The 144,179-nt window shown below is 41.2% G+C and overlaps 2 protein-coding genes and 2 long non-coding RNA genes across 5 annotated transcripts; 3 read left to right on the top strand and 1 right to left on the bottom strand.

Moving 5' to 3' along the window:
• The first annotated feature begins 5,742 nt into the window (after positions 1-5,742).
• On the top strand, positions 5,743-7,155 carry LOC311071111 (uncharacterized protein). Of its 2 annotated transcripts, none has more exons than XM_084095344.1 (4): positions 5,743-5,856; positions 5,943-6,239; positions 6,339-6,428; positions 6,523-7,155. In XM_084095344.1, the coding sequence occupies exons 1-4, from the start codon at positions 5,793-5,795 to the stop codon at positions 7,059-7,061; spliced, it is 990 nt and encodes a 329-aa protein (XP_083951470.1). In that variant the 5' UTR covers positions 5,743-5,792; the 3' UTR covers positions 7,062-7,155. The 2 variants fall into 2 exon arrangements, with proteins under 2 accessions (XP_083951470.1, XP_083951469.1); XM_084095343.1 differs by having other exon boundaries at positions 6,520-7,155.
• Positions 7,156-37,744: 30,589 nt separating this feature from the next.
• Positions 37,745-132,405, bottom strand: LOC311071450. Its single transcript, XR_014603847.1, has 2 exons — positions 132,069-132,405; positions 37,745-39,204 (listed from the first exon to the last, which is right to left on the bottom strand). It is a non-coding gene; the product is annotated as an uncharacterized lncRNA (long non-coding RNA).
• LOC311071067 lies at positions 98,427-100,093 on the top strand. The gene is made up of 2 exons (XR_014603747.1): positions 98,427-98,541; positions 99,585-100,093. It is a non-coding gene; the product is annotated as an uncharacterized lncRNA (long non-coding RNA).
• LOC311070379 (uncharacterized protein) lies at positions 126,651-127,740 on the top strand (the record flags this gene model as incomplete). The annotated part of the gene is made up of 6 exons (XM_084094204.1): positions 126,651-126,825; positions 126,906-127,023; positions 127,101-127,192; positions 127,271-127,382; positions 127,571-127,625; positions 127,737-127,740. The coding sequence occupies exons 1-6, from the start codon at positions 126,763-126,765 to the stop codon at positions 127,738-127,740; spliced, it is 444 nt and encodes a 147-aa protein (XP_083950330.1). The 5' UTR covers positions 126,651-126,762.
• Positions 132,406-144,179: the final 11,774 nt, after the last annotated feature.

The raw sequence follows: 144,179 nt of genomic DNA, 5'->3' as shown, positions 1-144,179 counted from the left end.
AAAAAAAAAAAACAAAAAAAACAACATATATATAATATATATACATATATATAATCAGGGATGCACATAAGTGGTGCGCAGGTGCGCATGCGCTACCCAATTAAACAATGCGTACCAGATGAATTGCCGCAACCCTCATTTGCGTACCTAAGATTTGGGGATAGATAGGTGCGCAATCTGTGGTGTTGGATAGGCCTCAGAACTAGAGATGCGCAGATGGGCTATTTCATCCGCAACCGCATCGCAAAACTCATCATCCGTCCGCCATCCATCAGCACCAACGTTTTTGACCAATTTTCAAAACCGCACCCGCCCACCTTCCGCTGATTGGGCAATGCAAGGCGCTGCTGATGACAGCCGCGAGACTAGAAAAATCTCTTACCTCAGAATATCAGCAGTGAACTCCGTCTCCGATCGGCGCACATGGACAAAAATAAATAAATAATTTAAATAAATAAATAGCCTAAATTAAATGAACTTCGGCAAACCTGACCGTACAATATTTTCATAGCCTAAGAAAACGCATTTTGGCATATCATTTAGGATTTTTCGTTGGTGCGCATCAGCTAGCCTATGCCTACAAAAGACAGATGAAATTTAATATTAATAATTGATCCATGTCGGTATACACAGCCAGTGTTGGGGAGTAACGGAATACATGTACCGGCGTTACGTATTCAGAATACAAATTATGAGTAACTGTATTCCGTTACAGTTACAGTTTAAATAGTTGGTATTTAGAATACAGTTACATTGTTGAAATCAGTGGATTACATGACGATACTTCTCTGTTTCACGAGTTTATTCACTCTCTAAATAAATTAAGGCAACTCCATGCATTTCCCAGAAGCCCCAATATGAAAACGAAAAAATGCGCGGTTTGCGTGATCAGTCACAATGGAGTCGGAAGAGGAACAGCGGGAGCTAGAGGTAGAGATGGAGCCGGAACAACAGAGCCAGGGCAAGAATGCTTTTCTATCTTGGAAATTCAAACAGCATTTCACATTAAAGAAAGAGAAGGGAGAACGAAATATAACTGTGCAGTGCAACCTCTGCTTGCCAGCAACCAACCTCCTTTCAGCGTCGTCCAAAGACTCCACCTCAAACCTGAAGAAGCATCTTAAAGTAGGCCTACGTTTTTTTGTGTTTTTTTTTTTCAAATACGTGCAGTCAAAACTTGAAATAAATTATCAGAAAATGCATTAATACCAATATAGCCTATACGTCTGTTTATATATCCATACTGCCTTAATAAAGGAGTCCAGACATTAGAAAAATATCGGTCTACATGCGTTTTATATAAACATGCGTGACACAAAAACATCTTTAACTTTTAGGTGGCAAAAAAATATATATATAATATAGGCCTATATATATAGGCTATATTTTGTGTAATTCTGTGAATTACACTGCGCAAACCAAAAGTACTACTCACCGTATGAAGAAGGGTTGGCTCTCCATAGAACATAAAATATTTATTTTATTTTATTTTTCGTATTCGCATTTATGAGGAAAAAAAAAACAATGTTATGGACGTGACAGTTCTCCGTTACGGACGCGAGCGCTCTGAAAGCGGCACTATAAGACTGCTTTAAAACTTTCACAGAGACCTCAAACAGAAAGCACAAAACCTTTCTTTAAAGTGAATTTCGTTTTGTATTAATTGTATCTTAATTTTAATAAATGTTTCATCAACCAGTTTGCCTGGATTTAATAAGAAGTAAATAGCAGACAATAGATAATCTGGACATGGAGGTGCAGCGCGTGAACTGGAGCTGGTCTCATAAATTAACGCCCGTTTCACACATACTCAGTGTGTATGCGGTGCGTATTATTATTATTATTTTTTTCGTACCCATGTTAACAGGTTAGAGCTTTCACACTGCGGTCCGTTTATCCGTCCCAGGAGCGGTGTGTATACAGCAGTGCAGGGATCGTGTCCGCACCGAGTCTATTTCTGCTGTGCCGCAAACGCTGAATTAAAGTGACAGCGCATGTTTCGTGGTCAAAATGAACACAGATCGACCTGAAAATGTAGTAATTTCACCATAAATGCATTTAATTAAATAAAATGTAGTAATACCATCATAAATGTATTTAATTAAATACTGCTTTTTTTCACAGTCATCTTTTTACTTTAAGACCGGGGTAAAGCAATGAAAACTAGGCCTACAGTTTACTTTAACAAGGCGAAATAATGAACAACACTCGTCTGATTCGTGGAGGTTGAAAAACAAGTTATTTGTGGCATGCAAGATTTATTGTATTAAAATTTAAATGCAAAAGAAAAGGCATGAGAGTCGGCTGTTTTTGTCCATTTTAAGTTTTAATTTAAAATGTTTGCGATTTTAATAGCCTACTTGTTAAATATGTTACCACTTGCTTGAACAACTTAATCTATATAAATGCATTGATTAATATGTTGTTTAAATTGTTTAAACTTGAATACGTCTATTAAAGAGTGTGCTGCTCCTGTATCACATAGCCTACGCACCGCAACACGCAGCGCTTCTTTGTGACAGATTTTAGATGCGTTATTGGCATACAAAATGCGTTATTGGCATACAAAATGACACCACCGCATCACCGCACCCCCACCCCACAAGAACAGGCCTGTTTATTAAGCAGGATTTGATGGCCAACACTTATAAAATGCAATTCAATGTGGAAATAATCCAAGTATTCAGAATACAGTACTCAGATTGAGTAACGTAACGGAATACGTTACAAATTACATTTTTGGGCATGTATTCTGTATTCTGTAACGGAATACATTTTGAAAGTATCCTTCCCAACACTGTACACAGCCTAATATTTTACACTTAGGCTATAATTAAAAAATAGCCTAAACAATCAAGATACCCAATTAATTTTTTTATTTATTAAAACCAGGAAATTTAATGAAACATGGATTAAAATTAAGATACAATTAATACAAAACGAAATTCGCTTTAAAGAAAGGCTTTGTGCTTTCTGTTTGAGGTCTCTGTGAAAGTTTGAAAGTCTTTTAGTGCCGCGGCGCTTTCAGAGTGGTCGCGTCCGTAATGGAGAACTGTCACTCACGTAAGATTGTTTTTTCCTCATAAATGACAAAATACTTTTAAAAAAAAGACAAACCATCAATTAAAAAAAAAAAAAAAAAAATATATATATATATATATATATATATATATATATATATATATAAAAGGATGGATTTATAGCGTTTTGGGGGAAAAAATGGATGGATGACCTTCTATTGCCTTTGTTTTTAATTCTCCTTTTTTGAGTTTGTCACGTAAAGTTACCTCCTTCGCCGGCGTTGCCATCTCTGATAATAACAAGTCTGCATAGACTCGACTAGGCCATATTAGCCTACTGCCTGATAAAAATTTGACTATTTTAAAGTGTGCTCGATTTATTTTTTATTTTTTTTGGATGTAGGTAGGCTATAGTCAGATAACAATATTTAACAATATATTATGCATCCCTCTAATTTGTTCCTCCCGTGAGATGGGTTAAGGAAAAAATGCATTTGAAAATGTGAGGACCAAGCAACAACCCCAGGTTCTCCCCTGAGAACAAGACCAAAAATGTTATGTGCACCCCTGTATATAATCCAAATATTAATGAAAGTCAAAAGCACATTTTTAGTACATAGTCATACCTGCACACAAATCCTGTTCAAATAGGCATATAGCCATTCTACAGAATTGGTTCAAAGTTAGAGTTGGAAATATCTTGACATTTTTTTGTTTTTTTCCCACAAATTTTGTATGCATGCAAAGTTAAGGATTCATTAGTTTGAATATAGCCTACATTGGAACAAACACTATAATAACATCTTAGTTGATGACTTTATTTTTGTCAAAACATACTATATATTTAACATATGAGCAGAAATTGGCAAACAAAAACTTATTTGATGTGGCAATAGTCTATTTTACAGCAGTCTATTATTATTTTTGCGGTTTACAGACACTATTCCATATCGCAATTAGAACAGAGCACTTAAGAATAAAGTACTTACTATTCACAGTCATCAGCTGGATCCGTTGCTCTTCGAAGTGAAACTAAACCAGCACTTCTGAGGTTAATTACCCAGGATTATTATTATCATAGTATTATTCCTCACAACGTTGCAATACGACCTAAAGTACATGAGTCTGATTAAACTTGATGTGTTTTATAGAGTTGATGTGGTGGGCGCTGACATGTTTGCATGGATTGCCTCAGATCATTTGCGTTTGAATAGCACGCGCGAGAGAGAGTGTAGAGGGATACAAACTGTCACTTTGAGTGATTTATGACCCTCTAAGCCCCGCCCCCTTTTTGACCGTGGGAATTTCCCACGCAAGCTCCTCCCACTTATGGGCTGTACAGTATACCGTGGGAAAATCGGACTTGTGGCACGCCTCCTTATGGGTTGAACATCTGAAGCGTAGGAAAATCTCCCATGCTCAGTAGTTCTAAACAGGTGTATATTAAAACTTTTTAAGAAATGTACAATAAAGACATAGTCAGAGATGAGTTCAGTGTTTTTTATGTATTAAAGAAGGCATATGTACATTCATCACTTTTAAAACGTTAAAACATCAATGAAATAAGTTTAAATTGCATTTTTTTCTCTAAAAAGAGTTATTAAAAAATGAATTAGTGTTATTTCAAGATGTTATTTTAAGATGTTAAAACAACTTTTACATAAAACACAGTCATTGTTAAAAAGCCTTGCGTTTTTTTTTTTACATACCCAGTTGTTAAAAACTTAGAGTTTAAAGATTCAAAAGTGTTTTCCTTGTGTAATTTTTCTGGAGCAAAGTGAAAAAGTGTCCACACAGGTTGGAGGTCTGAGAGGAGTGACATTTTCTGAAGGTTACAGAGAGACAGACCCAAGCTCCGCCTCTACCCCCACCCACAACAGATGTCGCCCTGGGAAAACCCCACAGCTCCTATCCACTCCCAAATAGAAAAAGCGACCGGTCAGCTCGATGTCCGAGCTGGAAATGACCAAAGAATCAGGCTGCAACGGCTCGAAGAGACCACACCCCCTAGCACACCCCTCTCAAAACTGAGTGGTCAATTTCGATTTAAGGGTGTGTGTAAAAAATGACATCACTCACGGGAATCCCCCTCCTACAGCGTCACAGTCACATGAGATGTTTAAAAAGGAGCGCAAACTTACAGTGAAATGCTATTTGTTAATCACTTTGAACATTCATATGAAATGTCTAATTGTCACAAAGTTATCCTATGTTTTAAAGTTTAGGCCATATAGTTTTTAAGGTTATACAACACACACACACACACACACACACACACAAATGGTCGGATCCATCAGGTCTGCAGTTGCGCTGATATCAAGCTGTTTTATGCTTTGTCGAGCGAGAATTAGTTTTTATTACAGGCTGTATCCGGGAAAGATTATCCGGACATGTAAACAAAACGACCATATGTTGTTCTAGTTGTAGAAATCACGACGAAGACTTCACGCTTGTGAAAAAGGGGATGTTTTCTTTGAAAAAAATAAGCGGGAGAAATGTGTTTTTCAAATCCCTCGCACAATCTTTAAAAGGAAGCAAAGTAATTCATTCATTCACGCACCAAACCATCGAAGGAGACTGAACGTCGAATTGCGAATCCTAGCTTCATTATGTCTGCAGATTATCAGGGAACAGAAGAAGCAGCTATACCTGACCAATATTTTGATGCTGAATTAGCCGAGATTTTGAACGAAATATGTGAGTTTTTCATCATAAATTATACATTATACATTATACATTATATCCCACAATATTGAAAAGATATTTCAATAAATGCTTTTATTCGCAGATGATGCATCATTTCCAAATGGAGTATCGGCAGACGACTTTTTACAAGGTACGAAATATATTTTGTCATGTCTTTTTAATATTTTCTAATTACTAAATATTTTAAATAAAAAAAACAACTCATTATTTCAACAGAAATTACAGAGAACGTTCCGACTCATAGCACCACCCCTCCGACGCAGCCATCAACACACCCATTGGATGATATTTCAACCCCGACCAATCAGATTTACGAAGATATTACCCCAAACTCGACACCTCTACCTCAAGCCTCCAGAGAGGCAGAGAGCATCGAACAAGTTTCACCAGGGGTTGAAGAGAATTCTCCTATCCGTTTGATAAACAGTGGAGGTGCTAACATCTTTGATGGTTCACGAGGGGTGAAACGTCTTCGGGAAATTTATGGAGAAGAATTCATCTATCCGGACGACGGTAAGGGAAAAAACTATTTTTTTGTCTAATCATAATATTTTTTACAATATATTTGTTGTTTTTTTATTTTTTATTTAAAAAAAATAATGTTGTTTTTAGAAGAAAAGACTGATTCTGTTTCGTCAACAACTGGATGTAAAAAACGATTTGAGGATTATTCTCACGAGAGTCCGATTTATTCGGAAGACGGTAAGATTTCATGGGTCATTATATTTTATCTATATTAAATAAGTCGTATAATTGGGCTATATGTTTGATTGTTTTTTTGTTTTTTCTCTAGAAGAAATCTCAGACGAAAGAGAGGCACAGGTGTTTTTAGATTCTCAGAACGCTGTTCTGAACGCCATCAATTCTGAAAGGGAATCTTCAGATAGCAGTGATGATGAAGGAGACGATGAACGCTGCTTCACACCAGTATTCAACGTTGGAGAACTTCAAAGACTAAGTTATACCACATTACGCATAGCCAACAGAAACTTTCAACGTGTCTTGGAAATAGCTTCATCGCCACTATCATATCATCAAACAGAGAAGATCGTTTCCGAGTCACAAAGAGAAGTTATAGCGCTGCTCCACAGAATCTCAGATCAGCAAGCTCACCATACGAATGAATTAAGAAACGCTGTGGAGTTTTTTGGGAGATGTCACGATCAAACATCGGACGAAATCAGACAAATAAGCAATGATGTGTTTTCACTCCAACAAGAGCTGACAGAGGTGAGGAATGATGATTCATTACGTACAACTGTTTTATCTCTGATCTCTGAAAGATTGAACATTATTCAACGGAATTGGACCAATTCACAAAATCCAAGAAGATAGGTTTTTTTTTTTTTTTAACAAATATTACAAATATTACCATGTGTGAGATTTTATATTTCATTATATACATCTGTGTTTAGTTTAGTTTTAAATGATTTTCTCTGTCGTTTTTTTTATTATTTTTTTATTCATTTGGAACGGTTATTGGTATTGTTTTTTTTATTCATTTATTCATTTAATTCATTTGAGTGATACTTTTATAGGCTACGTGCGTGTGATTTTGTTTTACTGATAGCCTACTTTTATAATGTATACATATTAACAACATTATGATCTATATTTGATGTTACGCTTCTGTTTCACACAATTTTAAAATAAAAAAAACATCAAAATGCTTTCAAAAAGAGCACATCCCGAATCTGAAAATGAAAATGTATCTCGAACAAGAGTAAGACGTACGACCACTGAAAATAACGACAGACTCAACTCTTTAATACGGGATCAACTACAAGCGCTAAATACTACAGACCTCTCCGATAGAGAGAGATTAAATAATATCTTAGTTGAACAGCGATCCTGGTTAGATCCGTTCGTGGATGATGAAGATGAGACCATACAGACAGGTGGTGATGGATCAGCTCAAACGAATATGGGGCGTATGGAACTAAGTCAGGAGGAAATAGACAGATTAATGATCGAAGGAGGACGGGTGGCTGATTTTACAATAACACCAAGACCGCGTTTCAATGGAGTGCAGTTACACAGACCGCTAGATCTCCGTGGAATAGAGGCTTGTGATTTTGCAGAGTACAATTTGCGTTTGCAAAATATCTTGAATGATGTTGTGGATTTCTCTCAACAGTTTGCAGGGCGAACAGGGTATATGAACATATCATTAGCTGGAGATTCACTTGCAACTTCTGTAAATGCTGTTTTAACACCTGAGAGCAACCACGACGCATCAGTTTTCATAAGCCAGATAGAACAAGCCGCTCAAAGCAACCGTGACGTATCGACAGATTCGACCTTGACATTACAAATCTCAATTGTGAGAGATAAATCTGCAGGTGGTTGTAGGAAAATCACAGACCTTGCAATAAGTGAGAGTATTAGTCGGAATAAAATGCACTTATTTAGTCCTGTAAACATCGGCAATGAAATGTGCTTGAGCTACTGTCTTGCCTATTTTTTGAACCCTGAATTCACAGACCAACAGTTGCAAACACCGGCGACTCAAATCCACACACAATGCGGTTTTACAACGTATGATAAAATAGGATTTCATGATCTAAACATTTTCGAAAGAGAATTAGGAGTAAAAATTGTAGTTTTCCACAGAGACTGTTCAGGAAAGATGCAGGTTTACAAAAACACAGACGAAATTCACCCAAAGACCGTACATCTATTTAATCACGAAGGACATTTCCATCTAATAAAAAATTTGAAGGGTTTTCTTGGATATCCATACGTCTGTCCATACTGTTTTAAAGGATATAGAGATAGGAGAACACACAATTGCAAGTTTGTTTGTAAAATATGCATGACAAACGAGTGTCGAACACATCCAACCAAAAGTAGACAGTGTCCAGACTGTCTCAGATTCTGTAAAAACAGCTTCTGCTACAAAACACATAAACAAGAGGGCACATCTAATGAAAAATCTCAATGTGACACGATCAAATTCTGCTCAAAATGTCACACCATTTATAGGCCGTCAGGTGGAAAACCCCACAAGTGTAAATCTGACAGGTGCATGCACTGTGATGAGGCTTTGGTAAGTGAAGGTGTTCATGAGTGCTACATACAGCCTCTAAAACCCGAACTATGTGTCGAGAAATACATATATTATGACTTTGAGACTAGGTATCAGAATGATAAACATGTGGCTAACTATGTTTGCGCCATGACACAGGGAGGAGAGACGTTTGAAGCCGGTGGTGCAGATTGTGTGGCACGTCTAATTAAGCATTTTAGACGTCCAAAATATGCAGAATACACTTTCATAGCTCACAACGCATCGGGATTTGACTCCTACATCCTGTTAGAGTATCTTAGCAATGAAGGAATAACTCCTAAAGTTATTCTGCAGGGGTGTCGAATTCTATATATGTACGATAGGGTGTTTAAACAGCGTTTTATAGACTCGTGGCAATTCATCCCGTTTAAACTCACAAAGATACCCAAGGCCTTAAATCTGAGTGTCGGTGAAAAGGGTTTCTTTCCACATCGTTTCAATAAGCCTGAAAATGAGGAATATATCGGACCATATCCTGCAAAAGAGTTTTACGGATATGATTCGATGCATACAGAGGAGCGCGCACAGTTTAATGAGTGGTATGCAGGTGTAGCGGGTGACGTATTTGACTTCAAAAAAGAACTCGCTTTCTACTGTCGGAACGATGTTGTTATTCTACGAGAAGCGTGCAAACGCTACAGAACCGAATTCCTCACTATCACAAACATTGATCCTTTTAAATCAATAACACTGGCAGGAACATGCATGAAAACGTTCAAAACCAATATTCTTCCTCGCTACACGCTGGCTCTAACACACAGCCACGCATACATAAATCAGTATAAAACGTTCTCAAACGTATCCATACAGTGGTTAGAGTATATCAAAACTAGTCAAGGCATTAATATAGAGCATGCCTTAAATCACGGAGAACGTGCGGTAGGCCCATATCACCTCGATGGATTTCATGAATCTGATTGTGGGTTAAAAACTGCATATGAGTACTTAGGATGCTTTTTCCACGGTCACGACTGTCGTTTTAAATCAGATGAAATTAACCCTTTATCAAAAGTGTCTTTCGGTACTCTTAGGAGGCAAACTGATGCAAAACTAGAATCACTAGATAAAGTGTATGGCATGCGTGTCATTTGTATTTGGGATTGTGAGTGGGAGGGGTTAAAACAGACAGATCCTGACGTCATCCGGTTTATGGAGTCTTATGACGCGCCCGAGAGACTGAAACCTCGTGATGCAATTTACGGAGGTAGAACAAATGCGTACAAATTGTATCACAAAGCAGCTGAAGATGAGAGAATCGATTATTATGATTTCACATCGTTATACCCTTTTGTTCAGGCCACTAAAACGTATCCTATCGGTCACCCTAAAATTATCTTCAAGGACTTTGAAGAGATAGAGAGCTATTTTGGTCTCGTCAAAGCCATAGTTCTACCGCCCCGAGGATTGTATCACCCCGTGTTGCCTTACAGATGTGGGGGCAAATTAATGTTTCCTCTCTGTAGAACGTGTGCCGAAAATCAGATTCAGGATACACAATGCTGCCACACAGAGGCTGATAGATGTATTACAGGCACTTGGGTAAGCGCGGAGCTCCAGAAGGCTGTTCAACAAGGCTATCGCATAATAAAAATACAAGAGGTCTGGCATTTTCCACACACATCTGACAGCTTATTCACCGGTTATGTCAAAACATTCCTAAAATTCAAACAGGAAGCCTCAGGATTTCCTTCTCATGTTGTGACAGAGACAGACAAACAATCTTACGTGGATGAATATCTCGAGAAAGAGGGTGTTCAGCTAGAAGTCTCTAAAATAATAAAAAATCCGGCAAAAAGATCCATTGCTAAGCTCATCTTGAACACATTATGGGGTCGTTTCTCTCTGCGCACGCATCTGCCAACCACAGAGCTCCTAACAGATCCGGAAGACTTCACTCAACGTCTCTTTAGCCACGCCCACGTAATACGTCATTTCTCTTTCGTATCTGACACAGTGGCAATGATTCAGTGCTCTAGCTTAACGCAAGACCCAGCACCCACGCACGACGTGAATTTGTTCGTAGGTGCTTTCACGACTTGTTGGGGTCGACTTGAATTATATAATCTTTTGGAGAAGTTAGACAGGCGTGCGATTTATTCAGATACAGATTCAGTGGTTTTTGTATCAAAAAAAGATGATTGGATGCCAGAAACAGGATCTTATCTCGGTCAGCTCACAAACGAGCTAGATCCTGATGACAGCATTTTGCAGTTCGTCTCATCAGGACCAAAATCATATGCATTTAAAACAGTCAATGGCCGTTCGTGTCTCAAAGCGAAGGGTATTACACTCAATGCAAAGAATGCAGAAATAGTTACACTACAGAGTCTGACCGATCTTGTGCGAGACTATGTCGAAACAGGTGTCAAATTACACCTGTTAGCAAAAACAGACACCATCACAAGAAACAAGAGGGGATTCACACTGCACAATAGATCAGATGTGAAAAAATTCTCCGTAGTGTACGATAAGAGAGTCCTTCAGCAGGACTATACCACATTACCTTACGGATTCTAGTAATATATTTAAAAATGTGTGAAACAGATGTGTTTGACTACAGAATGCAGCATCCTTTCTCGGCTATAATAGCCGGACAAAGTGGTTCTGGGAAGACTTTTCTTGTGAAAAATCTAATGTATAATTCAGAGAAAATGTGCTCTGTCAAGTTTGACAATTTTGTGTATGTGTATACATCCTGGCAATCGATGTATGATGAAATGTCACATGCTTTTGATATTAAATTCATTGAAGGTATACCAAAGAAATTGGATGACGAGTCTTTATTCCCCCCTGCCAAACGATCCATCCTTATCATGGACGACGTTATGAGTCAAGCAGCGTCCAGCCCTGAGGTCGAAAACGTTTTTACACGACTAGTGCATCATATGAAGATTAGCTGTTTGCTATTAATACAGAATCTGTTTTTCCAGGGTAAATCTAGCAGAACAATCGGTCTAAATACTAATTATTTAATAATATTTAAAAATCCTCGCGATAAGCAGCAGATCGGTATTTTGGGTCGGCAAATGTTTCCTGGTAATGCTAGGTTTTTTATCGAAGCATATAACGATGCAACTGAACGACCTCACAGTTATTTGTTAATCGATTATAAACCACACACACCTGAAAATTCCGGCTCAGAGCGGATTTACTGTCAGACTATCCGGTGGTCTACCTCCAAAAGTGAAGATGAGCACACGGCTTTCCAGAAATCTCTACCTCTTAAAATTATTATACAAGAGTTCGCCCAAGCAGCGACGTGTTATTCTGCAATCGTCACCCGACGAGTTAATATTAGCTCTATGTGAAGTGGCTCTAAATATTATTCATGGCAAGATCCCTCTAACTGCGAAACAACACGGGACTTTAAAAAGAAGAAAAAAAGAATTAAAATACGTTGCAAATAAAAAGATTAATATCAGCAGGAAGAGACGTATGATTAATCAAAAAGGGGGTTTTCTGCTCCCTCTACTCAGCGTAGCACTTCCTTTCATTTCTAGTCTAATAACTAGAAACTAAATCTGAAGAGAAAAAAAAAATGCAACACGCCGAGAAATTGTATCTCGTGCCAAAACATCAGATGGATAGACTAAGAACTGCCCAGCCTCGTGAAAATATTCATACGACTGTGGAGAATGACTTGGACTCATCCATTAGAGATATACTGCAGAGGCATGATTTGAACACTTACGAAAAATCCAAGCTCTACACTAGTGTTTTACAACGATTCTTAAACGTGGTAAAACATGGTGATATGGAAAGTAGCACTCTAACTCTTACATCCCCGGAACATGAGACACCTGTCACCCCCCATACCCCGGCTGTTAGGAATGATGACGTCAGTGATGACCCTATTGTCTCAGAAGTTTTAAACAATATTCCTCAGAGACGCTTAAAAAATGTCAAATATATTATGGATAAAATGTCCAAAGCCAAACACGTGTCTTCATGGACAGATGATGGAGAATTTATTTATAAAGGGAGAATCATTTCAGGATCCCATATATTTGATCTGGTAAAAACTCTAACTTCACCACAAATGAAACATAACAGTCGACACCCTCCAGGATGGTATGAGTTTCTGGATGCATTTGCGGCATTAAAGATTCCTTATTCGACTGTAACCAATCATAATGTAAGACGGATGATTGAAACGATTAAAACAAAAACACACGCGGATGACTTTGGTGCTGTACCTACTAAGTCATTGAAAAAACGTCACACGCACACACATGCACACGATCCTGATGAAAACGTATTTAACTCCCCCAGAGTAGATGCCTACCAATGGATGAATTTTTAACAAAATATAACCGTGTGAGAGGTTTTGTATCTGTGTTTTATTTTTTTATTTTTTTTTAAAACTATGTATGTTATTATGTTGTTAACATCCATGTGTTATTGTTTTTGATGTCAAATAAAAGAAAGAAAATGAAATTATTCATCTGCTTACGACTCGCTTTTATTCATTACATATTCTTTATTTATTCGTTACACAGGAATTAATAAGACTGGAACATTTTACCAGACTGTACACATTGGATACATTTAAATCTTTTACTAACACAAACCATCGGTTTCAATTTTTTCACAAAAAGAGACACCATAGTATCATTTCTTAATAGATTATCGTTATGGTAAAATTTCATTATATCCTTATACTCAACACCCCGTGAAATATGATACAGAAAAAAGACACAATGTTGTCCACAGGTGACTGATGTAAAATCTTGGACTTGTCTGGTAGAATGATGAACTTGTGTAGAATTGTTTTTTAGAAAGGTGAGAATGGACGGTGGAAAAAAATCTGAATCCGGAGGATTCCCAAAACTGTCAAAAAAACATCCGTATCCGTTTCGATCCATATACATAGCTAACCAGTGGCGTCCCGGTTCGTCCGATCGATCCGTATTACAAATTAATAGAGCCGGGAGATCTGTCAGCGGTTCTTTGGGAAGATGATCGCTAGCGAGTACTCCTAAAAAATTTACATTACACGTAATGTTATCCATAATTTCCGTTAGCTCTACAGTATTCATTTCAAACTCTTCAGTAGTGTTCTGCCAACACCTGTCTTCTGTGTGATATCTCAAGCAGAGAATCATAGGTCGCATAAATTAAAATGTTTACTGTGTTTTGTAGAGGCTCTCTAAAACGGGCCTCCAACCTGATATTACCGGACCTAATCAGAGACACATGCTGCTCGCACTCTGAATCTGGCGTAAGGTTATAGGCATACAACGTGTAGCCGTTGAGAAAATCCTCCCTGTCTATAGCGAGAGACTGATTCTTCAGATGCCGCCCCGTGGCTGTAACCAGCTGATAATATTCTTTTACAGCGTTGCCTAGATTAAATTGTGGCTGTAGCGGACGGTATGGGACATGCCCACCGTCTGAGGTGAGATTTAAATATTCAAGATGAAAATGTTTGAACGAGAATGGATTTTTTTCGTATGATCCTGTGAAAGCATCGTTATCCGTCATTGCTATAATAATGGATTTCGGAAGAGTTCCAAGGAAGAGATTTTCGTGATTTGAGACGCGCGCCCCTGCCGGCACAGAAAAGGATTTCACACAGACTTTATCATACGGGTATTTTGCTGTTGCTGACAGCAATGCCTGAGCATGCCCTAATCGGAGCGATGGTGAGACAGACACTCTTTTGATAAAGAGAGAGGCGGAGATTATTTTTAGTTTATAATCGATCGCGTCCCCGCGCATAAGGCAGAATTCGTCTTTTGCTCTAGTTAGACGAATACGAATATCAACTCCGTTCAAAAGTAATTTTGGCTGAAAGAATATATCGCTGTGTATTGGAGCCAATAGCTCAACAACATTGCCACCGTCAGTAAACGCAGCTCTCTTTGTCAGTCCTGCATTTGCACCTGCCGGATCCGTAGCATCCATGTGCCCTGCTGTGTCTTTGTAAAACAATCCTGCTGAAAAGTTGTTCTCTAGGGTATCTTTTCCATAATTAATAAGCATCTCCAGAATGGATCTGTAAGGATAAGTGTTGGACGACTGTGATACCAACCGATCTCCTAGCGACACATCCACCTGCGAGAAAATACATGCTCCAGGATAGTTAAGAAGTCCCACTGGAGCTCCCTGCGGGGGATCAGTCCCATCTGGCAGCGTTATTTTAACACGAGTATATAATAATGTATTATTCAGATCAGTGTAATCTTCACCAGTCCCTGCAATGAAAAACTCAATCGGAGAAGCATCATTAATCGCTGACATAGGGGGGATTTCCACATAAGTGTTTTTCTCAATAGCTGTCTGAGTTAAAGGAAGGGTAAAAATATCCAGTTCGGATTTAATACATTCGTCTGACATTGCATGAATCAGTGACATGATTTAGAAGATAGTGTTGCTTCGTCTTTTCAAACTTGTAGATCTTTTTACACGCTTCGTCCGGCTTCTTCCTCTCTTTTTTGCAACTGGGCGTTTCTTCGTGACGCGTCTAGTCTTCTTTACGCCGTGACCACGCCCCCTCCTCATACGGGTCCCAGGGGGCTTCAACCCTCTGCGCATGACCATAAGACCTTGACCGCTCTGTCTCTCGGTGTTATCATTATTATTATTAAATGATTTTGACAAGGCACTGGTAACTACGTCACTTACTATATTTTTTGCCGCAGCTTTTATGTGTGGCTTTGCAATACTAAAACCCCTTCTTAGAAACGGTATTGCCATACGATATAATCCACGAAAGAGACCCCCGATCCCTGACGCAAAACCGGAACCGTACATGACTCCGCTTCCGGCATAGCCCGGCATTCCGTGACCCGTCTGGGCCTGATAATATGATATGTAGCGGTGGGGATCGTCCTGGTACGGTGTGAGATAAGCCATTTTTAAAACAAATGTTTTCTCACTGGTCTAAAGTGCAGCTTCGTCACAACTTTGCCGTAGGTGAATCGTACGTCTTTATTCTGATCGTCTTTAATCTCAATCCCGATATCTGATATGATGTTTTTATTAAGACGCACGTAATGAGACTTGTTGTGCCTGACACAGACTGCTTTGTTGGTGGTCGATTCGATATGTATCGTCTCTAATAATGGAACATACGCGTCACCGACTGCTTGATATTCTATTATATCTATGTATACAAATAGAGTGTAAAATCCGCCGCTTATATCAGCCTGGTGTGGTGCGTATGTGCGCACGTCTTCGTGTTCATCCGAACTGTTTACATTTTCTATAGGAACGCCTGGTTTTAATCCTAGAATAATGGCCAGCTTTCCGTAAAAAGTTAGCGATGCTCTCTGATTTGATTTCAGAGATATCTTATTTTTTATATTATCGTACCTGAGCTGCACCCGAGGTGGAAGAGTTGCGTTTATTTCCTTGAGTAATACTGAAATATCCTCAAAATACCCGTGTTTTATAGTATTATGATTCGTAGATATTTTTTGGGCTTTCCTGAATGTTTGAATATTAAGATCCCCTCGCACTTGACTATGTTCATCGTCATTCAAACATTGCTCGCATTCAATAATAAAAGTAGCGTCTTCCTCGTTGAAAGTATGCCATGTTTTTGGATAGTGGAACTCGACCAACGCCACTTCCCATAATCCTTTTAAATGTATTGCTCTTGCCAGTCTAGTTCTGTAATTAGCTATCTGATTTTCAGGGTAAACATGAGCTGATGCATTACACGGTAGGGTGACGTAAAACCCCTCCTCCTCTGACATGTTTTTGATTGAATGAGAACGCGAGCGACTCTCCCTAGGGTTTTAAAGGAGAGTGTAGATCTATCACCTGTTTTTCAGGAATCCAGCTATTGAATTTCATTGGCCAACCAAACCATTTCACCAAAACGTACATGGTTTTTCCACGTCGCTTTTTATCGAGAATTTTTTCGACCTTAAATGATTTATCATCACTCACAATAATTTTTTGGAGTTCTTTTTCGTAGAAAAAGCCCTGTATTATCTCTCCATCATAGTCCTGTAATTTATACACAGGTACCTCCCTGGGTATACAAGATGCTATTGTAAAATATTCTTCGGTATAATTCTGCTCGTAGCCTTTGGCAAATATATTCCGGACTTTAGATATTCTGACCACATCACCCACTGAGAATTTAAAGACGGGTGTCTCTTTACGCATTTTTCCGTATAAATTTCTGAATACCATGGATTCGTTTTCTTTATTTACATCCAACGGCCTCATTTTAATGGACTTGTGGTAACTGGAGTTATACCCCTCTGTCAAATCTTGCAGAATATCACAGTAGCGTCTGGAATTTATCGATGTAAGATAGCGCCACATTCGTCCTTTTAAAGTTTTATTAAACCTTTCGATTACACTCGCTTTTAATTCAGAAGCTGTTGAAAAATGTGTTATATTATATTTTTTCATCATCTGTTGAAAAGGCTTGTTGAAAAACTCTGTACCCTTATCTGTCTGTAACTTGACGGGAATTCGCCCCTCTTTCAAAACTGACAAAAATGCTTTAGTTACTTCACAAACGGATTTATTTCGCAACACCCGGGTCCACGCGTACTTGCTAAAGACGTCTATAATGGTAATTATAAACTTGATATTGTCGTTCTCTTTTGCGTATGCGGACATATCGACTAAATCGGCCTGAAATTGTTGGTCTTTCCCATACACCACTACGCGGTTCCGCTTATAATTTATTGGCGCAGTTCTATGAAGAGTGTATGTGTCCTGACTAGCGAGCCAATTGGACACTTCATTATCAGATAGTCTTACACCGTGTTGTTCTAATACAGCTTGTTTTAATCTATCTTTACCCCCAAAAGCTCCAGAGCTCGAGGGGTCATAGTATATCTTTTTCATTAGTTCTGCCATGTCAACGCTGTGAGATTTCAGTCATAATGATTCGAGTTGCAAATTTGTTCAGTATTTATTTATTTTATTTATTTTTTCACAATATAAAAGTCAGAAACATTTTTTTTTTTTTATTTCACAACATAAAAGTTACAAAACATTTTTATTTTACAATATAACGTTACAAAAAAAAAACATTGCAATCAACAAAAATGATTTTATTAGAAAGTTACAAACATGTGTAATGTGTAATGTGAATTATATCACACAAACAAGAAATAAAATTTCACAGACATTTCAAAATTCTTCTCCATAATGTATTCGACTAAAAAATCAATAATATTACATACATCAGGTTTTTCGTTACTTAGCAAACTACAGACATCAGTTACATACGTACAAATACATAATATATTTCCTATTCTAAAAAGAGAGTTCTGATCATCAGACATTAGATCGAGAATGTTTTTGATAACAGCAGATGGTATGTTGTCGCAGGTGACAGACATGTTTACCATATGATTCCATTCGTCCGATAATCCACGTACGTCTTTCATTAATTCCATTAGTCGTTTTTCATCCGGACTCACGTCGATATTTGTAGTCCTATTATTCAGGATAATCTTATGGAGCAGGCTAGATATTCCACATTTAACACGTGATTTAAAGAAATATTTTGTAATCCGTGAGGTAGAGCAGAAGTTCCCCATTTTTAAACCTGTGTGATCTCCGGATCTTCAGATACGGCAAGTTTCCATTTATCCACAGCCGTGTAAATTATCTCCTCGCATGATTCGTCGATTAATTTCTCACGGATTAAAGATAATTGTTCCACTATGTACATCTCATCTTTGAGGCCGTATAAAATTGCCTCAACAGCTCCCTCGATCCTCTGGAGATGAGGCCTGCCTCCGTACTGACTCAAGGCCTGAGCCAATATGTTTTTTAACTCCGGGGTGAGAAGCTCCACACTGATTTCTTCAAAACATCCGTAAAAATAATAGGCAGAAGGTTCAAACAAGCAACTGTGTCTTGTCTGAGATGGATGGTCCACCATGCAGCCATCGCAATTCTTTTTCATCCGCTTGTCGACCAAAATTTCCAGAATAACCGCCAAAATAGCTTTGATAATCCGATGACCTGTGTCCCCTAGGCACCCGTCCGTCTCATCGACAGTTGTGTCAGGGGTTTCAACGTCTGCGGCAGGTGTTGCAACTCCGTAGTTTGTGAGGAAAGCCAGATTGTGATAACCGAGTTCTGTACAGAAATTATTTATCCAATCGATGCTTTTCTGAGGTAATCCATTTGCCATAGTCATTAATCCGTTTGTTGTAAATCCATCAGTAGTTCCAATTAGTTGAGATGATGATGAAGAGTCAGTTCCTTGAGACATGGTGCGTGAATGAGGTAACCTTTCAAGAGCCCGTCTTTTAATGCTTGTAGAGAGTGGGCGGGGTTATATAAGATCCGCGTCTCTCGGGGACCGCCCACTCGGGGTGGAAAAGTTTCACTTTAATGTTGGCGTAGCGTTCATACGCATTAGTCCACTGGAAAAGCTGATTGATCTTGGAAAAAATATTTTCCATCACAGCTAGATCCTTCCATTGGAACATGAATTTCAGATCATATAATACTAAATGATCTTTTTCACAAATTGGCCATGAGTATTCTGCAATCTTGCCAAAATCACTACAAAGTATGAAAATATAGTCTTCTGAGTGCTTATGTATTTGGTCCGCTAAAATCCGGTATCTTGTACCCATGGTTAATCCAATCCACTCACCGATAAAAAGAGGTGTATCCATCCCTTCATTCAAATCTCTCCATACTTTTGTGTAGAATAAAATCCAATCTCTTTCTGTGAATATTAAGTCCGGATCATTCGTGGCATTCGTGGTGAATCTCTCGTCATTATCCACGTTAACCAGTCTGACTTCTCTGTTGATTTTGTCATAAACATACGTACACGCACGTCCTTCAGATAGGTGGAATGTATATTCCACACGATCCGCCGGCTCATGAAGAAATCGCGTTAAGCAGGGGCCATGCGTTTCCCGTTTTTTTCGTGGAGCTAGAGTCAAATCATCCATAGCTACATCGATGCTTTTTTCAGGTGTTTTCGGGGTTGCAACCGTTGCCATTGCAGATTTGTTTTGTAAAATCACAAGTATCTCTTGTCATGTTTGCGCTCCTTTTTAAACATCTCATGTGACTGTGACGCTGTAGGAGGGGGATTCCCGTGAGTGATGTCATTTTTTACACACACCCTTAAATCGAAATTGACCACTCAGTTTTGAGAGGGGTGTGCTAGGGGGTGTGGTCTCTTCGAGCCGTTGCAGCCTGATTCTTTGGTCATTTCGGCTCGGACATCGAGCTGACCGGTCGCTTTTTCTATTTGGGAGCTTGAAGGGGCTGTGGGAATTTCCACGGGTGACATCTGTTGTTGGGTGGGGCTAGAGGCGGAGTCTGCCTGTGTCTCTCTGTAACCTTCACACACTCTCAGTCCTGACAAATTTTCGGCGTGTGTGGACACTTTTTCACTTTGCTCCAGAAAAATTACACAAGGAAAACACTTTTGAATCTTTAAACTCTGAGTTTTTAACAACTGGGTATGTAAAAAAACGCAAGGCTTTTTAACAATGACTGTGTTTTATGTAAAAGTTGTTTTAACATCTTAAAATAACATCTTGAAATAACTCTTTTAGAGAAAAATGCAATTTAAACTTATTTCATTGATGTTTTAACGTTTTAAAAGTGATGAATGTACATATGTCTTCTTTAATAAATAAAAAACACTGAACTCATCTCTGACTATGTCTTTATTGTACATTTCTTAAAAAGTTTTAATATACACCTGTTTAGAACTACTGAGCATGGGAGATTTTCCTACGCTTCAGATGTTCAACCCATAAGGAGGCGTGCCACAAGTCCGATTTTCCCACGGTATACTGTACAGCCCGTAAGTGGGAGGAGCTTGCGTGGGAAATTCCCACGGTCAAAAAGGGGGCGGGGCTTAGAGGGTCATAAATCACTCAAAGTGGCAGTTTGTATCCCTCTACACTCTCTCTCTAGTATTAGCCCAATGCTAACTTTAGCTTCTCTGTCGGTGTAAGCCAGTTGCGTTACAGGTCTGCTTATCTGACTTTTAGGACATTAAATTTTTAACATATTGCACAGCCATAGTCGCAAGTGTCTGCATTATAATTGTGATAAAATGACGTTAATATATTGCTTATAAATGAGATAACTGTGGTGATGTGGCATATGTAGGGTTGCCAACTTTCTGAAATGGAAATAAGGAATGGGATGGGGGGGGGGCGGGGTAGGGGATGGGGGGCGGTCCGGTCCGGTGACACGCCCCCCAAGGAAGAACATTTTTAAAAATAACTCCTGAAATGATGACTTCTGGTGAATATTGTGGAAACTAATTGATATATTTAGATAAATATATTTAATAGATTTAATAGATTGTAGCATATTATAATACTACTTATTAGGCCTATATTTATAGAATAGCAAAGTAGGCCTAATCAATATACAAGACTGAACCACATAAGTTAGATGTGAAATATAAAGCCTATCATGATCATTTTGCCAACAATGAACCATGGATTTGTTTAGTTTATAATACGTTTTATTTTTAACTTAAACAAATACAACATATAACATTCAAAACTTATCGGCTTAGACTGCATTTGAAGAAAAATAAACAACAGTTTTCTGTAGCCTTGTGCAAACTTATTCAATAGAATTAGACTTCTAGAATGTTCTTTCCAGTGCAAAAAAATATATTTTTAATTTAATTAGACAACATTTTAAGGAGGTGTAGTGCAAATATATTTATATAATTATACTTCCATCATAGTTAACTTTCTTTCCAGTGCAAAACAATAATATAAAAAACATAAATAAAAAAACAGCTAATAAAGAAAATCTAAAATATTGCACTCAAATACTGCATTCAAGCAATACAACACCTGTATGTATGCACATAGTGAAAATCTCACAGAAATAAATAAACCTCCAGACTAAGCACATTGTGCAGCTATTTTTTCCATGTGTACTTTTTTGATTTCTTTACAATGTTAGTCTAAACCTGTACTATCTCTTTTAATATAATCACTTTCTTATGAGCTATATTTGAGTTTTAAAAATCCACATGATTACATAGCCTACCATATCAGCCTCTGGAGATGTCTGACGGACAAGAAACCTTGACATCGCTCGGCCGTGTATTCATTGTCCCTCACGCATTCCAGCCACGGGTTGGTAGTCATTTTCCCATTCAATTCTATATTTTTATGCTCTTTTCTTTTTCGCCGGCTGCTCAGAGGTAATCATTTTTACATTTCCCGCTCTTGTTACTTGTCGTCATCGTTGCTACGATACGTGACTCACAATGACTGAAACGACCTATTAAAAGGGCATTCTCTGATGATGTTCCAAGATGTTAAAAACGCTACGCTGATCATAGACAAACAGGGGAAGAAATTAGTATCTACCGCACCGTCTGGGTTTTTTTTTTCTTATCGCCTACAAATGTCTTCGTTCATAGTCTGACATATATTAGAAGCTATATGTGTCTGTCATGGATTTGCACTGAATTGATTCTCAAAAATACGGAACAAAGTGCGTTCCGTATCAGTTCAATACGGAACAAGACTTTTATGTGTCAAATACGGAACGATTCCGTATTATACGGAACGGTTGGCAACCCTAGGCATATGTGTTTTGTTAGCTACGAGAAGAAATGTTTGTTACTGTGTGAAATGGAAACAAAGTTGTGTTGTCATTCATTGTGTGTCTTTGAGATGCAGTCATTATTGTCAGATGTGTAATTGTGATATTCTTCCTAAAGGTAAATCACTGCCAGTAGATCACCACAGCAGACGACGCCTCATGCAAAGCCTGACCTGTCAGCCATCCCTGGACACTCCTTTTCTTATATATATTTATTTCTTATTTATTATATGTAAATACAGATTGTTTATGACAGTCAAAAGCAGCGAAAGTACAGATACTTGTGTAAAAAAGTATTTCTCTTAGGTCTCTCTTGTTCGTTTTTTTCTTAAATAAAACAAAAAGTGTTATACCACATTCATTGTCATTATTCATTTAGCATGTAAGGAGGTAAGAAAAGTAATAGCTTGTTTATGCTGAAATGGTAAAGGAAAGGCATTTATCGTTTCAAAATATTTATTCCAACATGACCAAAATACTCGGCTTTCCTGTGACCTGCAGCTAACTCCGACTGTGGATGCGCGTTCATGTTTGTGGGGGCGTAGCTTTGGACTGAGTACTGACGGGAGGGGGTGGAGCTTAGAAGAGGTGCCGCTTTCAAATCTTGCTAGCTCTCCCAACATTACCTACTATAGCTTTAATAAACAAACTACAGCTAGTTCAAAACGCAGCAGCTCGAGTTCTTACCAGAACCAGGAAGTATGACCATATTAGCCCGGTTCTGTCAAAACTGCACTGGCTCCCTATTAAACATCGCATCAATTTTAAAATATTGCTGATTACTTACAAAGCACTAAATGGTTTAGCTCCACAGTACTTGAGCAAGCTCTTAACGCATTATAGTCCTTCACGTCTATTGCGATCTCAAAATTCCGGCCAGTTAATAATACCTAGAATATCAAAATCGACTGCTGGCGGAAGATCCTTCTCCTATTTAGCACCAAAACTCTGGAACAGCCTTCCTACCATTGTCCGGGAAGCAGACACACTCTGTCAGTTCAAAGCCAGACTAAAGACACATCTCTTTTACCTAGCATTCACATAATACATTATAGACTTCTATAGTTCAATGTTAGGCTGCATAGATTAGGTCAGCTGGAACCGGGAACACTTCCCATAATTCCTGATGTACTCGTGACATCATGAGAAGAATGGCATCTACGCTAATTTTAGTGTCTTTGTTTATCCCGAGGTTTTCCTGCAGCCTGCCGGATCCGGGCCGTATCCAGATCTGACGAAGGACCTTCGCCTGGACCCGATCCAATGCAGTGCTGAAGTGCCAACTAGTCTCTCCCTATGGAGGATCCCTTTACCACTCTACAGATAAGGCATTGTCGGGAAAATTAGTTTCGCGTTTCTACCCCAAAGCGACAAAATAAAATAAAATTCTTTATCAAAATCTATAAGGAAAGACAAGTACTTTGTTTAGGCTTGGCTTGTAGGGAATTCCAAACCTGCGTATACTCAAACGCACATAACTATAGAACCCATTCTTAATGCGCATCTGAACGCCATCAGCGTTTCTCACAGGTTCGCGTTTAAAGTCTGTGTAGAGAGAATGGTGTCGTCTTAGCGGCCCCTAATTTAACAACAAATGATCGTTGCGACGGAAGCAAATCAATCAAAACTAACTATAGCTGGAAAATAACTTAATTAAAGAACCGCTATAAAGCCAAAACAATCTCTGTTACCTTAAACTATACGCTTATCTCTGTAAAGCTGCTTTGAGACAATCTACATTGATAAAAGCGCTATATAAATGAAGATGACTTGACTTGACTTGATTATCTCTATGATGGACACCCAACTTCAATTGGTTTTGTGGTTTAGGAATATCAGCACTATTATTTCATATCAAATAAATTACTATCGGTAAATGTATATTTTGTATGAATACTTTAGAAACTTTGAACTAAACATTGATATTGTGTAGTTTGTGATCCTCCATCAGCAGCTGCAGTTTCTCTCAGCTGTATCAGTGCAGTCACTGTGACGTCTGACTGACAGAGGTTTTTGTACGACTCTTTATCACTGTGTGAACACACAGCTACTAGGACAGTGTATACTCTTACAGTAATAATCTCCTGTATCTTCAGTCTGGACTCCACTGATGGTCAGAGTAAAATCTCGTCCAGTACTTGCTGTTCCACTGCCACTGAATCTAGATGGAGTTCCAGTATAAAGGTTGTTTATTTGATAAATCAGGAGTTTAGGAGCTTCTCCAGGTTTCTGCTGATACCAGTATAAGTAGCTGCTGTATATTCCTACATCTATATTACACTCTATTGTTGCTGTTTGACTCTGTTGGACAGTTTTAACTTCAGGTTGAGTCAGAGTCACTCCTCTGGATTCTGAAGAAGAGAAAAGAAAAATAATTAGTGTTTAAAACTATTATCATCATATACTTTTACAAAAACACCAAAACCAGAGTCAGTTTTTACATCTTACCTTGAATAAACAGTGCAATGGTCCAGATGAAGATGTTGATTGTGTTCATTGCTGTAGTTTAGTCTTGTGTGATGATGAAGAGTGTGTTCTGTTCTGCTCTCAGTCATGAAGTGTTAAACTCACAGCACTATAAACACTCTCAGAGCACTGAAGCATGTGCTGACAATGCAAAGAAGTGGGCAGGATTTACAACAGCTTGTGCTGATAACAAACTCATAAACTCTACATAGAAGATTTTACTTTCAGAATAATGTTATTGAACCATTTAGTGATTAATTGCACATATTTATTAATTGTGAAATATTTTTGTTTATGTTTGTCAGGCTGATAAGACACTAGGTTTTGTCTGGAGAATCATGAATGTAGATCATTTTAAACATATGTCATACGCAGCAGTTTCTCTGAGTTCAGTTCTGTGCTACACCTTTACAAGCATGTTAACAATGAGAAATCAAGAACTAAATAAACCAGTTTTACTATATTTAGAGTCATAATAAAAAAGTCCATTATGGTCTATTTTTCCCACATTTTCCACATGCATGAAGTTCATCAGGACTCATAATCAGGTCATTATATATTAAACAATGTGCATCTGAAATGTTCAGAATTATTGATTCATTTATTTGAAGCTGCAGGTTTTTCTGTGAATCATGATGATTGATCTGCATATGAAGAACAGAAGCATCATTATGAGAAACTCCACAACATCATCCATGATCAAAGAGGTCAAAGGTCACCTCAGAGGTCACAGCTCATCAAATATATTTCTTTAAACAGTGTTATATCAGAAAGCATTTAGTCAAATCTGAATGAGTGAGTGTTGAGAAGAGCTGAGGATCTTCTAATATCAGTGTGTTGAAGTGTTGTTTCTCTCTCTCTGCTGGAGTGTGTGTTCACTCGAGTGGAATAGAGGTTTTTGTACGAGCGTTTCATTAGATTGTATCACTGTGGTACACATTCGGTGGAGGAACTAAACTGGTGATCAAATGTAAGTCTATTTAATCACCTAATGAAAAAAAATAATAATTAGATTTCAGAAAGTGTTTTACAGTTGAAACAAGAACAACATTTATTAATAATAATGATTATTAGATATTGTGGCAAAACTTTACTTGAAGCCTTTATGTATAATGCATTATTAAAGGTATCAATAAAGTATGTTATAATGTCATATATGTTATCATTAATGTAGATTATTTTATATATTATTTAGATTGATTTAGATAGATTTTATTATATATTTTATCTTTTCATAAATATTTGTAACAAAGTTAAAATGCGTTAAAATTATAAATTAAATTTAATAAAAATTTATATTATTAAATTAAAGCCTTTAAGTATAATGCATTATAAAGGAATCAATAGCGTATGTTATACTGTAATATGTTTTCATAAATAATTATAATTTATAGTTTGTCATGAGTTTATATTACTTTTTTGGAAGGTGTAACAATGAATATATAATATTATAATGTGTTAAACTGTGGTTACAATTAGTGATGAAATCATACATGCATTATAATGTGTAAAACAATATATAATTAATGCATTAAAAATACTTTTTATAATGCAATATGTATAAAGACTTTCAACAAAAAAGGAATTCTAAACATATTTCCACACTGTGTCTCACTATGAGTTTAATCAGTTTATTACAGGTTTGTTTTCCGTCTTTTATTTCTACACTGAGTTCATATTTAGTTCATCTTTTATTGTAGAAATCATACATGGAAAAAAGAGATTTGACATCAGAATGTAAATGTTGCTTCTTTCTGTAGTTCAGTCAATGATACTGAATCTCTTTTGCTCATGTTGTGCTTATAATTCAGTGTTTTGTTCATTCTGTGTGATTCAATTGTGTTTTAACTCTGTTTGAAATTGAGTTACATTTTCAGTTCAGGCGAATATCTCAAAATTTAAGATATTTATGTTCAGAGTGAATAATTGCTGGAATTAAAGCAGTCAGATCGGCCTGATAGTATATAGATAATATGTGTTATAACTGCTGTTACACTTATTGATGAGATCATACATGCATTTTAATGTATATAGCAGTGCATAATTAATGCATTAAAAATACTTTAATAATGCAATATGTATGAAAGCTTTAAACAAAGTGTGTGTGTGTGTGTGTGTGTGTGTGTGTGTGTGTGTGTGTGTGTGTGTGTGAATGTGTTGTGTTTGTCTCCTGCAGCTGGTCCCACAGTGAAGCCCTCAGTGTCTCTGCTGCCGCCCTCTTCTCTGCAGATCTCTGGAGACTCAGCCGCACTGCTCTGCCTGCTCAGCTCTTACTCTCCACAGGGGGCGCTGGTGAGCTGGACACTGGACGGGTCAGAGGTCACCGAGGGGGTTCTGACCAGCGCAGAGAGCCAGCAGGACGGCCGCTACAGCCGCAGTAGCGTCCTGACCCTCAGCAAAGCACGCTGGGAAGAGGGAGAGCTGTACGTCTGCAGAGTAACACATGATGGAGCTCCTCATGAGGTCTCGTTCCACAAGAGCTCTGAGTGCTGATGTTTCTCTCCTGAAGATGAGCCGTATCTGAGTGTCCTGTGTCAGGCAGGATTCACATGAGTCTAGTGCTGCAGCTGGAGTGATTTACAACTCAATACTGAAAGAGTGTGTGTGTGTGTGTGTGTGTGTGTGATCTTTCAATCTGCTGTGTTTGCTGCAACATTCAATAAAGCTTCTCAACAAGTTCACTTTGTGTCTGACAACATCATTCAACTAACAGATGAAGATGCAGGTGCTTTTCAGAAGGTTGATGTAGCAGTAAATGTCAAATAAAGCTCTTGGGGTTTGAACATGGTCTCTGGAGACAGAGCTGCTCTATTCTGAGAGGATCACAATCACTCCACCCTGACAATGCAAATGGGCTTTTCAGTCTCACTCTTTGATTTGTTACATGATCTGGACTGGAACACTTTCACTTCTGCAAAGGTGATGGTATTTTAAATATAAAAATATAATAACAATAATTTAAAAAACATGATCATAAATCAAGAATCATCCGTTGTGACAGTAATTGTGTAAGAATGTAAAAGTTTCTGTGTCTCAAATGGAAAGCATCACGTCCAGACAGCAGAAGTGACTGAATGCAGTCTGTTCAGTTTGATTGACAGGATCATATATTACACCTAAAACATGATGATCATATTGAAACAGTGACTCATTCTCTTCATAAACACAAGAGTGATGTTGATTGTAATGATATAGTGTTATTAGTGTCATACAATCATAAATCATTATTCAAACCTGAACTAAACACTGCCAGAGTCAAGAGGAAGATGATGCTGAAAGTCATGTTTGTTGGTTGATGAAGAAGAGCTCTTGATCATGTCATGTTCAGTTCATAGAGCTATAAACACATGCAGAGTGAAGCATGTGCTGATCATATAAAACACCCTCTGACTGCAAAAGCTGCTGTAGACTGTGAGCTCACGACGAGACCGAAGAGAGATCAGGACGAGATACAGACTCACCTCAGACTCATCAGAGTCAAACAGCTTTACTGACAGGGTTAAAGAACGGCTTTAAATGGCCGAAGCACAGTAACATTAAATATACTGACACACACATTTACACACAAATACACACAGTTAAAAATAAATATCGAGTTCAGTCATGAAACTCTAGATCAATGGTTCCCCAACAATGTCTCTAATCTGACACAACCATTTCAGGTCTTGGAGTCTCTACTGATGAGCTGATGAGTTGATCAGGTGTTTGATAGGGAGACACACAATATGTGCAGAGCCGTTTCTCAATATGCGTTATTGTCTGTACTTGTGTTCTTGTGTGCTTGTGAAACGTCATCAGTCGCTGCCCAAGTAATTCACTGTTCCAATTCAAAGTTCACATCTAGCCAAGTCCAGTTCAAATCCCCGGATGTATTCTTGATCTGCCGCTTTTATCGAGGATGCATCGAGAGGTGACTTGTGCGGACTTGAGACAGCCAGTTATCCCAGAATGCATCTCGCACCAATAGCAGAGGAGAAAACCTGCATAATTTAAAGATACTGCTGTTATTGTGTCACGAACTGTAGTTTTAAGATTTTTTCTGGTGAGAATGTAGTTGTATAAAGCTCAAATCGGTGGTTTATTTATAAAAATGGCACCTGTCTGAACATTTGTTCTGAGGTTTTCAGAGTTGTGAGATCCAGGCGATCCCCGGGCGCTCAGCGCTCATGCACCCGTCGAGATCAGCCTTTCCTCGGCTAGTGCTTCTGACGTTTGCCACTGGCTCTGATGTCTCTAGTCTAGTGGTTAAACATGAGATATAACTTGTCTTGTGTATCTAACGGGCGATCTTTGGTCTCAGGAATCTATAGTTTGTTCCCTGGCAGATCGTTTTGGCTGAGGGCTAAGTTTCATAACTTTATATATTTAGGCTATTTAACTTTAACATTGTAGCCTTCTAGAGAGCTGACTTATGTTTGACTGAATCGTTTGCTTTATTTTATTGATCATGAAAACTAACAATTAACAAAAATAATATCAGGGTTGTGCAGGGGCGCAACTGTACATTTGCTGAGGGTTATGCAAGATCATGGTTGGCGCCCCCCCCAAGAATCAAGACATGATTATAATTTGTGTATGATATTATCTTAAGCACATTGTGTTTGTCTATACTTATGATTCTGATGAATATGACATTGACCAATTAATGCAGAAAACTAACTAAAGGATTCACATACTTTTTCTTGGCACTAAATACTCTATCCCCAAATGCTAACAAAAAAACGTCCTGCTTTTTTACACTAAAAATTATTTTTCAAAGCATTTTGCTTTATGAGGATGCTTGAGTGTGGTTTATAGCATATATAGAATTGGCCTCGTGAATATAGTCTTTGTAAAATATATTTACCTGAAAGCACACACACACTCACACACTGGTATTCCTATAATTATGAGGACATTACATAGACAATGGTTTTTATTCTGTACAAACTGTATATTCTCTCGCCTTACACTAACCCTACCCCTAAACCTTCCCTTCACAGAAAACTTTCTGTATTTTTACATTTTCAAAAAATAAAATAAACTATGAGCTCTTTTCCTCATGGGGGCCAAAAACATGTCCTTGCAACTGTTACCAGGAACACACACACACACACACAATACAAATAAAATTGAAAGATATCCATAGAGAAGTTATATGGCCTCTGGAGTCAATCCAACTATATCTTAAAATAGGCATGTGATGGTGCCAAAATATTTCCAACTGTAACTATAAGCATACTTTTTTTATAAGCATACTTTTTTTTTTTTTGTCTTAACACTTTTCAAACTGCTTCAAAGTGTAACAAATATACAATTCAGAACACAATTTAACTAATAAAAGTAGTAGTAAAAGTACATAAAGTATATTTTAAAAACAATTGATTACAATTGAATATGAAAGAAACAATAAATGTGTATCACTTTGCCATGCCTTGCTTTTGTACTTTTTTCAAGTATTTCATCAGATGTTATAAAAGCAATAATTGTTCATAGTTGAATGAAGGGTATGATTTACAGTTTTTTTCCGATTGCTAAACGACAGTGAGCACAACTGGAGTCACATGTGCAAAACTCTAACTACAGTCTGCACTACCAACAGTCACCTGAGCTAAACAGTTCACATCACCTGCAAAACTCACTCCAAGCAACACAACTCTTAACACACGGCTCAAAACAGGCTCAGTGCAGCCAAACACTCTGCACAACCCTCACTGAGATAACACACACTGTCACTCAGAACACACTGAGAGTAAAAACACTAGCATCAAACACCAATACAGAAAATACAAACTTTTCATCTTTACAGTTTGAACAATTTCAGTGACTTCATACAAAGTAATATTTTCTTCAAAGAAAAGAGTGACATTCTTTCACATGATTTATTTAAATTTTTAGAACATAAAAATTCTTTAAGGTAAATGAAAATTAGCAGTTTGCTTCAAGTCTGTATAATTTACAGAATTACAGTAATGAGAAAAAAAAGGTAGAAACTAAAAGTACATACTGTAATTCGAACAAATAATTGAGGGGCTAATCCTGCCTCTCTCTAGCATCAGGCCACAGGTTTTTATCAACATCACATCTAATGTTCTCTCTTGCCATGCACCTGAGGAAGAACCTTCTGGAGTGCCTTATCCATCCCTGGCAGTCCTCTGGACTCATTTCCTCACATCCGGCACGCATGGCTTCCAAAAGAGACATTTGGTCATGTGGGTGGTGACCAAACACTTTCCACCTCCAGGCAGAGAAAAACTCCTCTATTGGGTTGAGGAAGGGTGAATATGCAGGCAGGTACAAACCATAAATCTGCGATGTGCTGCAAACCAATCTGTGACAGATGCAGAGTGGTGAAAAGCAACGTTATCGCAAACTATGACAAAGACTTGGGGGTTTCTTACTGGCTCCCCCTGTTCTGCTGGCACTAGCTGAGCATAGATCTGTTCTAGGAAAGCTATAAGCCTTTCTGTGTTGTATGAGCCAATGAGTGGTGTGTTGAGACGCAAACCATCATTGGCCATTGCAGCACACATGGTGATATTTCCCCCCCTTTGGCCTGGAACCTCCACAGTGGCCCTTTGACCTATAACATTCCTTCCTCTGCGCCGTGTTTTGGCAAGGTTAAATCCAGCTTCATCGATAAATACAAATGAATGTGGTGTTTCCAGTGCTTCCACCTCCATTACTCTCTGAAAAACAGTAAGTGCACAGTTTTACTGTAGCAATGCTAGTGTTTTTTTTACTGTAAATATTTTTTATAGCTGTGTATGTAACCTCAGACGTCTTACCTGGACATATTGGTATCTTTGCTCTTTTACCCGTTCACTGTTTCTCTCGAACGGTACAGTGTATAACTGTTTCATTGTAACTTGGTGTTTCTGTAGGACTCGAGCAATAGTTGTTGTGCTGACAGAATTAACATTTTCAAATATATCATTATCAGCCAGCACTCTATCTTGAATCTCCCGCAGTTTTATTGCATTGTTGACAACAACCATGTCAACAATAGCATTTTCCTGCGCATCTGAAAATATTTTTCCTCTTCCTCCTGTTGGGGGCAGCCTTTGGGTCCTGTTGTAAAAATATATTTTACAGTCAAACTTACTGTAATATATATCTGTGTAAATATTCTATAGTTGCAATACAAAATAAATTCCTGTAATGTTTTCATTTACTGTAAGGATGTAACTCTCACCTGTTTGTATGATGGAACATTCGCATTACAGATGCCACTGTGGATCTTTGCAGATTGGGTTGCACCCTCAACCCTGCCTCTCTCAATGAGAGACCATGGTTCACGACATGGTCTATAAGTGTAGCCCTTATTTCATCTGAAATAACAGCTTCATCATTTTTTCTCCTGAACTCTGTGCAAGCATTCAATTCAGTTGCAATTCTGTTTGCTATGGACATGGATTTCTGAAATCCCTCCTGTCTGTACTGAACCAAGAAGTCTTTCAGAGAACTGACCAGCATAATGGCTGTGTCCAAAGACACATCTGCTGCTTGTAGTGCCTTGCTTACATGTGTGATCTCAGACAAAATGTCATACCAAATTGACAAACACACAAGAAATCAAGAAATTCCATGCGCACAATTTCTTTGGATAGTGATTTAGCCTCTGATGTAATTTTACCATCTTTAGACACTTTTTCAAGCTTTTCCAAGGCATCCTGAGCTCCCCCAAGCTGAAAGCGCAAGACAATTCCTTAACTCCAATCCTAAATTCTTCTCAATCACTTCAATCAGTTTCTCTGCTAGGCCCTGACCAGTTGTGTCCTTCACAGCAGTGAAACCAACAAATGATTCCTGCACACTTCATCTGTGTGGACATATCTTATTATAACAGAGGCCTGCTCCTGTTTTGAAGTGTCAGGAGTGCAGTCAAATTCAACAGCAAAATATTTGTTATGAGTGTACAGATTTTGCTGACAATGCATGCAGATATAGACTGCAAAAACTTATTTTGAGTACACCACGACAGGTAAGATATTACTTTTTTGGAAGATGTTTGTCTTATGCTCAATTAAGCCAAGGAAATTGCCATTTTTAGTGTTCCCCAATTGTTCTTTCTTCCCTCTCAGGGCCAAGTTTCTTTCAGCTAAAAAAGGAATGCAGTCAATCATCTTGTCAATACATTTTTCCAGCGGGACTTTTCTGCTGCAATCACCTTTTGCAATTCACTGTCAATTGTTCTTCCCAAGCAAGTTGCCAATTCTTTCCATGAAAGGTAAGCATCTATATCAGGGAACGACAACTGGCGGCCCGCCAGGATTATTTTGGAAGTCCTAAATGCTGCACAAAACTCTTCCATTACTTGAGAAAAGCCGTAGTCGCGCGGCGATTTCACCGCCGCATACTGTGTGAAACGCCCATAGGGAATCATGCGGCGCGGGATTACATTTTAAAGTATAACTGTGCGTTCACACTGGACGCGAATAGCGCGTCAAATTCGCGCCTGCAGCGTCTAGTTATACGCTTGACCACTTTGTGTCCATTCGCGCGTCAAAAGACGGTAGCGGTCAGAACTCTGGTGTACTTTGGACGGAGCGGGCGGTCTGACTGACAATTGTTAAACTATTAATAGCCCACTCTCAACATCTTTTGACAGCGTATCCGCACTTCATTCTGACCACCTGTACACCTAGCTCTGAGGAGCTGTTTGGTACTGAAACCATTGTCAGTCAACAACATTCTTTTTTTGCAAGCATGTTTGAAATAGTTTGGCAGAAAATAGCCTACTTCATTTGTCAGTAGGGCAATATGATTTTCGTTTATGTTGCTTAGAAATTTGAGTGATAGGCTTTGTCCTATTTAATTTATGTTATTTATATTTCATACATTTTTTCCTGTGGCATTTTTTTCTCTGCTGACAGTACAATGTTAAAATAATATTTACATTGACACGAACACAATTTTTGTATAGCATTTATAATTGTTATAGGCTACTTAATCTCCTTCTTTCCGTTAGAGACATTTGAATGTGAGATTATGGAAACGAGATCTAAATTTTGCGGACCCGTCAGGTCGGGAAATAAAGCGGGTGAACACAGAGTGTATTTTAAGCGGTTGCTGAATAGAACCTTGTGGGAGCGGGACGGAAAAAAACAGTCCCGCACAGACCTCCTTAAACCTTAGGTGTGTATGTGTGTGTCCCGAATAAATAATAATAATAAAAAAAGGAATAAAGTTCATAAGTCGGACTGTAAGCGAATGAGGCACTATATTCACACCTTTATTAAAATGGCTGTAATCTGTTACCACAATAGTAGCCTACTTCATCTGTTTAAAATGATTTCCTTGATATAGATGCCTAAGGTGTTAAATTCAAAATTCTAAATCTAAATTAAAATTTGTCAAATCCAGTAATTAATTTTTTCTATTTTTGATCTGAGCACAATCAGAAAATCAGAAAACCCGTCGTTATTTGTTTTTTCAATTTAGTTCAGGAAATAAATAATGGAAAAACAAGTCGTTTTTCATCTTTTTATTTTTGGTTTTAATTTGAAAAAACGATTGAACGAATGATCCATGGACGGTGACGGACCCATCATATTCCGCGATTATAGGCCTATATAAGAGTATTTCATTGGTATCCATAGGCCTACTCTGTGTAGCTGGCCCGCCATCTACTGGCTAAAAAAAATACTGGCCCGCGGCCAAAGATACTTGCCGACCCCTGGTCTATATGATGGTTACTTGTTTCATGATGCTGTGGGGTTTTTGATAGACATTGCCAGTTGTTGTATCCCAACACAAGCCGTTTGTCACATGCTTTGGCTCCACCAAATAATTTACATGCAAAGCAATACACTTTATTTGATTTCATGGAATACAACAACCAGTCTCGCTCAATTCTCTCCCCATTTGATAATAAGCAATAACAATAAGCTTTAGAAAAGTGCCTGTTACTCTTCTCTGATCTAGGATATGGCCCATCAGGACATTTCAAAGGCCCTTTCTCAGTCAATTTTTGCCTAAAAGTGTCAATAATGTGAGGGGGTGCAGGCCAGTCTGATGGGTGCTCTGAGGAAGGTCTTTCCTCTGTTACCTCCTCTGTTGCATCTCTGCATTCTGCTGTTATATCTATCTCCGCTCCTCTGATGTCATTTTGAGGGTGTGGCTCTCCATCTTTCCATGCGTTGGATTTTTACAAGACAAACCAATAACTAAGTCTACAACCCTAATCTGTAATGTTCTGTAATTCATAATATCCTGCGTGGCCAGTCCTACCTGTTCTCTTGACCTGCTCTAGAGACATTTACTTTCTCTCTGTGCTCTTCATCTTCACCACTGAGAAAACAAAACCAATGTTTCACAAAATGTATACCTCTGCAATACCTTAAAGGACAACTCCAGTGAAAAATGAACCTAGGGGTAATTAACACATGGTTACTGAGTCGATCGTTCCTTGGGATGCGTTTTCATGAAAATCGAATGTAAAGAGTTTTATCTCTAAAAACAGATTAGCTCATAACACTAGTATATGGGGCACAGAGTAAGTAAAAGTAAATCGCTAGTTAATACCACTAACAAGGCTCAAAATAGCCTCACACTAACACGGTAGCATAATGAGGGTCCCTACATGCAAACCGAAGCATTGAGAACTTTGTTAGTGTAGAGACAGTTTAATAAGAAGATAGTTTATAAAGACAGTACATTACGCGTTTACAGACAGGATCCATCTTGGGAAACAGTCTCAACCAATCGAGTCACGAACGCCGTGGTAAGTGAGCTTGTTGATAGGAATTACGTTTGTGAAATCTAACGTAGCACGGCGTTCGTGGCTCGATTAGTTGAGACTGTTTTCCGTGTCCGGATCGGGTCCCAATCTATTACTTCGTGTCCCGGGTCTGTTTAAAGGAACACGCCGACTTTTTGGGACTTTAGCTTATTCCCCGTATCCCCCAGAGTTAGTTAAGTCCATACACACCCTTCTCAATCTCCGTGCGTGCCGTAACTCTGTCTGACGCACCCACCGCTAGCCTAGCTTAGCACAAAGACTGGAGGTAAACGGCTCCAGCTAGCATACTGCTCCCAATAAGTGGCAAAATAACGCCAACATTTTCCTATTTACATGTTGTGATGTGTATAGTCACAGCGTGTCCAAATAACAAGACACAGCCATCTTCTAACCGTATACACACTGGGAACTATATTCTCAGAAGGCGAAGCACTGCTACTTGGGCGGAGTGATTTACTTGCAGCGTCTGAGAAGCCCCGTGGTGAAGAGCAGAGTCTTCGCTCAGAGTTGGAGTAAATCACTCCGCGGAAGTAGCAGTGCTTCGCCTTCTGAGAATATAGTTCCCAGTATGTATACATTTAATCCCAGTATATGTTCCCAGTATATGTCTTGTTTAATCTTAAAGTGTTGGTGGTCAGACTCAGCGCAGAGAGCACAGAGATGATAGCAAATAAATAATGCTAATGTCAGCGGCCATGGCACTAAACGAGCAATCGTTATTATAGTTCAAAAGGGCAAACAGTCAAAGTTAACTCGGGTCGAAATGCAAATCTGCAAAGTTGCATTTTTCATCTGTCACTGTGACATCAAGTGCACTTTTGAAGCTGAAATAATAAGTGGATTAAGCTTGGAATAACGAGAGGAATAACATGGATACAACTTTCTTGTCGGAGAATTGTAATGCATCACAGTCAGGCAGGTGCAAGGAAGGGAGACGACAACTACTAAAATTAGGTAAGACAAAAAAGTTTTATTTTTCGCAACTTGTGTGGAATATGTGACAATTGGGTCCAGTCGGGTCTGTGTCTTCCCGCCGGGTTCGGGTTTTTGGAATTTTTGGACCTGTGTAGACCTCTAATATGCAGTGTTATTTTTTATATTTGATTACTTCATTAAATTTCTGTACCTGAACACTACAGTTAGACACCTGATCAACCCGAAAAGCATTGCTTATTTTATTTGTATCTTTGCTCTATTGTATTCATTTGTGCTCTTATTTTCTTTGTTTTTATTTGACAACTGACCATATGCACGTAACGTTCGTAAGAACATCCGCATAATATAAGCCAGCCGGAAAACATCACTTGTTGATGTGTCGGCATCTTCAATGTTCTGAGGAAGCTTTAACAGCATCAATAGTGTAATACTTAGTTTATAATCAGAATATAGTCACTTATATAGTCAGACCTAGCATTAATTTAGTTATTCAAACGAATAAAAAGCCTCAATTGTCCTGTGTTTTACTGAACTTAGCACATAGCGAACTATACCGAGACCGTGACCCTAAAACCGTGATAAAAACCAGAACCGTGAGTAATCTGAGCCATTACACCCCTACTGTACACAACAATTACTGTAAGCACATCTAAAATACATTCCTCTTGTGAATTTCTGCTTTTTGTTTGCATTCGTGTTTGCTGGATTTACGGGGTGCAGGGGATGAAGAGGACTGAGATGAGGATGAGGATGATGAGACACAGGAGGACGAGGAGTCAACTTTGCAAAGTTTTTTATCCTCTTCTCTTTTCCTTTTTTCCCTTTCTGTGTGAAGGTCATCTTCCGTGACCCTAACCCTAACCCTAACTCTAACCCTAACCCTAAGCCCAGACTGTGATATAGCATCATCAAATTTGGATTTGCAGGAGCTCCCATCATGTCTTCCTTTGCTGACAAGGCTGATAAGGAATACAAACCAAATCATATTAAGATTACATTTCATTTCTTCCACATTTACCAGCTTTGATGTCATTGTTAAATTAAATATTCTGCTACCTTTGTTAACGAACACCACAAGATCTAACTTTAAAACAACAAGAACAGACAGGCCTCAGACTACAGTACACTGAGCCCTTTTATGCCAGGATATGTTTGAATGTAGACTCTGTACATTTTCCACAGTAAAAAGTTCATTAATATCACTTGTTTAACACTTGTACATTTTAACACTTTTTTGAGGTGAAAGTGCGATGACCATTTACTGTACAGTAGCAATTATGAGCAGACACATTTATTCAAAGCAGATTAAAAATGAGGAACATCAAACACTTTCTCATAAGAGCCAACAGTATTTGTAGTACACATTACTAAGTATAACTTATAACGGGTTGTAAGGTATTGGTCAGACTGCGACGTAGGAAATCTCTCTCACTTTCGATGTCCTTCCATTTATCCTCAAGGAACTTCATTTTAGCTTTTAAAAAAGCATTTTCTTCCTTCATTTTTTGTAGGGAATCCTGCTGAGTTGGTGCTGTTGCTGATGCTCCTGGTGGAATATAGAAAAAACACTGTTGCACTTTAACACTCTATCTAAATAGCTATATTATATCTATATTAGTAAACTAGAACATTTACTAGCCAATGGCGATGCTGTTGTCAAGGTGTGAGGTAATGCATGATGCATAATTAATTCTCAAGTCAAGATCATGGTAATACAGTAATGACTCAAGTATTAACAAATCGTTTAGAAGGAATTACTAAGAAATGTATTTTTGTTTAATAACAGAAAAAAAAGGTAAAAATTAAAGATTGTGAAAGCTTTGATTAAGGAGATCCCATTAATGCAGTAACAATAAATATTAGGGGTGTGACGAGATCTCGCGATATTAAAACATGACATTAAAACATGATATTTCTAGTTGAGGTGAAAAGCTGTCCCGTCACACCCCTAATATTTCATGATTAATATCATGTGTTTAAATATGATGGTTTCATTATAAATATGGTGATTATCTCTATGATGGACAACCAACTTCAATTATATTAAACATCTGAATCTAGTCATGCCAACAAATGGAAACCAATTTTTAATTACCTTTAACAAAATATGAACAAGCCTTTGACTCAAAATATCACATTTTCACCTGCATCGTGAAACACGGATGTTTAGGAAAGAGCAGCAGAATGGTTTTGTGGTTTAGGAATATCAGCACTAACTCTTATTTCATATGAAATAAATTACTATCGATAAATGTATATTTTTAAAGTCTTTAGAAACTTTGAACTAAACATTGATATTGTGTAGTTTGTGATCCTCCATCAGCAGCTGCAGTTTCTCTCAGCTGTATCAGTGCAGTCACTGTGACGTCTGACTGACAGAGGTTTTTGTACGACTCTTTGTCACTGTGTGAACACATTTTTACTGTTGATCCTGTGTCTACTCTGACAGTAATAATCTCCTGTATCTTCAGTCTGGACTCCACTGATGGTCAGAGTAAAATCACTGCCAGATCCACTGCCACTGAATCTAGATGAAGTTCCAGTATAACGGGTTGTTGCAAAATATATGAGGAGTTTAGGAGCTTCTCCAGGTTTCTGTGAGTACCAGGCTAATAAATGATAAGGACTAGAGAAATACACATTACTGCTGGTTTTACAGTTTATTCTGATTTCTTCTCCTGGTTGAACTGCTGGTATTGATGGACTCTGAGTTACAGTATACTGTCCTCTACACTCTGAAAGAAAACACAAACAAAAATGATTAATATACATTTCACATTTTAAGAGAATTAATAATTATTGTAAAAACGGTATTACACAAACCTTGGATAAACAGTGCAATGGTCCAGATGAAGATGTTGATTGTGTTCATTGCTGTAGTTTAGTCTTGTGTGATGATGAAGAGTGTGTTCTGTTCTGCTCTCAGTCATGAAGTGTTAAACTCACAGCACTATAAACACTCTCAGAGCACTGAAGCATGTGCTGACAATGCAAAGAAGTGGGCAGGATTTACAACAGCTTGTGCTGATAACAAACTCATAAACTCTACATAGAAGATTTTACTGTCAGAATAATGTTATTGAACCATTCAGTGATTAATTGCACATATTTATTAATTGTGAAATATTTTTGTTCATGTTTGTCAGGCTGATAAGACACTAGGTTTTGTCTGGAGAATCATGAATGTAGATCATTTTAAACATATGTCATACGCAGCAGTTTCTCTGAGTTCAGTTCTGTGCTACACCTTTAAAAGCATGTTAACAATGACAAATCAAGAACTAAATAAATCAGTTTTACTATATTTAGAGTAAAATAATAAAAAAAAGTTCATTATGGTCTTTGGAATCAATGTTGACATGTTGAATATGAAAACATGCTTGACTGTGTAGAACACACTTTCGGCTCAGATCAGACCCAAAATCCAGCTTTCCACCCAGATCATACTAATGCTCAGCACTTCAACCAAGATCACACACAACCTCCTCCCATCCATCCAGATTATACCCACACTGCACCTTATCACCCAGATCAAACACACACAACAGTAACACCTCACCAAAGTGAACGAAGGTTATGCTTCTACTGTGTCCTCTCATTCACACACTCAGACACACATCCCTTCCTCTCACCATGTCACCCAACCTTCAACCTCTTACCAGGGCCACACACACTCTCAGCCCATCATTTCTGCTCAGTCAAGGCCAAGCAGCCGCCAACAGTCTTCAGCCTCAGCCCCCAGCCCCACAATTGATAGTGTTTAGAAATAATAATCTAGCTGTTTAAGAACTGCCTGTAGTTTGTTTTCTCAGCTGTTCATATGGAAACTTTTGAAAATGGATAGGCAAAACCTGAATCCAATTTTGTATTTATCAGTACTCAGGGAATTGAATGTTCAGAATTGCCTTTTTTGTTTCATCATTGTAATGTGTAGCCAATGTTCATTTGAGCTATCTCGTGTTAACTAGAGGAGTTACGCTTTGTTTTGATCTATTCAGACTTAAATGCACTTGTTACTTTCATTTTTCAACATTTGACTTAGATCTGAATACAGTTGAAATAAATACATGTTGAACAAGAATAAATGTGGTCTTGATTTTATTGGCACACGATAACTTGGTAATTTGAGTGTGATTGTACACCACCACAACAGAGTATAAGTATCAAAAATAATAACAAATAACTGTAAGGCCTTCATACCGTATTCCATTAGGTATTCACATGTTCTTATCTCGCCGTATTGTCATGTTCAGCGCTGTGTAGCAAAATGCTGGGTCAGTGCCTCCTGAACTCTCAATGGTTGAGTGTCCACAGCAGCCACTGGGTCACCATCCTCACCTGTTGCTTCAGGAGGGCCAGCTGCAGGGAGGTACTCACCATGTGTTTCATTGTGCTTCTCACATATGTTATGTAGAGTGCAACATGTAACAATAACAGTGGGGGACCAAAGCTATGTCAACATCAAGACGTTTGGCTAGACATCTCCAACTACCTTTTAATCGACCAAATGCACATTCGACTGTCATTCTAGCACTGCTTAGCCTCTGGTTGAAGTAGCGCTGGTCTTCAGTAAGGTTTCTCGTATCAGGGTAACCCTTCATGAGCCATGGCCGAAGTGGGTAGGCCGGATCTCCCAGCAGCATGATGGGCACCTTGGATCTCATCTGTGATCTGAGTGAAAATATTAGAAATTGTGTAACTGCAGTCAATTTACAGATCAAAAGTACAGGTCTGCTTCATGAGTATTTATAATTCAGGTCAATGTTTTTAGTATATCGAAGCACATTAACAACAAAATTATATTATGATATCTATAGCATATGAAGATCATGATTCTAAATCCTAATAGCAGAAATGTGAAATGTCATATAAAAATCATAAAAATACTCTCACGTTGGGAAAGAGCACTCCTCTTTCTGCCTCGTCATAAATGTCAGAGTTCCTGAGAACTCTGGAGTCATGTACACTTCCAGGCCATCCAACATTGATGTTTGTGAAACTATTGAGATGAAAAGCCTGTATCATTTCGAGCCTTGTAGTAACTCTTAATGTCATAACTACACATAATGTAAAAACTGCACATAATGTATGAAGTATTTCATATTTCATTCAATCTGTTGCATTTTGCAGGCATTTTTAAACTGGATTTAGATTTTTAAAAATGTACTGTAAGGAAATACTAATATTTCTAATACTTTTAAAAGCTAATACAATTATGAAAATATGAAATGTTTTTTGTGAGTTTATAATGTAAATAATTTATCATTCGTTCGTTTGTTCTGAATTAACAAATTCGGACTCTCTGTGTTTTCTAAGCACATTTATTCTGAAACCCAAAGCCTTTTTTACACTCTGAACTGAGATATGTAAATCAAGACTCTCGACAATCTAAATTACCATCATGGCTCCGACATGGCTGGGTTTAGAATGTTTTCGGACACTTTATGGCACCTGGGAGTAGACCAGATGGCCCGAGAGACAATCAAATACATCTTCCTGAAGCTTTGCAAAGCTTCAGAAGAATTCCAAACCCCCTTTCTCTCTGCACCAAAGAGACCCAGGTGGCCAGGAGATCTCCACACACACAAACGTTTCTTTACACTCATCATGTAAGTCATTACTAAGATGTATTTGATAGGTTTGTGCGTTGCATAACTGGTTAGCCCTGTTATGCGATGGTTATGATTTTCTGATTTGTAACTTGGAAGTGTTTTTCCTAAGTAATGTTCTCAAATAGAAACATGGTCCGGTAACCTGACCCCCCTGCTATAGGATAACACTTTACAGCACCCCCGGGAGACTGAGTCATCCCACACACACACACATACATACACACACACACACACACACACACACACACACACACACACACACCTTTGTATTAGAACTTAGAAATACCCTTTTGATATATGTACAATTTCATTATGCATGTGTGATTAATTTTCGTGCTTTATAATAGAGGTGTGGTTTTCTGGTGTAACTTCGAATCTTAAGTGTATTTCTAAAGAATGAATCCCTAACAGGATCACATTCCTGTAACATTACCTCTGCTAGGTCATAAGTTTTATGACCCCCCAACAGGAATTTCAAGGGGAACACAACTCTCACTTGAATTCCGACAAAGAAAGAGGAATAAACCCTGCAATCAGATATTTTCTATAGGTATAGCCACTTAAGAAATGTATAAACATGGATTTGATTTCCCTGTGTCATAGTAGCCGATATCATGGCTTGATAGTGTGTGAATCGAACTTTAAATGTTTGTAAGATGCATACCGTATGTAACTTTGTGTTCCTATAATCTCCAAATGACGTGTTTCATATCTCTGTAATTCTCTCAATCTAACGGAGTTGAATTTCGACAACCAACTGCAGTAATTTGTATCATTTGACACATTTCATATGTCTTGAGCAAATCTTCTCAAATTCGATCTCACTCATGACTCAGTCCAGTGGGACCACTTTCTCTCGCTCACTCTTTCATCCTCTCTCTCTCTCTCTCTTTCTCTCTCTCTCTCTCTCTCTCTCTCTCTCTCATCTGTTATCCGTTTGGTCTTGTAATGTTTTATTAAAATTCCATATATCCTTGATTGTCTCTGTTTTAAATGCCCATATAACCAAGTCAATGAGATGTTTCGATCTTAAGCTACATGCTTTATCTTGTTACGATTTCAGTAACCTAAATTTTATAAGGACAGGAGAGTTGTTTCAATGGCCAGAAAACAGCTTTCTTTGAATTATAAGAAGTGATAACTTTATTGAGAAGTTGATAAGTTAATCTTACGGCTGGTTGCTGGACAAACAACTGTTTGATAATTACATTAATTTCCATTAAGGATTATCTCAAATAAATCGATCTGAGATAAGACGATTGATATATGAATGAGGAATTATAATTCGTTGTAATTGATTATTCATATGCAATCGATCTATTTTCAACTTTGATAAATTTAATGTAACTGTAAATATTTAATATATTAATCATATTCATGATTAATTATTAAAATTCCCTATAGAACATTTGAGCTATTTGTTAATGTACAACCCAGTGTTGCTACAATTATGAGCTCAATATTTTATACAATTTTGAGAAATTTACTACATTATGAACAGATTATTAAAATGATGTAATACTTATTATACTATCTAGAGTTATTACATTATGACTTGCTACTAGCCTTTTAAAGCACAGATTATATACCTGGATATGTTATGCTAAGGATGCAATGGAAGTTAGGATGCTTACAGTAGCGGTTTTTGGCACGGGCGAACCGGGCAATCGCCCGGGGCGGCATTTTTGGGGGGGCGGCGCCGCCGGCACGAGCAGAAAAAAATAAATAAAAAACAATCTGCGCCGCGAAGCGGTTTTCTATTATCTATCATTTCACTGTGTGGGGAATTGGCAAATTTTCGCCCCCTGCAGCTGCAGGCGCCCCTGCTTGCTGAGAAGATGTCGTGCACAGACGCTGTTTGTTTGAGAAGGGGAAAGGGGAGGGGGCGCGGAGGCGCGGGCGCGGATGACAGTTCACCTCTGGGTCTCTCCCAAATGGAACGGGGGGGGGGGGGGAACGGGGGATCCATATAGTTATCTAAGTCAGTCACACCTCGACTTTCTTCCAAATAACGCAAATTTCATTCAGAATATTATAAATACAGGCCTCAATATTTCCTGCACATTTTTGTTTTTCTGAATTGTCTGAATGGCTAATAAAAAGCTCGAAGGGGGTCTCGCCCAGGGTGTAATTCAATGTAGAACCGCCACTGGATGCTTAACAGAAATATATTTCAACATATATGACAATATATTGTGCAATTATGCCCTTATGTCCTTAAAGGGGCATTTCACCCATTTGAACATTGTTTTTTATTTAAAGTGGGTCATATATGTAGTCGAAATGTAAAATAATTTTTGAATTTGGTGCCTTCGTGACCGAGAAAAGACAAAAAATAACTTCAGGATGCATTTGTATGAAAGACAACAACTCCCACAATGCACCACATTGCACAGCTCCGCAAGCCACTCCCACTAATCCAGAAAGCGCATATCTGCCTATAAGAGAAATCACTCTTCCGTCTACAAGACTAGCTACCACCAGAGCTTAAAATTCATTTCACATTCACACAAAATGTCTAGTTAGTTGGCGAACTCATTAGTGCATTACTCCTCGTTTGTATTTCTTTCGAAAAGGTGAATTATTGCATGGTACCTGGATGTTCAGTCAGAACATATGCGGTGCGAAACTAGGATAGTTCTCAACACAAACGTCCGTGTCCTCGTCTGATTCAGAGACTTCGTCCAGGAGAAATTGTCATCGTTGAAATCCTTTGCCGCAGACGGACTCAATCTCTGTTCGTAGCGGTTCGTAGTTGCATAGTGAGATCACCGGCGCCACCAGTCCGCCCTAACTCGAGCCAGTCTGGGCTTCTCGTCCGCGGCAGGCAGGTCTTCTGCCTCGGCTGCTCTTCGCTATAATGCGGCTTGTAAAGGTAGCCACAAACACCTGATTCAAGCATCAGACTTCCGAAATCCACTTCCTTTATATCATATTGAGCACTCTCCTCCGCTGTTGTCATAACTTTACATCTGTCTCCACAGCGCCTGTTAGCTTAGCTTCAAACAAGATGGAGGATATTGCTTTCAGTTTCAGAGAGTAAAGTCCCACCCACTGATCTGTAATAGGCCTGTAGCGTGAGCGGGTCCCGCCCCCTGGAATAATGAGGAGCTAGTGTTTGTAGTCTCTACACTTTTCAATGAAATGTGACTTCCTGCTTATTATGACGCAAAATGATGATTTTTACGTCATAATAAGCAGGAAGTAAAACACTTAAATCCTTATTTCACCCATCTCAGGGAAAAATTAATGAAAAATCCACGTTTATTATAATATATGACTGGGTTTCTAACAATAGAAAGCTAAATGCAAATGGGTGAAGTGTCCCTTTAACATATTTATGTCCTTAACAAAATCTGTGGTCCACAACAGCTTGCAAATTCAGAGAATGCCATCCCTTCGATTAACCCTCTGGGGTCTAAGGGGTTTTTGGGGTCCTTGAGATGTTCTGACATGCCCTGACATTTGTGCTTTTTTCAGTTGCTTATAAACATATTAATGGCAAAGGTGTAATTACACTCTATTTAGCACAAACAGGGCTACCATAATATGTGAGCAACATGCATGTACATGTTTGTATTTTTGAGAGAATAATGTTTATGCATGGTTATTGAAAAAACTAAAAACTAAAGTTTCTGAAATAAGGCCACAAAACACATACTAAATATGTGTCAATAAGACTTTTGACTATGGATGGATGTCGATAACGATGGATGTCGTTGCCTAGAGTTTTTTCTTCAAAATGATGTGAAAATCATCCTGCCTAATCATTCACATAACACAATACATTGATTTAAATCTTGTAAAACACTTTTTGTTTGGAAAGGCAATATGCGCAAAGGGCGTCAACGATCCAACACCATCATGCATATTTAGTGGTTCACACCTGAGGAGACAATGGGCCCCACATACTTAATGAGCCATTCATTCAGGTGTGTCACTGAGCCACAAGAAAGAATGCAAGAGCATTGGTTCACAGTTGGAAGCATCTCAATTTTTATTTTATTTTTTCACAAATTGTGCTTGCAAATTGTATAATATCCAAGGAAAACATGTGTAGTAATTGTGCAGTTAATTCTCATACTGTATTTTCAGTTTTGGAATATGTATCCTCTCCCCAAATTTGTCAATAATAAAACACAATAAAAATTATTTAAAGAAAAGGCTTATATTTACCTTTTAAAATTTGTTTACATCTACCTTGTAAATATATTTTTTTTTTATTAAAAAGGTTACAATTACAACAACAATTCAAGTGTAATCTTTCTTTGTAAAAACTAAAGTATACATTTTATCATACATATTTCAAAGTTAAGGATTCATTACTTTGAATATAGCCTACATTGACAAAACATACTATATTTTACATATGAGCAAAAATTGGCAAACAAAAGCTTATTTGAGGTGGCAGATATTTTACAGTAAAAATATATAATCTATCCAAAACTAGTCAACGAAATGTTGTCTTTCATATGTCTGTAACATAGGTCTTTCGTTTTTATTATAAGGAATATAAATGTTAATTTGCAGTTTAATACGTTGCTTATACAAATACATTTTATTTCAACATATTTCAGTCGATTTTTACTCATCTCAGTATAGCAATACAGTTTGCTAAAAGCAGATCATTCATTCACACACAGAAATGCGATTCAAATTTAAACTGTCTTTTTGTGAGCTGTGGTAAACAGCGTGCATCTCTGCCGTTCATTCATTCACACACAGAAACACGATTCACTTGAGAATGAAAAAAACTTACTACAGTATTCCATCCGTTGCTCCTCGAAATACCAGCACTTCTGAGGTACATTTTCCATTATTATTATTACTAAAGTATTATTCCTCACAGCGCTGCGAGACAGTGTAAACAAGTACAATGATCTGAATAAACTTGATGTGTTTTCTCGAGCTGATATGGGAGCGTTCACAGTTTGCATGGATTGCCTCATTCATTTGCGTTTGAATAGCGCGCGCTCTCCGTGGGCGGGGTCAGATTAAAACATAATGAGCTGAGATTAGAACGACTGACATCTCGCTCTTTTCATACAGATTACATAAACAGAGAATATTTGTTTTTTATAAAAATTACTTCATTTAAAATAAGAGAATTCAAGCTTCATGCCTGTGTGTCTGTATGCCTGTTTGACTGAGAATTCGCTGAGTTATGGTTCATTTTCGGACGCGTTTCAGGATTGACTTCACTGACAGAGAGAAGGCAGAACTCACATCATGTTTATTTTTCTTTATTTGGCAAAAAGCACAACACTTTGCTTTTATTGTGAATATACACAAAAATAATACACACTTAACAGGATCGATTGATGTATAACACAAGCATATAAGATAAAAATTAATATTAGTATTTTGATTTTTTTTTTGCACTGATAAGGAAAAAAACGAGCCTATAAAAAAGATAAGCCAGCGTCATTTATTATGCATATATTAACCCTTTCACGCTTAATTTTAATATTCTAACTGACTCCCCATAGTGTGTTTTTTCAAGGCGACTGTTATTTTAGAACATTCCCCCTTAATGTTTCCATGGCGACGCGTCATATTTGTCACGTGACACACCGCAGCCACAATAACACTGTTGACAGCATAGACAGTATATAAACATGACGGATGTATCGCTTTTATTTCCTTTTCCCTTTTTATTCAAAATATTCACAAACTTGCTTACCATGTCATCAACTATCTGATCTCAAAATATCTCTTCTCAAAAATGTGTATGTGAGTGTGTTTGGTCATTTAAAAACCTTTATAAATAATCTTGATCTAATCTAATCTTGAGATGGCTGTTTCTTTGCGCCGCAGTTCAGAGAATCCTGTGAGTCATCAGTTTCTCCCGAAATACATGAAACTTTATAGTTACTTCCACTGTGTTTGTCTGATATGAATAACCCACGTCGGCAAATTATATTTGAATAGATTGTTATTGTTGCTTCCACAGACATCAGTGTGTATTTTACAAACTCCAAATGTATTGTTTTACTAGTGCTTATGCGTATTTAAATGTCTGAAACCTAAAACAAACATTGTGAGGTTGAAAACACAGCATAGTTGTGATATATGACAGCGCTGAGCGCGTCCGTCTCTGGCTCAGCGCCAAACAACGCGCGAAAGCACAGTTTGAGTCTGGCAGTTATGTCGTCACTGAACATTCTAAATCCCATATGTGGGACCGTCACCGTACTCTCAGGGGCACTGAAATAAAAATCCCATATATGGGACTGGACCGCTCAAAAGGTTAAACATTTCATTTGTAACCATGAATACAAAAATTAAACTGAGGGGGCACAAATCAGATCTGAGGGGGCAATGCCCCCTTTTGCCCCCTCGTGGCGCCGGGCCTGGATAGTCCGCTCCTGTTGCAAGCCACCAGAGAGCAACCCCGACGCGCATCTGCAAAGGGATGGCCCGATGAAACGTTGTGTCGTCGTAGGAGAGGAATGTGGACAAACGTTGACACAGCATATTAAATGTTGGCATGCTCATCCTAAAATTTTGGATCCACTGCTCCTCATTAAAGCCTGCCACAATATGCCCCCACCAATCCTGAGACCTCTCTCGCACCCAGACATTCCTCTGAATGGTCGTGGAAACAATAGCTGAAACAGATGCGCAAGCTGCAATTATGGCCCTTTTCCTTTTCCTCCTCCTCTGCCTCAAAATCATGGGGATGTTAGGCGAACTTCGCATATATCCCAGAGCTACCATCAAAATTGCGCGTTCGTCCATCTCGGATAGTGTATGGTGCAAGAACGCATGCGCGATGTTTCAGATAGTATGGCTAATGTAAACACATTAATCGGATATGAGTCGCAACTGAAAGAATGTGTAAACGGACGGTCAAAAAAAAATATAGGCAACCAATCAGAATTGGGCATCAAGACCTTGTGAGGAAATCAGAACGCATACAATTGCAAGTAAAAGGCGTTTATTAATGGTCAGAAAACGCACAAACACAGGTCGGGAAAACACACTCAGATGACGATTGTGGCACAGGGACTTCGATGGCCTCCGGTGGTGGTGAAGTGAAGCGTGCTCAGGAAACCAGGAATCAGTGGAACATCCAGACGAGGTGACGAAACACAACGAATCCATACGACGAAATCCACAGCAGGGAAACAGAGAGCCACACGGGAACAGGACACGACACCGGGGAAACCACAACGATCTGACAACATGAGATGGGAATTACTGCACATATAAAGGGAACGGGGATTGAGCTGGCAACACTAATCACTACAATGAGTAACCACGCCCACATACAGACACACACACACATCAGAAATGAGACAGCCGATTCATGAACCGTGACAGTACCCCCTCCCCTAGGAACGCCTCCTGGCGTTCCCAGATAACCTTACCTGTCGATTGTAATCATCGATAAGGGAGTGATCCAGACCATCTCTAGGATTTTAACAGGTCACGTCTGTGAGCAGTTGTGTTTGTATGAATGTATGAGTCTGAAACTATGACAAATTATTCAAATTAGACATAAATATGAGAGAAATTCGACTGTTGTGTTGATCCAGTCTCTGAAGCTCGTGTGAAGGACCGGCCTCTTCTGAACGGAGGCGGAGCAGAAGCTCATTTGCATTTAAAGGGACACACACAAAAAACGTAGCGTTTTCCTCACACCCAAAAAGGGGCAACTTTGACAAGCTTTAATAAATGATCTGGATGGTATTTTGAGCTGAAACTTCACACAGACACATTCTGAGGACATCAGAGATTTATATTACATCATGTGAAAATGGGCATAATAGTTCACCTTTAAATTGTTACCGATATTAAACATTTCCCATCCTAAACATAAATGAATAATAATCAACGATCATGTGAAATTCACTGGCACTTCCACAAATTTCATGTAGTGTGTCAAAATAAATAATCTAGTAACATAACAGAGAGACATTAAGATTTCCATCAAAGCTTGATAAAATAACAGCAACTTGTGCAAATACAAAAAATCTAAATGATTAGCGTGTATATCTCTACTTGAAAATCAGAGACATAAGCTTGAACACACACAGCTTTTATGATTCGAGGCTCACAGTAACTCAGATTGTTTAGTGTATCGAGCACATGGACTGCGTTTGAAATCACAGAGTAGGTACTTATTCTTTTTTAATGAGTAATTACTCCGCGACCGCTAAAAGAGTATTTTCTTCATAGTATGAGTGTGTGTAGTATGAATGTAATCTGGACGTACTACATTCGCCATGTTATCATTATCATGTGATCTACTATCGCCAGTTGCGTCGCTTCACTGTCATTCATAAATCCTCTCCTGTGGCCTCATGGGATAGTAAAGTGTCCATCATATACAAAATGTTGCAAAAGAGTACACTGGGTTTCCCATGGTGGAGCGCTCTGTTTCCTCTCGTGGCGACCCTAAGCACCCCTCCAAAGCCTGTAGGTTTTCCTCCACTCTCATGGCGAAATCCTATAGATCCGCGGGGCAAGCAGCCGCCTCTCTGCATGCCATGGTCATTCTGCAGGTCTACCAGGCCCAGATGCTCAGGGACATGCACGAGGGTAGGACTGACCCAGGGCTCTTTGATCAGCTGTGTGCCGCCACTGATCTCGCTCTCCGGGCGACGAAAGTGACCGCACGCTCCCTGGGCCAGGTGATGTCCAGCAATGTGGTCCAGGAGAGACACCTCTGGCTGAACCTGGCCGATATGCGGGATGCCGAGCGAACATGTTTCCTTGACACCCCCATATCCCAGGCCGGCCTCTTCGGCGGCACGGTCGAGGACTTCGCCCAACAGTTCTCGACCACCCAGAAGCAGACTGAGGCGACAAAACACATTCTGCCCCGACGGCCCGCTGCTGCCTCCACCCAGCCGTCGGCATAGAACCCTCAGCCTGCTCACCGCCGAGGGCGACCTCCTGTGGCTCTCGCCCCTCAGGACATGGCAAATGACCGTGCGCCCACACCGGGTTGCTACACTGCCCTACAAAGGCAAAAGACCTTAAGTCGCTAGAGTGTGGAACTGAGAAAAATGACTTTAAAGATTTTTAGTTGTCCCGTCAAATTAATTATAGGTAGGACACTGGAAATCTGGCAAATAGATGTTTTAGTAATGGAAATTATATACATAAAAAAATCTTGAGGTCAAACTTGACTTTTGACCACTATTTTAAAGTTACTGTACTCTGCCTTTGTATTGTCAGCAAAAAGTGAGAAGTCATACCAAGGCAAAAGGCAGTAACTTCCACATTATCAATATTTGGTTGCTGATCACCATTAACAAAATCATTATAGTAACACTTGTATAAAATTTAGTGATCATGGCATTTATTTTGTATGATTTACAATTATTTATGGCCATCTACTTATGGCTAGCATGGGCTTTGGTTGCATTCTGATGGCATTATTAATACATTTGACATGACAAAATACCTCCATAGATGTATTAGTCCAGCATTGGCTCGACCGTGTTTAGGGCGGGGCTGAAGGCGCCGGCGAAGTTTTGGCACTCTGCCAGCTAGATGCACGAGTGTTTCAACCAGGTCCTGTACCCGAACTGAGTGAGGCGGGGCTTTAATTCTTGGTCGTATTCATCTGATACGGCAATGTGTAACGTTTTTCTGTCAACTCTGCATAATCCTTCGCGATCGATCGACCATATCAAATGTTCTGACCGCAACTGTGCAGGACAAAGCTCTGAGGACATCAGAAGTTAGAGGGACTGATAAGCGTACAATCTGGTAGGTAGCATTATCTGATAGAACACCGGCACAGTAACTTCATATTGACGCGCGGCTAAACAAAGGCAGAGTACCGTAACTCCATTTCGAGCGTTCCAAAACAAAGCCAAAGAGCGGTAACTGATGTTACGGTGTTCTGCCTTTGTTTCTCATGGGCTTTTGGAAGTTACTGCTAAGACAATTCATTATTTTCTCGAAAAAACAACGGAATTGATTCAAGATACTTATCCACATGATAAAGGAGGTCTTGAATGTGCCAAAAATATAAATAACTCATTTTCGACCAAAAACGAAGTTACGGTCTTTTGCCTTTGCACGGCAGTACACCGCCCACGTCCGTGCCGGTCATTCCGCCTCGCTGCACCACCGAGCACCCCACTGGCACAGTTCTTGGGAGCCTGGCTAGAGCTTCCCAACCTGTTCCGCTGGGTCACCCGAACCATTAGGCTCGGCTATGCGATTCAGTTCGCACGGTCTCCTCCCCGCTTCAGAGGAGTCCGCTTCACTATAGTCGGTGGCAATGCCCCTGTCATGAGAGCGGAGATCGCCACCCTACTGGCGAAGGGTGCGATCGAGCCGGTCCCTCCAGCCGAAATGAAGTCCGGTTCTACAGCCCCTACTTCATTGTTCCCAAGAAAACCGGTGGGTTACGACCAATCCTGGACCTGCGCATCTTGAACTGGTCCCTTGACAGGCTGCCGTTCAAGATGCTCACGGCCAAACGCATTTTCGAATGTGTGCGGCCACAGGATTGGTTTGCAGTGATCGACCTGAAGGACGCCTAATGTTGCCAACCCACGAGTTAAGGCGGAGTTACGCTATGCAAATTCCGCAGAACCATGGCTTTCTTTGCCATTGGCTCATTTTATTTCTCGAAGGTGAGAGGCTTTCTAAGCGACACCCCATTCATCGTCACGACGTAACATCTCCGTTCCCTACTCAGGGAATGAGGATTACACACGTAACTGAGTCGATTTCAGATGCAGCCACAGTCTTAAAGGAAAGGTGAACAGAACTCAGTTATGAAAAATATATGTGTCCTCTAGTGGTGAATTACTGAAGTGCAATTAAAAAGAGATTGACTTTACTACAGTAAATAATATAGATAATATTGTAGTGGCAAGTTTTGCAGGGACAAGTTCCACTCACATTTTATTCCAGTTTATTAAGGAATATAAGATTGTGTTACATGTTTACTTATAATAAATAAATAAAGTCTCTGAAAGGATTGATATTGTGTAGATTGTGATCCTCCATCAGCAGCTGCAGTTTCTCTCAGCTGTATCAGTGCAGTCACTGTGACGTCTGACTGACAGAGGTTTTTGTACGACTCTTTATCACTGTGTGAACACATACTGACTGTTTGGATAGTGAAAACTCTGACAGTAATAATCTCCTGTATCTTCAGTCTGGACTCCACTGATGGTCAGAGTAAAATCACTACCATAGGCAGATCCACTGCCACTGAATCTAGATGGAGTTCCAGTATAAAGGCTTGTTATGTAATAAATCAGGAGTTTAGGAGCTTCTCCAGGTTTCTGCTGATACCAAGACACACAGTTACTACAACCAGAAATCGGCTGACTGGTTTTACAGCTGATCGTAACAGTTTCTCCTTGTTTGACGGGTTTTATTGCTGGATTCTGAGTCACTGTCACTTGTCCCCAGATCTCTGAAATTAGACATTTTAGTTATTTATATGATTGTAAATGAGATGTGATTGTTTATTTTGCAAAATTTTTATACAAGATATTTACCCTGAATGTAGAGAGTCAGAGTCCAGATGAAGATGTTGATTGTGTTCATTGCTGTAGTTTAGTCTTGTGTGATGATGAAGAGTGTGTTCTGTTCTGCTCTCAGTCATGAAGTGTTAAACTCACAGCACTATAAACACTCTCAGAGCACTGAAGCATGTGCTGACAATGCAAAGAAGTGGGCAGGATTTACAACAGCTTGTGCTGATAACAAACTAATATACACTAGAGTTACAGAATCATGACTTTATTTAGTATTTTTATTGTGACTCCTGAGACACTGAGGATGTGCAGATGAACGTCCATCTCTGTGTCCATATTCAGTCATGTGACCATCATCACTGCTACACTTCCACTAGATGAACCGCCATCACTAAAGTAAGATCATGAATCATGAGTCTGTTCAGAAAGTATCAGGACTGATTGTGAATCTCTAATCAGAGTTCATGGTGTCACTCCATCTATCATGAAGCCTCATGTGTGTCTGAAATCATCAAATGGAGAAGAAACAGGCTGTTAAAGATGGAGACATATTAGAGCTTGTTCACGTTTCATGATCTTGTGTGGAGATTCATAACCAGTCCAGATACTTTTAGAACAGACCTTGAATATGAAAACATGCTTGACTGTGTAGAACATGCAAAATACCTTTTATATTTTCATTGTTGACACTTTCTATTGACTTTGGCTCTAATATTCAATAAACTCATTATTTGAAGAGATTTTCACTGAAGATTGAAGTCTGAAGCTGCAGGTTTTTCTGTGAATCATGATGATTGATCTGCATATGAAGAACAGAAGCATCATTATGAGAAACTCCACAACATCATCCATGATCAAAGAGGTCAAAGGTCACCTCAGAGGTCACAGCTCATCAAATATATTTCTTTAAACAGTGTTATATCAGAAAGCATTTAGTCAAATCTGAATGAGTGAGTGTTGAGAAGAGCTGAGGATCTTCTAATATCAGTGTGTTGAAGTGTTGTTTCTCTCTCTCTGCTGGAGTGTGTGTTCACTCGAGTGGAATAGAGGTTTTTGTACGAGCGTTTCATTAGATTGTATCACTGTGGTACACATTCGGTGGAGGAACTAAACTGGTGATCAAATGTAAGTCTATTTAATTATATATTAAATAAAAATATAATTTTAATTTCAGAAAGTGTTTTACAGTTGAAAAAAGAACAACATTTATTAATAATAATAATAATTAGATATTGTGGTGATACTTTACTTGAAGCCTTTATGTATAATGCATTATAAAGCTATCAATAGCGTATGTTATAATGTCATATATGTTTTCATAAATAACTGTAACCAAAGTTAAAATGTCTTATAATATTTACAAATTCCTTGTTACATCTAGAATTGGTTGTTTGTCATGAGTTTTAGTGTATTATAATTTTTTTGGAGGTGTAACAATGAATAGATAATATTATAATGTGTTAAAACCTTGGTTACAATTATTGATGAGATTATACTTGCATCATAATGTGTAAAACAATATATAATTAATGCATTAAAAATACGTTTTATAATGCAATATGTATAAAGGCTTTAAATAAAGTGTTACTGATATTTTTGTATAATTATTGAATCTAAAACTATGATATTATTATAAGAATAGCATTATTCCTTTCAACAACAAAAAATATATATATATAAAAAAAGAAATAAAACTCTAAACATATTTCCACACTGTGTCTCACTATGAGTTTAATCAGTTTAATACAGGTTTGTTTTTCCTTCATTTATTTCTACACTGAGTTCATATTTAGTTCATCTTTTATTGTAGAAATCATACATGGAAAAAAGAGATTTGACATCAGAATGTAAATGTTGCTACTTTCTGTAGTTCAGTCAATGATACTGAATCTCTTTTGCTCATGTTGTGCTTATAATTCAGTGTTTTGTTCATTCTGTGTGATTCAATTGTGTTTTAACTCTGTTTGAAATTGAGTTACATTTTCAGTTCAGGTGAATATCTCAAAATGTAAGATATTTATGTTCAGAGTGAATAATTGCTGGAATTAAAGCAGTCAGATCGGCCTGATAATAGATAATATGTGTTATAACTGCTGTTACACTTATTGATGAGATCATACATGCATTTTAATGTATATAGCAGTGCATAATTAATGCATTAAACTACTTTTATAATGCAATATGTATGAAAGCTTTAAACAAAGTGTGTTGTGTGTGTGTGTGAATGTGTTGTGTTTGTCTCCTGCAGCTGGTCCCACAGTGAAGCCCTCAGTGTCTCTGCTGCCGCCCTCTTCTCTGCAGATCTCTGGAGACTCAGCCGCACTGCTCTGCCTGCTCAGCTCTTACTCTCCACAGGGGGCGCTGGTGAGCTGGACACTGGACGGGTCAGAGGTCACCGAGGGGGTTCTGACCAGCGCAGAGAGCCAGCAGGACGGCCGCTACAGCCGCAGTAGCGTCCTGACCCTCAGCAAAGCACGCTGGGAAGCGGGAGAGCTGTACGTCTGCAGAGTAACACATGATGGAGCTCCTCATGAGGTCTCGTTCCACAAGAGCTCTGAGTGCTGATGTTTCTCTGAAGATGAGCCGTATCTGAGTGTCCTGTGTCAGGCAGGATTCACATGAGTCTAGTGCTGCAGCTGTAGTGATTTACAACTCAATACTGAAAGAGAGTGTGAGTGTGTGTGTGTATGTGTGTGATCTTTCAATCTGCTGTGTTTGCTGCAACATTCAATAAAGCTTCTCAACAAGTTCACTTTGTGTCTGACAACATCATTCAACTAACAGATGAAGATGCAGGTGCTTTTCAGAAGGTTGATGTAGCAGTAAATGTCAAATAAAGCTCTTGGGGTTTGAACATGGTCTCTGGAGACAGAGCTGCTCTATTCTGAGAGGATCACAATCACTCCACCCTGACAATGCAAATGGGGTTTTCAGTCTCACTCTTTGATTGGTTACATGATCTGGACTGGAACACTTTCACTTCTGCAAAAGCAGGTGATGGTATTTTAAATATAAAAATATAATAACAATAATTTTAAAAACATGATCACAAATCATCCGTTGTGACAGTAATTGCGTAAGAATGTAAAAGTTTGTGTGTCTCAAATGGAAAGCATCACGTCCAGACAGCAGAAGTGACTGAATGCAGTCTGTTCAGTTTGATTGACAGGATCATATATTACACCTAAAACATGATGATCATATTGAAACACTGACTCATTCTCTTCATAAACACAAGAGTGATGTTGATTGTAATGATATAGTGTTATTAGTGTTAAAAATACAATCATATATCATTATTCAAACCTGAACTAAACACTGCCAGAGTCAAGAGGAAGATGATGCTGAAAGTCATGTTTGTTGGTTGATGAAGAAGAGCTCTTGATCATGTCATGTTCAGTTCATAGAGCTATAAACACATGCAGAGTGAAGCATGTACTGATCATATAAAACACCCTCTGAATGCAGAAGCTGCTGTAGACTGTGAGCTCACGACGAGACCGAAGAGAGATCAGGACGAGATACAGACTCACCTCAGACTCATCAGAGTCAAAGAGCTTTACTGACAGGGTTAAAGAACGGCTTTAAATGGCCGAAGCACAGTAACATTAAATATACTGACACACACATTTACACACAAATACACACAGTTAAAAATAAATATCGAGTTCAGTCATGAAACTCTAGATCAGTGGTTCCCCAACAATGTCTCTAATCTGACACAACCATTTCAGGTCTTGGAGTCTCTACTGATGAGCTGATGAGTTGAATCAGGTGTTTGATAGGGAGACACACAATATGTGCAGAGCCGTTTCTCAATAAGCGTTCTTGTCTGTACTTGTGTTCTTGTGTCCTTGTGTTCTTGTGTACTTGTGTACTTGTGTTCTTGTCTGTACTTGTGTTCTTGTATACTTGTGAAACGTCATCAGTCGCTGCCCAAGTACTGTTCCAATTCAATGTTCACATCTAGCCAAGTCCAGTTCAAATCCCCGAATGTGTTCTTGATCCGCTGCTTTTATCGAGGAGGATCCAAATTCAAAACTAATTTCACATTTCTTCTACATAAATGACCTATTTTAAATACACATTCATCTTTCCAGCGGTGGAATGTTCCTTTAAAACCCTCTGAGGTCTAAGGGCATTTTTTCACTTTTTCTTCGATTTTACATATCTTATTAAATTCACCTTTTAAAGGCAATTACATAACATAATCCCATGTGTTTTATATCCAAATGTGCAGAGAAAACCCAGCTCTTTCACTGATGAGCTCACCACTTGTCCTAGAGCATTGTGTAAAGAGAGAGAGAGGGATAATTTGGCTCTAAAAGGTGAAAAATATAAGTCCTATTTTTGAAATTCTTCAAATCTCTTGTGGAAACATACCATTACTCATGTGGATGAATTATTTTGGCCCCTGATATGGGTTCCCCAAAGTCTTAGGGTCACAAAAGTAGTGTAATATATGAATAAAATAGTAGATAATGAATAATAATTGTCTAAAGAGACATTTTGAAAAATAGTTTTTTAGTACAAGTTTTGTCTGTGACTCTACCTTCACCAAATGTTAGAGGGACTGAGATAAAATAGGACTAAAATAACTTCCTACTACATATCAAGCTTTATGGGATGTGTGCAAATGAAAAAGTAGCATTACAACAGGTCTTTCTTTCAAGCAAATGTTTACTTTGTGAAAAAAGCTCACTACTAACAATATTCACAAAATGTACAAATTTTCATGTTTTCTTGTCTACGACATGTCAACTTTTCAACATTTTTTTTCAAACCAAAGATGAACTATATATTAGGGGGGGGGGGGGGGGGGGTGTAAGGGCTGGTGGTGACCTGGTGACTGGTGGCAGGCACAGGTGAGGCTGCCTGTGTTACACTGGGCCCTGGTAGCTGTGAATCCTCTCTAAAAAAAACACAAAAACAAATAAGTTAGGACTTGCATTATCAATTTGGCCAAAACATATTGATTCATCACTACAAGAGATAATGTTATTCAAATTGTGAATTGAAGTGAAAAAAATATTACATTAGTTATCAAAAGGAGACCACCAAGAACAGCCTACATGCCTACAACGTTACTATTTGTAAGTGTACCCCAGTTTTACACAAGAAAATAACTTTTACATAAAGTAATTACTTTGCTAAAGGCGCAGTCGATTTGTCAAAGTTCAGATACACAAAGCAGCACAGCGCATTTTAGCCAATATGGTCACAGTTAGCCTAGGACAAAGTGCACCATGCGAACAATGTTTTTATAAAATAAATACGCTTACCTGTCTTCAACTGGATCTCTTCTGTGATCATAATCCTCATCTTCATCAGAAGAAAATCCATCAGGCTCGGAAACTCGCCTTTCATCCACGTCGCTGTTCTCCAAAACCGCCACAAGTACTGTCAATGTCTTCGCCATTATCTTTCATCGTCTTCTTCTTTATGTTTTTGCCATGTTTTTTCGCGGACTTTTTTATTCTTTCTCTCTCCATGTCAGCTTGTATTTTCCTCACTGTGAGGAGATGTGAGGGGACTTAGAGATTTCAACTGCATCTATTGGTTGGTTTCACACAAAATGCAGACAGGCAAGCTAGCCCACCAATCACGCAAGGCGAACGGTCATATTGTCTTCTCTCTTGCTCTCTGTATGAGTCACGTACGATCTCGCGAGAATAAGGACGTTGAAGCTGAGAATCTATCGATTACGGCAAAATCAGAACCATTTATGTGTGCTGCACAATCGCGGAGATATTAATAGAAACATTTAGTAAACATCGAGTTGACGCGCCCGCGCGTCATCCGACCTCAGGGGGTTAACACACGGCTCAAAACAGGCTCAGTGCAGCCAAACACTATGCACAACCCTCACTGAGATAACACACACTGGGCCCTATTTTAACGATCTGAAACGCAAGTGTCAAAGCGCAAAGCGCAAGTAACTTTTTGGGCGGGTCTCGGCGCTGTTGCTATTTTCCCAGCTGGATAAATTACTCTTGCGCCCGACGCAAATCTAAAAGGGGTTGGTCTGAAGTAGCTTCATTATTCATAGGTGTGGTTTGGGCGTAACGTGAAATAAACCAATCAGAGCATCATCTCACTGTCACGCTGCGGCAAGGATGAAGCAGAGAGAGAATCCAAGTGCAAGCATACATTTAATGAAACAAACAGGTAATCCAGGCGGAACACGGAACTCAGGACAAGAACAGGTAACAGTACATTAAACAACGACCGACAACCAACAACTGAAGCACAGAGGTTTAAATACACAGACAAACAAGCTAAACAAGATAACAAGGGGGTGTGGCTAATTAGAAACACCTGGGAGAACTAATAAGCAAGAAAAACTACAAAGGACTACAAAACATGACACAGAACAGGAAATAACAAAAGTGCACACAAGACAAGGGAAACACAGGACAGGAAACATTACATAGCCCCCCACCTAAGGAGTGGATTCCAGACACTCCGAAGAGAAAAAAAAAAAAAAAAAAAAAAGTCCAGGAGGGTGGTGGGTCTGATCCGGGGGCGGGACGGGGGGCTAGGCCCGTGGAGCGGAAGAGGGCCTGAAGACTCCGGCAGGGCAGGCGGCCAGGGCGGAGCAGGCTGTGCAGGCGGCCAGGGCGGAGGCGACCCTTCAGGCGGCCAGGGAGGAGACGACCCTTCAGGCGACCATGGCACAGGAACAGACACCGGCTCAGAGGAGACCATCTTGTCCGAAGACACCGGCGTGGAGTCAGCCATCTTGTCCGAAGACCCCTCGGGCGGCCACGGCGGTGAAGACCCCTCGGGCGGCCACGGCGGTGAAGACCCCTCGGGCGGCCACGGCGGTGAAGACCCCTCGGGCGGCCACGGCGGTGAAGACCCTTCGGGTGGCCACGGCGGAGAAGACCCTTCGGGCGGCCACGGCGGAGACGACCCTTCGGGCGGCCAGGGCGGAACAGGAGACCACCCCTCTGGCGGTCCTGGTGGATCGGGCTGGTCCGGAGGTGTATTGCCCCCCCCCAAAATTTTCTTGGGGAGGCTCCCCGGTAAAGAGTCCTGGACCAGCGATGAAGAGGGCTTTGAGCTGGGCTTTGAGCTGGGCAGGACCAGCGGCGAAGAGGGCTCTGAGCTGGGCAGGACCAGCGGCGAAGAGGGCTCTGAGCTGGGCAGGACCAGCGGCGAAGAGAGCTCTGAACTGGACGGAACCAGCGGCGAAGGAGACTCTGAACTGGGCGGGACCAGCGGTGAAGGAGACTCTGAGCTGGGCGGGACCAGCGGTGAAGGAGACTCTGAGCTGGGCGGGACCAGCGGTGAAGGAGACTCTGAGCTGGGCGGGACCAGCGGTGAAGGAGACTCTGAGCTGGGCGGGACCAGCGGTGAAGAGGACTCAGAGCTGGGCGGGACCAGCGGCGAAGGAGACTCTGGGCTGGCGTGAAGTGCAGGCTTGGCTGGACTGGCGTGAAGCTCTGGATCAGCAGAAGCGACGTGAACAGTCTCTGGATCAGCAGAAGCGACGTGAACAGTCTCTGGATCAGCAGAAGTGACGTGAACAGTCTCTGGATCAGCAGAAGCGACGTGAACAGTCTCTGGATCAGCAGAAGCGACGTGAACAGTCTCTGGATCAGCAGAAGCGACGTGAACAGTCTCTGGATCAGCAGAAGCGACGTGAACAGTCTCTGGATCAGCAGAAGTGACGTGAACAGTCTCTGGATCAGCAGAAGTGCGCTCTGAGCTTGACGGGACCAGCGGCGGCGAAGATGCGGCTGAACTGGACGGGACGTGGAGATCAGGTGTTGACCTTGCGTGCCACGGGAGGAAGCTCTTCAGACATCTGGAGAGTGCCTCTCTCCAATCCAGACCGGAGAGATTGGGGAGCTCCCTCGGGTCAACCTCCCTAGCCCCCAGCCGGTAACACACCTTAATTGCCTCGTCACCCAGAGAGCAAGAGGCAGCTAGAGGAATAAATCCCCAGGTGTACTGGATCAGATCGAGGCTATCCAGGGCCAAGGCCGCGATCTGTCCAGCAAACTCCCGGGTCAGGCTGTGAAAATCAGGCATGATGTGAAGAGACTCATTTAATGCTGCTGGATTCATCGCTTGGTCGGTCGTTCTGTCACGCTGCGGCAAGGATGAAGCAGAGAGAGAATCCAAGTGCAAGCATACATTTAATGAAACAAACAGGTAATCCAGGCGGAACACGGAACTCAGGACAAGAACAGGTAACAGTACATTAAACAACGACCGACAACCAACAACTGAAGCACAGAGGTTTAAATACACAGACAAACAAGCTAAACAAGATAACAAGGGGGTGTGGCTAATTAGAAACACCTGGGAGAACTAATAAGCAAGAAAAACTACAAAGGACTACAAAACATGACACAGAACAGGAAATAACAAAAGTGCACACAAGACAAGGGAAACACAGGACAGGAAACATTACACTCACATTCCCTTTAAGAGCAGACACGCTTTTTCCTTGTTAGCAATACGCCTATTTTAACGGCGGATTTGCCAGACGCACGCCAGGAGCGGTTCACAGCCGAGGAGAGCAATGCTCTCGTCACGGCCGTAAAAGAGAAAGAAGTGACATTGGGGATGGAGAAACACACCCAAAGTAGCTTCGGTTAAACAGGCATATAATAATGTGGGTAAATGTGTAAGCTACTGTAGATGTATGCTTTTATAATAAATTGTCTATCTATCTATCTATCTATCTATCTATCTATCTATCGTTTGTAATATTATGATTTGCAAAAATGAAAACTGCTGCTTCTGTGTAGATGAGAGAATCAAAGTGTATGCGCGTTGTGCACGCTATACATTATTGTCAAGCATGCGCCCTTAAAATAGCATAATGAACAATGCGCAACGCGCCACTGACTTTAGACTAGGTTTTTTCTGGCCAGTGGCGCAATTGTTTTATGGAACAGTAAAATAGCACCAGGGATTGTTTGCGCCAGAACATGCCTCCTTTTTTGCACTGAACCGCCCAGGGAGCGCAAGTTCATTCCCTAGTTTAGCGACGTGCTTCTGTGGAGGGAAAAGCGCACTTTGCGCGGGTGCAAAATAGGAATGAAACATGCGTCGGTGTACAAAGTCAATTGCGCTGGGTGCAAGATAGGGCCCACTGTCACTCAGAACACACTGAGAGTAAAAACACTAGCATCAAACACCAATACAGAAAATACAAACTTTTCATCTTTACAGTTTGAACAATTTCAGTGACTTCATACAAAGTAATATTTTCTTTAAAGAAAAGAGTGACATTCTTTCACATGATTTATTTAAATTTTTAGAACATAACAATTCTTTAAGGTAAATGAAAATTAGCAGTTTGCTTCAATAGTCTGTAGTAATTTACGGAATTACAGTAATGAGAAAAAAGAGGTAGAAACTAAAAGTACATACTGTAATTCGAACAAATAATTGAGGGGCTAATCCTGCCTCTCTCTAGCATCAGGCCACAGGTTTTCATCAACATCACATCTAATGTTCTCTCTTGCCATGCATCTGGGGAAGAACCTTCTGGAGTGCCTTATCCATCCCTGGCAGTCCTCTGGACTCGTGTCCTCACATCCGGCACGCATGGCTTCCAAAAGAGACATTTGGTCATGTGGGTGGTGACCAAACACTTTCCACCTCCAGGCAGAGAAAAACTCCTCTATTGGGTTGAGGAAGGGTGAATATGCAGGCAGGTACAAAACCATAAATCTGCGATGTGCTGCAAACCAATCTGTGACAGCTGCAGAGTGGTGAAAAGCAACGTTATCGCAAACTATGACAAAAACTTGGGGGTTTCTTAATGGCTCCCCCTGTTCTGCTGGCACTAGCTGAGCATAGAGCTGTTCTAGGAAAGCTATAAGCCTTTCTGTGTTGTATGAGCCAATGAGTGGTGTGTTGAGACGCAAACCATCATTGGCCATCGCAGCACACATTATATTTTGATATTTTCCCCCTTTGGCCTGGAACCTCCACAGTGGCCCTTTGACCTATAACATTCCTTCCTCTGCGCCGTGTTTCGGCAAGGTTAAATCCAGCTTCATCGATAAATACAAATGTTCTGTTCTGTTTGTTTATTTATATAGCACTGTTAAAACACAACCAGGGTTGAACCAAAGTGCTTTACATACAGATTCCAATAAGGAATAAAAATAACGACATACATAGACCAGTCAATAAATAACATATAGAATGTCACATCTACTCATTATAGGCTAACGACATCAGATGCGATTTACACAAATGCTTAAAAATCGACAGCGATTTTGCAGACCTGATAGATAGCGGCAGCTCATTCCACTATCTTGACCCTGTTACCGCAAACGCCCGGTCACCCTTATGAAGGCGTTTTGTTCTAGGCACTATCAGTAATTCCTGATTCTCTGAGCGTAGTGTTCTGGAGGGGGTATACAAAGTTAAAAGATTTGCCAAATATGGTGGGGCCTGGCTATTTAGCGATTTATATACAAACAGTAAAATTTTGTATCTTATTCTGTTAATTTCAGCCAATTTAGAGACTCCAGTGCAGGTGTGATCGACTCATATTTCTTTATCCTCATTAAAAGCCTCCCCGCTGCATTTTGGACTGATTGCAATCGAGACAGAGATGCGGCGGTGATGCCACAGTACAGCGAATTACAAAAGTCGAGCCTTGAGAAGATAAAAGTGTGGATAACTCTTTCAAAGTCTTTATTTGATAGAAATGGTTTGGTTTTAGCAAGTAGACGCAGATTGTAAAAACAAGCCCGGACCACAGAATTAATTTGCTTGTCCATTTTTAGGTTATTGTCTATAAATGAATAAATAAATGAATATAAATGAATGTGGTGTTTCCAGTGCTTCCACCTCCATTACTCTCTGAAAAACAGTAAGTGCACAGTTTTACTGTAGTAATGCTAGTGTTTTTTTTACTGTAAATATTTTTTTATAGCTGTGTATGTAACCTCAGACGTCTTGTCCTGGACATATTGGTATCTTTGCTCTTTTACCCGTTCACTGTTTCTCTGGAACGGTACATTGTATAACTGTTTCATTGTAACTTGGTGTTTCTGTAGAACTCGAGCAATAGTTGTTGTGCTGACAGAATTAACATTTTCAAATATATCATTATCAACCAGCACTCTATCTTGAATCTCCCGCAGTTTTATTGCATTGTTAACAACAACCATGTCAACAATAGCATTTTCCTGCGCATCTGAAAATATTTTTCCTCTTCCTCCTGTTGGGGGCAGCCTTTGGGTCCTGTTGTAAAATATATATTTTACAGTCAAACTTACTGTAATATATATCTGTGTAAATATTCTATTGTTGCAATTCAAAATAAATTCCTGTAATGCTTTCATTTATTGTAAGGATGTAACTGTCACCTGTTTGTATGATGGAAAATTCGCATTACAGATGCCACTGTGGATCTTTGCAGATTGGGTTGCACCCTCAACCCTGCCTCTCTCAATGAGAGACCATGGTTCACAACATGGTCTATAAGTGTAGCCCTTATTTCATCTGAAATAACAGCTCTTTGTCTTCCTCCACGCATCCGCCCTCTCCCTGCCACCCTTCTCCCTCCACGAACACGTCTTCAACTCTTTCAGTTTGCTGAAAGATCTTCCAGTGGAGGCGACTCTTAGTGGCATTGTTAGAAACACTCTTAACGCTACTGTCAAATTTGGAAAGACCTTGTCTAGATTTTCCTGCAGAATAAAGCTCAGCTTGTCAATGGCTTTTTTGAGCCCTTTGAGAATTCGGCTTGCAGGGTAGATTTCCTGAATTATGTCTCTTGAAATGTCACTTGATGTTAGTGCATACCTTGTTACAGATTCCTCCAGTTCATCTTTTGTCATGGTTTCCATCTTGATTAAAAAACTAAATTTGTCAGAGACATGGCCAATATTTTTAAATCTGTCACCAAGTTCCTGGATAGCTGTGCGAACAATTACATTAAACACCCTACACCTCAAATGCATCTCAGGGTCTTCATCATCACTGTAATTGTTGGCTTCATCATGTTTTCTCCTGAACTCTGTGCTAGCATTCAATACAGTTGCAATTCTGCGTGCTATGGACATGGATTTTTGAAATCCCTCCTGTCTGTACTGAACCAAGAAGTCTTTCAGAGAATTGACCAGCATAATGTCTGTGTCCAAAGACACATCTGCTGCTTGTAGTGCCTTGCTTACATGTGTGATCTCAGACAAAATGTCATACCAAATTGACAAACACAAAAGAAATCAAGAAATTCCATGCGCACAATTTCTTCGGATAGTGATTTAGCCTCTGATGTAATTTTACCATCTTTATACACTTTTTCAAGCTTTTCCAAGGCATCAAGAGCTCCCCCAAGCTGAAAGCGCAAGGCTTTAACAGAATCCAGTTTTGCCTCCCACCTGGTGTCACTCAGTGGCTTCAGTGTCATTTCCACAAATTATTTCAGAATGTTCCATCTCTTGACTGATGAGGAGAAGATCGTGTGCAATCTCTGAAGAGTGCCAAAGAAAGTTAAACATTCTCTGTTAGAGGATGCTGCATCACACAAAAGCAGATTAAGGCTGTGGCTACAACAAGGAATGAATAATGCCTCTGGGTTTTTGTCTAGAATCAAAGCTTTCTTAATCCCGCTCATATTGGAGCCATTGTCATAACTTTGTCCACGACAATTCCTTAACTCCAATCCTAAATTCTTCTCAATCACTTCAGTCAGTTTCTCTGCTAGGCCTTGACCAGTTGTGTCCTTCACAGCAGTGAAACCAACAAATGATTCCTGCACACTTCATCTGTGTGGACATATCTTATTATAACCGAGGCCTGCTCCTGTTTCGAAAATGTCAGGAATGCAGTCAAATTCAACAGCAAAATATTTGTTATGAGTGTACAGATTTTGCTGACAATGCATGCAGATATAGACTGCAAAAACTTATTTTGAGTACACCACGACAGGTAAGATATTACTTTTTTGGAAGATGTTTGTCTTAGATGCTCAATTAAGCCAAGGAAATTGCATTCTTTTTTTAGCTGGAAGAAACTTGGCCCTGAGAGGGAAGAAAGAACAATTGGGGAACGCTAAAAATGGCAGTCAATCACTCGTCAATACGTTTTCCAGCGGGACTTTTCTGCTGCAATCACCTTTTGCAATTCACTGTCAATTGTTCTTCCTAACTGCATCTATATGATGGTTACTTGTTTCATGATGCTGTAGGGTTTTTGATAGACATTGCCAGTCGTTGTATCCCAACACAAGCCGTTTGTCACATGCTTTGGCTCCACCAAATAATTTACATGCAAAGCAATACACTTTATTTGCTTTCATGGAATACAACAACCAGTCTTGCTCAATTCTCTCCCCATTTGATAATAAGCAATAACAATAAGCTTTAGAGAAGTGCCTGTAACTCTTCTCTGATCTTCAAAGGCCCTTTCTCAGTCAATTTTTGCCTAAAAGTGTCAATAATTTGATGGGGTGCAGGCCAGTCTGATGGGTCCTCTGAGGAAGGTCTTTCCTCTGTTGCATCTCTGCATTCTCCTGTTATATCTATCTCCTCTCCTCTGATGTCATTTTGAGGGTGTGGCTCTCCATCTTTCCATGCACTGGATTTTTACCAGACAAACCAATAACTAAGTCTACAACCCTAATCTGTAATGTTCTGTAATTCGTAATATCCTACGTGGCTAGTCCTACCTGTTCTCTTCATCTTCACGACTGAGAAAACAAAACCAATGTTTGACAAAATGTATACCTCTGCAATACCTTAATCTGCAATGATTATTGATATCCATTCCTACCTGTTCTCTTCACCTGCTCTGAATTCATTTTCTATCATTTCTTTGCTGTCCTCCCCATCTTCATGGCTGTGTAAATGGACCAAAAAAAAAAAAAAAAAAACCTCAAATAAGCAATCCCTATTTTGTAATGTTTCTTAATATTGTTTAAAGTGGTCATGACATGAGGAATTCAATTTGACTTGATGTTTTGATAAATAATAGGTCATTGTGTAATACATTTACATGTCTTTAGAAAGACAGATCCCTGCTTTTCACCCTTGGCCACACTCTCTCAATCATAAACAGACTTTATCAGTCAGAGATAGGGTGAAAAATTACATTATTTTACAATATTATTGTAAAAGTTTCTTCAAAAAAGTTAGAGTTTCTGGTGCACAAAAACTGTACTTGCATTATAAGAGTACCTTAGAGCAGTGTTCCCCAACCAGTTATCACATGGGTTAATTCCATTCTTCAAGCCGTTTCAACCAGCACCCTCCACTCCTACTTAACCGCATGGAAGTGTTTTCAGTCTTTTCACTTCATATACAAGCTGCCTTTTCCAAATTTTTCTCTGCTCACCATCACTTCATTCATAACCTATCTCGACAGCATCAAGAACCTCAAAGCCGGATCCATCAAGGGTTATCTAAGCGGAATCCAATTCTTCCACAAACTCCTTTTTGGTTCACCCTCCACAGAGATAGCAAATTCTCAGACATCAATGCTCATCAAAGGTATTCAAAAACCCAACCCACCCGCCAAGATGCCAGGAAACCTATAACGTTAGACATACTCACTAAATGCATCTCCACCCTCCGCAGAGGTTACCATTCCACCAACACAGCCCGCACACTGGACGCAATGTTCATTTTGGCTTTTTTCGGCTTTCTAAGATGCTCAGAACTCACCATAACTTCCAGCTTCAACCCAAAAATCCACCCCACAACAACAGATCTATCAGTGCTAGACAACGAAACCATCGCCTACTTCATTAAGCAAAGTAAGACAGATCAAACCAGGAAAGGCCATTTCATATATATTTTCAATCTCTCATCACCAATCCAACCATACCAAACTCTCTCAGCCTACTTGCTTTTCAGGAATTCAGTCTAAATCCCCTTCTGACCCACTTTTCGCAGACGACTCCAACCGCCCTGTTACACGTTTCTGGTTCCAAAAACACCTTAAATCTGTTTTGCTCCTTTCAGGCATCCCAGCAGACCACTTTTCCAGCCATTCTTTTCGCATAGGCGCAGCAACAACAGCTGCTCAAAAAGGCCTCTCTCAGCAGCAGATCCAATCACTTGGCCGTTGGTCATCGGAAGCCTTCAAAAGTTACATCCGCTCAAACCGCTTCCATATCAAAGAAGCCCAACGAACCCTCATCAGCTAAATTCTTTTTACAACTCCTCATTCACGTTGAAGCAAGTCATTCCCAACACCACAGCAGCATCATCTCCCTCCATTAGGAGCTCATTTTTCCACCCAACTGGCTCTAGTTAGTTAAAAGCAAGTTAATCAAGTCTACCTCAGCTAATCTACTCCACTCCCGCAGAAGTTCTGTCACTCCGTCCAAACTTATTCCACTGCCGCAGCAGTGTCATCTTCTCCGCTCCCGCAGGAGCTCCATTACTCCATCTAAACTTGCTCCACTGCCGCAGCAGTGTCATCTACTCCGCTCCCGCAGGAGCTCCATTACTCCATCCAAACTTGCTCCACTGCCGCAGCAGTGTCATCTACTCCGCTCCCGCAGAAGCTCAGTTCTATGTCCAAAATTGGTTCAGATATTTAAAAGCAAGTCGAAGCAAGTTTGGTCCACTGCCGCAGCAGTGCCATCTACTCCGCCCCCGCAGGAGCTCCATTACTCCATCTAAAACTTGCTCCACTGCCGCGGCAGTGTCATCTACTACGCTCCCGCAGGAGCTCCATTACTTCATCTAAACTTGCTCCACTGCCGCAGCAGTGTCATCTACTCTGCTCCCGCAGGAGCTTAGTTACGTGTCCAAATAATTTGGATATTTTAAAGCTTTGAAAGCAAGTTTGGTCTACTGCAGCAGCAACATCTCCTCCTCTACCGCAGGAGTTCTGTTCCCCGTAGCAGTGTTTACTTTTACGTCCTTTTGCTACCAGTTAGTTGGATAGCAAGCCAAAATAAATTTGATCCACTGCCGCAGCAGTGTCATTTCTAGAGCTAGTTCTCCATCAACTTGCTTTCACTGCAGCTGTTATTCCTTTCTACTCCGCTTCCGCAGAAGTACATCACATATGACCATCCCCAACCTACCACCTTAGAGGCACACCCATCCGACGCCATGTTAGCTTTGCACTCTGCAAGTTTTGGGGGGTCACCAACATCATGGCGGCTGTCCGGCATTTATTTGCAGCTTTTGGGGGGAGTATTCTGGGTTCGGGCCGAATACCGAGCCCGGAGCCCTCTCCTCGGACAGCACGCCAAATATGCATTTATTCTATCTGACTTATTTGTAAGTGTGAACTAGTGAAATGATGTTTTATAAACAAAGTTCGGGAGGAGCACGTTCAAATAATCAATCCAATCTACTCGTCATCAAACAATTATGTCTACCCTAATCAGCATGACAAGAAGTATATATATCCACTCTGTCAACTCACCTAATATTCCTTGATAGTTTTCCAGCATCCCTCCACCACCCCGACTCCTCACTCTTGGCTCAATCTTTTACAGCCAGGAATACGGGGGGAGTACTCTGGGTTCGGGCCGAATACCGAGCCCGGAGCCCTCTCCTCGGACAGCACGCCAAATATGCATTTATTCTATCTGACTTATTTGTAAGTGTGAACTAGTGAAAGACTGATTAAAGAATAAGGACTTTTGCCTTCAAAGCCGATAGCCTCTATTGGCGCTTTTCCACTGCATGGTACGGTACGGCTCGGTTCGGTACGGCACGCTTTGGCGCATTTCCACTGCATGGTACGGTACGGTACGGCTCGCTTCGGCTCGCTTTAAATGGTACCACCTCTGTTGAGGTTCCAAGCGTACCGTACCGATACTAAAATGTGACGTGAAAACACTGCAGATCACTGATTGGTCAGACAGAATCATCACTACCAGCGTCATTGTATTTACGACACGAGACACTAAACCCGCTAGATTTAAATAGCCAGTAGACAACAGCCAGCGCTGTAGCGCCTGTTTTAAAAGTATTTGCTTTAAAAAAAAAGGAAAAAAAAAAGAGAGTATAAACTTAAAAAAAAGAAATGGCTGAATCGTGGTCAGTGGACGAGGTGCACATTCCTCTCATTGGTTGCCGAGGAGTGGATGGGGAAACACGGAATGAAAAATTTGCATTTAATATGATGATATCATGGCAGTAGAGACGGCAACTATAACGATCAGTCCCACCCACTTTGAAGCGGTACTAAGGGTGCTTCTCAATATCCCTCCTCGTCTCCTCTCTCCTCCGTCCTCCATCCTATGACCCGGAAACCGATCGAGCTCAGCCATCTTGAAGGACATCTCAATTCTCTAATTGCACCGCGAGGAGTCGAGGATCGAGGAGTGAGGAGGCTTCCAGAGGAGTCATGAGCGAGGATACACAGGTGCATCCTATGCGGAAGAGTTTTATCGACTAAAACGTGACGCACGTATAAATTCTCGAGTGATCAAGTATTCCAATGTATAAAAAAAGCTTTCATTCGATTCCTCCGTCCTCGCGTCTTTTCCTTGCAGCCTTCCCTCGCATCCTACAGGGGGCGGAGCTGAGACGCGAGGAAAGGAAGCGAGGAGAGGAAACGAGGATGCACAAATAAGAATTGAGAAGCACCCAATCTGCAGTGGAAAAGCAACCGAGCTAAAGCGAACCGAACCGTGCCGTACCGAGTCGAGTCGTACCACGCAGTGGAAAAGCGAAGCGAGCCGAGCCGTTCCGCGCCGAGTCGAACCGTACCGAGCCGAACCGAGCCGTACCATGCAGTGGAAAAGCGCCATATAACATAAACAAGTAGCTTGGGCCTTAATGAACATATTTTTAACTTACTTTTTTGTTACCTGTTAATTTTTATTAGCTATTTTATTAAAACAGTTAATGTACGAACGTTAACGTTTTGGCTAAGCTGTTTTGGCGAAGCTGAGTCGTGAGCTGGAGGAAACCAGGATTGCCTGCACTTGGTGGATGAAGTAAGTGGAAAAACACTTTAGGAGCATCACTGTTATCTGTTTTGGTTCGTTACTCTAAACACAGAAACCCTTTACTACTCACTGACAGTCTGTTGATATAGGCTTACAACTAAGACTAGATATGAATTAAAGAATAAGGACTTCAAAGCCATAGCCTATAGATAACATAAACATGATTGCCTGCACTTATGGCGGATGAATTAAGTGGAAAAACACTTTAGCGAGCGATACAAAATAAGTGTGTCTTTGATATATAGCGTGTAGAAGTTATTTTAGGTCGGTGGGCGTCCACTATGTTGTGTTGAATTCCGGATTTTCTTAGTCTTCCCACCACCACGCGGTCTTGTTGCAACGCCATGATGTAGCTGAAGTGGTTAAGTTATGTGTAGTGTCTAACGTTAGTGTCTTCAAGCATAAGTTATTTTCAACCTCAGCTAAAATGATTGCCTGACGCTATTACTGCAAAACAACCAATTGTGCATGGTAAAATTGTGTGGATTGATGATTTATGTTTAAAGTAACGTTACGTTTGTTCCGTTGCCCTGGTCCTCGTGCTGGGTAATTAGCATCAGTGGTAGTAAGCAAGTGGTCTTACGGCAAGAAATTGTTTGTAACCTGGACTAAAAATGATTTCTTGTCGTTTTTGTAGTAAAATGTGTGCAACATTAAAGGGTTATGTGTTGCACTGCAAAGTTCATAGGAATGAACCACGCTGCGTGTATAAATGTGAGGGTACTGGTTGCAGGCAGACATTTTGCACATACTCAGCTTTTAAGGCTCATTTCTATCGAAAGCACAATGTGTGTACATCTGCTAGATCCAGCAATGCGGCCATTGTCACACATTTTTGTTGTGCTATGTCATTGTGTAGGCACCAGTTTCAGACTGTGAAAGAACTGATAATGCATTTAAATGAGCATATAGCAGAGGGAAGATCTGTGGCATGTCCAGTGACTGGCTGTCATAGTGCATTCACGTTGAAATCATCATTTAAGGCACACATGTCCAGGAAACATAGAGAATGTTCAGTCAATAACATCAGTGACGCGTTCAAAGAAAATACACCACAGTCTCCTCTCACAACACATGAGGATTCTTTTAACAGCTCTGGCCTAGATGGTGCAGATGAAAACACTGACTTGCCACCGAATTTCAGTAAAATCTTTCTTAGAAATGTTTGTTTGTTGTATCTGAAATTGCAAGGGGAGCTCCTCATTCCAGCTTCAACAATACAGGTTATTGTTGAAGAGATGCAAAATGTTCATGAATTAGGCCTGGATTATACTTTGAGCAAACTGCAGTTACTTTTGAAAAATGACTTGAATCTAACAGATGATGCTGTTAGTAAAATCTGTGATTGTGTGAAGGAGTCTGATCTGTTTTCTGCTTCTCACAAGGGCCCATTGAGAACAACCTACTCAAGAGCTCCAGGGCTCGAATTTCGGCCCGGGATTGCGGGTATTGCGCACAATTTTAATCATTCCCGCAGGTCTGCCATTTATAATGCGGGAAATTCCGGCAAAAATTGATTCACTTTAGCATGTAGGTTGTAAATTAATCCACTCAGATTATAAAATCCAATCAGTCATTTTAAAACTGTCTGCGAGACGCAATTTCACAAACAGCGTGAGTGATTCAGCGGTGCTGCGTCTTCTATCTCTCGTCTCTCAAAATGGGTTGCACAAGGCAGTCGTTAAGCTCGCTGCAGGCGGCGATAATATACTCTCGCGATTCGGGAGTCGGGATAGACGGAATTGCACTTGCATAATCGTGCCAGCATTGCATCATGAGTAACTAAAGTTTACCATTTGCACGTCTTTTTAAGTCTTACCAGTTTAAACATTCACGCGATTTTAAACTCTTCGGTAAGTTACTTGCGCGCTGTCTGAGAGATGTTTTTTTCTCTGCACACATACGAGTAAAGCCGCCTCACAAACAGCTCGCAGGTAACAAAAGGTTTTTTTCGTGGATTATATCGCTTTAAATGTCAAAAACATGCAAAAATCATGTCAGTTCCGGTCTTGGTGAGTATCCTCTAAACAGAGTCGGTTATGTCTTAAATAAGCATAAATCGCACGTGACCGTATAATGAAAACAGGATCCGTGCAAAAGGGACAGCAGCCATATGTGTCTGTCATTAATTAAGTTGTCAAAACAACAAAATATAGCTTTCATTTTAAGGAATCAGGATTAATAGCCTATGTATTTAATTTAGTCAGGACTAAAATACTACCCAGTGTTATTTTACATTTGATTACTTTATTCAGTCTTTGTATTTCTGAATACTAGTGTTAGACCTAAGCAAAAACTTTTCTCTTTATTGTGGTATCTTTATTCTATTGTATTTATTTGTGCTTCTTTTTTCAATTTAATTCAACGATTGAAATTAAGCTTCATTGAGTTGTGTAAATTCTTAAGAACAAAATTACCCCATTGTAAAAATGCAATGAGAGAGCATACATTTAGAAGAGATAAAAAAAAAAAGTCTAAACTCCCCCCTCAAATTAAAAATCCCCCCCATAAGAATCACCTAAGGGGGGATTTCCCCCCCATTTTCCAAAATGAAATTCAGGCCCTGAGCTCAGACATTCCATTCCATGTTTAAATATGTTCAACCTAAAAGAATTTCATTAGGAAATGATGAAAATATGTTACAAAGGTTTGCTTATTACGTACCTGTGCAGCAAACATTGACCAGTTTACTTGAATCAGAATTATGGAACAACTCAGTGTTGCCTCAGTCTTGTGAAACAGACCTGTGTGTCTTTAGTGACATAAGCGATGGGCAGGTTTTTAAGACGAACCAATTCTTAATTGACAATCCAGAATGTCTGAATCTAATTTTATACCAGGATGTCTTTGAAATTGTAAATCCACTAGGCTCAGCTAAAAAAAAGCACAAAGTTCTTGCTGTTTACTTTTCGGTGGCAAATTTACCTGTTCATGTACGGTCTAACACCGACCACATGTCCCTTGTGTTACTGTGCATAGAAAATGACTTAAAACGTTTTGGAAGTGCTAGTGTTTTCTCAGATATGTTGTCGGATTTGAAAGACCTGGAAATAAACGGAATTACTGTAGGTGCAGAAACTGTCAAGGCGGCTTTGTTCTGTATTGCAGGGGATAATTTAGGCTCTCATAACATTGGTGGCTTTACTGAAAACTTCAGTACTTCAAAGTACTTCTGCAGGTACTGTGAGGTCACGAAAGGGGAGTTTCTGATTAATCCAAATGTTTGCGGGCAACAACGTAACCCAGATAATTACAACTCTGCTGTTGCTGATCTCACTGAAGACAGACCAATTGTTGGAGGAATAAAGCTGAATTCTGATTTTAATGGTTTGCAGGCGTTTCATGTATGCCAACCTGGTCTACCACCATGCTTAGGCCATGACATTTTTGAGGGTGTCTTATCCTATGATGTTTCCCTCTTCTTGAAGTATTTCATAAAGAGCAAATGGTTTACATATTCACTTTTCAACCGCTGCATTAAACAATTCAAATACAAGGGATCCGATGCGCTTACTAAGCCATGCTGTGTCAAACCTGGCTGCAAAAAACTGTCTGGTCAAGCTGTCCAGAATTGGAATTTCTTGAGGTTGTTACCGGTGTTAATTGGAGACAAAGTGTCAAATGCTGAAGATGATGTGTGGCAATTAGTTTTGCAGCTAAAAGACATTGTTGATCTTGTTTGCGCACAAAATATTTCATTGTCCCAGGTGGCTTACTTGGATATCATGATCCAAGAATATCTGGAGTCAAGGAAGAGTTTGTTTCTAGGCACTCCTCTAAAACCTAAACATCATTACTTGAGACACTACCCGTCACTGATTTTGAAATTTGGTCCCCTGATCAGACTATGGACGATGCGTTTCGAGAGTAAACATGGCTATTTTAAAAGATGTGCAAGGCATTTGAAAAATTTCAAAAACATCTGCTTAACTCTGTCTGAAAGACATCAGATGTTACAAGCATATCTTTCAGCAGGATCAGCATGTAGTCAGTTCCCTTTCAAGGGAACTCGAGCTGCGTCGAGACGCGGTGGGAACGCCCTGCGTGATTGCGTCGTGAAGCACGTGTATAATCAGTCCAATGGAAAGACGAGACGTCATAGGCGGGTGACGTCATCGACCAGGAAGCTATAAAGCAGCGCTGAAAACAGACCGCGACAGCTTCTGTGCCTTCAGCAAGCGATCTGTGTATTCTGTCCTTGTCATATTTATTGTTGTCTGTCAAGTTGCAATATATATATATTATGGCAAAAAAGGAGAGCAAGCAAGCGTTGTGTTGTTTCCTGCCCACGTTATATCACGGGTGGGGACACACACTCCAGAGTAAAAAGCTTTGTGTTGCTTGTTTGGGAGTGGAGCATGCCAACAGTCAGTTCTCGAGGGGGCTGACTGTGAGCATTGCGAGAAGCTGTCCGTGAGGACGCTCCGCTCCCGCCGGCCGTTCTTCGAGGAGGACGGTTTGGTGCGCGCCCCCCGAGGCGCGGGTACCGCTGCTGCCGAGGCACGGCATCGACGCGCATCTTGGGGATCGCAAATGGTTATGTTCTAACAAACACCTGTTGAATCCAGTGCTTTATCTCGGGGAGAAGCACGCTCTGTGGTTTCTCCTCCCCAGGATGAGGCATTCATCCTGCGATTTCCAGTTCCGAGGAATTGGTATCGTTAGTGTTTTTGTTTAAAAAAAAATAAAATAAATAAAAGAAAAATAAAGCAGATGTTTATGAGTTTTCAATAAGTAAATAAAGTCAGCTCATAACTCTGTTGAATAAAGAGGAGCTTATAAAAGGAGGTTTTATCTAGTGCTGTTGCCAAGTTAATATTACTGGCCAGCCGAACATATATGAGAGTGAAAATATAAGGAAAACTCTATATTTCAAGCCTCCTCGTCGGGGAGTGCCGTTTTTCCCTATCTCCACACTGAGGTATCGAGATCATGGAATAAACCGGTTTCTATTTATGTGTTTAATCCCTAAACTTTTACTATTGTAATGCTATGGGTATTAAGTATCTTGGTATGACAGTGCCTCGGGTTAAAGAGACGCTTGCGAGCTATCTCTCTCCCGGGTTGGCGTCATCATAACCCCGACGTTACCCACCAGCCATCATAAAATAATAGATAAATATTATTAGGCAGCACTGGTGGGTAAAGTATATAAGAACATGGATGAATGTGAGGATGTCAGCACTGACGCTATTCGAGAATTGCGTTGCGCAACAGATAAACTATACCGGGGAGGGACAGTTTCGAGAAATCGTTTCTCCTCTGCGTCCTCTGGGGGGCGACTCTCTGAGGAGGGTCGCAGCGCTGCCAGTTCGGTTGTTTCCTGCTGGTGGCCACGGAGTGATATATATTTATATTTATATTTATATATATGTATATATATAGTTTTTCTGATGTAAAGAAAAATAAAGATAATAAAATATGTCTGTTCTTCTGGACGCTCCGCTTTCAAGAGACGAAGAAATAAACTCTTCAGGGGCGTTCCAGAGGTTCCTTCCTCACCGATCTAATGTTCCTGAGACTGCTGGGCGGGAGCAGTCTCAGCCTACTAAGCTCCTCGCAGCATAGAGTGCGGCAAAACAGAGATTCCCCATTCAGGCTCATCCACAATCGAGGGGGACCTGGGTGGCGGTCGCAGTCTAGCCAGTTAGGGATATGCAAGATCTGAGGAATGTTTTATCTCTAAAATAGCAAAATTGGAAGAAGCCCTGACGCTGAGGCTGCAGGCCTCTGAGGGTGGTCCCCTCCGGGGTAGGGATGGTTTTGAGAAATCGTTTCTCCTCGGCGCCCTCTGGGGTGCGACTCTCTGAGGAGGGTCGCAGCGCTGCCAGTTCGGTTTTCCTGCCGGTTCGCCGTTTCAGGACACCGAGGTGTCAGCATCCCCAAACGATCCTCCGAGGAGGGTCGTAGAGCAGTCAGTTTGGTTTCCCTGCCGGTTCGCCGTTTCAGGGCGCTGAGGTGCCTGCTTTTTCTAACGATCCTCTGAGGAGGGTCGTAGGAACAAAGCTAGTTAGAGGTAGGCAAGATCTGAGGACTGTCGTTATCTCTAATAAAACTTAAATAAGAAGTCCTGACGCTGAGGCTATCAGGCTTCTGAAGGTTCCTCCGGGGCAGGGACGGTTTTGAGAAATTGTTTCTCCTCGGCACCCTCTGGGGTGCGACTCTCTGAGGAGGGTCGCAGCGCTGCCAGTTCGGTTGTTCCCTGCCGGTTCTCCGTTCAGGGCACCGAGGTGTCAGCGTCCCCATACGATCCTCCGAGGAGGGGCGTAGAACGGTCAGTTCGGTTGTTCCCTGCCGGTTCGCCGTTTCAGGGCACCAAAGTGACTGTTCAACCAAATCCAGAGGCCAGTCTCGAGAGACTGGTTCCCCTAGTAGAATTTCTGGCAGCGTGGAAACTACTGCCACATATTTCTCAGTGGGTCCTGCACACTATAGAAAAGGGTTTCAGAATTCAGTTCGGTTCTCGTCCGCCCAGATTTCTAGGGGTCCTCCCCACAGTGGTGGACCCCGAACAGGCTCTGCTTATGGAGCAGGAAGTACTGACACTTCTGCAAAAGGAGCTATAGAAGGGGTTCCTCCTCCCAGCAGACAGTCAGGGTTTTACAGCCGTTACTTCATTGTTCCGAAAGGGGATGAGGGGTTGCGTCCTATTCTAGACCTGCGTCAATTAAACAGCAGGTTTCAGAATCTCAAGTTTAAGTATGCTTAAGCTATTATGATAGTGTCACAGATTCAGTCCGAGGACTGGTTTGTCACAATAGACTTGAAGGACGCTTACTTATCTATCCATCCTCATCACAGGAGGTTCCTGAGGTTTGCTTTCGGGGGCAAAGCATACCAGTATCGGGTTCTTCCATTCTGCCTTTTTATCACCCCGCACCTTTACAATATGCGTGAATGCAGCTCTGGCTCCTCTGAGACTCCAGGGCATTTGCGTATTATACTTTATCGATGATTGGTTGATCCTAGCTCAATCTGAGCAGATGGCAGTTCGGCATCGAGATGTCGTTCTGTCTCATTTAAAGATGTTGGGGTTGCGGCTTCGCCGTAACTGGGGTAAAACTAGGCCAGTCACTCACTGTGGAACAGTTTCAGACTGTTGGGGCTCATGGCAGCTGCGTCCAACGTAATTACTTTTGGCCTTCTGTACATGAGACCTCTGCAGTGGTGGCTCAGGACCAAGGGGTTTTCTCCGAGGGGAAATCCATTTCGCACGATCAAGGTCACGCGGCGATGCCTTCGTGCCTTGGTCATGTGGAAGAAACCTTGGTTCCTCAACCAGGGCCCAGTGCTGGGGGCTTCTTGTCGACGCGTAACGCTTTCGACGGATGCTTCCCTCACGGGATGGCGGGCGGTCATGACTGGCCGCTCGGCGAAAGGTCTTTGGCAGGACCATTAACGTTCTGGCATATAAATCGGCTAGAAATGATGGCGGTATTTCGAGCTCTCAAATACTTCCTGCCAGACCTGAGAGGTCACCATGTGCTTGTCCTTCCGGTATATCAGAGCAGATATCCTGTTGAGGCAGGGGCTGAGGCCCGGGGAATAGAGACTTCACCCCGAGGTGGTGGAGCTCCTTTGGGAGAACTTCGGTCAAGACTCAAGTCTATCTTTCGCATCGTTTATACAACGCATTGCCCTATGTGATTCTCCCTGACGCATCCAGCTCTGCTTGAACTGGATGCAACGTATGAGGTGTGGTTGAGGCTACACCTGTACGCATTTCTCGATATATTTGCTCCTGGGAGTTACTCTCATCCGGAGTTATGGATACTGTGGGCTCGGCCTCTGAGGGGGCCCAGCTCATAGATTCAGGTCTCTCGACTGAGGTCGTGGAGACCATACTCCAGTCTAGAGCTCCCTTCACGAGAAGACTGAATATGAACTGAAATGGAAACTTTTCTCTGCCTGGTGCGGAGAACTCCTTCTGAATCTTGTTATCTTCCCTATGGTACAGTACTTGATTTCTGCAATGAATGTTTCTTTGCTGGGTTATCTCTGAGGAGAGATCCTTATTTCGTCTTCTCCGTGGTACATAGAGGCTAAGGCCGGCACGTACTTGGATTTGCACCTGGTATGGTCATAGTCTTTCTTCACCCCTTGCTGGGTTGTATTCCTAGGTCCCTACTAAATTTGCGGGTAATTTGTGCTGCGGGCCTTCTGTCCTCCACCTTTATACCCCAGATCAGGAAAAACTTAATCTGTTATGCCCTGTCCGGGCTTTGGGTGCTTATATCCACAGAGCTGCCCTGTTGCGTATATATAAAAGCAATTATTCGTCTGCTTCGGGTTACCTACATGTAAGATAGGTTGCCCTACATCTAAACAGATAATGAGCAAGTGAGTAGTTGAGGCTATCTCACTTGCTTATGAAGCGGCCGGACAGCCTTCACCTTTGGCTGTCCCGGCCCATTCTACCAGGAGTATGGCTGCCTCTAAGGCTTTATTATCAGGAGTTTCACTCTATGACATCTGTAATGCGGCAGGCTGGTCCTCACCGCATACATTTGTTAGATTTTATGACTTGGTCCTAGGCTCCACTCCAGGGTCTACGGTGCTTGTTCCTAGTGTGCGCATGGTCTTCATACAGAACAGGCATTTGTCATATGGCGTCGTGGGTATAGGGTTCCCACCGCGTCTCGACGCAGCTCGAGTTCCCTTGAAAGGGAACGTCTCAGGTTACGTATGTAACCCTGGTTCCCTGAGAGGGAACGAGACGCTGCGTCGCCCTGCCATACTCCCTGCATGCCTGTGATCGACTTGCTTCGGCTTTTCAGAAGCTGTCGCGGTCTGTTTTCAGCGCTGCTTTATAGCTTCCTGGTCGATGACGTCACCCGCCTATGACGTCTCGTCTTTCCATTGGACTGATTATACACGTGCTTCACGACGCAATCACGCAGGGCGTTCCCACCGCGTCTCGACGCAGCGTCTCGTTCCCTCTCAGGGAACCAGGGTTACATACGTAACCTGAGACGTTTCTGCAAGTTAAAAATAGCTGCGCTTTTTTCCCCAACCTCTACAGTGAAGCCATTAAAAACGCAGTTTGTGACTTTCACTTTTCAGGAAATGATACCAGTGTTTCCACAGAAATTCAGTACAAAGGAACAACATATAAGAAGGGCAATTTCCTGGTCTCAAAAAATGATGAGTGCTTGGAGCTTGCAGAGCTTGTCATCATTTTAATTCGAGAAAATGCAGCTGTGTATTTTGTGGTGAGCGCACACAATTCTGGCTATCTTGCCGGATACCACCTGTACTCAGTAGTGGCACCAAGTACAGGAATGATGTGTGTTCACATCAATGACTTGGTAGATTTCTATCCGTTGACTTCATACATTATCAATGGGCACAGAGTCATTCCTCTGAAACACAGTGTTTTGTCAGTGTGATCTCATGTTTGCATTTAATGTACCACTGCTCAAAAGTTTGGCATGTTGATTTGGTCATATGAGAAACGCATGAAACTTGGATCACATGCCTTGGATCAGAATTCAAAAAGATGGGCCTTAAAAAAAGTCTAAAGTCAAATGAAAATTAGGGAGAACTAGGCTATGGCTTTAACTTGTTATTCTCCTTCACTATAAGCCACACAGAAATAATTCTTAAATTATCGTAAAGCTCTTTTCAACTCTATATTTTTCATAAATATTATAGGCTACTGACCCTACAATGTAGCTTAACCTGATTTTAATAATAAAAAGTGATAATAAAATAGAATATAGATAGAATAAAATGAACCACATTTTATCTCCTTCAATATTGATCCAAGACATGCAAAATATCAGTTTCATGGGTTTTTCACATGACCAAATCAGCATGCTAAGTTTCAGGAAAATCTGTGTCAATGTCCGAAAGTGTCCTGTTGCTGTGTTGAATATTTATCCCCCCCAGACTAGAGACATGGTGGAGACATTTTTGCGAGGTGCCATTAATGAGGTCTACCCAGACCTACAGGAGGTGTCCAAAAATATGCTTGAAGAGAGACTGCAGACCCTGGGTATAGAAACAGCAGAAGACTTCAAGTTTATTCAAGAAGATGTATCGTCTGTCTTAAGACCGATTCAAGCTCGCAAGGCGGTGGCTTTCTGGAAGTTTAAATGTGAGTTGCAGTATATGCAGTGCACATAGACTTAAGTGGGAATTATCTATAAAAAGCTCAAGCATTGTGAGTGTCTATGAAAAAGAATCTTGTAAAAAAAAAAAAACACCTCATGAATGCCTCGAAAGTGTAACTCCAGCAAAAATTGACCCCAGGGTCTTTTTCTGCATTAAAACGCATCAAACGCATTTTTTGATTAACCACTACAGAGCTTGCTCCGGTATACACTATTGCCCCAAATCGCAAATAGTGGATTAGCGAAGGGCAGTAAGTGAAACGCTTCCCAAATAGCATTTTTTAACCAGTAGTGTTGTTCAAAACAGCACCAAACCTAGTCAGTAGCTTGCTCAGGGTCCCTACACTTAAATTAAAGCACTAACAGTTTTGTTAGCAAACCTGGAGTTTATTACAGAAGACCGTGAAGGAGGAGGTGGTAGGGGGACAGTTGGTACAGTAAGTGTTCTTAACAGTCTTCTGTAATAAACTCCGGATTCGCTAACTAACTTCTAAATAAACTCCAATAGCTACGTTGTTGGTGCTTCATTTTATGTGTAGGGACCCTGAGCAAGCTACTGACGAGGTTTGGTGCTGTTTTGAACAATATTACTGGTTAAAAAATGCTATATGGGGAGCGTTTTATTTACCTCCCTTAGCCATCCACTGTTTGCGATTTGGGGCTATAGCGTATACCGGAGCAAGCTCTGTAGTGGTTGATCAGCGAAAAATACTGTCTCCACAGTAAAACACAGTGTTTTAATGCAGAAAAAGACCCTGGGGATAATTTTCGCTGTAGTTACACTTTAACTGTTGTTGCTGTGTGTTTTGTTTTTAAAGACCAGGACCAGGATGATTGTTCTGCTGATTCACCTGGACCCTCCCAATCTCCTCAGTCGCCTTCTACCACCTCATCCTTCAACACTGCCCATCATGGCGCAGGACCAGAATGGACAGACAAATTTAAAATCCGATGGAGCTCCTTTCCTGAGGCGTTAGTGCAGTGCCTGGAGAGGGGCCAAAGACCAAGGCCAGCTTTAAGAAGAGAAATGGTCAGGATTGTGGTGAGGCAAATGCTGAAAGACTCTGCTTTGATTAGTAAAAGAAACGCCGTAGATGTAGCCCAAAAGATAGTGGCACGATACCCCAAATCCTTACAGGATGTCATTGAGGGAGATGTCATCAGCGCTGGATACCATTCCCTCGCCAAACAAATTCAAAATCCCGTTATAAAACACAAGAAGAGAAACATCACCAAAAATCACAAAAAGAAAATCCACACTGGAAGACTCAGAGATGGCACAGACAAAAAGAGCTGCAATTCAAGATACGTACGGATGTATAAAATGGGAAGTGAAGTTCTTGCCGCTCGGGGAAACAACACAGAGCCAACAAGACAAAAAAGATGAGCTGAAAAATCTGTTTCTGCAACAAACTGAGGACCTGGAAATGGTGAGATCAATCATGAAAGCGACATATTTCACTCAACGAAAATAAGTAAATGAAGGACGAGCAATTAAAGAAATGAGAGAAGACTGGCCATGGTGGTTTATGGAAATTGGAATGACCACCCACTTTCAGGAACTGACAGGAATACACCTGAAAGAAGATTTTCTGCAGAATGTTGACCAGCAGGGGAAAAGGCTCCTAAACTATATGAAAACAATAGCCGCCAACAAGAACAAAAAGCTGTGTCAAGCCACGGCCAAGCTTGAATTCATCAGGGGAGAACACACAGGGTCTTCTGCAGATGTCATTGAGATGGTCTTGCTTCTCCTGGCCTACTTTGATGAGAAGGAGGAGGTTATGTTTTGCTACGTAGATGAAACCTGTCTGGCCGAAGACATGGAATTCGCAGAAGTTGCTTTAACTCCCACGATAATTGTATGTGGTCAGTTTTTATCTCTCCACCCTTGTCACACTTTCTCTCTCTCTTTCCCTCCTTTCTCTCTACCTATCTTGCTCTATCCTCAGCCTTTCCACCTTACCCTGGATACCAGACTCTTCTGACTTCGCAGAGAGTCTGGCCTAGATCCATTGGCAAACGTTTATTTCCTGATTGGTGGACGCTTGTCTGAAGTTTGAAATCATTGGAGTTTCATTAATGTTTGGTAATGACATATGTTAACCACGGGGGACACAACAATAACGATAGGCTTGCAACTTAAAACCTAAATGAGCGGAAGTACGTAGACAGGCAGAGCCAGGCTATTTCCACCTGCCCTCCCCACACACATGCTCTTTCTCTCCCTCCTCACTCTCTCTATGCTTTGGTTCCCTCTTGCTCTCACTCTCCATCCCCTCACTCTTATCTCTGCCTCTTCCCCCAGTCATACACTTTCTCTTGCTCCTTTCTTCTCTCCCTCTCACTATCCCTCACTTTCCTCTCATTCTGTCCTCTCCCCTTCTCTCTCCCCCTTCTGTCACAGACACACTGCACACTTTCTCCCCCCTTTCCCTTGCTCTCTTTCCCTCTCTTCTCACTTGTTCCCCCTCATACCCCCCCACCACCACACACACTTTCTCTCCCTCCTTTCCTCCCCTCTATTGCGCTCACTGTATCCCTCACTCCTATCCTCTTACTCTCTCCCTTCCTCAGACATACTTTGTCCCTTCTCGTTCCTCACTCTATCTCCCTCCCTCTCACTCTCCATCCTCTCCCTTTCTCTCACTCCTTTGCTCACCCTCTCTTTCCTTCTCTCTTACACACCCATCCCATCTCTCTTTGTAGACCCCTCCCTGTCCCTTACCCCATAATTTCATGTTAAATGTTAACAATATTGTTTTTGTATGTTCTTGTAGGACAGTCTAGTTTTCCTGCCAGAAGAATGATGCTTAGTATTGACCAAGTCATTGTAAATGACCAAATGACAACCTTCATCCAGTCATTATGCACGATGTTTGGAAGTTATTACTCCTATAACATTCATTACCCATCAAAGCTCGCATCCACCCTGGAGTTTCTTCAGAGGTACGTCCTGTTTGTTTTTTTTAAAGTGGATACCCAACAGTTTTGCTTTATTGAATAACTAACTCCTCCTGACTTTGGTCTGAGGGAAATATTTATATTTTGTTTTCTTTTATGATGTGAATGATTTTATGATTATATTATTCTCTTAAATCTGTTTCTCTCTTTCCTCTAACCCTCTTCCCTAGATGTTTCTTCTCCATTAACCCTGATAAGGGAACAAAAGTGGAGAAGACCAGTACAGCCCACATGCAGGTCAACCCTCGCGTACTCACTCTGATCCAAGACCTGGCACACTACGAGTGGCGGGACGTTTAACAATGTAAGAGTTCTAGTTCAACTTTTAAAAAAGTATGGAATTTTGAAATGGAAAACGTGTAGGAACCCTGAAATTAGTACATTATTAGAGATAATGCCCAATTTACATATTTTAAAGCCCCCCTGTGTAAGAATTTCTCCCATCTAGTGGTTAGGTGTTGTATTGCAACCAACCTCTCAAGCGCAGCCTCTTTTAGAACTACGGTAACTGTCGCATATCAAAAACTGGCACCAGTTCCGAATTCCTAGGCGCGTCAAAACATAAACTTTTCTCTGAATAAGCAATAACAAAATATTAATATAAAGTTGTGTACTATTTTATTGCCATTGCTTGTGTGCCTGTGTGTGATGCCAATGAAACACTCTTTCGGACACAGAATAAATAGTTTCATTTTTCCTGTTAACCGTTAGCACAGTAAACGGAAAGTGAATGGGAATGGCTAACGTTAATGATGTTCGCTAGCTAGGTAGCAGCTAAGGACTTTGAACTTATATTATAGAACGTATATTGTTGCAAACTAACCTAAAATAACACACGTTCAGCAACTTTGTGGTATTCTACTAATTCTAGCAAAACTATGTTAGGTTAGTTTATCAACTGTCTCTGGGTCTAGAGACTAGAGATCAAATGAGACAGTGACGGATCACATACAAAGTTATTTTTCTCTTTATTTATTTAGTTGGAAAATACAATTCAGTGTTGGAATGTTAGGAAGATATGTGGCTTGTAGAAAATGAGTTCATAACTTACCTTTGCTGAATGTAGGGAAATTCCGCAGACACCAAAGACCGAGCTGTATTTCGCATTGGCGCACGTACATTGAGAGTCGCCCCTGCGCTATGTAGATGTAAATGAGGATTTCTAAGCCAATAGGTATGCTTCAAATTAGTGGTGGTGGTAATTAAACATGAATGGGGCAACATTTATGAATGGGAAATGTTGATTTTGTTAACAAACAACTGAAAACGTTACACAGGGGACCTTTAACATAAAATTTCACATCTTGTAATAAAAAAAAAACATTACTTAATGTCGGCCAGGCAAGTTTCATGGAGATATCGCAGGGCTGTTAGAGTCAATGCATCAGTACGCAGCTAAGTTTCAGCTACCCAAAAATATTGACAGTATTTAGCTGGTTGAGCGAATTTGTGAAGCATAGGATTACGGAGTCAAAATTTTCAATAGGCTATAATCAACGTCGCGTGTGTGTGTGAAGTCAATGCTGTGTGCCCTCCTCAATAGGCTGAAATAGCCTATGGCAGGAGAGGGAGAGAAAGACAAATGTATTTCCATCTTTTTAAAACCTGCTAAACCATGTTTTCAATGTGTTTTTCAAAATATATCTGTAGTCTAAAAGCACTTTGCGAATACTGATAATGGTCAGGATGTTTGAAACAGGTGTAAGCCTACAAAATATTGTATCTGTAGTCTAAAAGCACTTTGCGAATACTGACTTGGTCAGGATGTTTGAAACAGGTGTAGGCCTACATTTTTTTTTTCTGTCTAGGCAGGTGAGGGCTACGATGATGATGAGTCCAGGGAGATCAGGCACCATCAGGCACCATCTACCCCCAACCCTGCCTCAAGGAGCTCCCATCCAAATAATGTTTGTTTTAACATTTACTATGTTAATGTTATTTTCAAGGGGTGCTATATTTTCAACCTAACTTGCTGTTCTTAATAATGCTTGATGTATCTCAAACACCAAAAGCAAAAGTTTGTAAAGGCTCAACATATAAGCCATTGGTTCAAATTTTCTAAACTACTTATTTTAAAGGGTTAGTTCACCCAAAAATGAAAATTCTGTCAGTAATTACTCACCCTCATGTTGTTCCAACCATGTAAGTCTTTCGTTCATCTTCGGATCACAAATTAAGATTTTTTTGATGAAATCTGAAGGCAGTCTCACTCCTCCATAGGCTTTCAGAGGGACCGAAACTCGACGGCCCAGAATAGTTATTAAAACATGGTTACAATAGTCCAAGTGACTACAGTGGCTCTGCATTAAGTTTATCATGCGACGACAATACTTTATGTGCAGAAAAACAACAAAAATAACGACTTTATTCCACTATTCATTTCCTTCTCTCTGGGCCTCGAGTTCACGTAGTGTTTTAGCGCAGTGTGTCTGTGTTGCGCGTCACCACGCATCACACACATGACCAGCGTCGGCCAATAGTGAGCCTACGTGGTGACGTGCAACACAGACGCACTGCGCTAAAACACTACGTGAACTCGAGGCCCAGAGAGAAGGAAATGAATAGTGGAATAAAGTCATTATTTTTGTTGTTTTTCTGCACATAAAGTATTGTCGTCGCATGATAAACTTAATGCAGAGCCACTGTAGTCACTTGGACTATTGTAACCATGTTTTAATAACTATTCTGGGCCGGCGAGTTTCGGTCCCTCTGAAAGCCTATGGAGGAGTGAGACTGCCTTCAGATTTCATCAAAAAAATCTTAATTTGTGATCCGAAGATGAACGAAAGACTTACATGGTTGGAACAACATGAGGGTGAGTAATTACTGACAGAATTTTCATTTTTGGGTGAACTAACCCTTTAAATATATTGCTGATTTCAACGGTTTGTTTTTCTTCTGTCCAATTGTTACTGTGATTTGTGCCGTTTGTCGTGAAAGGCATTTGTTCAGCCACCTGTTCCTCTTGAGCAAGTTACATGCTTGATATGTTAATTAAAATTTAAAATGTCAATAAACATTTAATTTAAAAAAAAAACTTTTTGTCTTTTTTCCCCAAAATTATACTGTGCCTACTTCAGAGGGCACTGTTCCCACCTCTTTTGGGGCCTACCTTCAAATGCTTTACGTCAGCTGAGACCCTGTAGTTTTTTAGGAAACAATCAGAATAGCTGTGTGAAGTACTGGCACAGACTTACAGAGGCTAGAATATTGTTTTTTCTTTCTGCCGGATAACAAGCAACTCTGAACTGACCACATTTCAACCTTCTAGGTCACTTGATATGATTTTAGAAGCATTACATTACATTTGGCTGACGCATTTTTTAACCAATTCAATTCAACAGTTTAAGCTTTCTGAGCCTTTCTGATGTGGAAAAGTATATCAATATAGAATGAAAAATGAGTACTTTAGACCATTATTTGCCAAAGTATGCTCGTGCGTTTTGTAAAATCCCCTATGGAAAAACTCTCCATAGGACTTTTGGTTACACAAAATGCATACTGACAATAAAAAAGCCTTACTGTGTGGCAACCTATTAGTGTAGAAGCATAATCCTGGTGTCAAATGAAAGGTAATACTCTGAGGTTTCTTGTAGACTATTTGGATTGTATGTCAGAAGTTCTGATATAGAATGACTACACAAAATATGGAATAATTACACAAGTCTATATTTTTGCATTTCCTTTGTTGGTTCAATGGGTGTGTATAAGATGGACTATACATCTGCAACTAATATTGGATAAAACACGAATTAAATTTCTATGGATTCCTGTGAATATTTCAATACCCAATATGCTGCATCTCCTACTGCCAAGGATACACTCTGCAGCTAGCAGGTAGGGAAGCAGCAAAGGTGGCGGAGGAGGGCATTTTTGATTAAATTTAATTGAGACATAGTAAGATTGGGGGTCTAATGATGGAACATTGTTCGTTAACCATTAATTCATATTTCACATAAATTCAGTGAAATTAAATGGGTTTTTATGTTAAAAAAACAGCAGCTGAATGTAATTCTTACTGAAGGAATGTGTTCATTAACTTTATGGCCATGTCAATGTTGCTGAAATCCATTGTTAAATATACCAGTTTAAAATGTAAAACTTGCATGCTGCTCTTTAAAGGTGATTACAGTTTTAATGTATTTTTTACAGAATTGTTCTGGCAACCACATTTTTGGAGTGGAATCTACATACAAATTCAGCAAAAAAAATGGTTACACAATGAATATTTCACAGTGAAATAACGTTAATATCATATTTTTCCAGTGAAATCAAATGGGATTTTATGTTAAAAAAACAGTGGCTGAATGTAATTCTTACTGAAGGAATTTGTTCAATAACTTTATGGCCATGTCAATATTGCTGAAATCCATTGTTAAATATACCAGTTTAAAATGTAAAACTTACATGCTGCTCTGTAAAGGTGATTACAGTTTTAATGTATTTTTTACAGAATTGTTCTGGCAACCAAAGTTGCCAGCATTATTCCGTAAAAACTACGGGATTTTTTTTACAGTGTAGAGATTGGCATGGGGTATTTCCATAAGATCATCTCTCAATGCAAATCAAACCAGTTATTAGGCTAACTGAAATAAAGCCATGCCAATCTCTAGGTATGGTGAAGGCTATGTGATGATGTGCGGCTATTTTAATTCCAAAGATTTAACATTTTATTTAAATTTGATTTCCAAAAGATGATTTTTTGGTCCTCTTTTTAGTCACCTTTAGTTCCCTTTCAAGGGAACTCGAGCTGCGTCGAGACGCGGTGGGAACGCCCTGCGTGATTGCGTCGTGAAGCACGTGTATAATCAGTCCAATGGAAAGACGAGATGTCATAGTGACGTCACCGACCAGGAAACTATAAGGCAGCCCCGCTGACATAGATTGCGTTAGCTTCTGTGCCTTCAGCAAGCGCTCTCTGTATATCTGTCCCTGTCATATTTATTGTTGTCTGTCAAGCTCAATATATATATATATCTATTATGGCGAATAAGCAAGAATACAGGCGTTGTGTTGTTCCCTGCCCTCGTTACATCACGGGTGGGGACACACATCTGCTTTGTGTTTTTTGTTTGGGAGTGGAGCATGCCCAGTCAGTTCTCGAGGGAGCTGACTGTGAGCATTGCGTAAAGCTGTCCTTGCGGACGCTCCGCTCTCGCCGGGCATTCTTTGAGGAGGACGGTTCGGTTCGCATTCCCCGAGGTGCGGGTCCAGCGGAGGCTTTCATCTTGGGGTTCGCATATGGATTTAGTAGCGGGGCTTGAGACGGGCTCCGCCCTTTCTCAACCCTTACCTGCTGAATCCGGTGCTTCAGCCCAGGAAGGAGCCCGCGCTGCGGCTTCTCCTTCCCAGACTGAAGCACCAATGTTGCGACTATCCAGTTCTGAGGAACTGGATGTCGTCAGTGTTGAGCAAAATATTGATGAGTGTTCGCCAGCTCGTATTTCTGGGGATGAGGAGCTTATGGAGGTTTTAACTCGTGCTGTTGCCAAGTTAAATATTGAATGGCCATCTGATGATATTGAAACTGTGTCTAATAAAAGTTTTTAGATGAACGTTTTTTGCCATCAAAATCACGACCTCCTCGTCGGGAACTGCCGTTTTTTCCTGATCTTCACACTGAGGTGTCTAGATCATGGATTAAACCGGCGTCTTTCAGAGTGCACAATCCACAAACACACAACTATAGTAATATTAAAGATATTTCACACTATGGTTATTTGACGATGCCTCCGGCGGAAGAGACGCTTGCGAGCCATCTTTCCCCCGAGTCATCGTCATCACTGAAAGCCCCGACGTTACCCACCAAGCCATTAAAAGCTACATCAATGATGGTGGGTAAAGCATATTCGGCAGCAGGTCAGGCAGCAGCATGTTTACACACTATGTCGATTTTGCAAGCATATCAGGCTGACCTACTGAGGGACATGGATGATTGTGAGGAAGTTAGTGCTGACGCAATTCGAGAATTGCGTCGGGCGACAGATCTATCTCTCCGGGCCACCAAGGAGACGGCAAAATCTGTGGGCCTTTCTATGGCAGCCCTGGTGTTCATGGAGCGTCATTTATGGTTAAATTTATCTGATATAAAGGATAAAGATAGATCTGTTCTTCTGGATGCCCCGCTTTCGCCTTCAAGTCTGTTCGGCGATGCTATAAATTGTGTTGTTGACAGATTCACTGAGTCAAAGAAACAGGCGGCGGCATTTCAGAGGTTTCTTCCTCGCCGATCCAGTGTCCCAGAGACTGCTGGGCGTAATGTTAAATCCGAGCAGTCTCGGCCGTCTACGAGCTCCGCACAGCACAGAGTGCAACAAAAACAGAGCGTCGCCTCTCGGGTTGCTCCACAGTCTGGGGAGTCCAGGGGGCGGGCGCAGTTTAAGCCAGTTAGAGGTAGACAAGATCTGAGGACTGTCCTCTCTAGGAAGGCTTGGGACAAGAAGAAGTCCTGACGCCAGTGGTGTCAAAATGTTGAGGGTGGTCCCCTCAGGGGAGGGACGGTTTCGAGGGATCGTTCCTCCTCTGCGCCCGCTGGGGGGCGGCTCTCTGAGGAGAGTCGCAGCGCTGCCACATCGGTTGTTCCCTGCCGGTTCGCCGTTTCAGGGCACCGATGTGTCAGCGTCCCCGTACGATCCTCCGAGGAGGGTCGTAAAACGGTCAGTTCGGTTGTTCCCTGCCGGTTCGCCGCTTCAGGGCACCGAAATGTCTGTTCAACTAAATCCAGAGACCAGTCTCGAGAGACTGGTTCCCTTAGCAGAATTTCTGGTAGCGTGGAAACTTCTACCAAATATTTCTCAATGGGTCCTGCATATAGTGGAAAAGGGTTACAGAATTCAGTTCGGTTCTCGTCCGCCCAGGAGTTCTCAAGGAGTTCTGCCCACAGTGGTGGACTCCGAGCAGGCTCTGGTTATGGAGCAGGAAGTACTGACGCTTCTTCGAAAAGGAGCTATAGAAAGGGTTTCTCCTCCCAGCAGAGAGTCAGGGTTTTACAGCCGTTATTTCATTGTTCCAAAGAAGGATGGGGGGTTGCGTCCTATTCTAGATCTGCGGCAGTTAAACCGCAGAGTTCAGAAACTCAAGTTCAAGATGTCACGGATCGCACAAGGAAGAGGGCAAAGCGGATCCAAAGTGCAGTGATGAGTTTATTATATAGGGCAATCCAAAATCATAGTCAAAACAGGCAGGGTTCAAAGTCCAGACAGGCAATACAAAACAATAAACAGGCTACAGGCCAGAAACACGGGAACACAAGCGAGGTGACATAAAACAACGATCCACACAGAACATGAGACAAACAGGGCATTAAATACAAGAACAACGAGGGAACAACGAGAGACAGCTGGGTGATTAAAAATACCAACACCTGGGTGTAATCACGCAGACAGGGATAGTGGGACATTTAGTTCCTACGAATGACACCGTGGGGAAAAGGAGGACATCTAGTGGATACCCGGGGAAACACAACCAGACACTGTGACATAACCCCCCCTCTACGGAGTGGCTCCCAGACACTCCAAGACAGGACACGGAACAAAACAAGAGTTCAGGAGGGAGGTGGCACGGTGGAGGATCAGGGGGAGGGACGGGGGGCCAGGTCCATGAAGGGAAACAGAAACAGGGGGTAACAGACTCAAAGGGGGCCAGGGTGACACAGACAGTCCAACGGCCGACCAGGGCGGAGACGACAGTTCATCGAGGGGCCTGGACAGAGGAGACGACCCCTCGGGCGGCCAGGGCGGAGACGACCCCTCGGGCGGCCAGGGCGGAGACGACCCCTCGGGCGGTGTAACTGACACCAACGGCTCAGGCACTGGAACTGGCACCAGCGGCTCCGGCTCTGGAACTGGCACCACCGACTCAGGCACTGGAACTGGCACCACCGACTCAGGCACTGGAACTGGCACCACCGACTCAGGCACTGGAACTGGCACCACCGACTCAGGCACTGGAACTGGACACAGAAACAGACACAGGCTCAGAAACTGGAACAGACTCAGACACTGGCTCCGGCTCAGGAACTGGAACAGACACAGACACTGGCTCCGGAACTGGAACAGACACAGACACTGGCTCCGGCTCAGGAACTGGAACAGACACAGACACTGGCTCCGGCTCAGACACAGACACTGGCTCCGGCTCAGGAACAGACACTGGCTCCGGCTCAGGAACAGACACCGGCTCCGGCTCAGGAACAGACACCGGCTCCGGCTCAGGAACAGACACCGGCTCCGGCTCAGGAACAGACACCGGCTCCGGCTCAGGAACAGACACTGGCTCCGGCTCAGGAACAGACACTGGCTCCGGCTCAGGAACAGACACTGGCTCCGGCTCAGGAACAGACACTGGCTCCGGCTCAGGAACAGACACCGGCTCCGGCTCCGGCTCAGGAACAGACACCGGCTCCGGCTCAGGAACAGACACTGGCTCCGGCTCAGGAACAGACACTGGCTCCGGCTCAGGAACAGACACTGGCTCCGGGGTGACAGCAGGCTGTACGGGCACGGTCTTGGACCCGTGGTCGAGGCCGAGAGGTTTCCTCCTCCTCCGCCGTCTCTGATGGCGAGTGGACGGCTCTGGACTGGGTGGAGCCCACGGCGGAGGGACCTCTGGATCAACGGGCGGCCAGAACGGGTGATGGGACTGAACTTCCTCCCGACCCCCTCCGCCTCCTCTGCGACCTCCACGAGTCCCGCGGAATTTAGCCAGTTTGTTCCCCTCGAAGGACTTGACATGGCGGGGGGCGTGGTCCGACCCGAAGCTTGCTGTGGGCTGGGAATCAGGGGTTTTGATGAAAAATCTTTCGTCCGTCCTCCGAGCCCACAGCGCAAAGCAGTCAAAAATGTTCATTCTGGGCTCTGGCTTACTGTCTGATGGTGCTGGCCATCTCCTCTCCTCTCCTCTGGCAGCGGGGAAATTGCGGCGGCCACTCATCCTGCTTGGATCCTAGTGGTGGTGGATCGTTCTGTCACGGATCGCACAAGGAAGAGGGCAAAGCGGATCCAAAGTGCAGTGATGAGTTTATTATATAGGGCAATCCAAAATCATAGTCAAAACAGGCAGGGTTCAAAGTCCAGACAGGCAATACAAAACAATAAACAGGCTACAGGCCAGAAACACGGGAACACAAGCGAGGTGACATAAAACAACGATCCACACAGAACATGAGACAAACAGGGCATTAAATACAAGAACAACGAGGGAACAACGAGAGACAGCTGGGTGATTAAAAATACCAACACCTGGGTGTAATCACGCAGACAGGGATAGTGGGACATTTAGTTCCTACGAATGACACCGTGGGGAAAAGGAGGACATCTAGTGGATACCCGGGGAAACACAACCAGACACTGTGACACAAGATGCTTACACTCAAACAGATTGTATCTCAGATTCAGTCCGAGGACTGGTTTGTCACAATAGACTTGAAGGAGGCATACTTCCATGTATCTATTCATCCTCATCACAGGAAGTTCCTGAGGTTTGCTTTCGGGGGCGAAGCATACCAGTATCGGGTTCTTCCCTTCGGCCTAGGTCTATCAACCCGCACCTTTACAAAATGTGTGGATGCAGCTTTGGCTCCTCTAAGACTCCAGGGCATTCGCATATTAAACTATATAGACGATTGGTTGATTCTAGCTCAGTCAGAGCAGATGGCAGTTCGGCATCGAGGTGTCGTTCTGTCTCATATAGAGAAGTTGGGGTTGCGGCTCAACGCCAAAAAGAGTGTGCTCCTCCCAGCTCAGAGGACCACTTTTCTAGGCGTAATTTGGGATTCAACAACAATGCAGGCACGTCTGTCTCCTGCACGTATATCAGCGATTCTCACAGCCGTAAGAGGAATAAAACTAGGCCAGTCACTCACTGTAAAACAGTTTCAGAAACTGTTGGGGCTCATGGCAGCGGCGTCCAACGTAATTACTTTTGGCCTTCTGTACATGAGACCTCTGCAGTGGTGGCTCAGGACCAAGGGGTTTTCTCCGAGGGGAAATCCGTTTCGCATGATCAAGGTCACGCGGCGATGCCTTCGTGCTTTGGTCATGTGGAAGAAACCTTGGTTCCTCGCCCAGGGCCCAGTGTTGGGGGCTTCTTGTCGACGCGTAACGCTTTCGACAGACGCTTCCCTCACGGGGTGGGGCGCAGTCATGAGCGGTTGCTCGGTGTCAGGTCTTTGGCAGGACCATCAACTGTCTTGGCACATAAATCGGTTAGAAATGATGGCCGTATTTCATGCTCTCAAATACTTCCTGCCAGACCTGAGAGGCCATCACGTGTTGGTCCGCACGGACAACACGTCGGTGGTTTCGTACATCAACCATCAGGGGGGTCTGAGGTCTCGACTACTATGCAATCTGGCTCATCAGATCCTCCTATGGGCCCAGGGGAAATTACTGTCACTGAGGGCAGTATATATTCCAGGGCATCTGAATGTAGGAGCAGATATCCTGTCAAGGCAGGGGCTGAGGCCTGGGGAGTGGAGGCTTCACCCCGAGGTGGTGGAGCTCCTATGGAAGAAATATGGTCGAGCTCGAGTAGACCTTTTCGCATCATCAGATTCAACCCATTGTCCACTTTGGTTCTCTCTCACACATCCAGCTCCTCTCGGACTGGATGCAATGGTGCAGGTGTGGCCGAGGCTACACCTGTACGGATTTCCCCCCGTATCGATGCTCCCGGGAGTTCTGGAGAGGGTTCGCCGGGAAGGGGCTCATCTACTGTTAATAGCCCCGTACTGGCCGACACGAGTCTGGTTCTCGGACCTAGTATCTCTTCTGGACGGCTCTCCGATGGAGATTCCCGTCAGGAGGGACTTGCTGTCCCAAGCAAGGGGCACGATATTTCACCCTCACCCAGAGTTATGGAAGTTGTGGGCTTGGCCTCTGAGGGGGCCCAGCTCATAGAATCCGGTCTCTCGACTGAGGTCGTGGAGACCATCCTTCAATCCAGAGCTCCCTCCACGAGGAAACTTTATGCTTTGAAATGGAAATTATTTTCTACCTGGTGTGGAAATCGTAATTTGAATCCTGTTAACTGCCCTGTTGGTACAGTTCTCGAATTTCTACAAGACTGTTTCTCTGCTGGATTATCTCCTTCCACCTTAAAGGTGTATGTTGCTGCTATATCTGCTTATCACACCCCTCTGGCGGGCACTTCAGTTGGGAGAGATCCTCTAATTATTCGTTTTCTCCGTGGCACTTTGAGGTTGAGACCTGCATTGCACTCTAGAGCACCGGCATGGGATTTGGCCATTGTACTTGAGGGTCTGGCCTTGGCTCCCTTCGAACCCATTGAAGAGGTTTCAGAAAAGTTCCTCACTCTAAAAACTTTATTTCTTCTTGCTATTTCGTCTATCAAGAGAATTGGAGATTTACAAGCTTTGTCGGTGGCTCCATCATGTCTGGAATTTGCACCTGGTATGGTGAAGGCATTTCTTCACCCTAGACTAGGATACATACCTAAGGTCCCTACTAATGTTGGGGGCCCAATAGTGCAGCAGGCCTTTTATCCTCCACCATTTAATACCCCAGACCAGGAAAACCTTAATCTGTTGTGCCCTGTGCGGGCGTTGGATGCTTACGTCCACAGAGCTGCCCTGTGGCGTAAATCGGAACAATTATTTGTCTGCTTTGGTGCACCTAAGAAAGGGTGCCCTGCATCTAAACAGATAATGAGCAAGTGGATAGTTGAGGCGATCTCACTTGCATATGAAGCGGCCGGACAGCCTTCACCTTTGACTGTTCGGGCCCATTCTACGAGGAGTATGGCTGCCTCTACGGCTTTAATTTCGGGAGTTTCCCTTCATGACATTTGTAATGCGGCAGGATGGTCTTCTCCGCATACATTTGTGAGATTTTATGACTTGGACCTCTCCACTCCTGGGGTCAAATTGCTTGCTTCTTAGTATGCGCTTGGTACTTCATACAGAACAGGCACATCGTCATTATGGCATAGTGGGTATGGGGTTCCCACCGCGTCTCGACGCAGCTCGAGTTCCCTTGAAAGGGAACGTCTCAGGTTACGTATGTAACCCTGGTTCCCTGAGAGGGAACGAGACGCTGCGTCGCCTTGCCATACTTCCTGCATGCCCTGACCGACTTGCTTCAGGCTTTTTCAGAAGCTAACGCGATCTATGTCAGCGGGGCTGCCTTATAGTTTCCTGGTCGGTGACGTCACTATGACATCTCGTCTTTCCATTGGACTGATTATACACGTGCTTCACGACGCAATCACGCAGGGCGTTCCCACCGCGTCTCGACGCAGCGTCTCGTTCCCTCTCAGGGAACCAGGGTTACATACGTAACCTGAGACGTTTGGGTGTGTTCACTTATGCTAAGCACTGTATATAAATTATCTACATTAATAACGTTTTTACAACTAAAGTTAACCACCACTGAACTTACTTCAGCTGGACTAGGACAATATTTTCTTCTAGATCTGCTGTACAGCAGAAACAAACTGTTGCATTATTTTCCTTTTTCACTGTAAAGCTTTAAAACAAGCTTTAGTGTAAAAAGCGCTATATAAATAAAAGTGACTTGAATTTGTGATCCTCCATCAGCAGCTGCAGTTTCTCTCAGCTGTATCAGTGCAGTCACTGTGACGTCTGACTGACAGAGGTTTTTGTACGACTCTTTATCACTGTGTGAACACATAGCTACCACTGATACTGTGTAAACTCTTACAGTAATAATCTCCTGTATCTTCAGTCTGGACTCCACTGATGGTCAGAGTAAAATCACTGCCAGATCCACTGCCACTGAATCTAGATGGAGTTCCTGACTGGAGTTGGTTTATGTAATAAATCAGGAGTTTAGGAGCTTCTCCAGGTTTCTGCTGATACCAGTATAATTGGTTGTTGCTGTATATTCCTACATCTATATTACACTCTATTGTTGCTGTTTGACTCTGTTGGACAGTTTTAACTTCAGGTTGAGTCAGAGTCACTCCTCTGGATTCTGAAGAAGAGAAAATAAAAACTATTAGTGTTTAAAACTATTATCATCATATACTTTTATAAAAACACCAAAACCAGAGTCAGTTTTTACATCTTACCTTGAATAAACAGTGCAATGGTCCAGATGAAGATGTTGATTGTGTTCATTGCTGTAGTTTAGTCTTGTGTGATGATGAAGATTGTGTTCTGCTCTCAGTCATGAAGTGTTAAACTCACAGCACTATAAACACTCTCAGAGCACTGAAGCATGTGCTGACAATGCAAAGAAGTGGGCAGGATTTACAACAGCTTGTGCTGATAACTAACTCATAAACTCTACATAGAAGATTTTACTTTCAGAATAATGTTATTGAACCATTTAGTTATTAATTGTACATATTTATTAATTGTGAAATATTTGTGTGTATGTTTGTCAGGAGTTCAGTTCTGTGCTACACCTTTACAAGCATGTTAACAATGACAAATCAAGAACTAAATAAATAAGTTTTACTATATTTAGAGTCATAATAATAAAAAAAGTCCATTATGGTCTTTGGAATCAATGTTGACATGTTGCTCTCTGGGAAATATTTTCATGATATCTATTTTTCCCACATTTTCCACATGCATGAAGTTCATCAGGACTCATAAACAGGTCATTATATATTAAACAATGTGCATCTGAAATGTTCAGAATTATTGATTCATTTATTTGAAGCTGCAGGTTTTTCTGTGAATCATGATGATTGATCTGCATATGAAGAACAGAAGCATCATTATGAGAAACTCCACAACATCATCCATGATCAAAGAGGTCAAAGGTCACCTCAGAGGTCACAGCTCATCAAATATATTTCTTTAAACAGTGTTATATCAGAAAGCATTTAGTCAAATCTGAATGAGTGAGTGTTGAGAAGAGCTGAGGATCTTCTAATATCAGTGTGTTGAAGTGTTGTTTCTCTCTCTCTGCTGGAGTGTGTGTTCACTCGAGTGGAATAGAGGTTTTTGTACGAGCGTTTCATTAGATTGTATCACTGTGGTACACATTCGGTGGAGGAACTAAACTGGTGATCAAATGTAAGTATTTTAATTACATATTTAAAAAAAATACAATTTTAATTTCAGAAAGTGTTTTATAGTTGAAACAAGAACAACATTTATTAATAATAATGATTATTAGATATTGTGGCAACACTTTACTTAAAGCCTTTATGTATAATGCATTATAAAGCTATCAATAGCGTATGTTATAATGTCATATATGTTTTCATAAATAACTGTAACCAAAGTTAAAATGTTTTATAATATTTGCAAATTCCTTGTTACATCTAGAATTGTTTGTCATGAGTTTTAGTGTATTATAATTTTTTGGAGGTGTAACAATGAATAGATAATATTATAATGTGTTAAAACCTTGGTTACAATTATTGATGAGATTATACTTGCATCATAATGTGTAAAACAATATAAAATGAATGCATTAAAGTATGTTTTATAATGTAATATGTATAAAGGCTTTAAACAAAAAATGAATTCTAAACATATTTCCACACTGTGTCTCACTATGAGTTTATTCAGTTTATTACAGGTTTGTCTTTCCTTCATTTATTTATACACTGAGTTCATATTTAGTTCATCTTTTATTGTAGAAATCATACATGGACAAAAGAGATTTGACATCAGAATGTAAATGTTGCTCCTTTCTGTAGTTCAGTCAATGATACTGAATCTCTTTTGCTCATGTTGTGCTTATAATTCAGTGTTTTGTTCATTCTGTATGATTCAATTGTGTTTTAACTCTGTTTGAAATTGAGTTACATTTTCAGTTCAGGTGAATATCTCAAAATGTAAGATATTTATGTTCAGAGTGAATAATTGCTGGAATTAAAGCAGTCAGATCTGCCTGATAATAGATAATATGTGTTATAACTGCTGTTACACTTATTGATTAGATCATACATGCATTTTAATGTATATAGCAGTGCATAATTAATGCTTTAAAAATACTTTTATAATGCAATATGTATGAAAGCTTTAAACAAAGTGTTGTGTGTGTGTGTGTGTGTGTGTGTGTGTGTGTGTGTGTGTGTGTGTGAATGTGTTGTGTTTGTCTCCTGCAGCTGGTCCCACAGTGAAGCCCTCAGTGTCTCTGCTGCCGCCCTCTTCTCTGCAGATCTTTGGAGACTCAGCCGCACTGCTCTGCCTGCTCAGCTCTTACTCTCCACAGGGGGCGCTGGTGAGCTGGACACTGGACGGGTCAGAGGTCACCGAGGGGGTTCTGACCAGCGCAGAGAGCCAGCAGGACGGCCGCTACAGCCGCAGTAGCGTCCTGACCCTCAGCAAAGCACGCTGGGAAGAGGGAGAGCTGTACGTCTGCAGAGTAACACATGATGGAGCTCCTCATGAGGTCTCGTTCCACAAGAGCTCTGAGTGCTGATGTTTCTCTCCTGAAGATGAGCCGTATCTGAGTGTCCTGTGTCAGGCAGGATTCACATGAGTCTAGTGCTGCAGCTGTAGTGATTTACAACTCAATACTGAAACTGAGTGTGTGTGTGTGTGTGTGTGTGTGTGTGATCTTTCAATCTGCTGTGTTTGCTGCAACATTCAATAAAGCTTCTCAACAAGTTCACTTTGTGTCTGACAACATCATTCAACTAACAGATGAAGATGCAGGTGCTTTTCAGAAGGTTGATGTAGCAGTAAATGTCAAATAAAGCTCTTGGGGTTTGAACATGGTCTCTGGAGACAGAGCTGCTCTATTCTGAGAGGATCACAATCACTCCACCCTGACAATGCAAATGGGGTTTCAGTCTCACTCTCTGATTGGTTACATGATCTGGACTGGAACACTTTCACTTCTGCTTTAGTGAAGCAGCGCAGACAAACTGATCATTAAATTTTTTTATGAGATAATTAACTTATATATTAAAATGGCATCATAAATCATATAAAAACATGATCACAAATCAAGAATGTAAAAGTTTCTGTCTCAGATGGAAAGCATCACATCCAGACAGCAGAAGTGACTGAATGCAGTCTGAACAGTTTGATTGACAGGATCATATATTACACCTAAAACATGATGATCATATTGAAACATATATACTATAACAAACTAATGATCCTACCTATTTCAGTTCAAAGAAATCCCACCCTCATTCTATCATAATCACCTTTGGGCTGAGACTCATTGCTGAAGTCAAGGGCTTCGTCAACTTTGCATTTAAGGAACACAAACTGTAGTAAAATAGCTAATGTGAGGACCTGGGCTTTTCATTCAAGACTCTATGGAAATATCTAAAACTGTACAATATCTGTTACCCACAATATGAGGACATTGTTAAACACACACACTCTTAACGTTGAAACATACAATATCAGGACATCGTCTGAAACACAGTTCAATCTTTCACAGCCTAAAGCAAAATGAGGACATGACGACTGAACACACAAAGAGTCAGCGTTCCTGTCTTCTAAGTTATACTGTTGTAGTAAAAGAAAGCTAAAATCTCCACAGTAATGGACAGGGATCTAATTCCCTAGAAGTTAAACCATGTAAACTGATAAGCAGAAGCTTACATGGGCAATAAATGTGTTTGAAGTAGATAAAAACATAGAATTTTGTGAAAATTAAGATAATTTTTAATGTTTTGAGGGGTAGTTAGATCTATCAAATGCTAGGGGTATTTGCAGTTGTAAGTATCAAACACCAGGTAAATATCGTTTTGCAGCTCCTCTCTCAGCAGCTCTGCTAAAAACAGGTCGCTTTTGGTCTATCTAATTAATGTTCACAAACCTTTCTTCTGATTTGCCGATTCGAAAGACGCATGAGCAGGGCAGCCACAGGGAACAAGCTGTAGTGTGTGTGCAGCGACTGAAGGAGAAGCTCAGCCGTTTGTGGCGTCACAAAATGCAGGAAGTCAAAACGGCTCGTTTTCAGCCACATCTTCTACATCTGATCTAAATGCAGGCAGTGTGCGTTTGTCTGACGATCGACAGTGTTGACACTTAGACGGTAAGTACATAGCGCCTAGACCTTCGTTATGATGATAAACGACAGGAAATTTCGATTTTGACAATATGTGACCTTTAAGTTATTTACGTCTGCCAGTTGTGTACAGACATTGATTTATGCTGCTATTATGTATTGAAGTCTAGTTATTTTCCCCAAAAGAGGGGCGGTGACGAAATTTACAGTTAAGTTCCCGGATGTGCCGGTAGTCCGTATTGCAAAGAGCTAGCGACCTACTTCCACATTCAACTAACGCTTGATGTCACCATTACAAATAACAACAGTCACCATTTTCTTGTGTACCAATGGAATGACCAAGCCAATCAGTTCAATGCCATTTCTATTTATTTTATTTCTATGATTTTAATCCTAGCTCTACATTTAGTGTGTGCGCTTGTAAAACTAGTGATATAGCCTAGCCTACACACTCCTGGCACAGTAGCCTATAACAGTTAGGACCTAGCATTTATTTTAGGAGGAGAGGTGTAGAGCCTACAGTGTTACTTTGGGAGGAGAGGGAGTGATGTAATTTGACTCTCTAATGTGATTCTCTTTGGAACTAAAATATCAACAACCTTCAAGTTGCAACCTCTTCAATCAGCATCAATATCAGTAATTCACTATTTTGTACATGTGCCCAGAGGACTGTTAGGGGGCAGGCTACATATTATCATCAAGTAGGCCTATACTAAATAATGTAGTCAACATTTTATGTTGGTTTAAGTTATAAACAAAACATGTTATAAACTGACAAAATCCATGGTTCTACATCATTGTTGGCAAAATGATCATGATAGCCTATATATTTCAGCCATATCTGCTTTAGTCTTGTGTAGATTTAGGCTACTTTTTTCATTATAAATTAGTTTTCTTTTGACCTTATAGGCTGTATTGTAATATGCTATAATGTAAACAGTGAAATATATGTATCTCAAAGTATCAATAGTTCCCATAATAGTCCCCTGAACCCCCCTAGTATTTGGCACAAAAATATACGTTGCGCGGAGTGTTACAAGAACATTATTTCTATAACATAAATTAGCCTAGCCTTTTAAGAGTAGTTTAATTTCTTACTTCAAAGACTTAAGAGAAATGTTTCTCAGATGGTTAATCTGAGAAACATTGACATCTAAATGTATTTACAAAAAAGATATATTTGCTTTCAATCTGATGCTAAATTAAGTGGAGATTATTAATTTGTCTATAACATGTAGAATAGATCTGATTCAAATGATTGACAACAGGTTCCTAGGTATGTATCAAATATGCACAAACTGGCATTGGGGGAATATGTCACGGTGTGACAAATGAGAGGGCGGAACTAAAGTTCGCCGCAATTGTATCCCCTCCGGTACAATAACAAGGACACACCACCCCCCGTGTAAATGTGTATCTGTTGCCTTGACAACCGGGATGAGGAAATCGACATCAGGTGTGGGGAATTAATCTAGAGCCATGACGAAGCCATGTGGGCATTGAGAAGGATATAAAAAGCCAGTGAAGAGAGACTGCCTGGTGGTTCTCCTCCCGTGAGGTACTGTGTTTGTCGGCGGGTTGTTCTTGTATTTGAGGCTGGGCTGTGAAACGGGCGAAGATTGAAGCTGAGAAGGGGAAGAAGAGAGTGAAGTAATTACCAACGAAAATCCAAGGAATATCGTCAGCAGTGGGGAAGACGTAAAGTGATGAGTATCGGATTCGTTGTTTATATGCACTAACACTGAAGTGGTGTTGAGAGTTTGGAAAGTGTGTGGCACGAGTGAACTAGTACACCGAGTGAATTGTTGATCTGTCTCCAACTTTTGTCCGCTCCTCGCTGAATGTGACGATCGCTGTACCCGTTTCTGCTGTCTCTGGAGAGAAGTTGAGTCCTTGTGAGAGACGAGAGTCGATCTGGTGGGAGAAAGACCGGTGGGTGAGTGCTGGCCCTAATGCACGGTGTGCGAGTGGAATGCCAGTGCCTGAAGTGACGATTCACACGGTTTGTGTTATGGAGTGAAGTTCATCGTGTGGAGAAGTAATAGTAGTCTGCTGTGCACTCTCTCCTTACAGTCTTTTCACTCGCCGTCTCCAAGGAAGGTTTGATATATCAAGCGCCCAACTTACCATTTTGAGATAGCCCGGCTCTGTTAATGCCGAATGTTATATATGCTGTCGAACTTTTAAACCTTGCTACATTGTTACAGTATACAGCTGAAGTGGAGTGTCTCGCTTAAAGCATCCTCCCCGCCTGGTGGTTTCCACACGCTCCTGACGAAAGCCGTTGCCTTGTTTAGAACGAGAGAAGGTATCTCAGCTGAATGTTCTATATGCTGTTGAATAGTTAAACCCTGTTACATCGTTACAGTGTACAGTCGAAGTGGAGCGTCTCGCTCAAAGTGTCGTCCTCGTCTGGTGGTCTCCACACGTCTTAATCGAAAGCCCGTGCCCTGTTCAGAAAGAGAGAAGGTATCTCAGCTGAATGTTCTATAGGCTGTTGAATAGCTAAACCCTGCTACCTGGTTACAGCGCACAGCCGAAGTGGAGTGTCTTGCTCAAAGTGTCCTCCCCGCCTGGTGGTCTCCACATGCCCCATTGAAAGCCGCTGCCCTGTTTAGAACGAGAGAAGGTATTGCAGCTGAATGTTTCATCTACTGTTGAATGGTTAAATTCTGTTGTATTGTTACAGTGTACAGCTGAAGTGGAGCGTCTCGCTCCAAGTGTCGTCCTCGTCTGGTGGTCTCCACACGTCTTAATCGAAAGCCCGTGCCCTGTTCAGAAAGAGAGAAGGTATCTCAGCTGAATGTTCTATAGGCTGTTGAATAGCTAAACCCTGCTACCTGGTTACAGCGCACAGCCGAAGTGGAGTGTCTCGCTCAAAGTGTCCTTCCTGCCGGGTGGTCTCCACACGTTCCTATCGAAAGTCGCTGCCCTGTTCAGGATGAGAGAAGGTATTACAGCTGAATGTTTCATCTACTGTTGAACGGTTAAATCCTGTTGCATTGCTACAGTGTACAGCTGAAGTGGAGTGATTCGCTTAAAGCATCCTTCCTGCCTGGTGGTCTCCACACGCTCCTATTGAAAGCCGCTGCCCTGTTCAGAACGAGAGAAGGTTCGTCCCCTGCAACACATGTGAGAACTGTATATTGTTGTTGAAGTTGATTCTGTCTGTCTTAGAGGAGCCCCGCTCAGCCTGCGACTTTGAGTCTGCTACAACCCTAAGTCCATCTGCATGGTATGAAGTTATCTGTCCCCTGCAACACACGTGAGAACTGTGTACTGTTGTTGAAGTTGATTCTGTCTGTCTTAGAGAAGCTCCGCTCAGCCTGTGACTTTGAGTCTGCTACAACCCCAAGTCCCTCTGCATGGTGTGAAGTTATCTGTCCCCTGTAACACACGTGAGAACTGTGTACTGTTGTTGAAGTTGATTCTGTCTGTCTTAGAGAAGCTCCGCTCAGCCTGTGACTTTGAGTCTGCTACAACCCCAAGTCCCTCTGCATGGTGTGAAGCTATCTGTCCCCTGCAACACACGTGAGAACTGTATACCGCTGTTGAAGTTGATTCTGTCTGTCTTAGAGAAGCTCCGTCCAGCCTGCAACTTGAGTCTGCTACAACCCCAAGCCCATTTGCATGGTGTGAAGTTATCTGTCCCCTGCAACACACGTGAGGACTGTATACTGCTGTTGAAGTTGATTCTGTCTGTCCTAGAGAAGTTCCGCTCAGCCTGCGACTTTGAGCCTGCTGCAGCCCCATAGTCCACCTGTCTGATGTAAAGTGTTCATCTCCCGGTAACACACGTGAAGCCTGTTATCCTCTGCTCCCAGTGTCGATACTGCCTGTTCTGAGGAACAGCCCCGACCGCATACTTACCCGTGGAAACTTACCTGTCCCTCACAGGCCACTGAGAACCTTGCACCGGTGTGAGAAGAGGAAGGGCCCCGACCGTCTACTCACTTGTGGAAACTCACCTGTCCATCTCACACCATTGTGAACCCTACATCGGCGTGGGAAGAGGAAGGGCCCCGACCGTATACTCACCTGTGGAAATCCACCGGTCCATCACAGGCCTCTGTGAACCTTGCATCGGCGTGGGAGTGGGCCCCGGAGACTACTGCATTGCCTCGATTCCTGGGAAGAAGAAGAGAGGAAGTTTTAGTTTAGGTTATTCAAATTACTTTTAACTTTAATAAAAAGAACTGTTATTCTTTTAAATTCCGTTTCCGTCTCGTCTCTGACACGTTCCTCAGGGTGGTCCTGGTTCAGGGGTGGGCGCAGTCCGGCTTGGCCCATCCCGACCTGTGACAGATTTGGCGTAGTCGGCAGGATACCACCTTGAGTTGAGCGATCAGAGCGAGATGGCTGAAGAAGAGCCAATAGTGCGGCAACCGGCAATGCCGATTTTTATGGGAGCCCCGTGGGCCCAGAAGTACGGAGGCCCCGGATCAGAAGTGAGTTTGTCAGGTTGGAAAGCTCAGGTCGAGTACTTAGCCGGACTTCAAGGTCTGAGTGCCCCTCAGAGAGTACAGTTTGTTTTAAATTCCCTGGAAGGAGAAGCAAGAAGAGAGGTACAGGCAGCGCCGGAAGTAAATCGAACGACGGCTCAAGCAATCTTTGAATTTCTTACGGGGCAATATGGAGACACCACCCCGGTAGCTGTCCTGCGAACGCAGTTTTTCAATTGTAGGCAAGGGCCTCGACAAAATGTCCGCGCATTCACACTACAGTTGAGGGAACAGTTCTCCCGTTTGAAAGGAAGACAGGATCACGGTATGGGTGATGAGGAAGTCCTGTTGAGAGATCAGTTTCTATTAGGATTACGAGAAGGCCCTGTGCGTCAGAGTCTGCGGGTCCAATTACGACGAGAACCCGACCTCACTTTTGAAGAGCTGCGTGGAGAAGCTTTAGCCCTTGAACGTGACCATACTGCAAGCGTAGACCCTCCCAGTTGTCTGGCCACCAATGTCGCTAGTGTTCCACCGCCCCCTGTTACATCGGACTGGAAGCAGGCCCTTCGGGAGGAGCTGAAGAAGGACGTACGTGAGCAACTGTCCGAACTGTCTAAGTCCCTCGTGGCAGAACTTTGCCGAGAACATCCCCGTTCGTTGCCTCCGCCACGGGAGCGGGCGTACTCCGATGGGGGCCATCTCCCAGAACGCCGTCCACTCCGGCCTTTGGGGCCTCGATTCCAGTGGGATGAACAGGGTCGTCCTCTCTGCAATAACTGTGGAGAACCGGGTCATTACTTCCGTCAGTGCCCCTCCAGACGGGTGTCGCAGGGGGTTTTTTAGAGCGTCCGGCCACTGTGGGTCAAGTGGTCGGGACCCCCTTGTTAGACCCTCAGCTTCCCACACTCCCCAACGAACACCTGGTGGGCCGTTGCCCGGTTGTGGCGATTCAGGTCAACGGCCGGGAGGTACAATGTCTCCTGGACACCGGGTCGCAAGTAACCTTGTTTGCGGAGAGCCTGACTCATGAGTTGTTTGGCGCCCAGGGTCGGTCGATGGCCGAAGCCCCCTGGTTGACCCTGCGTGGGGCAAATGGACTTGACATACCATACGTAGGATATTTGGTGATGGATCTGGAAATACACGGGGTTGTGGTACCCCAGAAGGGAGTAGTGGTGGTGCGAGATGGCTGTCTGGGGTCTCATCGGGCCCTACTGGGCATGAACGTGATCTCGGAGTGTTGGGAGGAACTGTTCCGGAGCAGACCAGTGCGAGCTGCCTCGTCATCAGATGGCCAGGAGTGGGATCGGGTGAGAGCCGACTGTCGCCGGGTTTGCCTGGCCGAGCAGCAGGGCGAACGGGAGAGTACTGGGAGAGTGGCCTGCCGTTATGCCTTGTCCGTTCCCGCTCGAAGTGAGGCCGTGGTCTGGGTCAGGGTGCCCTCTCGGCTTTATAGCCCCCAGGAGTGGGTTTTGGTGGAGCCCTACCCGGATGGCCCCAAGGTGGAAGTCGCTCGGGGGTTGGCGTCCGCAAGGAGAGGCCGAGTCTCAGTTAGAGTCCAAAACACCAATTCTTTCCCGATCCACCTATACCGCCACCAATGCCTGGCCCGAGTTACCTCGGTGAAGCCCCATCAAATTCGAGAACAGGGAGAAGTGGAATTCTGTCGAGTAAGTCCAACAGTGGTAGAGGTGGCCCTGGCACAAACGGGTCGACACGTGGAAGAGGTTGGAGGAAGACTGCCGACACACCTGGAAGGAGAGTCGTTACGTGGAGAGGGATTGAAAGAGGACCAAGTCCAACAACTTCAATGTTTCTTGACGAAATGGCAACACTTGTTCTCTACCCACGACGAGGACTACGGCCGTACGGATGCAGTTAAGCACCAGATCCCGACTGGAGAGGCTACACCCAGCAGGGAGCGTTATCGACCCGTGCCTCCGACCCTGTACTCAGAGGTTCGCACCCTCCTGAGGGGGATGTTGGATAAGGGGATTATCCGGGAGAGCAGCAGTCCTTGGGCCGCGCCGATCGTACTGGTACGGAAGAAAAATGGTTCTTGGAGGTTCTGCATGGACTACCGGCGGCTGAATCAGGTGACTAAAAGGGATGCTTTCCCACTGCCCCGAGTAGAAGATTCTCTCACCAGCCTTACACAAGCAGCTTGGTATTCGACACTCGATCTGGCCAGCGGATACTGGCAAGTCCAGGTGGATGAGCGGGACAGGGAGAAGACTGCGTTCACTACCCCCTTTGGGTTATATGAGTGGGATCGGATGCCTTTTGGCCTCTGCAACGCCCCAGCCACCTTCCAACGGCTCATGCAGCGTTGCCTGGGCGGCCAACTAATGGAGACCACGCTCGTCTACCTCGACGACGTGATCGTCTATTCTCCGGATTTCGGGTCCCATCTCCAACATCTGGAACAGGTCTTTCTCTCCCTGGAGAGGTACGGGCTGAAACTCCAGCCGGATAAATGTCAGTTTTTCCGAAAGGAGGTAAAATTCTTGGGCCACATTGTGAGTGCGGGAGGGATTTCTGTTGACCCGGAGAAGGTGGCGGCTGTGCAGGGGTGGACCACCCCTAAGACGGTGCGCCAGGTTAGATCCTTCCTGGGCTTCGTCGGATATTATAGGCGATTCATTAAAGACTTCTCCAGAATCGCCAAGCCGATCAATCAGCTGCTGGGAGGTACGGGACGAGTTCGGGGCCGAGGGTCACCATCGATCCAGTGGGATCCGGCGTGTGAGGAGGCCTTTCAGAGGCTCAAACAGGAGTTACTACAGGCCCCGATTTTGGCTTATGCCGACTTCACACAGCCCTTCATCCTGTACACAGATGCCAGTAACCTGGGCTTGGGAGCTGTCCTGGCTCAGAAGCAACAAGGAAGGGAGAGGGTAATCGCTTATGCGAGCCGAAGCCTGCACCCCACCGAGAAAAACGACGCCAATTACAGTTCTTTTAAACTCGAGCTACTGGCAATGAAGTGGGCGTTGAGTGAAAAATTTAAAGATTACCTGTGGGGAGCAAGGGTGCAAGTGGTTACGGACAATAATCCGCTCGTACATCTACAGACCGCCGAGCTGGGGGCAGTAGAGCAGAGATGGGTGGCACAACTGGCGAACTTCGATTACCAGCTCCAATACCGGCCAGGGAGGGAACATACCAACGCCGATGTCCTATCTAGGCTGCCAGAGGAAGGATCATCGGGCCCGGTGTTGGCTCGTGAAGCAGGACACGACGAAGGACTAATGGTGGGGATTGTGGAGGCACCAGGCCAGCCATTGGAAGAACCCCCGGGTTGTTGGGGATGGGACCCGCAGCGTTGGAGGTTATGGCAGGGCGAGGACGAGGATCTGCTGGTGGTCCGGACTTGGCTGAGGCGGAAGGCATGGCCCGAAGGTGCGGAATGCCGAGCTCAGACCCAGACAGTGCGAGGACTGTTGGGCCAGAGAGAGAGACTCTACTTGAAGGAAGGGGTGATTTGTAGGGCCCTTCAAGATCCCAAGTGGGGCGACAAGGTCTGTCAGGTGGTGGTCCCCGAGGGACGCTGGCCAGCGTTGTTGGAAGCCTATCACACCAGGATGGGGCATCAAGGGCAGGAGAGGACGACAGCATTATTACGGCGACACTTCTATTGGCCCGGGATGGAGGGCACGACGAGGGCCTATCTACAGAGGTGTCCACGCTGTATACTGTTTAAGACCAAGAAAGAGGTACGGGCTCCGCTGGTTCCAATTCAGGCCAAGGCACCCTTGCACATTGTTGCTATGGACTATCTGACCCTGGGTCGGCCGGTGGACCGGATCCAGTATATCCTTGTGGTTACGGACCTGTTCACGAAGTACGCTTGGGCCGTTCCGACCCTAGATCAGACTGCCATTACCACCGCCAACGCCCTGTGGAAGTACGTAATCCAGCCGTTCGGGTGTCCCGAAGTACTCCATTCGGATCAGGGGCCTAATTTTGAGTCCAGGGTGATACATGAGCTGTGCCAGCTGTATGGAGGGAAGAAGACCCATACGACCACCTATCACCCCCAAGGGAACGGGGGGTGTGAGAGGTTTAACCAGACGCTGCTGAGCCTGCTGGGGACCCTGGAGGAGGACCAGCAGGGCCATTGGGCCGACAGACTTCCGGCATTAGTTCAGGCATACAACAATAGCGTACACAGTACTACGGGCTATGCCCCAACTTACCTGATGTTTGGAAGGCATGTGAGGCTTCCAACTGATTTGCTCTTGGGGACCATGGTGGCGGAAGAAGGGAGCAGTCTGACCGATTGGGTGACCAGGCACCACCAGCGCCTTCAGTCGGCTTATGAGCAGGTCTCGGATCAGATCAATCGGGCTGCAGCAAAGAACAAAAGGCTATATGACCGGACGGCTCGGGAAGCACCGCTACTACCAGGGGAGTGGGTATTGGTAAGGGACAACCGTCGCCAGGGGAAGGGCAAACTAAGTGACCAGTGGGAGTCACAGCCCTATGTAGTCCAGCGGCAACCACACCCAGAACAGCCGGTGTATGCCATCCGTCCCGAAGGGAGAGCCGGTCCAGAGCGGGTGCTGCATCGCAACCTGATTCGCCCCTGTCCGAACTATCCGACTCCTGCTGCCGAAAAGCCCCCCGGTGAAACAGCATGGATGCCCCAGTTGGTGGGATGGGCAGTGGTCCCGAGGGGACTAGGCATAGAGCCACGGCCTGAAGAGCCTATTTCTCCACCCAGGCGGTCCCAGCGGAAGAACCGAGGTCAGCCCCCAGCTAGATATGGAGACTAGGTGTCCGGCTCCCGTTCTCGGGACTAGAACGGTTTGGCGGGGGGGTATGTCACGGTGTGACAAATGAGAGGGCGGAACTAAAGTTCGCCGCAATTGTATCCCCTCCGGTACAATAACAAGGACACACCACCCCCCCGTGTAAATGTGTATCTGTTGCCTTGACAACCGGGATGAGGAAATCGACATCAGGTGTGGGGAATTAATCTAGAGCCATGACGAAGCCATGTGGGCATTGAGAAGGATATAAAAAGCCAGTGAAGAGAGACTGCCTGGTGGTTCTCCTCCCGTGAGGTACTGTGTTTGTCGGCGGGTTGTTCTTGTATTTGAGGCTGGGCTGTGAAACGGGCGAAGATTGAAGCTGAGAAGGGGAAGAAGAGAGTGAAGTAATTACCAACGAAAATCCAAGGAATATCGTCAGCAGTGGGGAAGACGTAAAGTGATGAGTATCGGATTCGTTGTTTATATGCACTAACACTGAAGTGGTGTTGAGAGTTTGGAAAGTGTGTGGCACGAGTGAACTAGTACACCGAGTGAATTGTTGATCTGTCTCCAACTTTTGTCCGCTCCTCGCTGAATGTGACGATCGCTGTACCCGTTTCTGCTGTCTCTGGAGAGAAGTTGAGTCCTTGTGAGAGACGAGAGTCGATCTGGTGGGAGAAAGACCGGTGGGTGAGTGCTGGCCCTAATGCACGGTGTGCGAGTGGAATGCAGTGCCTGAAGTGACGATTCACACGGTTTGTGTTATGGAGTGAAGTTCATCGTGTGGAGAAGTAATAGTAGTCTGCTGTGCACTCTCTCCTTACAGTCTTTTCACTCGCCGTCTCCAAGGAAGGTTTGATATATCAAGCGCCCAACTTACCATTTTGAGATAGCCCGGCTCTGTTAATGCCGAATGTTATATATGCTGTCGAACTGTTAAACCTTGCTACATTGTTACAGTATACAGCTGAAGTGGAGTGTCTCGCTTAACCCTCTGAGGTCGACAAACGCGCCGACGCGTTTTGCCGGATTTTCTCCACATTGTAGCACTATAAACTTAAATTACTCCATCATTTATGGTCATACAGAAAAAAGAAATATAAAAAAAGAATCTGTGATATTTCTCCTTTTGTATGTGTCCACTTACAATCAAATCAAAACATTGTGCTTTTGTAAAATAAAGAAAATAAACAGGGTGTGCTTTCTGCCTCTCCGTCGCGGTGAACTTTTTTTTCTTGAGCACGTCTATAAACTGAAACAAAACTCAGCGAATACTTGTCACACATTTATGAGCCATATACCTTTATAAACATTTAAGTGTGTACTTTTAAATGATCGGATTCAAAACGAAAACAAATATTCTCTGTTTAAGTAATTTGTATAAAACCAACAAGATGTCCAGCTTCTCAAACCCTTGCTCATTACAGTTAATTTGGCCACGCCTACTCGCGCAAAAGATATTCACATGCAAATCTCCACATGGAACGCGAACGCGCTCGTTACCTCAACAACAAAACACTTCACTTTTCGTCGAGTTTGAAAGACGTGCCTGAGCTTACATTGGATTTAGGCTACCTCAGAAGAAGAAGAACGCGATTTGAAGACAAGAAAGATAAGGTAAGAAATTCTTACATAGCCTAGTTTGTTATTGTTGCATAAATGTCACGTTGCAGCTGAACTGTTGCTAGATATATGGGGAATATTATAATATTTAGACCCGTGTTTACTGTGTTTGTGGATATCTGCTCAAACATAGATATGTTTATGGTAACCATAATGTTTTATATTTGAGAGTGATCGCGTTTGAATGTATCATATTTTGCAAGCGATCGCGTTTGAATGTATCATATTTTGCAAGCGATCGCGTTTGAATGTATCATATGTGTTTACTGTGTTTGTGGATATCTGCTCAAACATAGATATGTTTATGGTAACCATAATGTTTTATATTTGAGAGTGATCGCGTTTGAATGTATCATATTTTGGATGAAAGCAAAACGCACCAAACGGCTTCATGTTTTTATTATTATCTCATTTCATATCATCATAACGGATGGAAACATTTGAAGTAACATGATAATCAATATATTTTTCTCTAGCTTCTTTTGGAAGATTTATAGGCTGCTATAGGTTATTTATTGTTATTATTATTTTATCCGCACTGCGCATATACCTTATGCCTACAAGGCACAACAAACCTGGTGTTCATTATATTATATATCGTTGGAATGATATATAATTTATATATCATTCCAACATATACATCGTTGGAAACGTGTGTGTGTGTGTGTGTATTCTGTGAATTTTAAAAAGGAATTTTAAAAAGCAATTTTAACCAGAAAAATCTAATATTTATTTCCAAAATCGTGCAGGCCTTTCTCTTGATATCAGTATGTTCACTTTTTTTTTTTCAGGTCCCAGATGCCACTGAGGACTTCAACATTCACATGAGTCTCAGTACGTGAACATGGTAAAGTGAAAATCTTGGAAATGAAAGGTATGTACAATGTTTTTAGGAATGGCACAAAGGTCTCTGTCTTTGAAGTGCTTTTTTGGCATTTGTTGTGTATCTTTGGATTATGTTGTGTTGTAAATAAATCCAAACAATTTAAAAGCCATTATTTTTTAAATCTCCTCATTTACAGTATTGTGCAAGGTTGCTCAGAATGATAGGGGCCTGATAGCTCCTAATAGGGCCGTTAGGGGAGGTTCTTTGTCTTTCTCAGGTGAGAAAAGCTTACATATTAATGAGCTCTCGCATAAGGCTTTTTCACACAAAACACGTCGTAAAATTTTTAAATCAATATATTGTCTTATCTGAATGAGCAGTCAGGGTGATTTTCACATAGTTTTGCAGCAAATATTCTAGGCTACGTCATACAATTTTCAAAAGTCTTGTGAAGAAATAATCAGTATGGGTTTCATGGCCTTATTTCAGTGAGAATTTTTTTTTGTATTTTCAAAAACCACGCATAAATGTCATTATCTCAAAACTACAAACTTTTACATACATGCTGCTGATATATTATTGTAGCAGAGTTTGTGCTGAATACAGTGTAATTAGACTTTAGCCATGAAAATGTCACAAGTAACAGAAATAACCAGAAATGTCAGAGCATGTCAGAACACCTCCAGGGCCCAGAAAACAGCTCAGACCTCAGAGGGTTAAAGCATCCTCCCCGCCTGGTGGTTTCCACACACTCCTGACGAAAGCCGTTGCCTTGTTTAGAACGAGAGAAGGTATCTCAGCTGAATGTTCTATATGCTGTTGAATAGTTAAACCCTGTTACATCGTTACAGTGTACAGTCGAAGTGGAGCGTCTCGCTCAAAGTGTCGTCCTCGTCTGGTGGTCTCCACACGTCTTAATCGAAAGCCCGTGCCCTGTTCAGAAAGAGAGAAGGTATCTCAGCTGAATGTTCTATAGGCTGTTGAATAGCTAAACCCTGCTACCTGGTTACAGCGCACAGCCGAAGTGGAGTGTCTTGCTCAAAGTGTCCTCCCCGCCTGGTGGTCTCCACATGCCCCATTGAAAGCCGCTGCCCTGTTTAGAACGAGAGAAGGTATTGCAGCTGAATGTTTCATCTACTGTTGAATGGTTAAATTCTGTTGTATTGTTACAGTGTACAGCTGAAGTGGAGCGTCTCGCTCCAAGTGTCGTCCTCGTCTGGTGGTCTCCACACATCTTAATCGAAAGCCCGTGCCCTGTTCAGAAAGAGAGAAGGTATCTCAGCTGAATGTTCTATAGGCTGTTGAATAGCTAAACCCTGCTACCTGGTTACAGCGCACAGCCGAAGTGGAGTGTCTCGCTCAAAGTGTCCTTCCTGCCGGGTGGTCTCCACACGTTCCTATCGAAAGTCGCTGCCCTGTTCAGGATGAGAGAAGGTATTACAGCTGAATGTTTCATCTACTGTTGAACGGTTAAATCCTGTTGAATTGCTACAGTGTACAGCTGAAGTGGAGTGATTCGCTTAAAGCATCCTTCCTGCCTGGTGGTCTCCACACGCTCCTATTGAAAGCCGCTGCCCTGTTCAGAACGAGAGAAGGTTCGTCCCCTGCAACACATGTGAGAACTGTATATTGTTGTTGAAGTTGATTCTGTCTGTCTTAGAGAAGCTCCGCTCAGCCTGTGACTTTGAGTCTGCTACAACCCCAAGTCCCTCTGCATGGTGTGAAGTTATCTGTCCCCTGCAACACACGTGAGAACTGTGTACTGTTGTTGAAGTTGATTCTGTCTGTCTTAGAGAAGCTCCGCTCAGCCTGTGACTTTGAGTCTGCTACAACCCCAAGTCCCTCTGCATGGTGTGAAGCTATCTGTCCCCTGCAACACACGTGAGAACTGTATACCGCTGTTGAAGTTGATTCTGTCTGTCTTAGAGAAGCTCCGTCCAGCCTGCGACTTGAGTCTGCTACAACCCCAAGTCCCTCTGCATGGTGTGAAGCTATCTGTCCCCTGCAACACACGTGAGGACTGTATACTGCTGTTGAAGTTGATTCTGTCTGTCCTAGAGAAGTTCCGCTCAGCCTGCGACTTTGAGCCTGCTGCAGCCCCATAGTCCACCTGTCTGATGTAAAGTGTTCATCTCCCGGTAACACACGTGAAGCCTGTTATCCTCTGCTCCCAGTGTCGATACTGCCTGTTCTGAGGAACAGCCCCGACCGCATACTTACCCGTGGAAACTTACCTGTCCCTCACAGGCCACTGCGAACCTTGCACCGGTGTGAGAAGAGGAAGGGCCCCGACCGTCTACTCACTTGTGGAAACTCACCTGTCCATCGCACACCATTGTGAACCCTACATCGGCGTGGGAAGAGGAAGGGCCCCGACCGTATACTCACCTGTGGAAATCCACCGGTCCATCACAGGCCTCTGTGAACCTTGCATCGGCGTGGGAGTGGGCCCCGGAGACTACTGCATTGCCTCGATTCCTGGGAAGAAGAAGAGAGGAAGTTTTAGTTTAGGTTATTCAAATTACTTTTAACTTTAATAAAAAGAACTGTTATTCTTTTAAATTCCGTTTCCGTCTCGTCTCTGACACGTTCCTCAGGGTGGTCCTGGTTCAGGGGTGGGCGCAGTCCGGCTTGGCCCATCCCGACCTGTGACAAATACATACGCTATCTCGGCTGCAGTCTGAATGGAAGCGGTGTGATGTGAATATGCAACAGTCAGCATTAAGTGGATATAACTTGGGGTGAACATTTCTGTTTGATGAAAATTATTAATAATTTCAAAGGTTGGACCTCCCTCAGTCGATGATGGTGGATTTCATGATGGAAACTCAACAAGCCCAAATGACCAGGTATATAAATACCAATAGACAACAATAATCAAATAGTAAAACACAAATCATATTAAGAAGCTCAAATGTTACTTTTAATTTTATGTTTTTATAAATGTGTTTAAATGTTGTGTTATGCACAATGTGACGGTACTAGGAGAACAATATTCTAGCTATTATTAAATGTTTAACTTATTGATGGAATGAGATGCTTTTCTCTCCATTTTCCTTTCGATCTCTAATGACATGACTGATGAATCTTCGGATGCTATGACTATGATGATGCCAACTATGTTCCAGATTCAAGTGGCAACTCCTCTGACACAAGTTCTAATAGTAGAGATCTAAAAATCATAGACACTCATCTTCCCCACAAAGTGTTAAAGGAAATATCATTGGGGATCGCTACAGCCCACAGTTCGGACAGTACCAACAGTTCCAAGGAGCAGAGAAGTTTTAGTTCCTCAAAGATGAGCGGCGGCCATTGTAGTTCAGTGATAAGTTGCAGTGAAAGTTCATCAGAGAAGACATTGCACAACTCCATAAATGTCACTTCGTTGCCAAACACAGCAAAACGAAGCAAGTACAACAAGAAACAATATGGTCTTTATTGTAATAAGGCCATTTCTAAATTGGCAAGACACCTCGAATCCGCTCACAGTACACAGCCTGATGTTGCAAAGGCTTTCAGTTTTAAGAAAAGATCTCGCGAAAGAAAAGATTTGTTACGCTCTCTTAAGAAGAGGGGAAACTTTAACCATAATGCCACTGTGGCAAGGAGTGGTGATGGAGAAGTGGTTGCTTGTCAAAGACCCACTAGAGTCAGACAATCAACTTTAACTTTATTTATATAGCGCTTTTCACAATACAGATTGTATCAAAGCAGCTTCACAGTATTAAATAAAATAGTACATCAGTGTTAGTTTCTAGTGTAAAACGTCCACGTTTGGTAATGCTGATCAATAGTATTATTGATTGATTAATTAAATTTAGTATCCCCAATCGAATGACTTCAGTCACTGCAAGTTTTGTCAAGGACTCTATGCAAGAGATAGTCTATGGAGACATGTCAGAAACTGCCCTCAGAAGTCTGTTGAGTTGGAGACTAGAGTTGGGCGAAAACGGATCCACATTGACCTATCAAAAGCTGATACAGTTCATGAAGCTGTTTGGAAGATTACTTGTGAAATGAACCAGGATGATGTAGCAGTCATAGCTGCCTCGTTAATTTTGGTAACAACCCGAGTACAAATGAATGGTAATCACCTAATTAGATCCAGGTGTGCTATAGGTGCGTGAGTGTGTGTATAAGGAAGCTATTGCGTTGTTGGAGTGCGTTGACTGCTGCAAACTTTGACACCGTCCTTCCGAGCTGTTCCCGTATGGGGATCCTTGAGCTGAACCACATATCATTTGGGTACGTTACCATAGATAGAGAAATATTTAATTTGGGGTGAGCTGTTGGCTGTATGCGTTCTGTTTGTTTTAGTATGCATCCCGGGCTGTGTTTATCCATCGTGGTTTGACGTTGGGAGGGCTGATTTGCTAATAATCAGGTGGGTAAACGATTGACTTAATGGGGGAATATCCGCGAAAATATATTGTTTATATCGTGACATTGTTTATATTCTCCTGTTTTAGTTGAAGAGGCCAAGAGCTGGTAATGTCGGCATGATTACAGCGAGCTGATTGGGACCGTGACCTGGCTTCCCCTTCCTTTTTGGTCTTTATCTTCGTTGTCTTGAGTACTTCTGTTGCGCGTTGCCGCGACGTTCCGTCTTGCCTCGCCTCATTTGCGCCTGCTTAACCAGCCCACATCAAGTGAACTTGACGCCGGGAGATTGTGAGCCCCGAGTATTAATCCGTGTGGCCGTTTGGCCACCTCCGCACTGTTTCAACTGAAAGACCGTTTGTGGGGTTCGTATGGTGTAGGCTAATTAGATTGTTGTGTGAATGAACTCAAAAGATGATGCGAGTTGTTTGAGTGCGTTCATTTATTGTGTGTGTGTGTGTGAGAGAGAGAGAGAGTGTGAGTGTGTTCTCGTGAGAAATAAGTATTGATGTTTGCGTGATCTTATGGAGTGAGTCGTTTGTGTGTATATTGTTCATGGATCAGGTGTAATGTGATTTGCATCTGTTATTTTGTTGCTTTTGTATTTTTTGATCAATTTTGTATTTTTCTTTTTCCTTTGTTTATTGATTTGATTTATGATCATTTGATTGTATTTTTCTTTTGTTCACTGAGTGATTTGATTCTTCTGAATTTTCTGTCACTTGAATGCACGTGTGCTTGTGGTGAAGTGAGTACATTTAGTGTACGTTTGAAGTGCTTGTAGTGAAGTGGAATTGGGTAAGTTTGTTATTTCTCCTTGCCATCTGACATGTTATCTTTGATTGTCTGATTGATTTTGTTTATTTTTCTTTAGTTTTGATTTTGAAGCCATATTAACCCTTTGTGTATTGAATTGTGTGTGCGTGTGTCTGTGTCTAGCTTTTATCCTAGTCATAATAAAGTATTGTTACTTTTCTATATTCACGTCTCCGCTCTATCCTTGTGGGAACAAACCTGTGTGTCCTTATTGGACCATTATTTCCCTGGGTGAAATTCCCAGGGTGGCGTAGTCGGTGTTGTAATTATAGCTGAGTCCAGAACAACGAAACCCACCCCTTCGGTGCTACAATGACATTTCTTTAGTTGTAAGGAGTGAAACAGACTTAGTCTTGGCGAGTCAATGTACAATGGCAGGAAACCAAATGAGAAGTGAGAAAAAATGAGAGAGATGGCAAGACTCTTGATAACTGCAGGAGCTACAACACCTTTGAAGAGCACTGAAGGCCTTGTTATGCCCAGTAATTTCCCCCACGTGATACAAGCAGTGAGATCTGTTTTTTTTTTTCTTTTTTTTCTTTTTTATTACAAGTAAAATAACAAGACAAGCTTCAAACCCCCCACCTACCTCCCCATGCATTCATACCACAACCCCAATCATCCACACATGACAAGAAAGCAAAATAAAAGGAAGCACAAAGCAAACAAAATTAATAACAATGAAAAATAAAATAAATCAATACTACTGGTCAAAAAATCAATAAACAAAAAACAATAGAATTAGCAAAACAATTATGCCATAACACCAACAGCAGCTGTTTTTAACAGCACCTTTAAAAAAAAAAAAAAAAAAAAAAAAAACGAACGCCTAATATTTATATCTCTAACTCAAATAAGCAGACATTCCATTTATTTTCATGCTCAGTTATTCTATTGTTATTTGTTACAATAATTGTTTCTAGCATATATTGATAACACACTCTATTCTTAAAGTGTTTTATACATAAATTTGACAAAGTTTTAGCTTTAAAAATAAAAATTTTACCCATCAAAATAATCATATTCAAAAAATGTATGCATTTACCCTCAAAGACACATAACAAAATATTCTGAGGTGTGATTTGCAAAACAATATCCATAGACCTTAACCATAACTGTATACTGACCCAAAACCTAGCCACATGTGGGCAAAAATAAAACAAATGCATCAGGTCCTCCTCCTCATCCCCACAGAACCTACAACAGGGATCCTTTTCTATCTGCCATTTGAACAGAGATTTTTTTGTTGCAATAATATTATAAAATATTTTAAGTTGAAATATTCTGGAATATGAATCGATTGTAGTTCTATAAATTGTTCTAAAATAATCTTTCCACAAAATTGGATCATTAAATTCATTTTCCCAAAACAGGCAGGTTCTGTGTGGAAAAAGTGCAGTGCCCGTGATATTTAAATTCCAAATATATATTATTTTATTTATCTTTACACCAGACAACCATTTAAGGCATCTTATTGGTGGGAGACAAACCATTAATTTATTCTTCTTTTCATTTTGCAGTTTCACTTTCCAAGTTTTAGGAATTGCAGAAATCAGCTGGTTGAATTGTAACTGATTAAGAGAAATGCTAAAAACATTTCTCAAGTTTTCATAAGAAATAAAATCTCCAGATAAATCTAAAAGATCATTGACAAAAATTAACCCATTTTTGACACATTCCTCCCACAACAATGGCTTGTCTCCAACCGTAATATTTGAATTCATCCATAACAACTGTGTCTGAATATCTTGAATTGTATCTGGAGGGTGGTACTGGAAATTCAACCAAGCTTTCAGTGCATCCTTGAAGAAAGGTGATAACTCTTTTAAACTATTTTGAAATATTTTATCAATATGTATTGCTTTTAATTGGTAAAAAGGAAATATATTATTCGAGAAAAAGGAAAAGGCTGAATATAATCTCTGGCTTGTGATCCATTGTTTGTTGTGATAAATTTTAGCAACCCAGGAGGCTTTCAAGGAACAATCCATCATTCGAAGATTTTTCAAATTCAGTCCGCCATTATCATAAGAATTATATAAATACTGCCTTTTAATTTTATCTGGTTTATTGTTCCATATAAATTTGAACATTTTTTGTTCAAAATGTTTGAAGAACTTCATACTAGGTGAAGGAAGAAGCATTAGTAAGTGGGCAAATTGTGGAATTACTAATGTATTAATCAGAGTTACTTTTCCTTGAATTGTCAGAGAGTTCCCCCTCCAAGGTTGTAAAATTCTATCTGCCTTTTCCATCCTTCTCTCACAATTGAATTTAACAATTTCTTTAAAGTTGTCAGGTAGATAAATCCCTAATAAATTAACGTCTCCATTAATCCATTTAACAGGAACGGAACTGTTTAAAATAAAATTTGTGTCTTTTAATGTCCCAATTCTCAAAATGTTACATTTCGCAAAATTAGGTTTCAAACCAGATATTTTTGAAAACGTATTTAATTCCCTTATTAGTCCTTCCAAAGTGGATTGTGTTGGTTTTATAAAAAAGACTGCATCATCAGCATACATTGTTAACTTGATCTCTTTACCGTTTGGAAATAGACCTGATATATCTGGATTGTTCCTAATTTTAATAGCCAGAATTTCAATACATAAAATAAAGAGATACGGTGACAAAGGACACCCTTGACGGACTCCTTGCATTAATAAAAATGTGTCTGATATATGACCGTTATTAATCACTCGACTAACTGGTTGATTATAAAGAGTTTCAAACCACTGTATTAAGTTTTTCCCAAAATTAAAAAAGATAAGACATTGTTTTATGAACTTCCATTGAACTTTATCAAACGCCTTTTCAAAATCAGCAATAAACAATAATCCTGGTTCCTGATGGTTCCCATAAAAATGTATAGTGTCCAGTATTTGTCTCAAGTTATCTCCAATAAATCTCCCCTTAATAAAACCTGCTTGATTGTTGTTTATAACATCTCCAATTATATTTTTTATTCTTAAAGCAATACATTTAGATAGAATACGAGTATCACAACAGAGCAGGGTCAATGGACGCCAATTTTTTAACCATTTTGGATCTTTATATTTCCCATCAGGATTTTGTTTTAAGAGTATTGAGAAAACTCCCTCTCTTTGTGAATTAGATAAAATACCTTGTTGAAATGAAAAGTTGAAGGATTCTAATAAGGGTTTTTTAATTTCTGTAAAAAAAATCTTATACATCTCAATAGGAATTCCATCGATACCAGGAGATTTACCAGATGAAAATGAATTAATTGCCTCCAATAACTCCTGCTCTGTTATTTCGCCTTCACAGCTTAATTGCTGCAAAGTAGAAAGCACAGAGACATTTTTCAAAGGGAAATATTGCTCAGTCACACCATTTAGCGACTCCAATATTGCATCATTAGAATATAGAGTTTTAAAATATTCACATTCTTCCTGCAATATTTCTTGTTGATTTGTAACTAAGACATCATTTCTGTATAAACTCATGATATTCTTTTTAACAGAATTTCTTTGATGTAACCGTAAAAAGTGTGCTGTACACTTCTCTCCCTTCTCCATCCAGGCAGCGTGTGACCTGACCTAACTCTCCAATTTATCTTGTTTTCTTTTAATTAATATTTCTATTTCAGTAGCGTAACTTCTATCTAATAATTGTTGTAGCTCATTTATTTCATCAATAAGTTCTTGTTCCTGTTTTAGGTTTCTTTTTTTCTTAATTGATCCCATCTTAATCGCATGTCCTCTAAAGGAACATTTAAAAGCTTCCCAAACATTATGTGGACTAGAGGAGTTTTCATTATCTTCAAAAAATTCTTTGATAAATCTCCTGGTAATATCAACAAATGATTCGTCATTTAGAAACGATACATTGAATTTCCAGTAACCCCGTCCTCTGGAACATTGCCGATTATCAATCAGCAATGTAACCAGACTATGATCAGATCTCAAGCAGTCACCAATACAACAGTTTAATACTTTAGGAACCAATGAGAAAGAAATAAGAAAATAATCAATTCTACTGGCCTGTTTCCCTCTACGCCATGTATACCTCATAGTATCTTTATTTAGCAAACGCCAGATATCAACAAGATCTAATGATGCAGCCATTTCTTGAATTTCCCTAAGTGCATGGGGATGATTATTAAATTTATGTAGACCACTACGATCCTTATTTATATCTAAGACTGTATTGAAATCCCCAGTTATTATAATCTGATTAGATTGTAATGAGTTTAGATATGTATTAATTTCACCAAAAAATAACGGATTGTCCTCATTAGGAGCGTAAATATTTAATAAAATAATATGCAAATTATTTATCATTATATCAATTACAATCCACCTACCCTCCTTATCTGTAAATACGGAGTGCAGTGTATAATCTACATTGTTTTTAAATAAAATCATAACACCCCTACTGCTTTTTAGACCGTGACTAAAGTATATATCCCCTCCCCATTCAGATCTCCATTTTAACTCATTTCCTGAATTAGAGTGTGTTTCCTGCATACAAACAACCTGAATGTCGCTTTTATCATTTAACCAAGTAAAAATTTCATTCCTTTTAGAGATATTTGCTAAACCATTACAATTAAATGAAGAAATTCCTATAGGCTTGTTTTTATTTAACATTTAAATCTTTATCAATATAATATAGTGCCCCAACAAAATAAACTTTTTCCACACAAACCACGCACACACATACACTCACCCTACACATACCAACACACAACACGAACCAAAAAACCAACATACCAAGTAACGTTACAACCCACCTCTCTCTAAAACTACAGTCCTCCATTGTCCTTTACTCTTCCCTAGGGTAGGTAACGTTGTCTCTTCCCAAGAACTGATCACCAGGCAGCTTGTTTTTGTCCCCCCTCACACTTTTTCATAGTGTTCAAATTTACCACTTTGAGCAATAGTCCACTTTATCCATTTAGAGTCCATAATAAACAGAAATCTCTCTTCTCCACCTCAATGGCCCCATGAAAGCGTGAAAGCCAGTTATTTCATGTTAGGCTCGTTGCTTAGAGACCATAGTTGTGTGCGACGTCATCAGATCGCGCGATGTTTACATCATCTGGTCATACTACAAGTTACCAGCGCCGTCCCCTCCAGACAACCAATATGTTATCTGGGAATTTCGATACAAAGCTCCATTAATGTAAAGCTTGTCCACAATTAGACGCGTCGTTTTGTCCCTTTTCCTTGCTTCCGACATGACTGGATAAAGTAGCCTTCGTCTCTTCATAATCTCCGGAGGGAACTGATCCGTGATGGAGAAAGTGGATCCTTTCAGTTCCCGACCTCTTGCCATAATAGTGGATTTATCCTTCGACACAGCCAGTTTTGCCACGATGGGTCTAGGTTTATCCTTCGCATCTTTGGGTTTCCCGATCCGGTGCGCTCTAGCAAGTTGAATGTTCTGCACCACGGATTGCTCCATTTTTAACTGCTCCGTCATGAACTTTTTCACCAGCTGCTCTGTGACTTGGTAAGTTTCCTTCGCTGTCTCGTGCACACCATGGATTATTATATTATCTTGCATACTCCGACTCTGTAGATCCAAAATGCTTTCTGATATTTTGGTATTGTTTCCTTGGAGTTCAGTGGTCAGTTGTTTGAGATTATTGACCTCTAATCTCAGCGACGCGTTCTCTTGTTTGAGGACGTCGACCATAGCTATATAGAACTCCAGTGATTGTTTCATATCTTTCACATCTTCCGATAGTTGATTTAGCATGTCCAGCTTTTGAAGTTTGCTGTTCACGCCGTCTAAAGCGTCTTTAATACTATGTATTTCAGTGGTAAGCAAACAGTCCTCCTCTGTGCCACTTGAGCCCAGTTCGCTTCTTCCACGCTTACTCTCGGGTTTTGCCATTCTGTCGCAGTATGCGTCGATATAGGACTCCAAACTTTCAATTGTCTCCTGCGCAAACGATTCCAGTTTCTTATATTATATAAAGATTACAGATTGAATTGGGTAAATAACTTTTAAAGAGGGGTTTTGGCCTTAGCGGCGTCTCAGCGTACCATCCCACAGTTTGTGCTGCAGCTTCTGTGAGCCACTTATTGGTTCTGCTTGCTGTCGCTATCGAAATTTGGAAGAGAACACTAAGTAGAGCAAGGGACAGGTTAATTTTCATCCTCATAAGAGTTAATGTTCTTTCATACTTTATAGGTTTTTAGAGTTCATCAATAATTGATGTCTTCATGTTTCGGAAAACTGCATGTTTATGGTGGAGTCAGGGCTTATTCAAAGAGTTGATTCAATGACTAAATTGGTTCATTGATTTCGTTCCTAGATGCAGAGAGTGTCTGCCAGACCAGTGGTTCTGTAAACCTGCGATACCAAGAATCACAGGAGATGGCCACTCCACGATAGGGAGTCAGTCCTCATTATGATAAACCAACAAAAATATACTTATTTGAACTATGCTGGTGTGATTCTACTCAAGATGTAGCCCAATTGTCTTAAAGTGTGCCAGCTGATTGTTTCTAAAAGCTCAGGTATCCATGGGTTTGTTTTCTTATAACCCAAGGGCGTTATGACATGCACCAGCCATTGTTTGCATGCCAAACATGCCAGCAGCAGTGGGCTCCAGAGTTCATGGACCTCATAAACAGTGGATACTGGCCAGCTTCCTCCAGCTCTTCTACTTTGTATTCCCTCAACCTTTTCAGCAGTGTAAGAGAACTGAAAGTCATTGCGCCGGCACTGTCCAGACAAGCCTTTGCAAAGCTGCAGGAGCATCGTACAAAGTGTGGTGGATGGGTAAGTGTTCACCATATTATAGAATTGTTTAACATATGCAGACATCTCCGAAGTAACAATTAATATAATGCATCTTTCAGTCAGGACCAGTGTGCGGGGACACGTTGCAGCGCAGCTTCCTGGAATTTTCCTATTGTGCTTTTGAGGAAGATAACCTGTCCTGCGGTGCACCTTTCACCTGCCCCGCTTGCACCCCAAACATGCTGGCAATCTCTGTGGATGGCAACAGGAAGCTATACCGGTTTCTCCGAAACGGAAGGTGATATGATTTCCTTCCAGTACACAGTAGATTGATCTGGATTTTTTTGATATTCAATATTCAACATGGATAAATGTTCTGTTTCATTTCTTCCTCAGCTCCGACTCCGCTCCGACTCCTCGTTTTTTGATGGGGCATTTATCGCAGAAGACACATCTGTGTCTGCATTTGTTGATGTCTTGCATATCACCCTGTAGCCCAAGACTGGTTACCCACTGAAGCTAAGCAGGGCTGAGCCTGGTTAGTACCTGGATGGGAGACCTCCTGGGAAAACCAGGTTGCTGCTGGAAGAGGTGTTAGTGAGGCCAGCAGGGGGTGCTCACCCTGTGGTCTGTGTGGGTCCTAATGCCCCAGTATAGTGACGGTGACACTATACTGTTAAAGAGCACCGTCCTTCGGATGAGACGTTAAACCGAGGTCCTGACTCTCTGTGGTCATTAAAAGTCCCAGGATGTCCTTCGAAAAAGAGTAGGGGTGTAACCCCGGCATCCTGGCCAAATTTGCCCCTTGGCCTCTGTCCATCATGGCCTCCTAATCATCCCCATATACTGATTGGCTTCATCACTCTCTCCTCTCCACCAGTAAGCTGGTGTGTGGTGGGCGTTCTGGCGCAATATGGCTGCCGTCGCATCATCCAAGTGGATGCTGCACATTGGTGGTGGTTGAGGAAATTCCCCCCTTCCATATGTAAAGCGCTTTGAGGTCTCAGAAAAATATATATAAATGTAACAAATTATAAATTAATTATTATAAAGCTGTGAAACAGGCAGGTTTCAAATTATTTGTTAATTACATTACTATGCTTTTACAGCCCAGATTTTCTTTGCATTGGTGAAAAACTGCCCTCAACTTCAAAATACAAGGTGTATATACAGTATGTTTATAGTGTGTTTCATTTACATCACAGCTACCTGGACAAGGCAGATGTGGGAGCTCCTCGTGGACAGCAGCGAAGGAGACTTATAGGAGGACCTTCAAGTTGGACGAAGAGGGCATGGAGGTTGCGGTGTGTCGGCATGGTTTCCTCCTTAAAGCACTTAATATGTTCAGAGGTGAGATTATAATAAATTGTTTGCTGTTAAATGTAACTTTGTATTGTTGTTATTTGTATGTCGCTTTGGACAAAAGCTAAATACCATAATCATATGGAGAAGCATCTCAATTATCACTATTAGTTCAGCTTATACCACTGCTTGGTTGAGTTTCCCATTATGATGCTCTCTTTAGAATGTACAATAATAGGATATTTGCATTTCTAATACAATTTGTAAATCCCTAGGTGAAATCTTTGCCTACCCCATGTATCTGCACAAGGAGTTGATGAGTTCAAAGCCAAGGTTTATCGCCATGGATGTAAGTATAAATACTGGCCATATTTACACAAATCAGCAAACATCTTTCCTGATCTCCAGGGGCTAACATCAATTAGGCCTTTCCTAAGCGTCATGCACGCTACAGCACATTCCACTAAGTGTGAGGTATGTTCAGTCCCTCTGCTGCGCGTCAGGGTCCGGTTTGCCTTGTTACTTATTATCCGATAATGACCGGCGGACATTACATTATTCCTTACATGTCTTCTTACTTCTAGATTACATGGAGTGGCAAAAACCAAGAAGGAGCAGGGTCACCTGCGGGGGAGGAGATTGAACAGGTGAACTGCTACCTCTCCCGCTGTGCCTTAACGACTAAATACATGTTGAAAGGAGGTGATTGTAGTATTTCTCTTCTAATGCAATTTTTTATTGCTTATGCATGACATTCACTCAACATTTACTCTCAACAGCACGTGTGGATATGCTTACAATCCATGCTATGGCCTGGAACTACAAAAAAATCACAACACTACATCGGGCATTGTCTGCAAGATATGTGAAGGTGTGTTCTCTGTAAATGGTTTCAATTTGTGGTTATTGTGTAGCTTTGTGTAACTGCATTGTTTAACTGTCGCATTAGACTTGCCAGAGGCTTCAGGAGGAGACTGCAAGTCTAGCGGAGCTTAAAGAAAGCTTGGCTTGCACCGATGAAGCAGTGTGGGTGTCTGATGTGAGGGAATGGGCAGCTGGTGGTAAGTTTGAACCAATAACATGTTTCACTTTGTGCTTCTTCATTGGTGGCGATCATTTAGATCATGCTATTTAAGCTGCCTACTGGTTACTATACTGCTTGCCACTATCTCTGTAAGCCTTTTTTGGCACCCACCCCCTTCCAACTCGTCCTTCTTTACACTATTGTGTTTTTGTGTTGTGTTTCCAGACACAACAGGTACTTCCCTAGAGCAGTCCATTGAGGGACGTTACCTTAACGTGAGGCAGCGGAAGCAGGCTCTATACCGTCAAAATGGTATAATTACATTGTTAATAGATAATTGCTCACTGTATTTTTGGTCACTATTTTTACCTTCTGCTTCATGTCTTTACAGATAGTGGCAAGTTCCATCACCGCCTGCGGAGGAAAATTGCTGAGAGCAAGAGACTGCTATTGAAAGACATAGAAACCTATAACACTCATGAGCCTGCCATGCCAATTGATGTTAATGAAGTGGAGCAGTCGCTATCAGGAGACAACCCGTCCCCAACATGGCCGTGGGAGGTTCATGGCAGTGGTAAGTGGAGTTTCCTGAGGCCTCTGATTTATTTTGTAAAGACTCAAGTCAAAATTGTTATTTATACATTTTCTTTACCTCTGTTGTAGCACAAATCGAAGATAAATTAAAACATTTTAACAAAGCCATGCTGAAAATGAGACTGGAGGAGGAAAGGACAATACTTGTTCAGGAGATGGCCCAGCACTGCTCATGGTTGCAGAAGTTGCAGGCAACTCTTAAAAGAAAAACTTCAGAGGAAGGCAAGTTTCATCTTTGTAACCATACCAATCAAACAAGTAAGTGATGATGATAAGGACACCATACTTTAACTTTACCTAACAAGAGACTACTAGAAATCTTACTAGAAAGCAGTGGAAACATGTTGGTGAGTTATAACAAATATTACAAAGCAAGTGGGTATGTCATGGTAATTTGGATTTGTTTTTCACTTTTCACTTACAGACAAGCAAAACAAGGGCCTTTCCTGTGTCTGCAGAAGACGACTGTCTGAAGTTTCGGATACATTGAAAGAGGTGCTCCTTCAATACAAGGCTGTTTTAGGCCCTCAGGGCTCTGCTATAGAACTGGAAGATAAACAGGAGAATGAAAGTGATTTCAGCAGTCCAGACACCAGTGATAATGAAGAGGAGGAGTGCAGGTAATGAATATGTGAAAAGTGTCATTTTTTTTAATACCCTTAATTTATGTAACCTGTCAAATTGAGTAAAGATAACATTAATACTACATTTGTTTTCCAGAGTTTGAATAGGGACATGTTTAATGTCTATTCTTTTGTCTGTTTGTGTCTGTGTCTCTCAGGGAGGAGCGACCGGGCAGGTGTCTGTAATGGCTTGAATGCGGCCTGGGCAGTGAGAAAGGACTTCATGGCTGCCATTCCAGGTTCCTTTTTCTCCTGTATCACATTGTTTTGGTTTTTGTTTGCCTTTTTGCCATATGACTGATTACGCCACACTTTCATTTCATACCATATAATTTATACTGATTATTGCTTATTTCTCATTTTTCATCTCACATATTTACTGTAATAAATCCCTATTTTTTGTATCTTTTTCCACGTGTGGTGGTCTCCCATTTCATGTTGCCTGGGCAAAAATGAAGCCTGGTCAGGGTTACACTGTTGTTCCATTTTTCTGGACTTGTAAGGTTTATATATGAGCTAAGTAAAATCACACCTTACACATTCACTGACTCTATAGTGCCTTCTAGAAATCTAAATTTTTCCAGTCTTATGCTCCGCCTCCTGACAACACACAAGCAGCTGGAGGTCTAAAATTTGACTAACAAGTTTATCATTCGCTGTATCAAAATATGTGCCACATGCTGACTTTTCATGAATTAATGGGTGTAACACTTACCTAGGCCTGTCTGGCCAATATGGGTGTCTGAATTGTAGTTTATAAGTATATCTGGTGCATCAAGCTCTCCACGGCAGGTAAGGTCAGTGAAATTGGATTTATCTCAGCAAAGCACACCTCTTTTTATCATAATCAATCAAAATATGGATGTTTTAATGGTTTGTGTATGATTTCAGAACATGTCTTAATCAACATATATGTCAGCTCTCTGAACAGTAGTTTTTGAAGATGTCTTGTGCGTCAAAATTCCCACAGCACCTAAGATAAGCATAATTAGGGTTAATTTCACCACAGCACACCTCTGTGTATCATAATCAATCAAAATATGGACGTTTTACCCATACACAAAATAAATATATTGAAATATATTTTAAAGTGTCAAAAATATATGTGGCATATATTCCAAATACATTGACGTTGTTCACTTATATTTATAATTTTGAAATATATTCTGAAATATAACAAAAATATATAATGTTAAGTAAATATATTTACATTTATAACATGTAATGTAAAATATATGACAAAATATATGGTCATAAAATGTTTAGCTTGCTAAAGAAGGGTCGAAAATGTATTTTGATCATAGTAATTCCTCTACCTTTTCCCCTATACACAACAGTAGGCTACCATATTTCACTACTGTATTATGACACACAGCTATAATAAATACTGTACTTACATTTAAATGACTGCAATGTAAAATGATATATAGTTGCTTTCCTAGGACTATTAGGCCATATTAGGTGGCACGCACCTAACACTAAGTGCAATTACTAGATTTATTGTTGTTTTATTGACATCTTTCCTGAAGTCATTTAAATATTGAAAATATGCACAATATTAATGATGCAAGTATAACAGTGACACTCCAACAGTGAAGTGCACTTAAACAATAGATAGAACTCAGTGTCTAACACTGCATACACACACTATTACAGTTTTTTTCAATCGCTAACAAGTGCTTACCCATACTTCAGATACTTTTTCTAAACTCTTAACACAGACTCAAACCTACAAAACACAATTGGCCAAATGGATAATTTTCTTCTCACAAACACATTTTGTTAAATATATACTAACTCTTCATTTCAAAATAGAACACGTTTATCTGCACACACTAACTTTACCAAAACACTGGAAATCTGACTCAAAATGAAATTATTCTGTATAATATAATTAAGTATAAGTATAATTATTATACTAAAAAAAGCACAAAATTACTGTATCTAATCTCTGCGATCTTCAGGGTTAGGCCACATGTTTTCATCAAGATCACATCTGATATCATCCAAGGTGATGCACCTGGGATAAAACTGCTTGGTATGTCGGATCCACCCTTGGAGCCAGCATCCATGGCTTCAAGGAGGGACATCTGGTCATGTGGCTGATGGTCATAAACCTTCCACCTCTACATTACATTTCGTCCAGGTCGACACCTTTTGGCCAGATTGAATCCTGCCTCATCTATATGTATATCAATTCATGAGGGGCCTGGTTGGCCTCCAATTCCATAACTCTCAAAACAAAGTTTATGTAAATCATGTCATTACTGTATACTATACTGTACTGTAACCTATTACTGTGTAGGTTACCTACTTGCAAAGTGCAAAGCTTATAGAACTGGACATTGAATTGAATATACAGTACACTATACCTGGACATATTGTCGTTGTAACTCCTTGACTCTCTCACTGATATATTGTTTTTGAACTGATATCATTGCAGAAGCAGAGGTTTTTATACTGTATCTAAGGTTTGGAATATTGTTTTTGCTATTGTGGGATGTTGTGTGTTAACATTCGTAAATACTACAAAAACAATCCATAATTTTGTTGGGAGGTATAGCTTGTCTGTTAAGAAAATGTAAGCATTATGGAAATGTGTTCACTGACTGCATATTGTGCGAAAACGACAAGAAATGTGTGAATGGTATGGCCACAAAAGACCGATGCTGTGCTAATTGTGTTTAGAGTTTTGAAAATGTGACAACTGGTTGGACAAACGCTTGTTAGCGACTGAAAAAAACTGTAAATAACTGTATTCAATTCTGTAAAAATAGGGGAAAAAACTCTGCATTCTGTGTGTTATTTCCTACATAAAATTATCATTTTAGGCCAATAAAGTCAGTAAAAGGGCAGCCGTGGCCTACTGGTTAGGGCTTTGGGCTTGTAACTGAAGGGTTGCCGGTTCAATCCCCGACCAGTAAGAAAAATGTATGTATGTGGGGAAGTGGTAGAGCACTGCATCCATGGCTGAAGTGGTCTATCTAAAAAATAACTTGAAAATGTGTTGTTTGTTTGTGAAAATGTTAACTTTTTAAATTTCAAAATATATTTCAAATGAAACAATTAGCAAAAGTTAAAACATATATGTAAACATATATGAAAATATATTTACATATATTTAACTAAAATATATTTATTGGGCCAATTTCAAATATTTGCATATATTCCAAAAATATATTTTGAAAATATATTTCAAATATATTTCTTTTGTGTATGGGTAATGGTTTGTGTATGATTTCGGAACTTTTGTTAACCAACATATGTCAAAAATATGCTCTCTGAACAGTAGTTTTAGAAGATTTCTTGTGGATCAAAACTCCCACAGCACCTAAGATAAGCATAATTAGGTTTATTTCACCACAGCACACCTCTGTGTATCATAATCAATCAAAATATAACAAAAATGAAAAATGTATACATGATGATATACAGTATATGATAAACATATACATTTCATATTTTAAGAGAACTAATAATTATTGTAAAAACTGTATTACACAAACCTTGAGCAATCAGTGTGAGAGTCCAGATGAAGATGTTGATTGTGTTCATTGCTGTAGTTTAGTCTTGTGTGATGATGAAGATTGTGTTCTGTTCTGCTCTCAGTCATGAAGTGTTAAAGGTCCCGTTCTTCGTGATCCCATGTTTCAAACTTTAGTTAGTGTGTAATGTTGTTGTTAGAGTATAAATAATATCTGTAAAATTATAAAGCTCAAAGTTCAATGCCAAGCGAGATATTTTATTTAACAGAAGTCGCCTACAAAAAAAGGCCGGTTTGAACTACATCCCTCTACTTCCTTCTTTAATGACGTCACTACAACAGTTTTTTGACTAACCTCCGCCCACAGGAACACAGGCGTATTGATGGCGAAATGTCAACAGCCGTGGTTGATGTTTATCTATAATCGGATACCGCAAAAGTTTAATTCGAAGTTGTTAGTTTGCTCTGTCCATTTCACCACGGACTGTTTTTCTAAACTGGGACAATATCAAGCAGACTTCTCTCAGCGTTTCATACTGACGAAGGGGACAATTTCAACTATATTCCAGCAAGCGGTAATTAGTGATTTACTACGGAAGTAGCGATCAACTTCACATCGTTTCTCTTGGTAGGATGAAAATAATCTTACTTAAACGGGGATAAATATATATATACAGAAAGCGATCAAAGAATCCCTTATTAATCGCCCAAGTTGTCAATCACACAGCGCGAGTTTATCTGGACACTTGCCAAAACTCATTATGAAATCAATGACGCTGTTACACTGCACAACGAAGCTCTTACTGTACTTACCTCATGTTTGCATTGGTGAAATCATTAGTGAGAGTGCAGAAACTGCGTTGCAATGATAAGATCTTTATTCACGCGATCAACAGACTGTCATCTGCTCAGTGCTCATCACTGCAACCTGTTATGTGATCTAAATACTTAAAAAACTTCTCACGATTCGTTAATCCCGATAGCTGTAATAGTAAAAACGTATAATAGCTGTAATAGTAAAAGTTTTCCAGATAGTTCCACATGTAATGCCAGATATTTCATATGCAAGCATGTCAGCCAATCACAGCAGTGGGCGTTTACACTGAAGTCTCACAGCCAATCACAGCAGTGGGCGTTTACACTGAAGTCTCACAGCAGACACGCCCCTTCAAACAGAGTGTTCAAATCAAAGGATGAAATCAGGCTAGGAAATATGCCTTTTATTTCTAAATTATAACAACTTTTGATTTAAAAAACATACTAACATTATAAGGGCACCCCAGGAAACTTTAGGATAATGGTCCTTCGTTAAAAGGATAGTTTTAGGATAAATTTCTGTCATCATTTATTTCGTTTTTGGGCACAATTCACTTCCATATTTTTTTCCCCTCAACTATTGAAGTGAATGGTGCCTCAAAACTGTTTGGTTAAAAACATTATTAAAAATATATTATTTTGCATTCAGCAGAACAAATAAATTGATACAGGTTTAGAACAACTTGAGGGCTAGTAAATTATGACAGAATTTTCATTTTTATTGAGTGAACTGTGCCTTTTCTAGGTAACTATGCAGGAAGTAAAGCAGGACAAATGAGCAGATCTACAGTATCACTACAGCTACTACCGTTAACTAACATGGAAAAAATAAGAACTAATCAGTACGTAATTGTAAATGTAGGACTGAGATATTTTTTATTAGATAATCAATAATTACTGAATGAAATTGGCCTCATTAAGAACTAATAATTATGATAATTTTATGAAATACTTTTCTATTAAGTTAATTACTAATCACAACGTTAACCTGTGTCTGAGACAAAACCACTATCACACTTTCATATTCAGTGTAAAAAAGACAAGTGATTATGTCTCAGACACAGGTTAATGTTGTGATTATAGAAAAGAAGAGGCCTCCGGGACAGCTTTGACTGTATCTACTAAAACTAGGTTTAGACAGTGGGCACTACAATGGATATAAAAAGCATATTTTGCTTGCTCTTTGATTCTTGCCTGGACTCTAGAATGCTTACCACTCATGACAGAAGCCCCATCATATGCTTGACCTACCAGGTTCTTTTTGTACTCTAGGCCATGACTTTCTAGCATGTGGATTATTTTCTCACTAAGACCTGCTGCATCCAGCTTCTCTGTGGACTCAAAATGGAGAAAACTTTCCTGGATAGTGTAAGACTGAAAATACCTTGTTGGGGCCCTGGTCTGAGACAAAAGGGCCTTGCTGGCTAATTAGCATTCAACCTCCCCATACAGCCTGACTTCCTCCCAGAAACAACAAAGAACTCACACAAGAACATGGTTTAATGTAAATGTTTATCATTGACTGTTATATTTTTGTTGTCATTTGAAATGTCTCAAAGTGAGTGGTACAGATATCTCATATCCAGATAGATAAAATAAAAGGTAATAAGGTTTATAGAAGTTTAGAGAAAACTGGTTAAGTCATTTGAGGGTGGCCTCCCCCATCCCACATGTCACCTGGTCAGGGGGATAAAGGACGGTGTGCTCCCTCTCTCTGGTCTCTTCTTTGCTGGACAGGAATGGAATAGGTGGTCTCTCTCTCTCTCTCTCTCTCTCTCTCTCTCTCTCTCTCTCTCTCTCTCTCTCTCTCTCTCTCTCTCTCTCTCTCCCTCCCTTCTTCTCTCTTTCTCTCTCTCTCTCTCTCTCTCTCTCTGAGTGCATGCTGGGAGTGTGTGTGGGAGCTGAGCGTGTTTGATGAGAGCTTTTGCGGGATTTTTTTTTCCTTTTCTTTTTATTTATTTATTTATTTATTTTCTTTCCCCCTCGTTTTTTACATAGAGTAGGAGAGAAATTGTTTTTTTTCCTCTCAGTGTGTGTGCGTTCTGAGACGCCAGAATGGCGTCTGTTCCCACGCCGGGAACGCCAACACTGTCACTGCGGAACGGGTGCAGGTGTGTGCCGGAGCCCGGAGTGACAGTGGAGAATTTGCTGCTGGTGATAGGAGAGCAGGTGGATTTTGAGAATGTCGTATCGGCCTCTCGGATGAACAAAGCAGTTGTTGTGTTTTTAAAGTCTGAGGCGCTAGTTAATCAGTTGACTGTCAGTGGTATATGGGTGAAGGAAGCATATGTTCCGGTAACCCCGCTATCCGCTCCAGCAACTAAAGTCACCATTTCAAATGTCCCGCCTTTTGTATCTAATGATGTTATCACTAAAGAGTTGCAAAGATTTGGTAAAATCGCGGGTCCCGTCCGAATGATTCCCTTAGGTTGTAAAAACACCGCGTTAAAGCACGTCCTTTCGTTTAGACGCCAGGTTTACATGTTTTTAAATTCACCAGAGCGAACTTTGGAAGTCTCTTTCCGTGTCATTCAAAGTGGGAATTCTTTCATGGTTTATGCCACTACTGACAGTCTACGCTGTTTTGATTGTGGAGATCTGGGCCATAAGCGCTTCGCGTGTCCACACAGAGACGAACAGCGCGAGTCTACATCTCACGCAAATAACATTGATCAATCAGCAAATAACACGGGAACACGGAACGCTGAGGAGCAGGATAAAGTCATTACAGAGGAAGAGCAGGGACAGCAGGAGGTGAGTGAAAATAATGTAAATATTGTGAGTGAGGAACAACCTGGCTGCAGTTATGTTTCTGATAAATCAGTGTGTGCGTCTAATGTTGTTGATAAGAGTGAGACTCAAGCTGATGCTGAGGTTGTGTGTCAGAGTAATGATACAGTACAGGTAGAAGGTGAAGAGGAAACCATGGCTGATGAGATGGAAGATTTGTCTCAGTGTAGTAATGATGGAATGAAAGATGATGAGCAGTGGTCAGAGGTTGTAAAAGATATGTATACTGTTGAACAAATCAACTCTTTTCTTGACAAAACAAAAGGAAAACCCGGAGTTGAAATAGCTGACTACTTCCCTGATGTGGAAAAGTTTATTTCTTCGGTAATGTGGGCTAGAAAAATGAGCAACTATGAAGAGCTTTCACAACAAAAGAGGTTTCGTTTAAAGAAACATATAACTACTTTAAGAGTAGGTAAGAAAGCAGGAAAAGCGAGGGGGAAAGCTAAATAATAATGACTGTTAATTTCTCTTTTCTTTACTGCTTTCTTTTTCTCTCTCTCTTCCTTATGGAGACCTTACGGGTGGGTTCCCTAAATGTAAATGGGATGAGGGATGGGAAGAAAAATTGGTTAATTTCAGAAACTATACGCCTAAAAGATCTCAGTGTTGTATTTTTGCAGGAGACCCATAGTGACCAAAGTAATGAGGTTGACTGGGGTTTGTGGTGGGAAGGAGAGAAGTTTCTCAGTCATGGGACTAATCTTAGTGCTGGAGTGGCTGTGCTTTTTTCCTCTGGTCTTAATGCAAAAATTTTATTGAAAAATGAGGTAGAACCAGGGAGATTATTACTTATTCGAGCTGAAATTAGAAATCTTGTTTTTGTGTTCATAAACATTTATGCTCATAATTTAGGACCAGATAGGTTGCAGTTTTTTAACAAACTGGAGAAAATTTTGAGCCAACAGCAGGATGGGGATTTAATAATATTAGGAGGAGATTGGAACTGCACTTTAGATTTCACAAAAGACAGGAATGGAGAAGAACCTCACGCACAGTCAGCTGCAGGTTTAGCCAATGTGATAAAAAAACTAAATTTATCAGATGTATGGAGGGAACACAATCTATCAGCACAACAATATACATGGGTAAAATTTAGTAATGGTAGGATTTCTGGGGCACGATTGGACAGGTTCTACACATCACACAATATGAGAAACAGAGTTAAACACACAGCTATCACTCCTATATCCTTTTCTGATCACAAACTCATTACAATACAGTGTTCATTGGTGAAAAGAGCTCAAAAGAGTTACTACTGGCATTTTAACATTAAGCTTCTGGATGATAAGTACTTCTGTGAGAATTTTGGAGTCCTTTGGGAAACCTGTAAAACTGAGAAATGTGTATATGAAAGTATAATTCAGTGGTGGGAAATCAGCAAGATTCATATAAAAGGGTTCTGTCAGCAATATGCAACCCATTCTTCTTTGGTTTTAAAAAAGACATTAGAGTTGCTAGAAAAGGAGATCATTGACATTGAGAAGACAATGACTGTTAATGATACTGCAGATTTACAAGAGCTGTGGACAGAAAAGAAAAACCTGTTGAGCCTCATTCTAAATGAAAAAGTTAAAGGTGCCCTTGTAAGGAGCCGTTTTTTAACAACAAGGGACATGGATGGTCCTACATCTTATTTTTTTAATTTGGAGAGAAAAGCTGGACAGGAAAAGCAGATGTACTGTTTAAAAGAAAATAATGGAAAAGAAACCTCTGATCCAGTTACAATGCGTAGAATCGCTGTGGATTTTTATTCTGATTTATTTAATGCTGAAGCCTCGGATGAACAGTGCACAAATGAACTGCTTCAGGACCTTCCTGTGTTAACTCCAGAGCACAAACAGTTGTTAGAGACTGAGCTCACCTTTGAGGAGGTCACCGCTGCAGTCATGGGGCTCTCTTCAGGACGGGCACCTGGCTTAGATGGATTACCTGCAGAGTTTTATAAGAACTTTTGGACTGTTTTAGGACACGACTACTTTGAGGTTTTGCAAAACTGCATTACAGAAGGAATCCTTCCCACAAGCTGTCGGCGGGCTGTTTTAACACTACTTCCAAAAAAGGGCGATTTAACGCTATTAAAGAACTGGAGGCCTGTAGCAATTTTATGCTCAGAATACAAAGTATTTTCTAAATGTCTGGCCAACAGGCTAAATACTGTATTGTATGAAATCATACACAAAGACCAGTCTTACTGTATAAAAGATCGATCCATCACAGATAATTTGCATTTGGTACGGGACATGCTTGATTTTGCTTTTCAAAATAATATTAATATTGGGTTTCTGTCATTAGATCAGGAAAAAGCTTTTGACAGAGTTGACCATACTTATCTTTTTAATACGTTAAAGGCTTTTGGATTTGGGGATGTTTTTATCTCTAAGATTAAACTGTTATATACTGAGGCTACGTGTATGGTTAAAATGGTTGGTGGCCTCAGTACTCCTGTGAAGATCCACAGAGGTATTCGGCAAGGGTGTCCTCTCTCGGGTCAGCTGTACAGCATAGCTATTGAGCCTCTGTTATGTAGATTAAGAAGACAGCTCACTGGTTTAAATGTTAGTACACTGGGTTTTTTTTTTTGTGACCAATACTTTATTGTATTTCTTACGCACAAGGCTATCAGCATTAGCATTGACAAATTTTCACAAAATTACTTCAATGCGGAGGACATAACTGATAACAAATACAAAACAGAAATACAGAAGAGAAACATGTGCATATACAGAAGGACTAATAAAATAAAATAAGTTAAATAAAATAAAATAAAAAGAATTTTTTGAACTATATACATAGTCAGAGATAAATGATTACAGATAGAAAGTGTCTAATGAGATAAAGATAATTAAGGCCCCTATAAACATAAATAAATAAAAATTAAGAGTTACAATAAATAAAGAGGGAAAAAGAGGGAATCTGCCATCCCATTAGCCCTGATCCCCATCTAAGTACTCCCCTATCCCTTTAGAACAGTCAAGTTCAAAGAATAGACATTAAGCTGTCATGTGTTTGGCTCCAGTGCTCAATAGTTTTAATCTTTGCCCTATTAATTAAGGCAGAGGATCGCTCCAAACGAACAATATCTATAAAATAGGACAACCACTGCTGCTTTGATAGTGAATTAGGGGGAAACCAAGAACTAATTATGGTTTTCTTAGCAGCAGTTAACCCAGAGAAGAGAGTCCGTTTTTGATTTAACGTAAGAGCAACAGAAGAGACATCATTAAGAAGGAAAAGACATGGCTCAGGATCAATTGTCAGTTCCAAAAGTTGTGATAGAACAGAAGAAATTTTAACCCAGAAGTTGAAGATCAGAGGACATTCCCAGAACAGATGGAGAAAGCTGCCGATTGCCCCAGTGCTACATTTATCACACACAGGGGAGGGAATAAGTTTCATTCTAAAACGCTTCAGAGGAGTATAATATATTCTGTGGATTACATTGTAGTTTATCAGCTGGTGAGCAGGGTTTTTAGATGAGACTGAGACATTTTGCCATATTGTCTCCCAATCAAAACTGCGATCCTGTGCCAAAAGCTCTCTGTCCCAAATTCGGGTGATACCAAGAGTTCCACATTTCTCCACGACAAGACTACCATAAATAATAGAGACCTTGGCTGTTTTCCCCTTCATGGATTCAAACCAATGAGCCATGGGGTGAGATGTCAAAGGTCTGTCCCAAGGAACTCCATAAGCTTTAAGTGAGGATCTTAACTGTAAATACAAGAACCATGAGAATCCAGGCAGATTATAACAGGACTGCAGATCCCGGAATGTCCTTAACCCTGTCTGATCATAAATATTATCTAATGTATTAATACCTCTATCTGACCACAGCGAACAGGTATATGGTTTCATGTTTCGTAATAGGCAGTAATTGTTCCAAATGGGAGACTGCATGCAAAATTTTGATGAATGATTAACATATTTTTCTACCAGACGCCATGTAGATATTGAATTAGCTATAATTGGGCCAAATTCTTTAGAAGCTTTTTTAAGTTTGATTCCTGAAAATAGCACATCCTGCAATCTGTGAGGAGAAACCAATGACTCTTCAATTAATTTCCACTGAGGAGCCCGGGAAGGTTGTACATCTAACCATGAATTTAAAGACTTTAACTGAAAAGACCAATAGTACAACTTAAAGTCCGGCAATGATAGGCCACCCAAAGACTTAGGACGTTTTAGGGTATCAAATTTGATACGGGGTTTTTTGTTATTCCAAATGAATTTAGAAGTCATCCTTTGGAGGTCTGTGAAGTAATCTTTAGGGGGAAAAAATGGCAACATGGAGAACAAAAAATTTAAGCGCCCAAGAACATTCATCTTTACTAACGCAATCCTCCCTTGTAATGTCAATTTCAAGGATGACCACCTTTGTAAATCCGCCTGTATTTTACCCTTAAGTGTAACATAATTCTCAAAGCTGATATTTGAAAAACAGGGAGGAATACATAGACCAAGGTAAGTAAATTTTGAAGTGTGCCACTCGAGAGGTAAGCTGTCAGGGAGGGGAGTCTTCTTCGCTGCATCATTTAAAGGAACTAATAGGGACTTCTCCCAATTTATTTTATATCCTGAAAAGGAACTAAAATTAGAAAAAAGGTTCATGATCTGAGGAAGCGAATTAGTAATATCAGAAAAATAAAGGATAATGTCATCAGCATATAATGAAATTTTATGACTTGTATCTTTAATAATTATTGGTGAGATCATGGAATTTTGTCTTATGGCCTGTGCTAAAGGCTCCACGGAAAGGGCAAATAAGACTGGCGAAAGTGGACAGCCTTGACGAGACCCTCTATTAAGAGGAAAAGAGTTGGAGATAACCTCCCCTGTTTGAACCACTGCCTGTGAGCAGCTGTATAGTGTTTCTATCATCTGTATAAAGTTACAATCAAAGCCAAATACATCAAGAACTGCCCATAAATACCTCCATTCAAGCCTGTCAAAGGCTTTTTCAGCATCTAGGCTGAAAAGTGCTGCTGGATTATTAGATGTTTCAAGAATATTAAGAATGTGAAAAAGTCGTCTGACATTATCAGAAGCCAGTCTACCTTTGATAAAACCGGTCTGGTCCTCATGTATCAGTTTACCAATCAGTGGGTCGATTCTATTTACAAGTACTTTTGCAAAAAGTTTTAATTCTGAGGATATTAAAGAAATAGGCCGGTAGCTTTTGGGGGAAAACGGAGGTTTGTCTTTTTTTAAAAGTAGAGTAATTAAGGATGTGTTTTGGTCTCTATGAAACCTCCCATGTTCAATGGCATAATTTATTGAAGCCAGGACCAGTGGTCCCACCTGATCCCATATCTCCTGAAAAAGTTCAGGAGGAAGCCCATCTAAACCCGGGGACTTGCCCAGTTTCAACGATTTTAAAGCTCCTGTCAGCTCTTCTAGCGTGATAGGAGCTCCTAGAGCCATAGCTTCCTCCGGAGATAAGGAGGGAAGGTTTAGGTCAGCTAAGAATTCCCTCATCGCGCATTCATTTGGATCCACTTCTGAGGTGTATAATGTGGAATAAAATTCCTTAAATGTACAGTTTATTTCTTGCTGATTGTGAGTGATCAACCCCTGGAGTGTTTGAATACTACTAATAAACGACAAAGACTCCCCTTCCTTCATTTTTAAAGCCAAAAGTCTGCTTGACCGCTCGTTATAATAATAGTAGTTGACTCTAGTTCTATGAATTATAAATTCTGCAATATGTTGCGTAGCAGTGTTATATTCTTTTTTCAGTGCTGTCAGCTGTTTCTCTCTCGATTCACAATATGCAGACTTTTGGCAATTTTCGATTAGAGAGATCTGAGTTTGTAAATCAGATAATGTCTTTTTCCTAGCCGAATGGAGACGCGATGAGAAGGAAATAGCATTGCCCCGTAGAAAACATTTAGTTACTTCCCACAGGGATTGCGGATTAGAAGCAGAATCCTTATTGCGAAGAATGGCCAATCTTCTAATTGCAAGATTAGAATTAAGCTGTAAAATGAAGTCGCTGTTTTTCAGGAGAGCATTGTTAAATCTCCAACGCCTAGTCTTGGAGTTCACTCTATCCCCTATGAGAAGTGTATACAGTACCGCACCATGGTCAGATATAAGAATAGGCAATATCTGTGTGGACACAATGCATCCATCAAGTTGAGGAGAGACAAGAATATAATCAATTCGAGAATATGTTTTGTGGCGAGATGAATAAAAGGAATAATCCTTAATGGATAAGTTTCTAGAGCGCCATGCATCAATTACATTGAGCTCTTCCATGAATATATTCAATTCACTAGGAGGGTGCGCAATATCTACAGCTGGACCTGAAGATTTATCAAGAGCAGGATTACACACTTGATTGAAATCACCTCCAATTATTAAATAATAGTCTTTAAAATCTAACAGTGTTTTTGTCAAAAGTGATAAGAAGTTAGAATTATGATCATTTGGAGCATAAATGCATGCTATACAAAACTTATTATTATTAATGACAACACATACATAAGCCATTCGACCCACATTATCAGATCCAATATATTCGACATGGGCTTTGAACTTCCTATTAAATAGAATTAGTACTCCTTTTGTTTTATTGTTAGCAGAGGAATATGCGACAGACCTATAGTGTCTGTTTTGAAAGCAGTGCACATCCTTCTGTCTCAAGTGTGTTTCTTGTATTAATGCTATGGTCACCTTGTTCTGCTTAAGATAATGTAAACATTTAGCCCGTTTTACTTTCGAGTTCAGACCTCGGACATTCCATGATATCAATATTAAATCCTGCACCACTCTACCAATTCTTGTAATGGAGAAATGAACGGATACATTTGCGCTTTAACGTGACTCGGCATGTAATGAGACCACAAAAAATAAAATAAAATAAAATAAAAAACACTTTCAAATCCAAGAAACAAAAGATCCACTCTGACAAACACCTAAACTCCCAACCGGGAGAACTTTTAACCGTTAACAACTGAGGCGGCATAACTTGCCTGACTCTGTCTTTGGTTAAACTCTCACACGCAAAAAAAAAAGAAATACTCCGCGTAGCTCCTTGACCGTGACGCGGCCGTCCCAGGCCCCTCTAATTCAGATCGCTACATCAAACTGCTTAAATGATAATGATAACAGTCCACAAATGTTTTGAGTGCCGCTTCTCGACGTCCGCCAAAGCCTATGACGCAGATTTTTCACGGAGCATGACCGCCCTCCGTATCAGCAAGTGCGTCAAAGTTGTTACTGCATTCCGGGTCTTCACGATCAGCATTCAGTTTACCGGCTAGAAAGTTTTCGGCGTCCGAAGGTGAGTGAAACTCGTGGACTTCTCCGCCGTCCTCTCTAACCTTCAAGACCGCAGGATAAACCAAGAAAGGATGATAGCCTTTTGCGTAGAGCTGTTTCTTGATTGCGTCAAATGCCTTCCGCCGGGAAGTCGTCTCGGGGCTGTAATCCGCGAAAAAGTACAGATTCGACCTGGCATGGGATGGAGGAGATTTCAGGGCCCTGGCCTCTCGAAGAATTTTCACTCGGTCGCCGTATCTCAACAAGCAAAAGATCAGCGTGCGTGGACGTCCACCGGAGCGGAGTCCATAGATCCGATGTGCCCTCTGAATTTCAACTTTACGACCGGCTAGTGCAGGAAACCATTTGGTGAGGTTTTCTTGGAGAAACCCAATTGGGTCAGAGCCTTCAGCACCTTCTGGTAGATTCACGAGCCGTAAATTGAGACGTCTGGCTCTGTCCTCTTGGCTTACAATTCTTTCTCGTAGTTGACTGATTTCTCCGCCGTGTTCAGCTATATCCTTCTTCACAGCGCGGAGCGAGACATCCATGGTGTTTTGCTGCATCTTTAAGATGTCGGAGACTTCGGCCTGCGCTTTCATATCCTTTGAAAGCTGTTCAATGGCTGAAATAGTCTCGAACATCTCTTTCATCTGCTTAAATTCACCTGACAAAACTTCCTGAACAGTTTCCTTTACCACTTGCTTCATCATACGGGGGGGTGGTGGTGGCGCAATGGATAAGACACATGCCTTTGGTGTGAGAGACCCGGGTTCGAATCCACTGTGAGACACCAGTGTGTCCCTGAGCAAGACACTTAACCCCTAGTTGCTCCAGAGGCGTGCGACCTCTGACATATATAGCAATTGTAAGTCGCTTTGGATAAAAGCGTCAGCTAAATGAATAAAAATGTAAAAAAAAAAAATGTAAAATGTAAATCATATCACGCATCGACGTCTCTTGCTGTTTTAGCGCCAATAACACAGCCGGGTCCGTTTGGTCTTCCGATGGGTCTTTGGCTGGAGTTTGAGTATTTTTAAGCCTGGTAGTGTATGATTTTAGATTCATTTGTGTGCCCGCACTTGTCTTCTTGTTTTCAGAAGCCATTATCTTTGAATTCAGCAGTAAAATCGGTCGGATTAAAGCAAAAAACACAAGACCTGAGACGGAGCTTTCGACTACACGTGCATCTCGACCATAGGGCTACCCGGAAGTCAGTACACTGGTTTTTAAAGAACCTACTAAACTCTCTGCATATGCA

This window comes from Abramis brama (genome assembly GCF_963993115.1).
Source record: "Abramis brama genome assembly, chromosome: 20".
Taxonomy (NCBI): Eukaryota; Metazoa; Chordata; class Actinopteri; order Cypriniformes; family Leuciscidae; genus Abramis; species Abramis brama.
This window is presented reverse-complemented; position numbering and strand designations above follow the sequence as displayed.

Coding starts and splice junctions, on each gene's coding strand:
- LOC311071111 (XM_084095343.1), top strand. CDS start 5,793: ATGCTTTTATTCGCAGATGATGCATCATTTCCAAATGGAGTATCGGCA. Junction 5,857..5,942: donor GGCAGACGACTTTTTACAAG/GTACGAAATATA, acceptor TTATTTCAACAG/AAATTACAGAGAACGTTCCG. Junction 6,429..6,519: donor TCCGATTTATTCGGAAGACG/GTAAGATTTCAT, acceptor TTTTTTCTCTAG/AAGAAATCTCAGACGAAAGA.